The sequence below is a fragment of the Homo sapiens genome, chromosome 9, assembly GCF_000001405.40.
Source record: "Homo sapiens chromosome 9, GRCh38.p14 Primary Assembly".
Classification (NCBI taxonomy): domain Eukaryota; kingdom Metazoa; phylum Chordata; class Mammalia; order Primates; family Hominidae; genus Homo; species Homo sapiens.
In genome coordinates this window covers 67,471,550-67,615,728 of record NC_000009.12, presented here as the reverse complement: position 1 = coordinate 67,615,728, position 144,179 = coordinate 67,471,550, and the positions used below count along the sequence as shown (strand labels likewise).

At 41.9% G+C, this 144,179-nt stretch overlaps 1 long non-coding RNA gene across 1 annotated transcript, besides 1 other annotated feature; it reads left to right on the top strand.

Moving 5' to 3' along the window:
• Positions 1,811 to 2,490: an enhancer, noted in NCBI's record as "H3K4me1 hESC enhancer chr9:67680685-67681364 (GRCh37/hg19 assembly coordinates)". NCBI's record gives its function as "activates a minimal SCP1, AML or CMV promoter by ChIP-STARR-seq in primed H9 embryonic stem cells {active_cell/tissue: H9 hESC(primed)}" and the evidence as "EXISTENCE:reporter gene assay evidence [ECO:0000049][PMID:30033119]".
• LOC105379452 (uncharacterized) lies at positions 55,394 to 125,426 on the top strand. Its single transcript, XR_950692.3, has 5 exons — positions 55,394 to 55,545; positions 100,344 to 100,457; positions 103,018 to 103,097; positions 109,083 to 109,131; positions 123,194 to 125,426. It is a non-coding gene; the product is annotated as an uncharacterized LOC105379452 (long non-coding RNA).
• Positions 125,427 to 144,179: the final 18,753 nt, after the last annotated feature.

Sequence of the window (144,179 nt, the reverse complement as noted above, 5' to 3'; positions counted from 1 at the left end):
GCCTCTTGTTGGGGTCACAGAGATGGGTCGCAGAGATGGCCCGTCTGGAAGGTTGGATTCTCACCCCACCTCTGCCCCTAGATGTCCTGGTGACCCTCCCCTCTGTAGTCTTGGTTTTTTGCAAAACAGTTATGACCTCCTGCCATACTGGGTACTTTGCTTATGTATTGTGTTTACTCTTTACTGTGTGTCTCTCCTGCTAAGGTCTACGAAGAAGGGTCTTTGTGGGTGGGGTTCTTAGAGGCATCCCAAGTACCAGAAGCAGTCCCTGGACTAAGGGGCTCAAAAAATATTTTTTATTTATTATTTTTTCTTTTTGAGATGGAGTCTCGCTCTCTTGACCAGGCTGGAGTACAGTGGCACAATCTTGGCTCACTGCAGCCTTCGCCTCCTGGGTTCAAGTGATTTCCGGCTAATTTTTGTATTTTTAGTAGAGACGGGGTTTCACCATGTTGGCCAGGCTGGTCACAAACTCCTGACCTCAAGTGATCCACCCGCCTCAGCCTCCCAACATGCTGGGATTATAGACATCAGCCACCATGCCTGGCCAAATATTTGTCAAATTGAATTTGTATTTCCATACAAATTTTAGTCTGGATGAAGTGCTTCATGCCTGTAATCCAAGCACTTTGAGAGGCTGAGGTGGGTGGATGGCTTGAGCCCAGGAGTTTGAGACCAGCATGGAAAACATAGAGAAACCCCATCTCAATATAAGAAGAAGAAGAAAAAGAAAAAAAAAATCAAAAACGAAAACAACACAAATTTTAGAGTAAGTATTTTAAGTTCCACAAAAACCTGGTTAGGATTTGGATAGCAATTTCTTTAGTTCTACAAATCAATTTGGAAAAAATTAATTAATCTGGGAAGAATTCATTTTGAGTCTTCTAATCCATGAACATGGTATCTCCATTTGTTTAGACCATCTTTAATGCCTACTAATAACATTTCTGTATAGTGACCTTGCACATTATTCTTAGATTCTTGATATTTTGTGCTATTATGTCTTTTTATAAATTTTATATTTCCAACATTGTTGCTAATATATAGTAAGAAAATGGAATCTTGCCTATGGATTTTGAACCCAACAACTTTGCTAAACTCCTCTGAATCCTCAGAATTTCCCTGTGGATTATGTAGGCTCTTCTGCATACACAACCATATCATCTGTGAATAAAGACAGTTTTGTTTTCTTCTTCACAAACTTTACCCGACTCACTGTGCAGTCTGCCACATCCAGGCTGATATTGAATAGCAGTGGCACTAATAGGATTCTTTGCCCCCTTGCCAATCTTGTAAAGAAAGCTTTCAACATTTTCCTGTTAGCTCTGTTGGCAGCTCTGACTTTTTCCATAGATGGCCTTCATCAGCTTAACAATGGGTCTTTTCTTCCCAGAGGGCTGAGCTTTTCCTTAAGAACAGACAGTGAGTGTCATCAAACACTAGGCTGCATCTGTTGAGATGGTCATACAACTTGTGTCTTTTCCTGTGTTTGTGTGTGAACTCTCTGGGTGTCTGAGAGTTCTTGTGACTTTCACAGAAGAACACAATTTACCCTCCGGTGTGGGAAGGGGAAGGAAGCAGAGGAAGAAAGACCCCAAGTCCCCCTCATCCCCACTGACCTTCCTGCTGGCTTCGTCCTTGATCTGTGCCTCCTTAGATCCTGCGTTTGAGTACTTGCGGTCATGATGACAGGGCCAACCTCCTGACCAGGGCTGTTAGCATCTCCCCTGCTGCCCAGAGTCCCTGCTCCAAACCACTTCCTTCATCTTCTGTACCCCCAGCCAATATTTCCCTGCCCAGTGTCAACCCAGGCCCAGAACCAGACCACAAGGGACAGCCCCGGAACCCAGAATCAGACAAATCAGCCCGTCCCAAGCTGTCTCCCCTGCTCTGCCCGGCTTTCACAGGGAAGCCAACACAGGCTGTGGCTTGGCCTTTCCCTAGCTCCTTTCTGCCTCCTGGTCTGCCTGCGGCTTCCCCCTGCCGCCCTGCGGGGCCTGCCACGTCTCTCATTTCTAGTGAATGTTTCAAGAGCGATGTTAGACTTTCCTTTCAATAGCGTTGACCTCTGTTAGGCACCTTTATGGATTAAGACCTGGGCATAGATGGTTTCTTCGGCATCACGACCTGAAGGTGCTTGGGAGAGACGGTGAGGAGGAGAATGCACCCTGCCATGCTCTGCACCGCACATGGATGCGGATTTCACCATGTTGGCCAGGCTGGTCTGAAACACACGGAGCCCAAGCGCCCGGTGGACCCTCTGACGGTCCTCGGGCGTGTGCCTTTGTAAGCAGAGTATTCAGCTCTCATCAGGGCCTCGCCAGAGCAGAAATGGTCTGTTGATAAATGCATCGTATACAATTATAAATGTGCACCCAGCATTGCTGCTTCCTCTTTTTTTTTTTTGATATAGGGACTTGCTCTGTCGCCCAGGCTGCAGTGCAGTAGGGCAGTCACAGCTCACTGGGGCCTCAACCTCCCAGGCTCAAGCAATCCTTCCGCCTCAGCCTCCTAAGTAGCTGGAACTACACATCCAGCTTTTTTTTTTTTTTTTTTTTTGTAGACACAGGATCTCACCATGTTGGCCAGGCTGGTCTTAAACTCCTGGGCTCAAGTGATCCGCCCACCTTGGGCTCCCAGAGTACTGGCATTACAGGTGGGAGCCACTATGCCTGGCCTGCTTCCTTTTGCAAACAGGAATCTTGTAAATAGAATTGATCAGAACTTGTTGTTTAACGTACACAGACCTCTAGCTGTACTGCAAAGCTGTGTGCACATGTGTTAAGTCATCTGTTCTATGTGTTCTAATTATAAATAAGAAAAAACAAATTTCAATCAGCCATGCTGGAGGAAGAGCAATTATGTTTCTATTCCTTCTATCACAGGTGATGTAAAATTCTCAAACAATGAGATAGATAAAAAGTACGCAGCCAAAAAGTTCAAGAAGAAGTGTTATGGAGATGGAGCAGGCCCTTCGTAAAAACACGATGTTGGTTTTCTGGATTTTGTATGTTTGCTTTTTTTTTTTCCTCATCCTAAATAAATATTCACTGTCATACCTAATTTTGTTTTTGTAAGTTTGTATTCTTTCTTTATAGGGAGGCCTCACAAAACCCGGATCAGACTCGCCCACTGCCCTGTGTCTGCCCTCCCGACCACCTCTCCTGCCCAGCAGGGATGAGGGTGGCAGTGGTGCTGTGTGGAGGGTGGCGGGAGGACCTGGAAGACTGCGACCAGTGAGCCGGGAGGCCTTGGGACAGCCTCTCTCTGAATCATCCTGTGCACTGCCGGGTGTGACAGAGGCTCCTGGAATCCTGCCTCAAGTGGCCGCCTTCACAGAGGGAGTCACTGACGTCCCTGCTCAGCGCAGCCCTGGCATGTGGGGGTCCCTCTACTCATGAGAAACCCCCACCCAATCACCGTGAGGTGTGTGACCCATGCTCACATCCAGGGGCCACTCATTCATTCAGGAAACATTGGCCGAGCCCTCAGCAGGGGGCGGTGCTGGATGCTGGGATGTAGAGAGTGGGGTGGGACAAGGACTTGGTTGTGAGACGTCCCAGTCCGGGGAAGGACTAAGAGAAGGTGACATGGACAGTCTAGACTACCCGTCATTGGTTCTCCACTGGGGGCAGTATTGGCAATGTTTAGGTATAAATTGGTTGTCACAACGAATGCTACCAACGTCTAGTGGGTGGAGGCCGGGGGTGCCGCTCAGCATCCTACCAGGTGTCGGACGGCCCCCACCACCGAGAGTGCCAGCCCCGAGGGCAGCCCAGGGTGCCCCAGTGGTGAGGAGCCCCGGTGTGGAGTGCAGGGTTCGTTTGGACCATGGCTGTAGAGGCCTAGGGGAGCTCCCGCCATCAGGATGGCCAGGCATCAGGGCTCTGTGAGGGGGAAGGGGGCATCAGTGCAGCGGCAGGCAGGGGTTCGACGGGCTGAGTCCTGCGACGTGTTGCATCCACACCAGTGTCTGGGGCCAGCACCACCGCTCAGTCTCTGAACCCACTTATTTCGCCCAATATTGCTTGAGTGGGAAGTTCCACCTTCCCCAGTCGGCTGCTTATCTCGTCTTTCCAATGCAGTTAGGAAGGGAAAATATTTTCTCCCCATTTTACAGATGAAGAAATGGGGCCTGGCGAGGAGCAAAGCCCAGAACTGCTGCCCACCACCCTCCCTGCCTGGTGCTTTCCTGGGAACATGTGGGAGCCCCCACCTGGACCTTGGGACCTCCCATCTGTAATTGCAGGCCCTGGTCTGCCTGTGTGGATGTGGAATGTGTCACTCGGGATCCTGGAGTCCTCCTGAGCTTGTCCAGCAGGGCTGCATTCACTGATGTGCTGACAGAGGCCTAGGCTCGGACCTCTAGGAATATCCAAGGCATCTCATTACGCAGAAAACCACCCTCATGAGGTCCTGGGGGCCTCTCTCCATCTTCCTGGGGGTGATGCAATAGAGTGTAACTTCCACGCTGCCGAGACAGGCCATGAGGGGTTGCCCCCGTTGGAGGGGCAGAGTGGTATTTGTGGGGTGGTAGGAATCATTCAATGCCCAGCTGCAACCCCCCGGGCTCACAGCACACTCTTAAGGCCAGTGCTACCAGCTCCCTTGGGTGGATAGAGGAGCTACAGCTCAGAAGCATGCCCACAGCTCCCCCAGGATCCTGAGGCCAGCCTGTGGCAGGGCCTGTGATTTGAACCCCTCTACGAGGCTTCAAATCAGTGCTGTTTGTCCTGGCCTCATAAAACCTGGCTGCCCAGTTGGGATTGGTGTCATCTGCCTTGCTGAACTGGGCACTCCTTGGGAAGAGGGTGGGTGCTGCGAAAAGGTGGTGGATCCTGGCTGTGCAACCTTCGCAGGTGGCTGAACCTCTCTGTGTCTCAGTTTGCTCATCTGCAAAGGGGGCTGGGATTCCTGCCTACATGCATGTGCTCAAGAGGGAAAGCCAGCCAGGCATGGTGGCTCATGCCTGTAATCCCAGCACTTTGGGAGGCTGAGGTGGGCAGATCACTTGAGGTCAGGAGTTCAAGACCAGCCTGGCCTAAATGGCAAAACCCCATCTCTACTAAAAAAAAAAATAAAAATAAAAAAATTAGCTGGACGTGGTGGCGGGTGCCTGTAATCCCAGCTACTGGGGAGGCTGAGGCAGGAGAATCACTTGAATCCGGGAGGCGAAGGTTGCAATGAGCTGAGATCCCACCATTGCACTCCAGCCTGGGTGACAAGAGTGAAACTCCACCTCAAAATAAATAAATAAATAAATAAATAAATAAATAAATAAATAAATAAAGTAAAAGAGGGAATGCTGAGAGCCGGGCGTGGCCTGTGGCTCTGTAGCTACGCAGGAGGCTGAGTCAGGAGGATTGCTTTAGGCCAGAGATTCCAGGCTGCAGTGAGCTATGATCATGCCTGTGAACAGCCGCTATATTCTAGCCTGGGAAACACAGTGAGACCCTGTCTCTGAAAAAATAAAATATTTAAAAAAGAGTGAATGGTAGGTCAGGTTCTTCTGTGGTGGGGTGGGTCTGGGCAGGGGTGGAGGCCCAGCCAGAGTCACTGGGGTCAGGGAGGGACTGGTGACAAGAATGCACAGCCCTGACCAGGGAAGCACCCAGGGAGCCTTCCCCGTGAAGGGGGGACCTGGCCTCGCCCTGGCCTCACCCCGGCTGTGAGTTGGAACCAGCATGGAGGGAAGCCAGGCCCGGTGCACTCTGCCCAGGGGGATGTAGTTTGGCCAGTGGGGGCTGCCATCAGAGGCTGTCATTACTGTGGGGTCGCTTGTGGACGCTTTCCCTTCCGAAGCCTGGAACCTTGGGTCCCCATGCCCTCCAGCTCTGTGTCTCCTTCGTGGGCACCAGGAAGACACATTCCCTGGCCTCCTTTGCAGTGGCTGGCTGTGGAAGGAGGTGCCTGGGGTCAGGTGGGTGTAGGTGGGTACGTGGCATCACGAGGACATATTTTTGTAGAGGGAATTACATTCTTTCTTCCAATTTTTTATTATTAAAGTTTTCCAATTGAAACCACCCACACCCCAAGCCTGGGGCCGGCCTCCCATCACTGCCTTCTCAGCCCCGGGGAAGGCCTCCTTCTTTCTGCATGGCCTCTGGGCCCATCTGAGCATTCCTCTTCCCTGATGGGAGAAACTCCTGGTGGGAGAGAAGTGGATGTGGGTGTCCAGGCGAGTCTCAAATCCCAATGGCTGACCCGGAATCCTCCCTGCACACCTCTCCTCCTGGTGCCCGGAGGGGGTGCCCACTCTGCTGCCAGGGATTTCCTGAGCAGCTGCTCCAACCACAGCCAGGGAAGAGTCCTTGCAGGAACTCTGCGGGCTGGGCCTGCCCTCCCCAGCCTTGGCATCTTCTTGTTGGTGTCTGAGTTTGAGTCTGTTCTGTGGGCTCTGTGGGAGGTGGGCCCAGATTCTCACCATGCAGGACCCCTCACCCAGAGCCTGAAACCCACTTTGACTAACATGCCTCTGGGTTCCTTCACTGGCCCTGCCCAGTCGCATCCCATGGGAAGAAGGACTGGCTGCTCGGGGTTCTCAGACCCTAGCCTGGGAAAACCAGTCTGAGGGCAGGGATAACCCTTGGCCCTGCCTCTGATTGGGCCCTGAGTTAGGTGGGGTTCTTCCCTGCTGGGGGTCCTGGAGGCATGGGAGGGCTTTGGGGTTCTGTGTGAGAGAGGCCTCAGTCCCTTCAGTTCTCACAGATCCCCCAAGGCTGTGTGTCTGATCCATTGCTTTACATAAGAGAGGAATTGGAGCCAGGCAAAGCCCAGGATTAAAATGGGTGGTGGAGGGGGGAAGCTGTGATTTGAATGTGTCCCTCTAAAAACACGTGTTGGAAACTCAGTCTTCAATGCAACAGTGTTGGGAGGTAGGGCCTAAGGGGAGGTGTTTAGGATGATCCATGGATGATCCATGCAGGTAACAAAAGGCCTCGAGGCTGGGCATGTGTTCTCTCACTCTCTCACACTCTCTTGCCATGTGATGCCTTCTGCCATGTGATGACACAGCAGGAAGGCCCTCGCCAGATGCAGCCCCTCAAACTTGGACTTCCCAGCCTCCAGAATCATGAGCCGAATCATCTTCTATTTTTTATTTTTTATTTTTTTTGAGACAGAGTCTTGCCCCGTCGCCCAGGCTGGAGTGCAGTGGCATGATCTCTGCTCACTGCAAGCTCTGCCTCCTGGGTTCACGCCATTCTCCTGCCTCAGCCTCCCAAAGAGCTGGGATTACAAGTGTCCGCCACCACAACTGGCTAATTTTTGTGTTTTTAGTAGAGACGGGATTTCACCATGTTGGCCAGGCTGGTCTCGAACTCCTGACCTCAAGTGCTCCACACACCTTGGCCTCCCAAAGTGCTGGGATTACAGGCATGAGCCACCACACCCGGCCTTTTTTGTCTTCTTATAAGGAGGTGAGTTGTATTGAATCAGGGCCCACTCCAATCAGGTGTGACTGCGTCTTCACTTGATTATATCTGCAAAGGCCCTATTTCCAAAAAGGTTGCATTCATAGGTACCAGGAGTTGAGGCTTTAACATATCTTTTAAAATTTTTATTATTTTTTTGAGACAGAGTCTTGCTCTGTCGCGCAGGCTGGAGTGCAGTGGCGGGATCTCGGCTCACTGCAACCTCCACCTCCTGGGTTCAAGAAATTCTCTTGCCTCAGCCTCCCGAGTAGCTAGAATTACAGGCGCCCCCACCCACCACACCATGCCCGGCTAATTTTTGTATTTTTATTAGAGCTAGGGTTTCACCATGTTGGCCAGGCTGGTCTCGAACTCCTGATCTCAAGTGATCCACCTGCCTCAGTTTCCCAAAGTGTAACATACCTTTTTGGGGGACAGAATTCTACCCACAAATTCTAGATAAGGAGGCATTGCTTCTTTTTTCTTCTGGTATTGAATGTCACTTTGGAGATGTCTGATGTCAAGTTGGTTTTCTTTGCTTTATAAGATACTTGGTCTTTCTGTCTGGCTGCCTAAAGGATTATTTCTTTATCTTTAAAGTCCAGTGATTTTACAAAGGCATGTTTTGTGTTGACTGTTCTGGGCCAACACACACAAGTATACAGCATGCGCTTTTACAGGCAGGCGCAAGTCTGCCTGCATTTCAATAAAGAGGTCTTGAATGATAGTTTCAATCCTTGTTCAGCAGGTGCTGTGGTGCACACCTGTGGTCCCAGCTACTCAGGAGGCCAGAAGTTCAAGCCCAGCCTGGGCAACGCTAGCTTATATGAGATCACCTCTCACATAAATCAAGCAGTCAATACTTGTTCCGATCTGTTAGAGTTTTGCCTATCATATATGTACACTGGAGCCCCTTTACTGTTTTTTTTTTTTGTTTTTTTTGTTTTTTTTTTTTTTTGAGACAGAGTCTCGCTCTGTTGCCAGGCTGGAGTGTAATGGCACAATCTCAGCTCACTGCAACCTCTGCCTCCTGGGTTCAAGGGATAGTCCTGCCTCAGCCTACCGAGTAGCTGGGATTACAGGCACACATCACCATGCCCGGCTAATTTTTGTATTTTTAGTAGAGACGGGGTTTCACCATCTTGGCAAGGCTGGTCTTGAACTCCTGACCTTGTGATCCAACTGTCTTGCCTCCCAAAGAGCTGGGATTACAGGCGGGAGCAACCGCGCCCGGCCCTTTACTGGTCTTTTATAGTCACTTTCTCTCTAATCCTTTTTAATCTCTTTCCTCTTTCTTTCTATTTGCTCACTTTTTCCTTTTTTTATGTGATTTCCGTGGTGTCTGTGCTCTCGTATTACCTGTAACTTCATTTCTTCATTTCTGAAATGGTTTTCTCTTTTTCTTCAGTTTCCTTCCTGAATTCTGTCATTTCCCACCACAGACTCCGCTGCCGTTTGGCCACCTCTTCCCTGTGTTCTTATTCTGTGCTTATTCTCCTCTGTTCTTATTCTGTGCTGTAGTATCCCTTCGGAGCTGAAGTTCTTGTTGGAATATTAGATCATGATTTTCATCTGGTTTGTGGCAGTATTTGTCTGATGAGATTTCTTCATTTGTAGGAAAATAGCACTGCTTTTATTTTTTATTTTTATTTTTTAAGACTGCAGCTTGCTCTGTGACCCAGGCTGGAGTGCGGTTGCACAATCGTAACTCACTAGAGCCTTGACCTACAGCCTGCACTCGAGCGATTCTGCTCTGCCTCTGGAGCAGCTGGGGACTACAGGTGTGTGCCACCATGCCTGCCTGGGTTTCTTTTTTTATTTTTTTGAGAGAGGGTCTCCCTCTGTCACCCAGGCTGGAGTGCAGTGGCGCAATCTCAGCTCACTGCAATTTCTACCTCCTGGGCTCAAGCGATTCTCCCATCTCAGCCTTCTGAATAGCTGGGACTACAGGTGCACACTATTGTGCCTGGGAATTTCTTCATTTTTTTTTTTTTTTTTTTTTTGTAGAGACAAGGTTTCACAATGTTGTCCAGGCTGGTCTCGAACTGCTGGGCTCAAGTGATCTGCCCACCTCGGTCTCCCAAAGTATTGGGACTATAGGCGTAAGCCACCATGCCTGGCCTTTTTTTTTTTTTTTAAGTTAGGCACTTAGGTCTCCTTATGTTGGCCAGGCTGATCTTAAACTCCTGGCCTCACTCAATCCTCCCGCCTCTGTCTTTCCCACAAAGTGCTGGTGTTACTGGAAAAGGGGGAGCTCTGATCCAGACCCCAAGAGAGGTCTCTTTGATCTCATGCGAGAAAGAATTTGGAGCGAGTTCACAGAGTAAAGTGAGAGCAAGTTTATCAGGAAAGTAAAGGGATGAAGAGGAACTGAGGTCTCCTCCCCTCCCTTTTGAGACCTTATAAGGTAACCTCCAGACATTGCCATGGCATCTGTAAACTGTCATGGTGCTGGTGGGGGTGTCTTTTAGCAGCAAATACATTCTAATTGGCATATAATGATCCGTGAGGACAATCAGAGGTCACTCTCGTGGCCGCCTTGGTTTTGGTGGGCTTTGGCCGGCTTCTTTACTGCAACCTGCTTTATCAGCAAGGTCTTCATGACCTGTATCTTGTGCCGACCTCCTATCTCATCCTGTGACTTAGAATGCCTAAACTCCTGGGAATGCAGCCCGGCAGGTCTCAGCCTCATTTTACCCAGCTCCTGTTCAAGATGGAGTTGCTCTGGTTCCAACGCCTCTGGCATTGGGATTTCAGGCGTGAGCCACTGTGCCTGGCCAGCATTGCTTTTGGAAGTGGAGAGCATGCCCATTTTTGTTACTCGTTTATTTGAATAGGATGGCTGTTCCGGCCAGAAGGTGCTGGGCCACGGCTCCTGGGAGGACCATGTGCTGCCCTGTTGGATACCTCAGCACCACTGGCTCCTGTTGGCAGCTGAGCCGGCCCACCTTGAGGTCCTGTGCATGGGTTACAGCTGGTGGTGTGTGGGTGCACAGTGATGGCGGGCCTCTGAGAGCTGGGGCGGGCCAGTGCGGCCTGACTCTGCCTGTAGGAAGCTCTAGAACAGGTCATGCTGATCTGCAATGAAAAGTCGCCTCTGGAGGGGGTGCAGTGGGGACTGATGAGCACATATCTCGGGGGTGGTCAGGTTCTTATCTTGGTGGAGTCTGCCTTTGTCAACTCCCTGAGTGACACCCTTGAGATCTGTATAGCTTGCTGGGTTGAACTGTGACCCCCAAATTCATATGTTGAAGTCTTGACCCCTGTATCTCAGAATATGCCAGGGCAGAGTCAGCAAAAAGAGGAAAGTCTCCAGCCGGTTCCCCAGCTCTGAGCCTGTACCTGCCTTGGGGCCAGGAGAGGCTGAGGTGTGGGAGAAATGCGTATTTGGGTTCCTCTGCCAGAGCATGGTCCTCCGTGGAGTCGGCCTCCTGCAGAGGGGAGCAGCAGGTGCTGTTGCATGCTACCGTCTCCCCTAAGCCTCTCAGGGTCTCCTTAGGAACAGGGTGCATGTTCCCTCCCAGGTGCAGCTCACCCCTACCTCTGCCCCCCACATCTCCCTCCCCCCGCCCCAGGCAGCCCCCAAGACTTTCCTTGCCCTGAACTCCCATCTGCCTCCCCGGTCTGTCCTCTGTCCCTGGCTGCTCGGGTCAGCCTGGCCTCCGGTTCTCTCCCTTTCTGTCCCTTTTGCACCCTGGCTCCCTCTCTAGGCTGCGGTGCAGTGAGGACGCTGCCCAGGGCTGGAGGCTGGTGGGAGGTTGGGTGTGATGTAAGGCTGTGTTGCCGGCTGTTCTGGGGATGCTGACAACATTGGCGTGGCTCATGTTTATCGTGGGTCTAGCTCCTCTTGTACAGACATGGTCCTCTTCCCTTCCTCCGTGGAAGCAGAACCCTGATGCGTGGCGGGGCATGTAGCTGGCCGGAATGAAAACCTGCATCTCCCAGCTTCCTCCCTGACGCTAAGTGGAGCTGAGCTGCTAAGTCGTGGCCAGTGGGTTAAAGGCAGAAGTGCTGTAGGAGACTTCCAGGAAGATGGCTAAAAACAAGCTGACTCAGCTGGGACTTCTGGGAGGGGCCCTTTTCTGCCCTGTACTTTTCCAGCTTCCTTCCACCTGTCCTGTGGTCTTGATGGCTGGAGCACCAGCAGCCACCTTGGACCATGGAGTGGCTTTGAGGCTAGACACCATGCGTGGAGGATGAGGAGCAGGACAGCCAGGATCTGGGTCCCTGAGGACATCGAGGAGCTGCCACCTCACCCTCAATCAGTCATCCCCAGATTCTCCCTTCAGAAAGAAATCAGCTTCTTTCTTGTTTATGCTTCTTTTGCTGGGATTGTCATATGCAGCGAAACCAAACTGTGGAGTCCCGATCAGCTGATAGAAATGAGGAAGGGGTTCCCTCCTCTGCACAACTCCATGGCACCACAGGCCCTAGCTGGCAAGAACATGAACTAGGGTGGGGGAGAGCCATTGTTCTAAGAAATGGATAACCACAAGCAGCCCGCTTGCACAATCTCCTGTTACCAAATACCTAGCTCTGCACGTTAGCTCCAGCAGCATGACCCTGTCTGCATGGGGCCTCTCCAGCGTGACCCTGTCTGCATGGGGCCTCTCCAGCGTGACCCTGTCTGCATGGGGCCTCTCCAGCGTGACCCTGTCTGCATGGGGCCTCTCCAGCGTGACCCTGTCTGCCTGTTGCCTCTCCAGCGTGACCCTGTCTGCATGTGGCCTCTCCAGCGTGACCCTGTTTGCATGCCGCCTCTCCAGTGTGACCGTTTCCACATGTAGCCTCTCCAGCATGACCCTGTCTGCATGTGGCCTCTCCAGCGTGACTCTGTTTGCATGTGGCCTCTCCAGCATGACCCTGTCTGCATGTCGCCTCTCCAGTGTGACCCTATCAAACTTCCCCCTGGCCTCTGCCCCTGGGGAGGTGGCCTTCTCTCTGCCATGCTGCCTGCTGTTCTCTTGCAAGGTGTCTTCAGACTTTCTTTACCCATGACTGTCTCGGTAAATTCTTTTACCACCCGTGACACCAGCCCCAGCCAGTTGCACCTGCAACACTGGCTGCAGTGGATTCCTTGTTGCTGATACTCCACATAACCTTGCTAGGTGTCATATATGATCATTCTTTAACAGAGGGGCAAGCTGAGGCTCAGAGAGGTTAAGGCACTTGCTCAAGGTCACACAGCGGAGAGGTTGTGGGTAAGCCAGGCTGCTGGCTTAGAACACTGCCATGGCATTTCTCAGATCACCTCGCTCAGGGACTCCTGGCAGTTCCCCCTGCGTCATAGCGGTGAGTCTGTCCAGGACGAGCCACTCCAGGCTACCGAGGGCCAGCTGGAGGGCCTGCAGACACCTGCTGTGGAGTCAAGGTCCACACCATCAGCTGGAAGAGAGGTCTCAGGAGGGGCATTAGTGTTTGTCCTCGCTGTGATTGCACCGACTGACAAATCAGCTGTGGGACAATGGAAAACACAGCAGCAGCTTGTTACTGAGAAGGGAGGACTCAGGGTGGACCTGACCCCTCTGCAGATGGCTTGGTGAGAACATGGCCTGCCCTGTTGGCTCCTCCCTCTGGGTATTGGAATTGCTGGGCAGCCAGAGGCTTACCTGGGCTTACTGGCACCCAGGGAGGAGAAGCCCTGAGCTGTGCGGCTGCTGAGGAAGGCTGTCTGCAGGGGAGAGCCCGAGCTCTGAGGGAGGCCAGTGGGCTCAGCCTGATGTCTCCATTCTCCTTCCTACAGCAACCAGGGTGCTTTGGAAAGGGTCAATTGCCCCCCCTTACCAGGTAGGGATGCAGGAGGGAGAGCGAGCCATTCCTCTAACGTCAGTGACCATGTCTTGGTTCCAAAGCCCCTTAAGCCTTGGGTTGTCTATCAGCAAAAAGAGAAGGGATGTGCTCAGGGGGTCTTCGTGGAGATCCTCTGCTCCCCTCGCCTTGAATGTGGAGAGGGCCCAAGACTCCCTAGGGAAGGCAGGTGATACAGACTCCAGGTGTGCCCTGCTCTCTCCTCAGCACCACTCTGCAGCACCACAGGCAGTCTGGGGTGCAGATAACATCTCTCTGGGCATAGCTTCGCACCAGGGCATGCTGGGGGTAGAGCCACACTTGCATGGCCTGTGGATCCCTGCAGCCTGGGGATTGGGCTGCTATTCCCACTGCAGGGAGGGAGGTGGTCGGAGGTAGGGGCTGCTCCTACCTAGGTACTTCTGGCCTCACCAGAAGAAGGGGGAGGGTTTGCACATTGAGTGGCACCTGCTCCATCTTTGTCCCTGTATTTACATCATTATTCTGAAGGCCAAGAGATTGGACCTGCCGGAGCTCCATGCACAGACCCTGGGCAGGTGCATGTGGGCTTCTGGCTTCCTGGTGTGCACAGCCCCTTCTCTCCCTTCTGGACTGTGGCAGTGTACTAGGGACATTGTAGCCACTGTGTAAAGTCTCCCGCTTTCTGGGACAGTTTTATTCACTCATGTGTGTTGAGAGCTCGTTTTGTGCTGGGGTCCCTGGGGAGAACGCTGGGTTCACTCATAGTTCCACAACAAGGGACCTGTGGCCTTTGTTGTGGACAGGGGCCAAGAGCACGTAGAGAAGGCACTGAATGCTCCTTGGCTTCCAGGGGAAAGATCAGGACTGGAAGGATGTGGGAACTGCCCAAAGCTACAGGATCTGCTGTCTCAATGGCTGAGCAGGGTGCAGAGTGCATGCAGCTGTTTGTTCTGTGGCACTGGTAACCTTGGCACTTCTCCAGGTGTGAAGGACAGCATGGGAGTGAGCCTGTGAAGTTATAGGCAGAGTCCAGGCAGCCCCAAGCCTGGGTGGGTTGTAGCTGTCAGAGTGGCAGCAGGTGGACAGAGGGGATGGGCTCGGGGGGAGGCGGGGGGACCCGCTTGAATGGGAGTCAGCCTGGGGGCATCTCAATCCCTCTGATGCCTGGTTTGGGTCCCCAGCACTACTTAGCCCACCCCACTGAGCCTGTCTGTGCCTGGCCTGGCACTGGTGATGCAGGGACTGAGTCAGGCAGGGCCTGACCCAGAGAGCCCATGGGCAGACAGTCTTGGTGCTGCATGCCCGGGCTTAAACCAACAAGCCTGATTCTGAATGTCCACAAGCTCTTGGCTGGTGGGGCCACAGGACTGGGACCCAAGCCTCCTAGCGACATGGCTGAGGCCATCTGTCATGGGTCCTTCTCTCAGGCCACCTGGTTCCCTGTGACTCACTTGGTGTTGACCAGGTGCATGGATGCAGAGCTGAGCAGACAGTCCCTGTGTCCCCAGTCTGGTTGGGGGTGCAGGGGTCTGGAGCCCATGTGAGCCTGGTGAGAGCCTGGGAAGGAACCACTTTTTCCATGGCAGAGCTGAGTGCAAAGCACGCTGTTGCACTGCTCTGGTGGTGGCATTTTACTCTGTAACCTATTCATCCACATACTCATGTATTTCTCCACCCACCCATTCATCTACTTATCCACCCATTCACCCATCCATCCACTTATCCATCCACCCATCTACACATCCATCCATCCACCCACCCACCCATCCACCCGCCCATCCATACATACACCCACCCATCCATCACTTATTTGTTCATCTATCCATCCATTCCCCCATCTCTCCATCCACCTACTCACCCATCCATCCACCATCCATCCATCTATTCATGCATCCATCCACTCATCCATCCATCCATGCATCCATCCATCCATCCATCCATTCACCCACCCACCCATCCACCTATTGACCCATCCATCCACCCATCCATCTACCCATACTTCCATCTATCCACATACCTGCCTATGCACCCACTCATCCATCCACCCACCCACTCACCTATCCACCCATCCACCCATCCATGCATCCATCCATCAATCCACCCACCCACCCATCCATGCATCCATCCATCCATCCACCCACCCACCCGCCTCGTCCCTCCGTCTGAAGGTCTTTACAGAACAGCTGTGAAGCTGAGATGCTGGGGACCCAGTGGTTACTCAGGACAGTCATGGACACTGCCATCTAGGCTGTGCTTCCTGGCAGGCAGGAGCAGCGAAAAGGACCCTTTGCAGATAGTGGTGTCTGCTGTAAAGGAGAGAAAACAGTGAGAGTAAAAGAGTTGAAGAGTTACTGGGGTCTCCTGGGACTCTTTTCCATTCTGAGTCCTGAGCCCACCGAGAAGTAAGGCATGAAGGCAGGTGCTGGAAACCCAAAACCCTTCTAACAATGCCAACCCCTCCATCAGGTTGTAAACCAAAGGGTATCTGAGACAGGTCTCAATAAATTTAAAATACTTATTTTGCCAAGGTGAAGTAAGGGCCTGTGACACAGCCTCAGGAGGTTTTGACGACATGTGCCCAAGGTGGTCAGGGTACAGTTTGCTTTTATTTTTATTTTATTTTATTTTATTTTATTGAGATAGAGTCTCACTCTGTTGCTCAGGCTGGAGTGCAGTGGTGTGATCTCGGCTCACTGCAACCTCCGTCTCCCGGGTTCAAGCAATTCTCTGCCCCAGCCTCCCCAGTACCTAGGATTATAGGCGCATGGTACCATGCATGGCTAAGTTTTTGTATTTTTAGTAGAGACGGGGTTTCACCATCTTGGCCAGGCTGGTCTCGAGCTCCTGACCTCGTCATCCACCCACCTCGGTCTCCCAAAGTGTTGGGATTACAGGCATGAGCCACCATGCTTTCTTTTATACATTTTAGGGGGACATGAGACATCAATCAATATGTGTAAGATGTACGTTTGTTTGGTCAGGTAAGGCGGGGCAGCTTGACAACTTGCGGGGGTGGGGGACTTCCAGGTCATAAGTAGGTAAGAGACAAACTGTTGCATTCTTTCGAGACCTTGATCGGCCTCCCACTGAAACACAATTTAGTCTGGCTCAGGGAATCTGTATTTTTATATCAACAATAGGGCAGAGGAAGCCATCAGATATGGATTTGTCTCAGGGGAGCAGAGGGATGGCTTTGGGTCCTGTCTGTCATTTGTCTACGAGGAATTTCCTTCTGGGCAAATTTTGAGGGAGGTGGTGGCTTTTTAGTCTCTGTAGCCATCTTATTCAGGAGTGGACTGGGAGGCAGGTTTGCCTGAGCAGTACCCAGCTTGACTCTTCCCTTGGCTTGGTAATTTTGGGGCCTGAGATGGATTTTCCTTTCACAGGGTGTAGCAGGCTTAGTGCCAGGGCCCAGAAGACTTTTAGGCATCAGGAAAGTGGTTTAATGCCTTCTAAAATCAGAATAAACACAGTGCAGCCTGGGCTATAGTCATCTTTCTACCAACGCAGTTATGAAACATCATTCGTAATACTTTAGCCCAGAGGAGGGGCCCACAGAGGCTGTAATGCCAGGCTGCCCGCTATTCCCAATGGAGGCTGGTCGGAGGACGTGGCTCAGAGTGAAGGCCAAGGGGGCCTTCCCTGAACCCCAGAGTGGAGGGGCCACCTGCCCAAAGGCGCAGCCCAGGCCAGCCTCCAGGGAGCCCCCACCTGTTCAGCAGAGCAGGCCACCCCTGCAGGTAGCAGCGGAGAGTGAGCTCAGCCTGCCCTGCAGACCCTGCCTGGATTTGCCAATCCCTCCCTGCGTGGGGGTGGGTGACAAATGGTGGGAGAGAGGCAGGGGTCGGAGAAGTCAGTTTTCTCCACGTGGAAGGAGGCTCGGGAGTTGGGGAGGACACCCCCACCTTCCCCGGCCTTTTGTTGCCCTACCCAAGGGCCTCGAGGTCACACTTGTGGTGAGCTGGGGGGCCGCCCCTAGGGAGAGGAGAACTGTCGGGGTCCCCTTCATGAAGCCACTCCCAGGACTGCAGGGGGCCGTTTGGGTTTACCCCCCATGAAACTGCCTTTGCAAAAATTATAACTGAGGAAATGATGACAGTGAAAGAAATCAGACCTAACCGACTCCACATTCCTTCTAACCTTTAAGCTGTCCTTATTCATCCCTGGGCGTAGGCCGAACTAACTTTGGGAAGTAATTCAGTTCATGGTTTGACTCTGAAACAAAATTGGTAACAGCCCTTTCCCGAATAGACCCCCTTCTTGCCTGAGGACCAGTCGGCCTTTGTAGGACTAACAAATTAGCTGCAAGGTTAGAAATTATGGTTTAGGGGTCTTGTGGCCTCCGGCTGTGAGAGTCTGAACCTCCCCAAATTGCTTCTGGGGATCACCTCACTATTGTAAAACCTGAGATCAGTGCTGGGGATATTCTGCAGACCCCGCACTCATGGATCAGCTGACACCACCTAGACCAGTCATCTGGCTCAACCAGTTCCGCCATCCCACCCAGGAACAGAAGACAGCAAGAAAAACTCACTTTGACCCCCTATGAGTCCATCTCCAAACGGACCAACCAGTATTCCCCACTTTCTGAGCCCCTACCTGCCAAATTATCTTTAAAAACTCTGATCCCCAAATGCTCGGGGAGACCCTTTTGAGTAATAATAATAAAACTCTGGTCTCCCGCACAGCTGGCTCTGCGTGAGTTACTCCTTCTCCTTTGCAATTCCCCTGTCTTGATAAATCGGCTGTGTCTAGGCAGCCGGTGAGGTGAACACACTGGGCGGTTACACCAGGATTAATGAAACTGACGCAAAGCTCCTTTGTGCCAAAGCTGGAACTCATGCCTCCCACCCGCCGTCCACGTGGTATCCAGCTGCACAGTCATGCGGTGTCCAGCTGCATGGTCACGTGACATTGCAGCTGTGCCGTGGCGTTGGCAAGACTGTGACACACGGCGGCCCCACGCGGTGTCCACTGCACAGTCACGTGGCATTGCAGCTCCGCCGTGGTGACGGCAAGACTGTGACACACGGCGGCCCCACGCGGTGTCCACTGCACAGTCACGCGGCATTGCAGCTCCGCCGTGGTGACGGCAAGACTGTGACACATGGCGGCCCCAAGCGGTGTCCACTGCACAGTCACACGACATTGCAGCACTGCCGTGGTGACAGCAAGACTGTGACACACAGTGGCCCAAACGTGGGGGGCTCTTCCATTCCTGTATTACTTGATCGAAGAAGTCTGTAGGTCAAACGCCCTTGCCAATTACAGTTGCTAGACTTTAAAGTGAAAATGCATTTTCTTGCCCTCACCATTTAAAAGCCAAAGCTCAGAACTTTGAGTTTTAAGTGAAAGTCCCAAATGATGGAATTCAATTTCTTTCCCCCAGGTCACAGCCAAAGGGGCTGTCATGCAGGGAGATGAGGGGCCACACAGGCACTCTGGGGACCTGGGGCTTTCTTTCCTCAGGAGGCCCAGGGGCGCGGGTGAGGTGTCGGCTGCTTTGCACCCAGGCCACGCTGCTTCCAGGGGCCTTGTGGCTGGCAGAGTGGACCTGACGTTTCCCAGACGCCGTTGCGGGGGGCTCCTGTCCTGGGAAGGGCAGATTTTCTCCTGCGTGTGGGTAACTTGTAAGGTGGCAAGGCTGCGTTCCCCGGACCCCCGTCTGCGAGGATTCTCTGAGGTCCAAGTTTCCAACGCCTTTCTCTGGAAAGGTTTTGCCTTTGCTTCTCCCAGAAGCTTGGGTTGCCAGGACTCCCTCAAACTAAATTTTTGGCCTGGGGTTTTTCCAGTCATCCAGTGAGCGTGAGTTCTGGCCACACTGCCCCTGAGGTGGGCTTGTGACTGGAATTTCCTGGGGTGACCTTTTTCTGCTTTTCCCCCTGCTTCCAGAGCCAAGGCGACGCGCCCACTGTCTCCCAGCTGGGTGGGCTTCCCAAGGCCGTCTGTGGGGCCTCCTTGATCCTCCCGTGGGCAGGTCTCACGTCCCCTTTGCCTCTGGCTCCCTGTGTGCGTGGCTCACTCAAGCCAATGGGAAAACCCTGGAAACTCTACAGAGAAGTAGGTAAAATCCATGGACAGAGTGTGTAGAACAAGATTACAAATGGCTCTGAAATATAGGGAAAGAGGCTCGTAGTAAAGAAATGCAAATACAAGCTATGCAGAGATGCAGTTTCTCACACATCAGACTGGCAGCGATTCAAAAGCGCGACTGCGGTGGAGGAGGCCGTGGGAAACTGGCTCCCTCAGACACTAGGAGGGAAACTGTCCTTCACCCGAGGGAGCGGAAGGTGGCAGTAGCTAACAAAATTACACTGGCTTTGCCCCTTGACCCAGCGACTCCATTTCTAGGAATTTCCCCCGAGGTGACACCTCTGCAAATAGGGAACAGTGCATGCTTGAGGGATGCAGCACAGCCTCATTTGTCACAGCGAGACACTGGGAACGACCTGAGTGCTCATTCACCAGGCAGGGCTGTGCAAATGGGAACAGCCACAGCGCGGGGCATCATGTGGCCGTGGGGAACCTGGGGAGCCTAGGGGGCCTGGGGGGACTGGGGAGAACTCAGGGAGTCGGAGCACGGGAGGACAGACAGGCTGCTCAGTGTGGCAGGTGCAGCGCCGAGGGCGTCTGCAGGTGGGTGAGAAGGGGGTGTAAGGGGACACACACACACCACACATGCACATGCAAACCACACACACACGTAAGCCACACACACAAATCACACACATCAGACACACCACACACGCACATGTAAACCACACACACAATCACACACCACACACACGTGAACCACACACACAAATCACACACATCAGATACACCACACATGCACATGTAAACCACACACAATCACACACCACATGCACCATACACGCACATGTAAACCACATACAAATCACACACTACACACACACTTAAACCGCACACACAAACCACACACATCAGACACACCACACATGCACATGGGGACCACACACACAAATCACACACACCACACACACACATATCACACACATCATACACACACATAATACACACACACACAAATCACACAAACTACATGCACATATAAACCACGCAAAGTACACATTCATAAACTACACACACAAACTATACACACATATAAACCACACAAAGTACACACATGTAAACTGCACACACAAACTATACGCACACATATAAATCACACACAAAGTATACACATGTAAACTGCACACACAAACTATACACACACAAATAAACCACACACACAAAGTACACACGAACCACACACACACATATAAACCACATACACAAACTATACACAAACACATAAACTACACACACAAACTACACGCACATATAAACCACACACACAAAGTACACTTTCATAAACTACACACACAAACTATACACACATATAAACCACACACACAAAGTACACACATGTAAACTGCACACACAAACTATACACACACATATAAATCACACACACAAAGTACACACACATAAACTACACATGCAAACTATACACACACATATAAACCCCACACACAAAGCACACACATGTAAACTACACACAGAAATGATACACATTTAAACCACACACACAAACTACACATACATAAACTACACACAGAAACTATACACACACATATAAACCACACACACAAACTACACATACATAAACTACACACACATAAATCACACACAAACTACACACACAAACTCTACACACACATATAAACCACACACACAAACTACACACACATAAATCACACACAAACTACACACACAAACTCTACACACACATATAAACCACACACACAAACTACACACACAAACTCTACACACACATATAAACCACACACACAAACTACACGTACATAAACTTCAGAAACTACACATTCATATAAATGATACACACACAAACTACACACACATATAAAACACACACACAAACTACACACACATAAACTGCACACAGAAACTATACACACACATACAAACTATGCAAACTATACACACCCATATAAACCACACACACAAACTATACACACATAAACTTCACACACAAACTACCCATTCATATAAATCATACACACACAAACTACACACACACATATAAACCACACACACAAAATATACACACATAAACTACACACATATAAACTACACATGCAAACTATACACACATAAACTAAACACACAGACTACACACATATAAACTATATATGCAAAGTATACACATGCACATAAACCACACACACAAACTGTACACACAATATAAACCATACACACGAGCTACACACACATGTAAACTACATACAGAAACTACACACACACATAAATAACCACCAGGTGGGAGGACTGGGTGGAGTGAGAAGTCAGAGAATCCTTTACATATGTGTTGACTTTTGAAACACGTAAATGTTTACACGTTCAGAAATAGAATTAAATTGACAAGCACAAAAAAATTGAACATTGAATTCAAACAGAAATCAATGAACCTAAAACAATTGACAGCAACACCAGATGGAAACAAGAATGGAAGTGGCTTTCGAAGGGGCCTCTGGCTGTGGGGACCCGCAGCTCCGCGTCGCAGGCTGGTTTTGTCGCAGCAGCAGCGCTGCTGTGGTCGTCTGAAACCACTGTCTGTGGATTAAGGGCTGGTCACCCCCAGCAGCTTGGTGGTCCTCCTCGGAACCAGGACTCTTTCTCTCGCTGGGAGGCGGGAGATAGGGATGTGGAACGGGAAACAAAGAGGGTTCCTGGGGGCTTGTGCTTGGACCGGAAGCGGCAGCAATAACTCATAATTCAAAAAAAATCCATTTTCTGTCTCTAACCACTGAAAGGAGCTAACACTGGTGCTACCCAAGCACACAGGCACACGGGTGGTTTCCGAAGCTGTGTGGCACAATGGGGCCTAAGTCCAGATCTGGGTGGAGGTGGGCACAGGATGAGCCAGAGTATGGATCGCGTCGCGCCAGGAGGGCGGATGCACTTGAGGACAGACGGGGATGCCTCAACAGGCCAAAAAGGCCAGGTGGAAGGGGCTCTGGTGGCCAAATTTGAGACAGGATGAAGAGCATTGGATGAACAGTATAGTCCATGGCGGCCCTAGAAGGAGGGAGCACTTCCTCCTAGAACAATCCAGCCAACGTGGGAGAGGCGATGGGTTTGAAAGTCCCCATTTGTGCACTCCCCCTGGAATGAACCCATTCAGGTGAAGATCAGCAGCGGATGTTGAAGTCGGCTGAATAGCATCCCCAAGGCAAGTGCCTATCCTAAGCCCCAGAACCTGTAATCACAGGTCCCCTTGTATGGCAAGAGGGGCTTTGCAAATGTGGCTAAGTGAGGGACCTGGAGATGGGGAGGCCACCCTGGATTATCCAGGTGGGCCCTGGTGATCTTCAGGGTCCTTTTAAGAGGGAGGCAGGAGGGTCAGAGCCTGAGGAGGGGATGCAGTGATGGACGCGGAGCTTGGAGGGATGGGGTTTGGAAACGGAGGAAAGGGCCACACATGTACCCAGGAACACTGGTAGAAGGAATGCAGCCCTGCCGACACCGATCTCGGCCCGGTGTGACCCATTTTAGACTTCCGGTCTACAGAGATGGGAGAGAACACACCTGTGTTGTTTGTGGTAATCTGTTACAGCAGCCACAGGCAACTAACTCGGGTGCCAAAGCCATTGAGTTAAGGGCTGTTGGGGAACAGGATATTCACGCTCCTAGGACCACCAGTTACAAAGGGGAGGGGGACTTACGCAGGAGCAGCTGGCGACAGTCCTTCCCCCATGACTGGATGTAGCATCACCTGGGAGGGACAGCTGACATGTCCCCTGCTGTGACGGGCAGAGGACAGCGTCTCCTGTGAGTGTTGCTGCACAAAACACCACACCCGAATTTCATGCTGGGCCAGTCCGGGTTATGCTGCATCCTGCCGGACAGCTGACCAGACCCTGGAAGCCAGTGGTGTCACTAAAGGAAAAGAGCTCATCTGGTGTAGGAGGCTTAATTGTGGCAGGAGGGCATAGGTGGGGGGTGGTAAGAAGGAAGTGTCAGGAGGGAATGATGCTGCTAGGCATTTGGAGGCGGAGCTCAGGGGCAGGAAGAGGATTTGGAAGAATGATGGATAGAATTGATGACAGGCTGAATTTTAGGTGTCTGAGAAAAATCCAAGTGGAAACAATTCAGAAGATGCATGAATATTCAAGTATGGGCGTGGAAGAAAAGTCTGGACTGGAAATATATATTTAAAAGTAAATAGGGCGGCCAGTTGCAGTGGCTCATTCCTTTATTTCCAGCACTTTGGGAGGCTGAGGTGGGCAGATCAAGAGGTCAGGAGATCGAGACCATCCTGGCCAGTACGCTGAAAGCCTGTCTCTATTAAAAATACAAAAATTAGCTGGGCATGGTGGCATGCACCTGTAATCCCAGCTACTTGCGAGACTGAGGCAGGAGAATCGCTGGAATCTGGGAAGTTGGAGGTTGCAGTGAGTCAAGATCGCCACTGCACTCCAGCCTGGCAACAAAGCAAGACTCCGTCTCAAAAAAAAAAAAAAGTACAGGGTATGAGTGATAGTTAAAGTCACGCCTGTGAATTTGTGGAAAGATGTGAAACAGCCAACTCAGGGTCCGAAACGAAATAAGACAGACTCATGTTTCCTGACTTTACTATAACATTGCCTATTGCATTTTCAAGCATGAAGGGGAAAATATATATTTTTTTATGGAGATACTTTGATCTTTCAAATTCTGGACCTGGGATGTGAAATGGCCATGGCCTTAGTTATTTTAACTGGCTAACTCGTAGAATCCCTTTTCTGTGTTCCACAAATGTGCCACATTTTGTGCTATTCATATTCCTGTATCTAGTATATCCTCTTTCATTAATCTATTTTAGTGCAGTAATAGTTATATTTTCAGATCTAAGAACTAATTGCTTGACTTTGTTAATGGATAAAACAAACTGTAATATATTTTAAAGAGGTTTATTCTGAACCAATATGAGTGACTGAGGCCTGGAGAAAACACGCAACCAAGAAGGCTTGAGTAAGTGGTTCCGAGGTGGCCGGGTTGGTTTGGTTTTATACATTTCAGGGAGGCAGGAGTTACAGGCAAAGACATCAACACATGGAAGGTATACACTGGTTCGGTTCAAAAAGGGGGATTATCTTCAGGAGAGGTCTTATAGGTTGTAGGTGGACTTGGGCATTCTCTGGTTTGTGATTGGTTAAAGGAGTAAGGCCCTGTCTACAGCTTAGAGTTGACAGAAAGGAAGGTAAGAATGCTCTGTCAGAGTCAGCCACAATAAAATGCCCTGGTTAGCAAGCCTGATGGCCTGCAGGCCTGACTTACACCTGCCTTGCATGGCCTTAGGGCTTGTTCATAATTTGTTATCTTATGGCCACACGGGGTCTGTTCTGTCAGTCTTAGGATCTCTATTTTAACACCGCTGCTGGTTACTTGTTGAGTCCAAACTCCAAAACAGAGGAGGTATGATGAGGTGTGTCTGACCTCCCTTTCTTTCAGGGCCAGAAACAGCTTTTCAGTTTTCTCTGGGGTCCTCTTGGCCAAGAAGTTTCTGTTCAGTTGGTTGGGGGGGCTTAGAATTTTATACTTAGTTTACAACCTAGCGTTGGTCTATATTATATGCTCAGGAAAGTTTCTGAAATAGCCCTGGACTGGTTGGGTGATCTGGGATATGGAAAATGGGCCTGTGTCCTGAATGATGCACTTGAAAATGGAATATAAGACTCCGTAAAACTCAAAGCATCTGTGAACACAAAATTCAATTGAGTTGATTTGCCGCAGGCTTTCTCCACTGCTAACAGTTACAATTCAATCTCAGTTATACATGGTGTCCAAAAGAAGCACATTGTGGTGACCAGCAGAAACCAAGTTTTGCTTGAAGAATAAAGGTTGCAATTTTGCAAAGGTCATGTGTTATATAAATTTTCAGTAAGATGAGATAGTTTTAAATATTTATGGCATGGACCTAAAATACACTTGCACTCTTTAGGATGAAGGAATCTATTATTTTGTTGGTAAGTGAGGAATTTAAATGGCCACTAATTTCTTGCACGAATAGCTCTGCACGTTTTTCTCCATGTGTTTGTAGCGTGTACCTTTATCGGTCAAGCAACAGAGTCTCGCTGTGTACCCCAGGCTGCAGTGCAGTGGTGCAATCAAGGCTCACTGCAACCTCTGCCTCCCGGGTTGAAGTGATTCTCCCTGCCTCAGCCTCCCGAGTAGCTGGTATTACAGGTGCTCGCCAGCACGCCCTGCTAATTTTTGTATTTTTAGTAGAGACAGGGTTTCACCATGTTGGCCAGGCTGGTCTCAAACTCCTGACCTCATGATCTGCCTGCCTCAGCCTCCCAAAGTGCTGAGATTACAGGCGTGAGCCACCACGCCGGGCCTAAAATCTTAATTAAAAGATATAATGGAAACATAGACAACATAATAATAAAGCCATATACAACAGTCTTACCATATGGGCAGTATGGATGTAACAATATTGATTCTTCCAACCCATAAACATAAAATATCTTTCCATTTCTTTGTGTACTCCTCAATTTCCTTCATCAGTATTTTACAGTTTTTATTATAGAGATCTTTTACTTCTTTGGTTAAGTTTATTTCTATGTATTTTATTTGTAGCAATTATAAATTGGGTTACATTCTTGATTTCTTTTTCAGATTGTTTGCTGTTGGCATATAGAAATGCTACTGTTTTTTGTATACTGATTTTGTATCCTGCAACTTTGCTGAATTTGTCAATCAGCTCTAATAATTTTTTGGTGGAGTCCTTAGGTTTTTCTAAATTATAAGATTATATCATCTGTGAACAAGAATAATTTGACTTTTCCTGTCCCAATCTGGATGCCATTTATTTCTTTCTCTTGTCTAATTGTTCTGTCTAGGACTTCCAGTGCTATGATGAATAATAGAAGTGAAAGTGGGCATCCTTATGTTCTTCTAGATCTTAGAGGAAAAGCTTTCAGTTTTTTCCCATTCAGAATGTTACTAGCTGTAAGACTGTTGTATATGGCTTTATTATGTTTACATACATTCCTTCCTTACCAATCTTTTTTGGAGTTTTTTTTATCATGAAGGGTGTAGATTTTTATTGAATTTTTTTCAGAATTATTTGAAATTATCATATGGTTTTTGTTGATATGATGTATCATTCTGTTGATATGTTGTATCACACTGATTGATTTGCATATGGTGAACCATCCTTACATTCCTGGAATAAATTTCATTTGGTCATATTAAATGATTTTTTAAATTCGTTGTTGAATTTGATTTACTAGTATTTTGTTGAGGATTTTTGCATCAACATTAATCAGAGATATTGGCCTGTAGTTTTCTTTTTCTGTTGTGTGTTTGTCTGGCTTTGGCATAAAGGTAATACTGGCCTTGTAGAATGTGTTTGGAAGTATTCCCTCCTCTTCAATTTTTTGGAATAGTTTGAGTAGGATTGGTATTAGTTCTTCTTTAAATGTCTGGCAATATTCAGCAGTAAAGCTATCATCAGGTTCCAGGCTTTTCTTTTTTCATTTTAATCCATTTGCTGCTGCCAGAAAATTTAATTTCATTTTTAGTTAGTAGGCCACTGACTAGTTTAGTGTGTAGACTTCATGTTTCCATGGTTCTTTAGTTTGTTTAATTGTCTCAAAGTGGTAACCAATAAAAGTTTCCAAATTTAAAACCTTTCATTTGTAAATGGATTTCTATGAAACTTGTAAGTACAAAATCTCAGAAAGATACAATTAAATTATACTACATGATATCTACATGTCACAGAATCATGATCAGAAGTTTTCACTCCTGCTCCCAAATAAAATGTTGGCCTGACAGATATTTTCAAGTAAAATACTTGGCTATTCTTGAATCTGTAAGAACATGAGTCTTTTAAATTACAGCATCTGAACAAAAAATTCAGGGAAAAAGAAATAAATAGGCCCTTGACTATGGCCTGCCAGAATCCAGTTTGGAGATAAAAAGGGCTTAATTTGGAGGCACAGATAACATTGTACTATTAATTTCCTAGACTACTTGCCTAACTTTGATTTGTCTCATCCAAGAAATGACTGAGAAGGGAAAGTGTATAGTATTATCTAGTCTTTTGTTTAACTTTTACCTGTTTCTTCATGGAATTAAATGATAAAAGAGAAACAAAAATAGGTTCTTAAATTAAGCATCAAGACTAAAGATAGATATTTAAGACACATTTTAATGATTAATTGTGAAATCACCCTTCAAAAGATGGAAAAGAAATTTTGAAACAATTCTTGGCTTGGTCAGGAAGACAATTAGTGTCTTCAGTTAAAACTATGATAATAGTGTTGTCACCAAAATGGTGGAATAGGGAGCCCTAGGCCTTGTTCCCCAATAGAGACAGCAACTTAACAACAATATATGGAACAAATTACCTTTTTTGGAACTCCAGAAACAACTTATGTTGCAGCACCCCAGGTAAATCCAAAGCCAAGAAGAGCTGTATTGAAGTGGATAAGAAAGTGTATTATATTTACTTGTGATACCCCCTTCAACTAGTGTGCACAGCACAGTATGCTCAAGAGAGAATTTGGAATATCAGAAACATAAAGTGGGAGGCAAGACGTAAAGAAGTAGAGTTTTTGCATGTGATTGAAGTTGTTACCAGTTTAAAATATATTGTTGAAACTTTAAGATGTTTTATGTGATCCCCATGGTAACCACAAAGAGAACAGCTTGTGAATGTACACAAAAGAAAATGTGATCCTTTCAGTAACCACAAAGAAAATAGCTAATGAAAATACACAAAAGAAAATGAAAAAGAAATCAAGGCATATACTACCAAAAAGAAAATCAATGAAACAAAAAGGAAGGATGCCAGAGAGAAAGAGGTACAAAATAGCTACAAGGCATACAAAAACACAATGAATAAAATGTCAATAGCAGTTCTTCCATATTAGTAATATCTTTCATGTAAATAGACTAGTTTCCCCAATAAAAAGACAGGTTGGCTGAATGGATTAAAAAATTCTACTATATGCTGTGTACAAGAGACTCACTTTAAATCTAAGGAGACATATAAGGTGAAAGTAAAAGAATAGAAAAGATACTCCCTGCAAATTGTAACAAAAAGAGAGTATACAAAAACAGAGTATAGGTGGCTACATCTATACCAGAAAAAAAAATAGTCATTAAGTAAAAAATATCACAAGGTACAAAGAACAATATATAATAACCTGGTCCATTTACCAGGAAAATATAATAATTATAAATATATACACACCTAACGTCAGTGTTCTCAAATATGTGAAGCAGACATTGACAGGATTCAAGGGAGAAATAAACAGCATACAATAATAGTAGGATTCAATACTCCACTTTCAATAATGGGTAGAACAGCCAGCAGAAGATCAATAATGGGACAGAGGACATGAATAACATCATAGACCAAATGGACCAAATACACATCCATACAACATTTCACCCAACAATGGCAGAATACACATTCTTCTCAAGCACAGTTGGAACATTCTGCGAGAAAGACCACATACTAGACCACTAAACAAGTCTTAACAGTTTTAAGCAGATTGAAATAATATCAAGTATTTTTCCCAGTACAATAGAATGAAACTAGAAATCAATAGCAGAAGAAAAACTGGAAAATTCATGAATATGCAGAATTTAATCAACACACTCTTAAATAACCAATGAATCAAAGAAGGAATCACAAGGAAAATTGCAAAATAATTTGTAAAAATGAAACAAAAATACAACACACTAAAACTTACAGAAGCAGCAAAAGCAATACTAAGAGAGAATTTTATAGTGGAATATGCCATAAAAAAAAGAAAGGCCTCTCGGCAGGGCGCGGTGTCTCATGCCTGTAATCCCAGCACTTTGGGAGGCTGAGGTGGGCGGATCACAAGTTCAGGAGATTGAGACCATCCTGGCTAACACGACGAAACCCCGTCTCTACTAAAAACACAAAATATTAGCCTGGCATGGTGGCAGGTGCCTGGAGTTCCAGCTACAGGAGGCTGAGGCAGGAGTATGGTGTGAACCCGGGAGGCAGAGCTTGCAGTGACCTGAGATGGCACCACTGCACTCCAGCCTGGGCAACAGAGTGAGACTCCGTCTCAAAAAAAAGAAAAGAAAGGTCTCAAATCAACAAGTTAATTTTATACACAAAGGAACCAGTAAAAGAGAACAAACTAAATCCAAAGTTAGCAGAAGGAAGAATATAAAGATTAGAGTAAGAATAAATGGAATAAAGAATAACTTTTATAAAAGTTAGATTTAAAAAATAACAACAAAATTGAAAATCCTTTAGCTAGATTAAGAAAAAGAGAGAATACTCAAATAACTAAAATCAGAAATGAATGCCTCATTCATTTTTTATCAGATATTATAACTGATGCCACAGAAATAGAAAGGATTATAAGGGACTACTAAGAACAATTATAAGCCAACGAGTTAGGCAAACTAGAAGAAATGGGTGAATTCGTGGTAAGATACAACCTACCAAGATGGAATCATGAAGAAATAAAGAAATCTGAACAGATGTGTAACTAGTAAGGAGAATAAATCAGTATTCAAAAATCTCCCAACAAAAAATGGACCAGACCCAAATGATTTCACTGGAGAATCTACCAAACATTTAAAGAAAAATTAATAATTATCCTTAACCTCTTCCAAAAAAATCGCAGAGAGAAAACACTTCTAAACTTATTTTATAAGGGCAACATTACCCTGATACCAAACCTAGACAAAGATACAAGAAAACTATAGATTATTACACCTGATGAATATTAATGAAAAATCCTCAACAAAATATTTGCAAACTGAATTTAACAGTACATTCAAAGAACTATATATTGTGACCAGGTTTTATTCCTCCTAATGCAAGGATAGTTCAATATATGAAAATCAGTGTAATACATTGCATTAACAGAATAAAAGACAAAAAGCACACAATCATCTTAATTGATTCAGAAAAAGCATGTGACAAAATTGAACACCCTTTCATGACAAAATTAAGAAACGAAGAGTAGAAAAAAATTACCTCAACATAATAAATGTTATGTGTGGGTTTGAATAAGTATGTATGTATATGTATAGATATACACATAAATGTTATATAAATATAATATGTGTGCACACATACAGGGCTAACACCATACTCAATGATGAAAACCTGAAAACTTTCCCTAAGATCAAGAACAAGGCGGGGCGGTTCCAAGATGGCCGAATAGGAACAGCTCCAGTCTAAGCTCCCAGCATAAGTGATGGAGAAGATGGGTGATTTCTGCATTTCCAACTGAGGTACTGGCTTCATCTCACTGGGGCTTGTCAGATAGTGGGGGCAGGACAGTGGGTGCAGCCCACTGAGCATGAGCTGAAGCAGGGCAAGGCGTCGCCTCACCTGGGAAGCACAAGGGGTCAGGGAATTCCCTTTCCTAGCCAAGGGAAGCAGTGACAGAAGGCACCTGGAAAATTGGGTCACTCCCACCCTAATACTGCACTTTTCCAATGGTCTTAGCAAACAGTACACCAGGAGATTATATCCCGTGCCTGGCTCGGAGGGTCCCATGCCCACGGAGCCTCACTTATTGCTAGCACAGCAGTCTGAGATTGAACTGCAAGGCGGCAGTGAGGCTGGGGAAGGGGCACCTGCCATTGCTGAGGCTTGAGTAGGTAAACAAAGTGGCCTGGAAGCTCGAACTGGGTGGAGCCCACCACAGCTCAAGGAGGCCTGCCTGCCTCTGTAGACTCCACCTCTGGGGACAGGGCATAGCTGAACAAAAGGCAGCAGAAACCTCTGCAGACTTAAATGTCCCTGTCTGACAGCTTTGAGGAGAGTAGTGGTTCTCCCAGCATGGAGTTTGAGATCTGAGAACAGACAGACTGCCTCCTCAAGTGGGTCCCTGACCCCTGAGTAGCCTAACTGGGAGGCACCATCCAGTAGGGGCAGACTGACACCTTACACGGCCAGGTACCACACTGAGATGAAGCTTCCAGAAGAGCGATCAGGCAGCAAGATTTGCTGTTCAGCAATATTCACTGTTCTGCAGCCTCCGCTGCTGATACCCAGGCAAACAGGGGCTGGAGTGGACCTCCAGCAAACTCCAACAGACCTGCAGCTGAGGGTCCTGCCTGTTAGAAGGAAAACTAACAAACAGAAAGGACATCCACACCAAAACCCCATCTGTACGTCACCATCATCAAAGACCAAAGGTAGATAAAACCACAAAGATGGGGAAAAAACAGGGCAGAAAAGCTGAAAATTCTAAAAATCAGAGTGCCTCTCCCCTTCCAAAGGAATGCAGCTCCTCTCCAGCAAAGGAACAAAGCTGGACAGACAATGACTTTGACAAGAGAAGAAAGCTTCAGATGATCAAACTTCTCCAAGCTAAAGGAGGAAGTTTGAACCCATCGCAAAGAAGCTAAAAACCTTGAAAAAAGATTAGACGAATGGCTGACTAGAATAACCAGTGTAGAGAAGACCTCAAAGGACCTGATGGACTGAAAACCGTGGCACAAGAACTACGTGACGAACACACAAGCTTCAGTAGCCGATTCGATCAGTGGTTGAAGATCAGATGAATGAAATGAAGTGAGAAGAGAAGTTTAGAGAAAAAAGAGTAAAAAGAAACGAACAAAGCCTCCAAGAAATATGGGACTATGTGAAAAGACCAAATCTACGTCTGATTGGTGTACCTGAAAGTGACGGGGAGAAATGGAACCAAGTTGGAAAACACTTGGCAGGATATTATCCAGGAGAACTTTCCCAAGCTAGCAAGGCAGGCCAACATTCAAATTCAGGAAATACAGAGAATGCCACAAAGATACTCCTTGAGAAGAGCAACTCCAAGACACATAACTGTCAGATTCATCAAAGTTGAAATGAAGGAAAAAATGTCAAGGGCAGCCAGAGAGAAAGGTCAGGTTACCCACAAAGGGAAGCCCATCAAACTAACAGAGGATCTCTCGGCAGAAACTCTACAAGCCAGAAGAGAGTGGGGGCCAATATTCAACATTCTTAAAGAAAAGAATTTTCAACCCAGAGTTTCATATCCAGCCAAACTAAGCTTCATAAGAGAAGGAGAAATAAAATCCTTTACAGACCAGCAAATTCTGAGAGATTTTTGTCACTACCAGGCCTGCCCTACAAGAGCTCTTGAAAGAAGCACTAAACATGGAAAGGAAAAACCGGTACAAGTCACTGCAAAAATATGCCAGATTGTAAAGGCCATCGATGCTAGGAAGAAACTGCATCAACTAATGAGCAAACTAACCAGCTAACATCATAATGACAGGATCAAATTCACACATAACAATATTAACGTTAAATGTAAATGGGCTAAACGCTCCAATTAAAAGACAAAGACTGGAAAATTGGATAAAGAGTCAAGACCCATCAGTGTGCTGTATTCAGGAGACCCATCTCACGTGCAGAGACACACATAGGCTCAAAATAAAGGGATGGAGGAAGATCTACCAAGAAAATGGAAAACAGAAAAAGGCAGGGATTGTGATCTTAGTCTCTGATAAAACAGACTTTAAACCAACAAAAATCAGAAGAGACAAAGAAGGCCATTACATAATGGTAAAGGGATCAATTCAACAAGAAGAGCTAACTATCCTAAATATATATGCACCCAATAAAAGAACACCCAGATTCATAAAGCAAGTCCTTAGAGACCTACAAAGAGACTTAGACTCCCATGCAATAATAATGGCAGACATTAATACCCCACTGTCAACATTAGACAGATCAATGAGACAAAAAGTTAACAAGGATATCCAGGAATTGAATGCAACTCTGCACCAAGCAGACTTAATAGACATCTACAGAACTCTCCACCCCAAATCAACAGAATATACATTCTTCTCAGCACCACATCACACTTATTCCAAAACTGACCACATAGTTGGAAGTAAAGCACTCCTCAGCAAATGTAAAAGAACAGAAATTATAACAAACTGTCTCTCAGACCACAGTGCAATCAAACTAGAACTCAGGATTAAGAAACTCAATCAAAACCACTCAACTACATGGAAACTGAAGAACCTGCTCCTGAATGACTACTGGCTACATAATGAAATGAAGGCAGAAATAAACATGTTCTTTGAAACCAGCGAGAACAAAGACACAACATACCAGAATCTCTGGGACACATTTAAAGCAGTGTGGAGAGGGAAATGTATAGCACTAAATGCTCATAAGAGAAAACAGAAAAGATCTAAAATTGACACCCTAACACCACAATTAAAAGAACTACAGAAGCAAGAGCAAACACATTCAAAAGCTAGCAGAAGGCAAGAAATAACTAAGATCAGAGCAGAACTGAAGGAAATAGAGACACAAAAAACCCTTCAAAAATCAATGAATCCAGGAGCTGGTTTTTCGAAATGATCCACAAAATTGATAGACTGCTAGCAAGACTAATAAAGAAGAAAAGAGAGAAGAATTAGATGCAATAAAAAATGATAAAGGGGATATCACCACTGATCCCACAGAAATACAAACTACCATCAGAGAATACTATAAACACCTCTATGCAAATAAACTAGAAAATCTAGAAGAAATGGATAAATTCCTGGACACATACACCCTCCCAAGACTAAACCAGGAAGAAGTTGAATCCCTGAATAGACCAATAACAGGCTCTGAAATTGAGGCAATAATTAATAGCCTACCAACCAAAAGATGTCCAGGACCAGATGGATTCACAGCCGAATTCTACCAGAGGTACAAGGAGGAGCTGGTACCATTCCTTCTGAAACTATTCCAATCAACAGAAAAAGAGGGAATCCTTCCTAACTCATTTTATGGGGCCAGTATCATCCTGATACCAAAGCCTGGCAGAGACACAACAACAACAAAAAAGAGCATTTTAGACCAATATCCCTGATGAACATTGATGCAAAAATCTTCAATAAAATACTGGCAAACTGAACCCAGCAGCACATCAAAAAGCTTATCCACCATGATCAAGTGGGCTTCATCCCTGGGATGCAAGGCTAGTTCAACATACACAAATTAATAAACGTAATCCAGCATATAAACAGAACCAAAGACAAAAAACCACATGATTATCTCAATAGATGCAGAAACGGCCTTCGACAAAATTCAACAGCCCTTCATGCTAAAAACTCTCAATAAATTAGGTATTGATGGGATGTATCTCAAAATAGTAAGAGCTATCTATGACAAACCCACAGCCAATATCATACTGAATGGGCAAAAACTGGAAGCATTCCCTTTGAAAACTGGCACAAGACAGGGATGCCCTCTCTCACTGCTCCTATTCAACACAGTGCTGGAAGTTCTGGCCAGGGCAATAAGGCAGGAGAAAGAAATAAAGGGTATCCAATTAGGAAAAGAGGAAGTCAAATTGTCCCTGTTTGCAGATGACATGATTGTATATTTATAAAACCCCATCATCTCAGCCAAAAATCTCCTTAAGCTGATAAGCAACTTCAGCAAAGTCTCAGGATACAAAATCAATGAGCAAAAATCACAAGCATTCTTACATACCAATAACAGACAAACAGAGAGCCAAATCATGAGTGAACACCCATTCACAATTGCTTCCAAAGAGAATAAAATACTAGGAATCCAACTTACAAGGGATGTGAAGGACCTCTTCAAGGAGAATTACAACCCACTGCTCAACGAAATAAAAGAGGACACAAACAAATGGAAGAACATTCCATGCTCATGGATAGGAAGAATCAATATCATGAAAATGGCCATACTGCCCAAGGTAATTTATAGATTCAATGTCATCCCCATCAAGCTACCAATGACTTTCTTCACAGAATTCGAAAAAACTACTTTAAAGTTCATAGGAACCAAAAAAGGGCCCACATTGCCAAGACAATCCTAAGCCAAAAGAACAAAGCTGGAGGCATCACGCTACCTGACTTCAAACTATACTACAAGGCTATAGTAACCAAAACAGCATGGTACTGTTACCAAAACAGAGATACAGACCAATGGAACAGAACAGAGCCCTCAGAAATAATACCACACATCTACAACCATCTGATCTTTGACAAACCTGACAAAAACAAGAAATGGGGAAAGGATTCCCTATTTAACAAATGGTGCTGGGAAAACTGGCTAGCCATATGTAGAAAGCTGAAACTGTGTCCCTTCCTTACACCTTATACAAAAATTAATTCAAGATGGATTAAAGACTTAAATGTTGGACCTAAAAACATAAAAACCCTAGAAGAAAACCTAGGCAATACCATTCAGGACATAGGCATGGTCAAGGACTTCATGTCTAAAACACCAAAAGCAATGGCAACAAAAGCCAAAATTGACAAATAGGATCTAATTAAACTAAAGAGCTTGGGCACAGCAAAAGAAACTACCATCAGAGTGAACAGGCAACCTACAGAATGGGAGAAAATTTTTGCAATCTACTCATCTGACAAAGGGCTAATATCCAGAATCTACAAAGAACTCAAACAAATTTACAAGAAAAAAACAAACAACCCCATCAAAAAGTGGGCAAAGGATATGAACAGACACTTCTCAAAAGAAGACATTTATGCAGCCAACAGACACATGAAAAAATGCTCATCATCACTGGCCATCAGAGAAATGCAAATCAAAACCACAATGAGATACCATCGCACACCAGTTACAATGGCGATCATTAAAAAGTCAGGAAACAACAGGTGCTTGAGAGGATGTGGAGAAATAGGAATGCTTTTACACTGTTGGTGGGACTGTAAACTAGATCAACCATTGTGGAAGACAGTGTGGCAATTCCTCAAGGATCTATAACTAGAAATACCATTTGACCCAGCCATCCCATTACTGGGTATATACCCAAAGGATTATAAATCACACTCCTATAAAGACACATGCACATGTATGTTTATTGCAGCACTATTCACAATGGCAAAGACTTGGAACCAACCAAAATGTCAATCAATGATAGACTGGATTAAGAAAATGTGGCACATATACACCATGGAATACTATGCAGCCATAAAAAAGGATGAGTTCATGTCCTTTGTAGGGACATGGATGAAGCTGGAAACCATCATTCTGAGCAAACTATCGCAAGGATAAAAAACCAAACACTGCATGTTCTCACTCATAGGTGGGAATTGAACAATCAGAACACTTGGACACAGGAAGGGGAACATCACACACTGGGGCCTGTTGTTGGGTGGGGGGAGGGATAGCATTAGGAGATATACCTGATGTAAATGATGAGTTAATGGGTGCAGCACACCAACATGGCACATGTATACATATGTATCAAATTTGCACATTGTGCACATGTACTCTAGAACTTAAAAGTATAATAATAATAAAAAAAAAAGAAAAAGAACAAGGCAAGAATGTCCATACTGACCACTTCTTTTTTTTTTTTTTTTGAGACGGAGTCTCGCTCTGTTCCCCAGGCTGGGGTGCAGGGGCACGATCTCGGCTCACTGCAAGCTCCGCCTCCTGGGTTCAGCCATTCTTCTGCCTCAGCCTCCTGAGTAGCTGGGACTACAGGCGCTCGCCACCATGCCCGGCTAATTTTTTTTTTTTTTTGTATTTTTTTAGTAGAGACGGGGTTTCACCGTGTTAACCAGGATGGTCTCGATCTCCTGACCTCGTGATCCGCCTGCCTTGGCCTCCCAAAGTGCTGGGATTACAGGCGTGAACCACCACGCCTGGCCCATACTGACCACTTCTATTCAACATAGTAGTGACAGTCTTAGCCTGGGAAATTAGATATGAGAAAGAAATAACAGCTATCCAAAATGGAAAGCAAGAAGTAAAATGATCTCTGTTTACAGATGACATAATCTTATTGTAGAAAGCACTAAAAACTGTTAGAACTAATAAATTCAACAAAATTTTATAATCCAAAGTGAACAAAAAGTAATTGCATATTTATACACTAACAGTCAGTAATCCAAAAACGCATTTAAGAAAACAATCCCATCAGGAACTTATAAAAGCATAAACAATAGTAACAAGAAGAATAAGATACTTTGGAATAAACTTAACCAAGGATGGGAAAACCTTGCACACTGAAAACTACGAAACAGGCTGGGTGCAGTGGCTCACACCTGTAATCCCAGCACTTTGGGAGGCCAAGGTGGGTGGATTGCTTGAGTCCAGGAGTTCAAGACCAAGTTGGGCAACATGGCGAAACCCCCTCTCTACTAAAAATACAAAAAATAGCCAGGCATGGTGGCACATGCCTGTAGTCCCAGTTACTTGGGAGGCTGAGGTGGGAGAATCACCTGAGCTCAGGAGGTCGAGGCTGCAGTGAGCCGAGATCATGCCACTGCACTCCAGCCTGGGCAAACAGAGTGAGACCCTGTCTCAACAAAACAAAACAAAACACAGCAAAACACAAAAAACCTACAAGACATTGCTGAAAGAAATTAAAGAGACATAAATAAATAGAAAGACATCCTGTACTCATGAATTGAAAGACTTAGTGTTAAGATATCCATGTACCCAAAGTGATTTACTGATTCAATGCAATTCTTAACAAAATGCAAATGACTTTTTTGCAGAAATGGAATAAAACCATTCTATAATTTACATAGAATCTCAAGGGACCCTGCATAGCCAAAACAATCTTAAAAAAGAAGAATGAAGTTAGAGTGCTCACACTTTTGATTTTAAGAATATTTTGAAGCTACAGTAATTAAAGACAGTGTAACACTGGCATAAAGACACATATACAGACCAATGAAACAGAACAGGAAGTTCAGAATTAAACTCTCACATACATGATCTTCAACAAGGGTACCAAGACAAAACAATGGGGAAAGGACAGTCTCTTCAATAATTGGTGTTGTAAACACTAGATATCCACATGCAAAAGAATGAAGTTGAAACTTAACCTTACATCATATATAAAAATTAACTTAAAATTGATTAAAGACCTAGACATGAGACCTACAACTGTAAAATGACTAGGAGAAAAGTGTAAGAAAAGCTTCATGACACTGAATTTGGTAATGATTTCTTGAATATGATACCAAAAGAATAGGAAACAAAAGAAAAAGGTAGACAAATAGGACTACATCAAACTTAAAAATTTTTGCACATCAAAGAAACAGTGACAAAGCAACCTGTGAAATGAGAGAAAATATTTGCAAATTATATCTAAAAGGGGTTAATATCCAGAATACTTGTCTATAGAGAACCACTACAAGTCAACAACAAAAGACAATCTGTTAAAAAAATGGGCCAAGAACTTGAATAGACATTCCTCCCAAGAAGAAGTATAAACATTAAAAAAATGTTCAGTGCCTTTAATCAAATTAAAACTACAATGAGCGATCGCCTACCCATCAGGATGGTCACTACAAAAAAAGACCAAGCAAAACATATTGGAAGGATGAGAAGAAACTGGAACCCTTTTACACTGTTGGTAGGAATGAAAAAATGGTGCAGCTGCTATGGAAAAATGATCTGAGGTTCCCCAAATAATTAAAAATAGAACTACTATATGATCCAGGAATCTCACTTCTGGGTATGTATGCAAAAGAACTAAAATAATTATGTCAAAGAGTTATCTGCATACCCATGTTAATTGCAGCATTATTCACAAAAGTCAAGAGTTGGAAGCAACCCAAATGTCTATTAAAAGATGAATAAAGAAAATGTGGAATATACATACAATGGAATACTATTTGACCTTAACAAAGAAGAAAATTCTGTCACATGCTACAACATGAATGAACCTTGAGGATATTGTACTAAGTGAAATAAGCCAATCACAAAAAGACAAGTATTGTATGATTACATTTATAGGAGGTTTCAAAAATAGACAAACTCATAGAAACAGAAACTACAATGGTGATTGCCAGAGACTGGGGACATGGAGAAATGGGGAGACGTTGTTTAACTGGTTTAGTTTCAGGTTTGCAAGATTAAAAAGTTCTGGAGATTTGTTACACAACACTGTGCATACAGTGAACGCTACTGAACTGTGCACTTAAAAAGTGGTTGAAATGGTAAATTTCTTATGTGTTTTAAAATATATATGTATTTTTTAATTTTTAATTTTTTTTTAATTTTTTTGAGACAGAGTCTCACTCTGTTGCCTGGGCTGGAGTGCAGTGGCGTGATCTCGGCTCACTGCAAGCTCTGCCTCCTGGGTTCACGCCATTCTCCTGCCTCAGCCTCCTGAGCAGCTGGGACTACAGGTGCCCGCCACCAGGCCCAGCTAATTTTTTGTAGTTTTTAGTAGAGATGGGGTTTTTCACCGTGTTAGCCAGGCTGGTCTCGAACTCCCGACCTCAGGTGATCCGCCCACCTCGGCCTCCCAAAGTGCTGGGATTACCGCGTGAGCCACCACGCCTGGCCTGTATGTGTTTTTAAAATCACAATGAGAAATTAAAAAATAAAATGAAAATAAGAAATGCTTAGCATATAAGAAAGTGAAGCATCGAAGCCCACGAAGATACAGCGAGTTTGCTTACTCCCAGCTTGTCTGGCACTGTCCAGATCTTACTGCCGATAGCCCTGCACCCTGAGTATAACCTCAGTCCCAGGCACACCAGGTGTTCGGATATTCTATATGAAAACCAGAGCATTTAAAGAAATGGTGTAAACAGAATAAAGGTATTTTGTTGAAAGTAAAGTATAATGCTATCCTTACTTGGTAATCCCATTGCCTTTAAAGTGAAGCATATTACTGGGATGTAAACCTGTATTTTTCTCTCTTGGCTCTTTAACAGATTCTCCAGATCTGTCTTATTTATATTTCCTTCAAAATACTTCTGTGATTTCTATCTTTTCTTGTTTCCAAGCCACACTTCAGCTTCATTCCTTATGCACAGGAGAGCCTGTTCTTGGTTTCTTTTCTTCCAGGTTCTGATTTTTAATCTGCCCAAATTGTAACTGGGACATTTATTGACAAAAAGAAATTTGAACATGTAACAGCCTTTTTTTTCCTTCTAATTTTTAAGTGGTTTCTAATTAGGTAATTTCCTGAAGGTTAAAGTTCTTAAAGTCTCTGATTTATTAGTTCATCATTCTTAATTTTTTCAGTTTTCTATCATTGTCTAGTAGAGTATGTCCAGTTGATAGGATATCTGAGGACATATTATCTCTCCATCAATTTATTTCTGTATTACACACACTTTCTCTCCATTCTCTTCTTCAGACCTTCTGCACCACCTCCCCTCAACAGTTGTAACAAATAAAAATGTCTCCAGACATTGCTGAATGTCCCGAGGCGGCAAAATTTCCTCTGGTTGAGCACAGCTGATAGAAATAATGCCCAAATTTCAAGATTTTTTCCAAAGTGGTCTTCATATTCAATTCCCAAACGTGTACTTAACATTGTTCTTTCTGAAAAGAGTACTTTCCCCATTTTCTCTACCTGGAGAGAACTCCAGGAAGCTGAGACCGGCCAGACCACAGAGCTTGACCCAGGTTCCACACATTTTTCATGTGCAAATTGGAAAGCACGATGAGATATCTCTCTTGCCTGTCATTATGATTTTTTTTTAAGTGAAAAATAGGCTGGGCGCCGTGGCTCACACCTGTAATCCCAGCACTTTGGGAGGCCGAGGCGGGCGGATCACGAGATAAGGAGATGAGACCATCCTGGCTAACACGGTGAAACCCCGTCTCTACTACAAAATACAAAAAATTAGCCAGGCGTGGTGGCGGCCGCCTGTAGTCCCAGCTACTCGGGAGGCTGAGGTAGGAGAATGGCGTGAACCCGGGAGGCGGAGCTTGCAGTGAGCCGAGATCGCGCCACTGCACTACAGCCTGGGCGGCAGAGCCAGACTCCATCTCAAGAAAAAAAAAAAAGTGAAAAATAAAAATCCTGGTTTCTGGGGAATCAATCACTCATATAGTGCTGTCGTTAACATAAATATCCAAATCTTCACAGAGGAACAGAGGACAATATGACAATAAGCACTACATTTTCAAGTGTCTTTTATACCCATTGAAAATTTGGTAGAAATTAGATATCTAGGAATTTCCCCTAACAGAGTAAATATACAGACCGTGTGCGGTGGCTCACGCCTGTAATCCCAGCACTTTGGGAGACCAAGGCGGGTAGGTCACGAGGTCAGGAGATCAAGACCATCCTGGCTAACATGGTGAAACCCCGTCTCTACTAAAAATACAAAAACAAAATTAGACGGGCGTGGTGGTGGGCGCCTGTAGTCCCAGCTACTCAGGAGGCTGAGGCAGGAGAATGGCGTGAACTCGGGAGGCAGAGCTTGCAGTGAGCCGAGATCGCGCCATTGCACTCCAGCCTGGGCGACAGAGCAAGACTACGACTCAAAAAAAAAAAAAAAAAAAAAGTAAATATACAGAAATACCTGGCTATAAAACTGTCACAGCTTATTTATAATAACCTCAAACTGGAAGCAATCTAAATGTCCATCAAAAGGGGACTAGAATAATACTCAACCCTAAACAACATATTGTGGAATATTTAATGACATGGAATGACTTCTATTTTAAGAACAAAACAGGCGGGGCGCAGTGGCTCAAGCCTATAATCCCAGCACTTTGGGAGGCCGAAGCGGGCGGATCACCAGGTCAGGAGATCGAGACCATCCTGGCTAACACGGTGAAACCCCGTCTCTACTAAAAATACAAAAAATTAGCTGGGCGTGGTGGCCGACGCCTGTAATCCCAGCTACTCGGGAGGCTGAGGCAGGAGAATGGCGTGAACCCAGGAGGCGGAGCTTGCAGTGAGCCGAGATCGCGCCACTGCACTCCAGCCTGGGCGACAGAGCAAGACTACGTCTCAAAAAAAAAAAAAAAAGAAACAAAAGATGTCAAGTCCTTAGTCATTATAAAAATGATGCTTAATCATTTTCTTGGATTTTGCAGATGAATTGGTGAATAGCTTTGTGACAGACCTTTGTTCAAGATCCATTCAAGGATAGAAGACAATTGCATTGAATGGTTGAATAGGGAGATTTCTCAGGAGAATGTTGCTGGGTGCGGTTGAATATTTACTCTCCCACATCCTTGCCTGGCAGGAGGGCCTGTAAGGAGGCTATTCTATGAGCTTGTATCATCTCCCTGGATTCTAGGAGCAAATTAAGAAGCAAATGTTGGACCTCTGCCTGTGAAAACCACAGGTCCAAGACACTGAGAGGAACCAGGAACCACGGTAAGAAGAGAGGAAAGTGGTGTGAGTGCCTACACTTTCATCATTTGCATGACAAGGGGGTCCCATGAGTCAAGTACAGTCTAGGAGGTAATTGAGGTGGAGCTGTGCAGAAGGGACCCTGACCAAGAGTTGAGGGGCACCAGCGGAGAGGCTGTGGGTTGCACCTCCAGGGGCGGATGCTGGAAGTGGTGCCTGAAAGGAGTCAGCAGGAAGAGCCACATTGCTTGTATCTTGAGACATAACTGGGTGTGCAAAATGGGAAATCACTGTGGATCTCTCAGTAGGAATCTTTCAGGGATAGAGCCGGTTGTGAACATTCTGTAACATCAGATTAAATAGGGCCTTTTCTGTTCTTCATCTCTCTTTCATGCCTTTCTTCCCCCAGATAGACATACTCAGTGAGCTCTCTTCCCAGTTTGAAGCAGGTCTGAGGTGGAGAAGTAGAGAAAATCAAAGTTTTGACTATTGCATGGAAGTGGACATCCTAATTATTGAAATAATACTGTTGTGGCCAGGGCTGATGTTTAGCTGAGATGTACTGGTGTGGTTGCACTGGTTATTAAAATATTAAAATACTTTAATATTGGTTGGTAAACAGTCCTGATCCTAGGCCCCTTGAGGGCCTCCCCTGGGCCCTGGAAACCCTGTGGGCACTGCTATTCCTCCTTCCCACCCCCTCCACACACTTCCTATCCCTGAGACCAGTGTCCCCGGCGGTGAGGCTGATGCTCCAGTGGGCTGTACCCAATGTCTCTGGTTTTGCAGCCGGGCTTCCTGGGATTGTCCTCATGTGATCCTTATGGGAACAGCAACTTCCTCAATTGTCACCTCTTTTAAATGTCACCCAAGATCAGTTATGAACTGGCTCAAGTTTTATGCAAAAGAGTCTCCCAAAATCGACCTCAAAAGCACTTTTGTTAGGACATTTTTGAGAAAAAAATATATGATGCTTTATGATTTTATTCTACTTTTTCAATGTCACATTTACAAATGTTTATAATTAAGTTAAAAGGGTGAGGCAGAAAACCAGGCAACTCTGTACTGATTTTTGTAATATAATCTGTCTCAAAATATACCATTAGAAGTTTAAATATTTAAATAGTTATAACCATTTCTAGGGGATGGTAACATGGCTAACTTTTAGACTTTTATTTATTAGTTTTTTTTTTTAGACGGAATCTCGCTCTGTTGCCCAGGCTGGAGTGCAGTGGTGTGACCTCAGCTCACTGCAAGCTCTGCCTCCCAGGCTTATGCCATTCTCCTGCCTCAGCCTCCCAAGTAGTTGGGACTACAGGTGCCTGCCACCACACCCATCTAATTTTGTTTTTGTATTTTTAGTAGAGACGGGGTTTCACTGTGTTAGCCAGGATGGTATCGATATCCTGACCTTGTGATCCACCCGCCTCGGCCTCCCAAAGTGCTGGGATTACAGGCGTGAGCCACCACGCCTGGCCCTGGCCAGTATTTCTTAAGTTTCATTAAAAAAAAAAATACATATATATATATAGTACTCTTTTGACTATTACTATTTTGAATGAGAGGAATAAAATAATACATGCAACTAAATGGGATTTTGTATTTTTCCTTCACATACATTGACCTACGTTTAAAATGTAAGCCTCTCACCCTCCTGACAACTCCATATCCCCACCCCCTGCTCTATGTGGTCAGAGTTGGTGCATCCCAATGCCTTGAATAGGGTCTGACACATTTGCTGTTGGAATCACTTGAATCATTTCACTTAGCAGGAACATAGTAAAGTATAAATGATGCTGAGGTATATCTCCCCAAGGAGGAGGACACAGAACAGGTTCTCTGTGGGGACAGGAGGAGGGACTGGCCCTGTGTACCCACTGCCTCCCCACGGCTTCCTCAACTTTTGCTTGATTTTTCCTCGATCAGGAACATGACATCACATTCATCCAGACCTTGAACCTATCTTATTAGGTTTATTCCTAGGTATTTTCTTGTTTTTCTGACATGCAAATATAATCTTTTTCCTTATTTCAATTTTCTGGTTGATTATTTCCATCATAAAGGAAAGTTGCTCTGTAAAATTTACCTGTTTCTAGCCATGCGATAAAATTTTCTTATTAGTTTCAATGGTGACTGTATACACACACACACACACACACACACACACACATACTTTAAGTTCTGAATACATATGCAGAACGTGCAGGTTTGTTACATAGGTGTACACGTGCTATGGTGGTTTGCTGCACCCTTCACCCCATCATCAACATTAGGTATTTCTCCTAATGCTATCCTTCCCCTAGCCCCCCACCCCGACCCCCACCGACAGGCCCTAGTGTGTGATGTTGCCCTCCCTGTGTCCATGTGTTCTCATTGTTCAACTCCCACTTAATGACTGAGAACATGGGGTGTTTCATTTTCTGTTCCTGGGTAAGTTTGCTGAGAATGATGGTTTCTAGCTTCATCCATGTCCCTGAAAAGGATGTGAACTCATCCTTTTTTATGACTGCATAGTATTCCATGGTGTATATGTACCACATTTTCTTTATCCAGTCTGTCACTGATGGGCATTTGGGTTGGTTCCAAGTCTTTGCTATTGTGAACAGTGCTGCAATAAACATACATTTCCATGTGTCTTTATAGTAGAATGATTTATAATCCTTTGGGTATATACCCAGTAATGGTATCGCTGGGTCAAATGGTATTTCTGGTTCTAGATCCTTGAGGAATCGCTACACTGTCTTCCACAATGGTTGAACTAATTCACACTTCTACCCACAGTGTAAAAGCATCCCTATTTCTCCACATCCTCTCCAGCATCTGTGGTTTCCTGACTTTTTAATGATTGCCATTCTAGCTGGCAATCTCTTTGTGGTTTTGGTATCTCATTGTGGTTTTGATTTGCATTTCTCTAATGACCAGTGATGATGAGCTTTTTTTCATATGTTTTTTGGCCACATAAATGTCTTCTTTTGAGAAGTGTCTGTTCATATCCTTTGCCCACTTTTTGATGGATGGGGTTTTTTATTTTTACTTGTAAATTTCTTTAAGTTCCTTATAGATTCTGGATATTAGCCCTTTGTCAGAAGGATAGATTGCAAAAATTTTCTCCCATTCTGTAGGTTGCCTGTTCAGTCTGATGACAGTTTCCTTTGCTATGCAGAAGCTCTTTAGTTTAATTAAATCTCATTTGTCAATTTTGGCTTTTGTTGCCATTGCTTTTGGTGTTTTTAGTCATGAAGTCTTTGCTCATGCCTATGTTGTGAATGGTATTGCCTAGGTTTTCTTCTAGGGTTTTTAGGGTTTTTATGGTTTTAGGTCTAACATTTAAGTCTTTAATCCATCTTGAGTTAATTTTTGTATAAGGTGTAAGGAAGGGATCCAGTTTCAGTTTTCTGCATATGGCTAGCCAGTTTTCCCAACACCATTTATTAAATAGGGAATCCTTTCCCCATTGCTTGTTTTTGTCAGGTTTGTCAAAAATCAGATGGTTGTAGATGTGTGTCATTATTTCTGAGGCTTCTGTTCTGTTCCATTGGTCTATATATCTGTTTTGGTACCAGTAAATGGTTACTTTTTTTAAAAAGCAAACTCTTTCGAATTTTATATGTTTATAATACAGCAAATAATTTTGTCTTGCTTTTAGAAAAAAATTGAGGTAAAATTCACGTAACATAAAGTTAACCATTTTACAGTGAACAATTCGGTAACACTGAGCATATTTACAATGTTATAGAAGTACCACCTCTGTTTAGTTTCAAAATATTTTCATCACTGCAAAATAAAACCATGTAAGCAGTCAAATCCCACCTGTCCTCTCCTCCTGTCTCTGTCAACCACCGATCTGTTCTATGGGTTTACCTATCCTGGATATTTCATATAAATGAAATTATACAATAACCCTGTATAATTTTTTGTGGGCCTGACTTCTTTCATTTAGCATAATGTTTTTGAGGTTCATTCATGTTATAGCATTTATCAGTACTCCACTTCTTTTTATGGCTGCATAATATTCCACTATATGTGTATATCATAATTTGTTTATACATTCCTCTGTTGACGGACATCTGGGTTGTTTCCAACTTTTGGCTGTTTTGAATAGAGCTCTTTCGAACATGTATGTACATGTATTTGTTTGAGAACTCGTTTTCATTTCTTTGGGGTATATACCTAGGAGTGAAATTGCTGAGTCATATAGTAATTCTATGTTCAACTTTTTGACCACTGCCAAACTGTTTTCCGCAAACATCATCATCACTAGCCATGTATGATTTACTCCACATCTTCACCAACACTTGGTGTTTAATATTTTTTTTTAATTATAGCCATCCTGGTAGTGAAGTGGTATCTCATCGTGGTTTTGATTTGTATTTCTCTAATAACTAATAATATTGAACATCTTTTCATGTGCTTGTTGGCCATTTGTAGATCTTCTTTGGAGAAATACCTATATAAACTCTTTGACCATTTCATTTTAATTGAGTTGTTTGTCTTTCTATTGTTGAGTAGTTAAAGTTCTTTATATAGACACATCATTTAGAGATTTGCAATTTTTTTCTCCCATTCTGTAGGCTATTTTTAAACTTTCCTAATAATATCATTTGGTGTACAAAAGTTTTAAATTTTGATGGAGCCCAATTTATATATTTCTTAATTTGTTGTTGATGCTTTTGGGGTCATGTCTAAGAACATGTATGTACCTAATCTGTATCTGAGAACCTAATCTCAGATTCAAGATCAGGAAGATTTAACCATAGGTTTTCTTCTAAGAGTTTTGTAGATTTAGCTCTTGCATTTAGGTCTTTGATACATTTTGAGTTAGTTTTTCTATATGGTATGAAATAAGGGTTCAACTTCATTCTTTTGCACGTGGCTATTTGGTTGTCTAAGCACTATTTGTTGAAGAGACTATTCTTTCCCCATTGAATGGTCTTTGCACCCCGTCAAAAATTAATCACCACAAATGAATGGGCTTATTTCTGGAATCACAATTCTATTTTTCTCATCTATATGTTTATCCATAAGGATAAACAGTGCCACACTGTTTTGATTATTGTTAACTTTGTAATAAGTTTTGAAATTAGAAAGTGTGAGTTCTCCAACTTTACTCTTCTTTTTCAATAATACTGTCTTAGCTGTTCGAGATCTTTTGCAATTCCTTACATATTTGATAATTAGCTTTTCAATTTCTGCAAAAAGGCTATTCAAATTTTGACATAGATTGTATTGAAACTAGATCTGTTTAAGTATTGCCATTGTGGCAATATCAAGTCTTCCAATCCATGAACACAAGGCATATTTCCATTTATTTAGGTATTCTTTAATTTCTTTTAGCAATGGTTTGTAGTTTTCATTGTGTAATACTTTCACTTCCTTGATAACATTTAATTTGAGGTTTTTTAAATCATTTTTATGCTATTATAAATGGAATTGTCTTAATTTAGTTTTTAAATTATTCACTGCGCCTTTCTAAGAACACATGTGATTTTTGTGTTCAGCTGTACCTTTGCTGAATTTGTTTATTAGCTGTAGTAGTGGATTCTTTGGGATTTTCTATATCTAGGTTTATCAGTGAATAGAGATCTTTCGATGCTTCTTATTTATTTTTCATTTCTGATTTCTCTGGCTAGAACTTCCAGTACAATGTTAAATGAAAGTGGTAAAAGGGGTCCTCCTTGTTTTGTTCCTGACCTTAGGGGAAAGTTTTAGTCTTTAACCAGTGAATATGATTTTGACTATGGGTTTTTCATAAATGCCCTTATTTTATGTTAAGGAATTCCCCTTCAATTTCTAATTTTATACGAGGATTTTTTTTTTCTTTTGAGACGAAGTCTAGCTTTGTCGCCCAGGTTGGAGTACAGTGGCTCGATCTTGGCTTACTGCAACCTCCGCATCTCGGGTTCAAGTGATTCTTCTGCCTCAGCCTCCTGAGTAGCTGGGACTACAGGCACCTGCCACCAAGCCCAGCTCATTTTTTTTTTTTTTTTTTTTTTTTAGTACAGACGAGGTTTCACCATGTTGACCAGCCTGGTCTCAAACTCCTGACCTCATGATCCACCCACCTCAGGCTCCCAAAGTGCTGGGATTACAGATGTGAGCCACCATGCCCGGCTTGAGGATTTTTATCATGAAAGTGTGGCAGATTTTGTTGAATGCATTTTCTGCAGTTGAGATGATCCTGAATTTCTCCTCGCCCCCACACACCTTTATCCTATTAATGTCATATAATACATTGGGTTTCTAATGTTGGACCATCCTTGCTTTCCTGGGCTGAATTCCACTTAGATATGGTATAAAATCCTTTTAATATGCTGTTGGATTTTATTTGCTAGCATTTTGTTGTGGATTTTTGTATCTTTATTCATAAGGGATATTGGTCTGTAGCTTTCTTTTCTTGGAATATCTTTCCCTGGTTTTCATATCAGGGTAATGCTGTCCTTATAGAATAAGTTAGAAAGTGTTCCCTCCTTTTCAATTTTTTGGAAGAGCTTGAGAAGGATAGATATTAATTGTTTTTTAATTTGTATTTTTATTTCAATAGTTTTGGAGGTACGGGTAGTTTTTGCTTACATGGATAAGTTCTTTAGTGGTAATTTCTGAGATTTTGGTGTACCTGTCACCTGAGCAGTGTACACTGTACCCAACATGTAGTCTTTTATCACTTATGCCTCTCCCACTCTTCCCCTGAGTCCCCAAAGTCCATTATATCATTCTTATGTATTTGCATCCTCATATCTTAGCTCCCACTTAAAAGGGAGAACATATGATATTTGGTTTTCCATTCTTGAGTTACTTCACTTAAAATAATGGCCCCCAACTCCACCCAAGTTGCTGCAAAAGACATTATTTTATTTCTTTTTATGTCTGAGTTGTATTCCATGGTGTATATATACTACATTTTCTTTATTCACTCATTGGTTGATGGGCACTTAGGTTGATTCCATATCTTTGCAACTGCAAATTGTGCTGCTATCAACATGCATGTGTGTGCATGTATCTTTTTTCATATAGTGACTTATTTCCCTTTGGGTACTTACCCAATAGCAGGATTGCTGGATCGAATGGTAGTTCTACTTTTGATCCTTTAAAACTGTTTTCCGGCCTGGCGCAGTGGCTCACGCCTGTAATCCCAGCACTTTGGGAGGCCTAGGCAGGCAGATCACGAGGTCAGGAGATCAAGACCATCATGGCTAACACGGTGAAACCCTGTCTCTACTAAAAAATACAAAAAATTAGCCGGGCATGGTGGCGGGTGCCTGTAGTCCCAGCTACTCGGGAGGCTGAGGCAGGAGAATGGCGTGAACCCTGGGAGGTGGAGCTTGCAGTGAGCCAACATGGTGCCACTGCAGTCTAGCCTGGGCAACAGAGCAAGACTCTGTCTCAAAAAATAAATAAATAAATAAAATAAAAAACCAAAAAAAAAATCTGTGTTTTCCGCAGTGGAAAACTAGTTTTTCCATACTGTTTTCCATAGTGGTTGTACTAGTTTACATTCCTACCAGCAGTGTAGATGTGTTACCTTTCCACCACATCCACGCCAACATCTATTGTATTTTGACTTTTTAATTATGGCCATTCTTGCAAGAGAAAGGTGATATCTCATTGTGGTTTTAATTTGTATTTCCCTGATAATTAGTGATGTTGAGCATTTTTTTCACTTTGTTGGATGTTTGTATATTTTCTTTTGACAATTGTCTATTCATGTCCTTTGCCCACTTTTTCATGGAACTATTATTATTTTTTACTGTTGATTTGTTTGAGTTCTTGTAGATTTTGGATATCAGTCCTTTGTCAAATGCATAATTTGCAAATACTTTCTCCCAATCTGTAGGTTGTCTGTTTACTCTGCTGATTATTTCTTTTACTTTGTAGAAGCTTTTTAGTTTAATTAGGTGTCATGTATTTATTTTTGTTTTTGTTGCATTGCTTTTGGGGTCATAGTCAAGAATTCTTTGCCTAAGCCAATGTCTAGAAGACTTTTTCTGATGTTATCTTCTAAAATTTTTATGGCTTCAGGTCTTAGATTTAAGTCTAAGTTTTCTTAGATTTAAGCTATTTTGAGTTGACTTTTGTATAAGTGAGAGATGAGGATTCAGTTTCATTCTTCTATGTGTGGCTTCCCAGTTTTCCCGGCACCACTTATTGAAGAGAGTGTCCTTTCCCCAATTTATGTTTTTGTTTGTGTTGTTGAAGATCAGTTGGCTGTAAGTATGTTGGCTTTATTTATGTGTTCTCTGTTCTATTCCATTGGTCTATGTGCCTACTTTTATACCAGTACCATGCTGTTTTGGTGACTTTAGCCTTGTAGTATAATTTGAAGTTGGGTAATGTGATGCCTCCAGATTTGTTCTTTTTGCTTAGTATTGCTTTGGCTATGCAGGTTCTTTTTTGGTTCCATATGAATTTCAGGATTGCTTTTTCTGGTTCTATAAAGAATGATGACGGTATTTTGTTGGGAATTGCATTGAATCTGTAGATTGCTTTGGACAGTATGGTCATTTTCACAATATTTATTCTACCCATCTGTGAGTGTGGGATGTGTTTCCATTTGTTTGTGTCATCTATGAATCTTTCAGTAGTGTTTTGTAGTTTTCCTTGTAGAGATCTTTCACCTCCTTGGTTAAATATATTTGTAAGTATTTTGTTTTACTTTTGCAGTTGTAAAAGGGATTGAATTCTTTTTTTTTTTTTTTTTTTTTTTTTTTGAGATGGAGTCTCATTCTGTCGCCCAGGCTGGAGTGCAATGGTGCAATCTTAGCTCACTGCAACCTCTGCCTCCCAGGTTCAAGTGATTCTCTTGCCTTAGCCTCCTGAGTAGGTGGGATTACAGGTGCCCACCAATGTGCCCGGCTAATTTTTGTATTTTTAGTAAAGAGTGGGTTTTTCCATGTTGGCCAGGCTGGTTTCGAACTCATGACCTTAGGTGATCTACCTGCCTCAGCCTCCCAAAGTGCTGAGGATTGCGGACATGAGCCACCATGCCTGGCTGAATTGAATTCTTAATTTGATTCTTAGCTTGGTCACTGTTGGTGTATAGCAGTGTTACTGATTTATGTACATTTATTTTGTATCCTGAGACTTTATTGAATTCATTTGTTAGGTCTAGGAGCTTTTCAGATGAGTCTTTAAGGTTTTCTAGGTATAGAATTATATCAGCAGTGAACAGCAACAGTTTGACTTCCTCTTTTCCAGTTTGGATGCCCTTTATTTCTTTCTCTTGTCTGATTGCTCTGGCCAGCACTTCCAGTACTGTGTTAAGTAGAAGCAGTAAAAGTGGGCATCCTTGTCTTGTTCCAGTTCTCAGGGGGAATGCTTTCAGCTTTTCCCTATTCAGTATGATGTTGCATATGGGTTTGTCATATATGGCTTTTATTACTTTAAGATATGTCCCTTCTATGCTTATTTTGAGGAAGGTTTTTATTATAAAGGAATGCTGGATTTATATATAATGATAAAAGGATTAGTCAAACAGGAAGATATTATGATCCTAAATTTATATGCACCTAGCACTGGAGCTTCCAAATTTATAAAACAATTACTACTAGACCTAAGAAATGAGATAAACAGCAGTACAAATATAGTGGGGGACTTCAATACTCCACTGACAGCACTAGACAGGTCATCAAGACAGAAAGTCAACAAAGAAATAATGGACTTAAACTATACCCTAGAAGAAATGTACTTAACAGAAAATTGCAAAACATTCTTCCCAACAACTGCAGGATATACATTTTTTTTCATCAGCACATGGAACGTTCTCCAAGATAACCTATGATAGGTTACAAAACAAGTCCCAACAAATTTAACGAAATTGAAATCATATCAAGTATTTTCTCAGACCATAGTGGAATAAAACTGGAAAGCAACTCCAGAAAGAACACTTAAAATGATATAAATACATGGAAATTACATAATCTGTTCTTGAATGATTTGGTGGTTAACAATGAAATCAAGATAGGAATTAAAAATTCTTTGAAATGAATGAGAACAATGGCACAACTTATCAAAACTTCTGGGATACAGCAAAACTGGTGCTAAGAGGAAAGTTTATAGCATTAAATGCCTACGTCAAAAAGTCTGAAAGAACACAAATAGAAAACCTAATGTCATACCTGAAGGAACTAGAGAAACAAGAACAAACTAAACTGAAACTCAGCAGAAGAAAAGAAATAACAAAGATGGAAGAGAACTAAATGAAATTGAAACAAAAAATACAAAAGATAAATGAAATGAAAAGCTGGTTCTTTGAAATGATAAACAAAGTTGATGACCATTAGGGAGATTAACCAAGAAGAGAAAAGATTCATATAACCTCAAGTAGAAATGAAACTGGAGATAGTACAACCAATACCACAGAAATACACAAGATCATTCAAGGATGTTATAAACACCTTTACATGCACAGACTAGAAAGTCTAGAGGAGATGAATAAACTCCTGGAAATATACAACCCTCCTAGACTAAATCAGGAAGAAATAGAAACCTTGAACAGACCAATAACAAGCAGCAAGATTGATCAGTGATTAAAAAAACAAAACAAAACACTGCCAACAAAAAAAGAATCGAGAACCAGATGGATTAACAGTTGAAATCTATCAGACATTCAAAGAAGAACTGGTTATCAATCCTACTGGAACTATTCCAAAAGATAGAGAAAGAGGGAATCCTCCATAAATCAGTCTATGAAGCCAGTATCACCCTAATACCAAAAGGAGGAGAGGACATAACAAAGCAAACAAACTACAAACCAATATCCCCGAACATAGATGCAAAAATCCCCAACAAAATACTAGCTAACTGAATCCAACAGCATATGAAAAAGATAATGCATCATGAACAAGTGGGTTTTATATCAGGGATGCAAGGATGGTTTAACATACACAAGTCAATAAATGTGATACATCACATAAACAAAATTAAAAACTATACGATTATATCAATAGGTGTGAATCCCTCTTTAAATGTTTGGTAGAGTTAATCAGAGAAGCTATCTGGTCCTGAACTTTTTTGTTGTTGGTGGTAAGTTTTAATTACTGATTGAATTACTTCACTTGTTATAGGTCTATTCAGATTTTCTATTCTCGAGTCAATTTTGATAGATTGTGTGTTTCTAGGAATTTGCTAATTTCATCTAGGTTATCTAACTTGTTGGCATAAAATAGTTTGTAATTTTTTTTTTTTTTTTTGAGACGGAGTCTTGCTCTGTCACCCAGGCTGGAGTGCAGTGGCGCAATCTCGGCTCACTGCAGCCTCTGCCTCCCAAGTTCAAGCGATTCTCCTGCCTCAGCCTCCCAAGTAACTGGGATTACAGGCACCTGCCACCACAACTGGCTAATTTTTGTACTTTCAGTAGAGGCGGGGTTTCACCATGTTGGCCAGGCTGGTCTCAAACTCCTGACCTCAGGTGATCTGCCCGCCTTGGCCTCCCAAAGTGCTGGGATTACAGGCGTGAGCCACCACACCTGGCCTGAGCAATGATTTGACTACATTCATAATTTGGGTATATCATGTTTTCATTTTCATTTGGCTCAAAATATTTTCTAATATCCCTTATAACTTTTTATTTGACCTATAGGCTGCTTAAAATTGTGTTAATTTCTACATATTTGTAAATTTTCTAGTTTTTCTTCTGTTATTGATTTTTAGTTTCATTCTGTATTTGTCAGAGAAGATAATTTACATAACTTTATCTTTTTACATTTATTGAAACTTGTTTTATGGCCTACCCTGACACATGATCCACGTGCTTTGTGTATTTTGCAATTGTTTGGTGGAGTATTTTCTTTTTTTTTTCTTTTTGAGACGTAGTCTTGCTCTGTCGCCCAGGCTGGAGTGCAGTGCCGCAGATCTCGGCTCACTGCAAGCTCCGCCTCCCGGGTTCACGCCATTCTCCTGCCTCAGACTCCAAAGTAGCTGGGACTACAGGTGCCCGCCACCACACCTGGCTAATTTTTTTCTTGTATTCTTTAGTAGAGACGGGGTTTCACCGTGTTAGCCAGGATGGTCTTGATGTCCTGACCTCGTGATCAGCCCGCCTCGGCCTCCCAAAGTGCTGGGATTACAGGCATGAGCCACCGCGCCTGGCCTCGGTGGAGTATTTTCTATATGTCTGTTAGGTCTTGTTGATTTACAGTGTTTTTCAAGTCCTCTATTTCTTTATTGATCTTCTGTCTAGATGTTCTATCTGTTATTGAAAGTGACTGTTTGAGTCCATTTAGTGTTGCTGTAACAGACTACCTGTGACTGGGTAATTTATAAAGAGAAGAGGTTTACTTGGCCCATGATTCTGGTGACTTGAAGGTTCAAGATTGAGCAGCTGCATCTAGTGAGGGCCTCCCTCATGCTGCTTCCACTCATGGCAGAAAGTGGATGGGGTGTGGGCGTGTGCAAAGAGATCACGTGGTGAAAAAGAAAGCAAGAGAGAGAGAGATACACCCACTGACCCAAACACCTCCCAGTGGGCTCCTCCGTTTAGCACTGTTACATGGAGGAACAAGTTTCCACATGAGCTTTGGCAAGGCCAGGCCACATTCAAGTGATATGGGGCATATAATTTGCCAAATGCAGTGGGGTATTGAAGTCTCCAACAATTATTGTAGTACTATCTACTTCTTCCTTCAAGTCTATCGATGTTTGTTTCATGTATTTTGGAGTTCTGATTTTTGGTATCTATACAGTTATAAGTATTTTATATTCTTGATAAATTTATGAGTTATCAATATATAATGACCTTAATTCATTTCTTGTAACAATTTTTGACTTTGTTTATTTTTGCTTTGCGTATCTACTATAAGTTTTTATTTTGTAGTTACCATTAGGCTTACATAAAACCTCTTATAACGGACTGTTTATATTTGGTAACAACTTAACTTTGATCACATAGAAAAAAGTCTCCACTTTTACTCCATCCCCTTGCCCCCAATTTATGCTTTGATGTCATAATTTATATTTTTAATTGTATATCCCTTAGCAAATTATTATAGCTATTATTTTTAATACATATTTATTTAATCTTCATACTAAAGACACAGATGATTTACTTACCATCACTGCAGTATTAGAATATTCTGAATTTGACTGTGTACTTACTTTTAGCAGTGAGTTTTATACTTTCTCATGTTTCCATGACACCAATGAGCATTCTTTTCTTTCTTTCAGCCTGAAGAGCTTCCTTTAGGATTTCTTGTGAGACAAGTCAGCTTTTATTTGTCTGGAAAAGTCTTTATCTCACTTTTATTTGTGAAGAACTGCTTTGGCAGGTACAGTATTCTTAGTTGGCATATTTTTTTCTTTGAGGCTTTGAATATATCATCTTGCTCTCTCCTGCCATGTAAGGTTTTTGCTAAGAAATATGCTGCTAGCCTTATTGGAACTCTCATATATGTGATTTATTTCTATTCTCTTGCTGCTTTTAGGATTCTCTCTTTGTCTTTGATTTTTGATAGTTTGATTATAATACATTTTGTTATAGTCTTGTTTGGATAGAATCTGATTGGAGACATTTGGTCCTTATACCTTGATATTATTCCCCAGGTTTAAGAATTTTTTAGTGATTATTTCTTTAAACAATGTTGTCCTAGGGGCTGGGTGTGTGGGTGTTGGCCTGGAGTCTAGGACCATTAGGGTTGACCTTTGTCTGGGGGCTCCAGGTGCTGGCCTGAAACCTGAGTCTACAGGGGTCATCTTGGAGCCTGGGTCCATGGGGGCTAATCCAGTGCTGGAGTCTGCCAGGAAGAAACTGGGCTGTGGGTCTGCTGTAATGTGTGGCTGCAGGGGAAAATATGAAGAGTGGGTCTGTGGGTGCCTGTTTGGAGATGAGAGCTGTAGCGGTTGGCCTGGTTCTTGGGTAGGTCTGAATCCTGGGACCATGGGGACCAGCCTGGTGCTGCAAGCAGTCCAGAGCCTTTGGCTGCCTGGCCCTGGGGTGGGCCTAGAGCCTGAGTCTGTGGGGGATAGCCTGGAGTTGGGGTTTGTCCAAAGTCTGGGGCTACTGATCAGCTACAGTCAGGCTACTACTCCAACTGTCCTTTCTATCTCTTTAGTGCATCCTTTCTGAAATCTCCTACCTGGTTTCCTTAGTTCTTGTGAAGGTGGTTTTATGCATGGATAGTTGTTCCAATTGATGTTTCTGCAGGGGAGCAAGAGCTAGAAAGTCCTATTCACCATCTTCCTTACAGCCTTCTGCCCCAAGGCTGCAGTACTCTTCAATCACATGTTTTATGTTACCTCTTTCTTTTCTCCAGCCATTTGGAAATAATTACCAAGAGCTACTTTTTTTGGCCAGGTATGCAATTTTTGTGAACCAATGCTGTTCTAACTGATTCTAACTCAAGAGGCGAGAAAAGCCCAGATGCCCCTAATTGGATCCATGGTTGTACTGTGCTGTATTTCCAGGACTTGTGCAAAGTTTAATACTATTACTCATCAGTTTTATTTTACCTCCTATTTTTCTCATTCTTTGCATGGATTTACGGAGACACTTTCCTGACTTTTTCATTGTGGGCTGTGTTGTAGTCACCTTGGATTGATCTCTGGCCCTTTGGTCATTGTGTGCTTTGAGTCTGCATGGTGAGTCCCAGTTTTATTTCATGCATGAGCTTCATTGACAGAAAATCATTATACCTTATTTCCTTGCTTCATGCTTGGAAGATGTGGATTTGGCCTTCATATTCCTGACTGGATACTTTAAATGAGTCAGATGCATCTGCTTTAGATAGGTATTGACTAAGGAGAAGTAAGGGAATAATCTGTAAAACTCAACCCAAAATGAAGTCTTTTTTCTTGCTAGAGGCATATTATTTATTTGGATAGATTAAGATTTTCCTCTACATGTTTAAGAAGTTAATCTCAATTTGGATGTGATTAGTAATAATTTCAAATCTATATTTCACTTGAGTTTCTTGCAGTGTAATTATGTTTGTTGTCTGTTTGGGAATACTAAAACAATCATTTTATTGTAGTATATTTAATACTTTTACCATATTTCTTCTTACTTAAACGAATACATATAAATAACAACCATGAGAATCTCAAGCATATTTGAAATATTTTAATATCATTATGAAAGTAGAAAGATAAAATTAGAGTGCTCCAAAAATATTTAAAAATTCTAGTCCAATATCCTCATTTAGAGAAAGAAACCGAGGCCCAGAAATGTAAAAGCAAGTGAATAAAATTAGTGGTATGGCCAGAATTAGGTACTTTGTTCATGAAAATATTTAGACATTTTTGAGGTGAGTTAGGACTGGCAGGGCACGGAGGGACACTGTTGTCATAAAACTATGAAGGACCTACCAAGGAAAAAATACCTCTAGGGGTCTCTGTTTATTGAGTTCTAAAAAAATACCCATACTATATTTGGTTGGCTAATAACATATAAATGGATTTTAATTGGTAAGTGTTTGGGGCATTTCTTTTTCTCTGTTCTTTCCCTTCCTTCTCCACACATCTATCCCAAGGCACAGGCATTTTATTTTGCATTTTGGACCTGCTGTCTGTTTGACAGTGTCCTCTTTTGATTTATTTATTATTGTTGTTTGCAAAGAAGAGGGAAATTTTGAAGCATGAACTTGCTGTGCTACCTTGATTTGGAGGTCTCCTGGCCCAGTGTGGAAAAAGTTAAAATCATCTGACATATGTTTATATATATTTAAGCATCTCAGTTGGCTTCATTTGTGCAATGAGGTCCCAAGATCCACTCAAACTCCTACTTACATACAGGAAAGAAAAACATCTGCTGCTTTGACTAAAAGTTCCTCCTGGCCTTCCCTGTGAAACTCAGGTGAAACCTCCAGCCAACAGAATTGTAACAGAGTCATTCTATTACACCAAGAAGCCTGTGAGCTCACAGGGGGAGGAAATACTGCAGCAGGATATGCAGTTGGGAGGATCTTCCTGCCCACAAGAAAATACAAAAAAAGTGGAATTAATCATCTTCATCTTTTCACAGAATTTGCTAAGAAATTAAATTCAAATTAACACACTCATAGTTTTTGCCTACCATGTTCAAAACACTCCTGGTGCTTATGAGAGACGTGGTCTTTTAGAGGGCACAGTTACCATAAGGCAGCCACACCAGCAGGCTGGGTACTTACATTAATGATAAACCTATTATGCTCTTTCCCCATGAAAACAGATCTGGACCCTCACCTCCCCCACTACCGCTGTCACAGGCTCCTGGAATTTCCCTCTCTCACCCCTACCCTTCACCACTTTTGTGAATGTTCCTCAATCTGACTCCATCTTCCATCAGTCTTCTCCTCTTCAAACCCTTTCTCTGTGCTCTGTGGAATTCCTGATCAGTATAGTTTTCATATAGACATCCTTTACTTAAACCTTCTCTCCCATTTCTTGCCTTAATTGAAAATTGGCCTCTCTCTAGTCATCATCCCCCCTCCAATTCCATAGGCCTCATTACGACTTCCAAATCATTTCTTCTTTTTCTACCCTTGAAAAGCCTGGCACCTCTGATGTTTGTACCACTTACCAGTGTCACAATATTACCATATTACCCTCTTTGTGTTAGAGCTTCCCAGAGAAACAAAGCCAATAGGACACACACACACACGCACACACCCGCACACACATACACACACACACAAGTGTATTTATAATTAAATAAGAAATATATAGATATGACGGCCAGGCGCGGTGGCTCACGCCTGTAATCCCAGCACTTTGGGAGGCCAAGGAGGGCAGATCACGAGGTCAGGAGATCGAGACCATCCTGGCTAACATGGTGAAACCCCATCTCTACTAAAAATACAAAAAAAATTAGCCGGACATGGTGGTGGGCGCCTGTAGTCCCAGCTACTTGGGAGGCTGAGGCAGGAGAATGGCGTCAACCCGGGAGGCAGAGCTTGCAGTGAGCCGAGATCACACCACTGCACTCCAGCCTGGGCGACAGAGAGAGATTCCGTCTCGGAAAAAAAAAAAAAGAAAGAAAGAAAGATATATATGTGACAAAGTTCTCATTTCTATAATTTGTCTTGTGGCTGTAGTTAGTGTTTATAATTAGCTTCTTCCTTTAACAGTTCACTATTGCTGTTTCCTCCGGTAAGCCCTCTAGCACTACATGGCTCTTTGCTTTACGTGGTGGCCCAAACCTTCATTCCTGAAGGGTCTAGGCCATGAGTGTTCCTGCCTGGATTGGTTTGTTGTAGTTTTCCATCAACCTTAACCACCAGGCATGATAATATTGAAAGGTGCCTCGAGGGACCTCCTATGTTCCAGACATACTCTTCTTTATCTCCATTGTGGAATAGTAGTCCAATTTTCTCTTGGTAGTCAGGATTAATCACCCCAACCAGCACAATAACTCCCTTCTTTGCCAGTTGATTCAGAGGCATGAGTAACCCAAAGTGGCCAGGTGACTTTCTTAACCTCCAGTTCAGTAGAGTCGTTGTTGCGTCTCCTGGTGGGAGCATTCATCCCTCTGTTACTATAACCTCTAGGTAGTTACTATATCCTCTATAGTAGAGCATAAGATTGTGAAAACAGGAAGTCAACATTTGCTACTGAGTTGCTAGGGGTAATGGTGAGTGGTTTTCCAACACAATGAAGTCTTAGGCAGTATACCACTCCGAAATCACTTGATCAGAGATTTCCAGCACTCACTGGGGGCATTTCTGAAATTGTGGAGGCTGAGAATCTTCTGTCTTGTGTCTGTAAGACAGAGACCCAGGAAAGCTGGTGGTATAGTTCCAGTCTGAGTCCGAAAGCCTGAGAATCAGGAGCACTGATGGTGTAAGTCTGAGTTCAAGGACAGAAACCAAGCAATGTCCTGGATCAAGCAGTCAGGCAGGGAAAGGCAGAGACAGAATTCTCACTTCCTCTGACATTTTTGTTCTATTCAAGTCCTCAGTGGATTGGATGGGGCCCACTCACATTGAGGAGGGCAATCTGCCTTACTCAGTACGCCAATTAAAAAGTTAATGAGATATATACCTCTTTTGAAAACACCCTCACAGACATGCCCAGAAATGTTTAACCCACTATCTGGGCATCCTGTGGCCCAGTCAAGCTGACACATGACAGTAACCGTCACACTCATCCTCCTCCCTTCGAACTGCTTTCTCACTGCCCCTCAGTGACTGGAGCCATTAGCACCTCTCTGCTTCACCTCTCATCTCATCTCTCAAAGCCACGTTTAAAATGTTACTGTATACATTACATGTCTTTGTGAAAATCAGTATGCTGAGCTATGGAGAAAAAAAGTATTTCAGAGAAGTGTGAAACAAACTGAAATTTAAAATTTAAAACATTACATGAATTGTGGATTATCAGAATTCACTTAAAATATTTCCATAGGTAAAAGAGAATGCTTGATTATGTCACATTTAAATACTGTTCTTTAGTTTTTATTTTAATCGGGACAATTTACATTAAGCACTGGTAAAGCAATTTCAAAATTTCTGTAGGTTAAAACAACAAAGGGGCTAGGCGCAGTGACTCATGCCTGTAATCCCAGCACTTTGGGAGGCCGAGGCGGGTAGATCATGAGGTCAGGAGTTTGAGACCAGCCTGGCCAACATGGTGAAACTCCTTCTCACTAAAAATACAAAAATTAGCCGGGTGTGGTGGCGGGCGCCTGTAATCCCAGCTACTTGGAAGGCTGAGGCAGGAAAATTGCTTGAACCTGGGAAACAGAGGTTGCAGTGAGCTGAGATTTTGCCGCTGCACTCTAGCCTGGGTGACAGAGCAAGACTCCGTCTCAAAAAAAAAAAGAAAAAAAAAAAGGATTATTTCTCATTCATGCTAGATGTCCAGTGAGGGTGGATGGGGAGCTCTGTTTCACACTGACACTCAGGAGTCTAGGCTGACAACGGCTCCATCCTCTTGTCACTGCTTCTGGTGGAATTTGTGGCCTTTCTGGTCGCTGCAGCAGGAGAAAGAGAACAGAGAACCACACTGGGACTTTGACAGCATTGGCCTCACTTTTGCTCACATTTCATTGATCAGAACTAGTCATGAGGCCCTGCCTAATGTTAAGGGCTGGGAAATGCAGGCTTGCCTATGCACAAGCATCACTACTGCCCAGCAGAGTCTTTTTTTTTTTTTTTTTTAAGACAGAGTCTCCCTCTGTCACCCAGGCTGGAGTGCAGTGGTGCCATCTCAGCTCACTGCAAGCTACACCTCCTGAGTTCATGCCATTCTCCTGCCTCAGCCTCCCAAGTAGCCCGCCACCACACCCGGCTAATTTTGTTTTTGTATTTTTTTTAGTAGAGATGGGGTTTCACCGTGTTAGCCAGGATGGTCTCCATCTCCTAACCTCATGATCCGCCTGCCTTGGCCTCCCAAAGTGCTGGGATTGCAGGCGTGAGCCACCACGCCCAGCCTGCCCAGCACAGTCTTGTTAAACAGCTCTCATGTCCTGTGGAGTCCTGTCATGACACATGGGAACATGCGTGTCATGATAGGACTCCACATATAGGACTCCACATATAGGAGTAAAGGAGAAACGTGAGTTGATCAGTGAAATGAAGATGAAGGACAGGGTGAACCTCAGAGCCTGAGGTTGAAGGTTAAGTCTGTGATATCAGCAAGCATGTGGAAAGAACACACTTTCCTGGTGGAGGCACATGTGGAGGCTTTGATGGGCAATCAGGAGGTTTTAGGACAGCTGTGAGCAGTTCTGCTTTTTTTTTTTTTTTTTTTTTTTTTTTTTTGAGACAGAGTCTCGCTCTGTCTCCCAGGCTGGAGTGCAGTGGCTGGATCTCGGCTCACTGCAAGCTCCGCCTCCTGGGTTCACGCCATTCTCCTGCCTCAGCCTCCAGAGTAGCTGGGACTACAGGCACCCGCCACCACACCCGGCTAATTTTTTGTATTTTCAGTAGAGAAGGGGTTTCACCGTGTTAGCCAGGATGGTCTGGATCTCCTGACCTCGTGATCCGCCCACCTCAGCCTCCCAAAGTGCTGGGATTACAGGAGTGAGCCATCGTGCCCAGCCTGTTGGGTCACATTTTATAATACATTTGCTGAGGTCTATTTTGTGATCTGTGAGTATGCACTGTGGTGGTGGCAGTAAAATACATCAGTGGGAGTTTTCCTGCAGAGCTCTTGATCCATGCGGGGTGTATCACAATTGCACAGTAAATATTGATTTCATTGAGAAGAAAGAAAAATCTGATAAGAAATAAAATGAACCAATAAATATTTTCTCTACGTATGTGTGGTAGACAGAATTCGCAATGTGATCCCATGATTTCATACCCGAATCCCTCAGAGCCCACAAGAATAGGGAATCCCATGACTATGTTGTGTCATATGGCACAGTTGACTGTAGAGTAGGGACACTATCTGGTGGGCTTAATGTCATCACACAGTTTCGAAGCAGAGTGTTTTTTTTGACTGGTAGAAGAAGTCAGAGAGATTCAGAGTATGAGAATGACGCAGTGTGTACTGCTGTTCAGAAACGGAGGGAGCCAAGAGAGCAGGAATGAGGGTGGCCTGAAGGGTGCAAGACAGGTCCTGGCTGGCAGCCAACAAGGAAACCAGGACCCCAGTCCTCCAATGCCAGGAATTTAATCCTGCCAATAGCAGGAGTAAGCTTGGAAGAGGAGCCTGGGGTCTAGGGAAGAAAACATTAACTTACATCTTTATTTCAGCCTTGTGAGACTGAGCAGGCGGTCCAGCCGCTGCATCCTGGAATTCTTGCCATTATCACACTCGTATGTGAAATAATAAAACCGTGTGTTAGCTTCTGTATTGAATAAACTGAATAAACTTCTCAACTTTGCTTTCCTTCTCCAGTTTCCTCTCCCCACCCCTACAGTATCATTCTTTATGGAAGACATATTAAATTTCTCTTTAAAACAACATTGCTTTGAAATATAAAAAACAGCATATGTCAACTGTTTTTTTACAATAAGAAGTACTATAACCAGACTTTTTTAAAAAAATGATATTATCCTGCTTAGCTCACAAAAACATTTTGATTATTTGGGCTGTTAAATTTTACGTGTCATGTTCAGTAAATCAATTAGGTTCTTAAGAAATCTCCTGCAGATTGTCAGATTGAAGAGATCATAACCCAGAAGGAAATAAGCCTGCACTCCTAAGACAATCAGTGCTTCTAATGAGAAAAGTGACTGACAGATAAGGTGGGAAGATTGGCCTCACCTCATGGGGCAGCTCTGCTGTTCTTGCCCATCCTGATGTTTTTGGATAACAAGGAAAGTGTATTCAATTTTTTAGCTCCCCCTTTTAAAAAAGCAGTGGAAGCTTGTAATCAAAGACAATCATGTTGGGGTCCGGTAGGAGTCACCCCATCGCATTCATCACACTCATCAACCAAAGGGAGGAGGCCTCTCCCTGAGTTCCTGCTTGAGGAACATGGCTGGAAAAGTAGGGAGAATGGAAGCTGATGCCAAAAACAAAAACAGGAGAGAGAAAGAAATGCCTCTGTTTGGTGCTTCGAAACACTCGATTTAATCTGTGCATGTAGGTGGGGAAAGCATTTGTCCATTTTTAATTTCTGTAGTTAATCCAGGAGCCTCCAGAATAGGCTTATGGTTTGGAGTGACCTTGAATGGTGACAAGAGTATATTTTATTTGCATGGCTCTCCCCACTTTACCAATTACTTTCTCATAGGAGTCGCTTGTTTCTCACCCATGAAATTGTTAGGTTTTGTTAACTTTTCAGTCTTGAGATTAGAAGAGGCTTTAATGTGCTAGAAGCACAACTGCACTTTTGATTCATGAATTTTTTTTTTTTTTTTTGAGACGGATTCTCGCTCTGTCGCCCAGGCTGGAGTGCAGTAGGGCGATCTCGGCTCATTGCAAGCTCCGTCTCCTGGGTTCAGCCATTCTCCTGCCTCAGCCTCCTGAGTAGCTGGGACTACAGGCACCCACCACCACGCCTGGCTAATTTTTTTTGTATTTTTTTAGTAGAGACGGGGTTTCACCGTGTTAGCCAGGATGGTCTGGATCTCCTGACCTTGTGATCTGCTTACCTCGGCCTCCCAAAGTGCTGGGATTACAGGCGTGAGCCACCGCACCCAGCCGATTCATGAATTTTCTATTCAGTTTCCAGCCTCTTCTGGAACACATTCAGCAATGGAGAGCTCCCTGCCTTTTGTAACTCTGGAGAGTTCAAGTTAATCCATTTATTGTTTGCTAGAAAATATAACCTTTTGAAAATATTTTCTTACTTTCCATTTTATTATTTATTTATTATTATTATTATTTGAGATGGAATCTCGCTCTGTCACCAGGCTGTAGTGCAGTGGTGCAATCTCGGCTCACTGCAACCTCCTCCTCCTAGGTTCAAGCAATTCTTCTGCCTCAGCCTCCCAAGTAGCTGGGACTACAGGTGTGTGCCACCACGCCCAGCTAGTGTGTGTGTGTGTGTGTGTGTGTGTTTGGTAGAGACGGGGTTTCACCATGTTGGCCAGGATGGTCTCAATCTCTTGACCTCCTGATCCACCTGCCTCGGCCTCCCAAAGTGCTGGGATTACAGGTGTGAGCCACTGCACCCAGGCCATTTTATCTTTTAACTGTCTGCAACAAAGACAGAAAATGACACCAACCTAAATCATTCCTGTTAGAGTTCAGGACCATCATCTCCCAAACTTTGGAGTGTCTGATTCCCTGTAGTCAATATGCAACGAGATTTCAGGCAAGTATTGTTTGAGGTCGACAGTAACTGTATCCAAAAGTTACCTTCCTAAACATATACAATTGTTTTAGAAATAAATGCCTACATTTTCTTTGAGTACCTGGGCTAACTGATGAAATCGGCCTTTCTGCCTCACCTTACAAAGGTACTTTACAAAGTTTGGGATTAATGTTGAGATGGGAAATCAACCCACACTAGATGCAAAAAAGCAGAGCTCACTGCCTGAAAATGTGAGGTGTGAGGCTATTCAATGGTTGTAATAAAAAATAAAAAATAAAAAAGATCAATGAAAGTGGGCTTAGAAGGGCCAGTGTCCAGGCAGCTCTGCTGTGGGAACTGTAGAATCCGGGTCATGGGAATGAGGAAGGAAAATGACTTGGGTATATTCCACAGAGTGGATCCTATTTTCAGAACATGCTTTCATTTCTTTTTGCATTTGACAGTTTATACTCAAGAATAAAATAGTCACCTCAAGGGCGTTAGGGAAGCAGAAGCCTAGGAGAGCCCGAGTGACACCATTTTAACATCAGCTCCGTCTTCAAGTTAGCAGGGTGCATTCCTTGCCAGTCATGACTCATGGTCCTAACATGTTCACATCCAAGGAAAGAGTGTGGTAATGCCTGCAAGGACAAACTCCTACAATAACAGGCAGTCCAGATGTCCCAATGCCCATAACAATATATGCTTTCAAGATAGTTGTAGTTACGCTTTGATGTACTCGTACACTAAAATGTCAAGGATCGTTTTCTTTAAATCAATAGAATAATAAATTTTGTCATTCTGTCAGTCCACCTGCACATAGGCAAAGCTTAGTTTATTCTTTACATAAAGAAGATGTATATGTAAGAAAAACTTAAAACAAAGATGGGGCATTCCTGTTCTTGCTTTCTGAGGATACCTTACTCTATAACCTAGAGGCTTTCAATAAACTCTCCCTTCCCACTTTATTCTGCAACTCACCTTGAATTCTTTCCTGTGTAAGATCCAAGAACACTCTCTTGGGGTTTGTATCAAGATCCCTTTTCTGGTAAAAAAGAGGATGCAAAAATTCAGCTACAACAAAAATAGACATGGGTTATTTTTCCTAAAAAGATTGCACTTGTCTGTTGCCATTGGAGGAATGTATCCGATGTTGTCAAATGTCAAACAAGACTCAGAGGACCTGACAACTCATATTTTGGAAGCTGGTTCTCTTTGGAATACAGAATTTTAAAAGGCTTGAAGCAGTACTCTTGAGTAATATGGAGAGTAGATAGATGATGGAGAGCAGAGAGAATGATTTAGGTTTGTGCCATTTTCTATCTTTCTTGCAGACAGTTAAAAGATAAAATGGAAAGTGAGAAAATATTTTCAAAATAATTACTCTTTATACTCACAATATAACCTTTTCACAATAATTCTTCTTCCTCTTCTTCTCCTCCTTCTTCTTCCTCCTCTTGTTCTTCCTCCTCTTCCTCCTCCTCTTCCTCCTCCTCCTCTTCCTCCTCTTCTTCTTCTTCTTTCGTCTTCTTCTCCTTTCTTCTTTCTTTTTTCTTCTTTCTTCTTTTCTTTTTTAGATGGAATCTTGCTCTGTCACCAGACTGGAGTGCAGTGGCATGATCTCAGCTCACTGCAACCTCCGCCTCCCAGGTTCAAGGGATTCTCCTTCCTCAGCCTCCCGAGTAGCTGGGACTACAGGCACACACCACCACGCCTAGCTAATTTTAGTATTTTTAGTAGAGACGAGGTTTCACCATGTTGGCCAGGCTGTTCTCCATCTCTTGACCTCGCGATCCACCTACCTCGGCCTCCCAAAGTGCTGGGATTACAGGCATGAGCCACCATGCCCAGCCAATAATTACTCTTTTTGTATTCCAGCAGAAAAGTTGGGATCATGGATAAACGACTTGCCCCAACTCTGGACAATGAAGCAGTGGCAACCTGTTAACACATATTAATTTTGGGTATTTCTGAAAGTTTTTTTTTTTTTTCACCTTTCTACCCTCCTGCTTTTCCCGTGAGAATGGGTGTGGTTACTCATTTGCTTACACAAATCTCATTCTTGTATCCAGTTTGATAACTGGATACTACTGAAGCTGATCTTCAGTAGTCTCGGGTGGTCCTAGTGAACCAGCTTCTCCAGACGCAGCTGTTCGCCTTCTGTTCATTCAGCATCCAAGGTGAGTCTTCAGCACTGTCTGATGCTCCAGCAGTTCATTCTGGCAGTGCTCTTACGAGAGGGATAGCGGGAGCAGGCCGGCGGCACAGGCCAGATACAGTCAGGGTCAGATGACCACCTGATGGGGAGGGTCTTCATCCACAGACTGTTCTCATTGTTTGGGGGATTCTTCCTCCTTTTTTATTCCTGTATTTAATCTGGCTTCAGTCATTAGGTGTTTCTTTCATAGAGGAATTTTAATCATATAAGGGTAAGCTTTGTTTTAAGATTCATGAAAGTGGCATATGTGCTGAGGTGGCCTAGGCAATCAGGGTTTTTAGGTCTTATTTTCATAGGGACCCAGTAATCATCTCCCGGCCAGGGCTGGAAATCCCCAGGCCAGGTTACATCATACTGCTAAGTGAAACATAGTGTAGACCCCATGAGATGTTTGAGTGGGCTTTATGGCCATCATTAATCTTACAGGCATGGGATGTTTCTTATTGTACCATACAACAGCTATCCACACTTCTCATCCACATTCTTGCAGCAATCTAATCTTCTCATACAACAGTGAGGTAAGATTACCACTCAGCCTTTGTTGTGATGACTGCCCACCTGCTACTTTAAGTTTAGCTGTGTGTGGTACTATGATTACTCTTCCTTTCAAGAACAGCATTTTCTTTCCTTTGGGATTAATGATTGCTTGTTTGGGGGGCTATACTTTATTTTTATACATTATTACTAATATTTAAACCAAATTTCTCTTAACCTGGGTTTTCTCTAAAAACAGAGCCTAGTACAAAGGTATGTAGGCATTTTATTTTATTTGGGAAGTGACTGTAGGAAACAGTAATGTGAGGGCCTGGAGAACATGACAGAGAGAAGGAAAAGCCAATTAAAAAATACATAGGGTCAGGAGATCAAGACCATCCTGGCCAACATGGTGAAGCCCTGTCTTTACTAAAAATACAAAAATTTGCCGGGTGTAGTGGCAGGTGACTGTAATCCCAGCTACTTGGGAGGCTGAGGCAGGAGAATTGCTTGACCCAGGAGGAGAAGATTACAGTAAGCCAAGATCGTGCCACTGCACTCCAGCCTGGCGACAGAGCAAGACTCTGTCTCAAAAAAAAAAAAAAAATTACATAGGGGCTCACCTCTGCAGATAGGGCTGAATACTGCTGGAACTGTTTGAGAAGCTACATGAAATGCATCCTCTTGATGGCTATTGTCCTCCAACAGAAGCAGGTTGTTTCTTTGGAGTTAATGCCTCTCCACTCCCAGGTTATGCAGACCTGTGTGCTGTGTCCTGAGAAATTTCAGTAAAGCTCATTGCAGAAAGCATTCAGGGTAGTGCAGCCATGGCTGAAGTCAAAGGGGGTTGAGAGGACCTGAGATGGGACACATGTTGGGGGAAAGGCAGTTATCTAGAGCTGGGAGGGGGACCTGGTAATGTGACTCCTGGCAATGTCCTTTACATGGTCCTTTCTCTCAAGTGTACCTAATGTCATCAATTCCTGAACTTTGGGAGTGGGACCATTTCATATAATTCGAACCTCTTCTACACGTGATATAAACTACTAAGTCAATGGCACATATCCATCTTTTTTTCCAGATCCCCAAGTTCCTGTTTTCTCTTCTTTCATCCTTATGGGTTTATTATGTTTTTTACAAAGACAACCCCCTTATTGTCATCTTAGTGGCATTTCAGGGGTAAGTAGAATGAAAGGCATGCTTCCTATCTGCTCTCTTGAATCTACATATACTCTTTTGGGTTTTAAACCTTTTAGAGAAAAAAACTTCCATGGTATATGCCTCTTAACAAAGATCTTACATGAATAGGCCAAAAAACTCAGTTTTTGTCCAGCTAATAATTGAATTGTAACCAAACGAAACCAGCCAGCTTGCTATAGAATTATTTTAATAGGGCATACACTGTACGCTTTTTGTTTCTGCACATTTTTACACTTGCAGATATTATACACGGAATTTTATATTCTTCCTGTTCAGTTAACATTCTGTGTATATCTTCTCTTTTCTACATGATTAAAAAAATGTTATTCGGCCGGGCGCGGTGGCTCACGCCTGTAATCCCAGCACTTTGGGAGGCCGAGGCAGGCGGATCACGAGGTCAGGAAATCGAGACCATCCTGGCTAACACGGTGAAACCTCGTCTCTACTAAAAATACAAAAAAATTAGCCGGGCACGGTGGCGGGCGCCTGTAGTCCCAGCTACTCGGGAGGCTGAGGCAGGAGAATGGCGTGAACCTGGGAGGCAGAGCTTGCAGTGAGCCGAGATCGCGCCGCTGCATTCCAGCCTGGGCGACAGAAGGAGACTCCGTCTCAAAAAACAAACAAACAAACAAAAATTATTCTACACCCCTCTTCTATCCTATTTCCTGTTTTTACATCCGCTCTCCCCTCCCGCTTCTGAGTCTCCAGTGTCCTTTATACCACACTATGCCTTTGCCTACCCATATTAGCTTATAAGTGAGAATATATGGTTTTGGTTTTCTATTCTGAGTTACTTCACATTTCAAATGGAGTTGTTTTCTTAACTTCATTCACTTAGTGCTCACTGCGAGTGTATAGTAATACAATTAATTGTTTAATATTGATTTTTATCCCTCAAACTTGCTGAACTCATTTATTAGGAATCGTTTTCTGGGGTATTCTTTTGGATTATACGTATACAAAATTTGGGTAAACCGTAAGTAACTGATGTTACAATCTGTTGTGCTCATTCAGTACTTTTCCCTAAGCCCAATCACACATTAAACAAACACAGAGTTCCTTTTAGTTCCTGCCTAAGCACTGAGTTTTTATAATGAAAGGTGGGAAGATATGTTCTATAAGAAAAGGTTTTTTAAAAAAACAGTTTTATTGAGATATAATTTTACATTCCATAATATTCACCCATTTAAAGTATGTAATTTAATGTTTTTTACTATATTCACAGTTTTGTAAAACCATTACCATTATTCAACTTTAGAATACTTCTATTTCCCTTAAAAGAAACCCCATGCTCGTTAGCAGTCACTTGCTATTCTCCTCTCCTTCCCCACTTCACCAACTCCTCACCTCTCTACCCGAAGTAACCACTAATCTACCTGCTTATTCTGGGCATTTAATAGAATTGGAACCATGCAATATATGGTCTTTTGTGGCTGGCTGCTTTTACTTAGTATAATGCTTTCAAGGTTCATCTATGTTGTAGCCTATATCAATACTTCATTTCTTTTTAAGACAGAATAATCTTTCATTGTATTTATGTACCACATTTTACTTATCCATTCATCAGGATAAATGGGCATTTTGGACATTGGGTTGTTTCAACTTCTGGCTATTAGGAATAATGCTGCTATGAACATTCATGTGCACTTTTTTTTTTTGAGAGAGTCTTGCTCTGTCGCCCAGGCTGGAGTGCAGTGGCATGATCTCTGCTCACTGCAAACCTCTGCCTCCTGGGTTCAAGTGATTCTTCTGCCTCAGCCTCCCAAATAGCTGGGACTACAGGCACGTGCCACCATGCCTGGCTAATTTTTGTATTTTTAGTAGAGATGGGGTTTCACCATATTGGCCAGGCTGCTCTCACACTCCTGACCTCATGATCTGCCTGTCTCGGCCTCCCAAAGTGCTAGGATTACAGGCGTGAGCCACCGCGCCTGGCCCATGTACACATTTGTGTCTGTGTGTGTGTGAACATGTTTCACACCTAATGGTGGAATTATTGAATCGTATTGTAATTCTATGTTTAATTTTTTGAGGAATTGTCAGTTTTCCACAATGGCTGCATCATTTCACATATTTATCAACAGTGTGTGAGGGTTTAAATGTCTTCAAATCCTTGCCAAAAGTTTTTACTGTCTGCCTTTTCGATTATAGCTGTCTTTGTAGACGTGATTTTGATTTGCATTTCCATAATGAATAGTGATGTTGAGCCAATTTTCATATGTTTGTGGATATTTGTACATCTTCTTTGGAGAGATGCCTATTTAAATCTTTTGCCTATATTGTATTTGGTTTATTTGCCTTGCTACTATTGAGAGTGGTATGATTCCTTTATATTCTGGATATAAGACCCTTATCAGATATATGGCATGCAAATATTTTATTCATTTCTGCAAGTTTTGTCTTTTTTTGATGGTATCGTTTGTAGCACGAAACTTTTAAATTTTGATGAAGTCGAATTTATTTTTTCTTTCATTGCTCGTGCTTTTGCTGTTGTACCTTAAAAATCTTTGCCTAAACCCAAGGTCAGAAAATTTCACTCCTCTATTTTCTTCTAAAAGTTTTACAGATTTTTATGCTTATACTTAGGCTTTTAATCTTTTTGAATAAGCTTTTTGTGTATGGTGTGAGATAGGGCATTGAGTTATCTAGCCACATTTGTTGAAAAGGCTCTTCTTTCTCCAAGCACTTTTATTAGAACCCTTCTGAAAAATTCATTGGCTATAAATATAATAATTTATTTTTAGATTCTCAATTCTGTTCTACTGATCTATGTGTTATTCTTATGGCCATACTACACTGTTTTTATTATTATAGCTTTGTGTTATGTTTTAAAATCATTAAACGGGAATCCTTTAAATTTATTCTTTTTCAAAATTGTTTTGGGGATTCTTGGTCCCTGAATTTTCAGAACTTTTAAGATCAGTTTGTCAGTTTCTGAAAAAGAGCTAGCTAAGATTTTGATAGAGATTGTGTTGAATCTGTAGATCAGCTTACAAAGTATGGTCATTTAACAATATTAAGTCTTTGGGAGGCTGAGGCAGGAGAATCGCTTGAACTCGAGAGGCGGGGGAGGTTTCAGTGAGCCGAGATTGTGCCATTGTACTCCAGCCTGGGCAACAAGAGTGAAACTCTGCCTCAAAACAAACAAACAAACAACAACAACAACAACAACAAAAATATTGTCTAGGTAATATCTTTCCATTTATTTAGATCTTTAATTTCTTTTAAAACTGGTTTGTAGTTTTTAGTATACAAATCTTGCAATTCTTTTGTTAAATTATACCTTAGTATTTTATTCTTTTTGATGTCATTTCAAATGGAATTGTGTATATATATATATATATATATATATATATATTTTACTTCAGTAGCTTTAGGGGTAGAAGTGGTTTTTGGATACATGGATGAATTGTGTAGTGGTGAAGTCTGAGATTTTAGTACACCTGACACCTGAGGAGTGTACATTGTACCCAGTAAGTAGTTTTTTATCCCTTCCCCTTCTGAGTCTCCAATGTTCATCATAACATTCTGTATGCTTTTGCCTACCCATAGCTTAGCTTATAAGTGAGAACATGTGGTATTTGGTTTTCTATTCCTGAATTACCTCACATGTCAAATGAAATTGTTTTCTTAATTTCATTCACTGAATGTTCATTGTTAACATATAAAAATAAAATTAATTTTTAATATTGATTTTTATCCTTCAAACTTGCTGAACTCATTAGTTCTAATAGTTTTCCGGGGTGTTCTTTTGAATTATCTGTATACAAAACTTAGGTCATGTATAAGTAGAGATAGTTTTACTTCTTCTTTTTCAATCTGGATATCTTTTGTTATTTTTATTTGACTATCTCGGCTGGCCCATCTCGTGGAGGGGATTTTTATTGTAAATTTTTTTATTAGAGAGATGTACTGTATATATTTTCCTACAGTAATTTTGAACTAATTATTCTTATAGACATCTGTATATTTTCTACTTATTTTTAGATTTCTTTTTGACTTATGGGTAAATGAAATACGTGTTTATTAATTTCCATATTTTTCTAGATATTTTTGATGTTTTTATTTTTCTCCAGATTAATGGCTTCCTTATCAGAAAATATCTGTAGATTTTCCATCATTTGAAATTTGTTGAGATTTTATTTATGGTTCAGTGTGTGCTTCTTTTTAAATAAATGTTCTGTATGTGCTTGAAAATGATGTGTATTTTGGCAGCATTTGACTGAGTGACAGTTTTATGAGGTTCAAATCTTCTAAATCCTCTTAGTTTCTTCTATTAATTAGTGATAAAAATGTGTTAAAAAGAAAAATAATCAGAGTAGAGGATTTTCTTTGTAGTTCTAGGGATGTTTTTATTTATGAGTGTTGAGGCTAGGTAATTAGATGTATATATATTATAATTATTTTATCTTCCTAATAATAACATGTCTATATTAGCTTTTATGGTTAATATTTTCCTGGTATGCCTTTTTACTTTTTAAATCATTAACCTTTCTGTATCCTAATGTTTTATATATGTCTTGTGAAAACAGGAGCAAATTGGGTTTTGTGTTATAGTCTGTTCATTTTTACTTTAAAATAAATAGTTTAGTCAGTTTATGTTTAAAACAATTACTGATATATATAGGTGTGTATTTTCCATTATATCTGTGTTCGTAGTTTATCCATGTTCCATTTTCTTTTATCTTAGGTTGTTTATATTTTCTTATCTAATTTCCCCCCTTGTAATTTAGAAGTTGTATAATATTTTTATTTTTATTGTAATAATTATAACATAGATACTATATTAATATCCATATTGTTCAGAAAAACAGAACCAACAGGACACACACACACAGTCTGAAAGCCAGCAGTCTTGAGACCTAAAAAGAATCCGTTTTTCAGTTCAAGTCTGAAGGCAGTAAAAGATGCATATCCCAGCTCCAACAGTCAGGCATGAAAGAAAAGGTCAGCTTTCTTGTTCTATTTAGGCCTTCAGCTGATTGAATGAGGCCCATTCTCATTGGGGAGCACAATCTGCCTTACTCAGTCTACTGATTCAAATGTTAATTTATCCAGAAATACTCTCACAGACACATCCAGAATAATGTTTGACCAAATGTCTGGGCACCATGTGGCCTAGTAAAGTTGAACACATAAAATTGAGCACTACAGCACTTAATTGATCAGTGTCTCAGTTAATCTGTATCTTGACCTCATACCAAATGATAAAGGAGCATTAGAAGACTCTTTTACTTTATTTTCCTTCCTCTCTTTTTATTCTGCTGTTAATAAAATTTCATTTTTTATCTTAAACATTCTACAAGGTGATGCCATTATTTTTTTCTATTTTTTATTGTGGTAAAATATACATAACATACTTTTTATCATTGTAACCATTTGTGAGTATGCAGTTCAGTAGCATTAAATATATATTTACAATGTTATATAACTATTGTTACTATCTACACCAAAAAAAAAAAATATATATATATATATATATATATATTTTATACGGAGTCTGCTCTGTCGCCCAGGCTGGAGTGCAGTGGCACGACCCCTGCTCACTGTAAGCTCTACCTCCTGGGTTCATGCCATTCTCCTGCCTCACCCTCCAGAGTAGCTGGGACTACAGGCGCCCGCCACCACGCCCGGCTAATTTTTCTGTATTTTTAATAGAGACGGGGTTTCACCATGTTCGCCAGGATGGTCTCGATCTCCTGACCTCGTGATCCGCCTGCCTCGGCCTCCCAAAGTGCTGGGATTACAGGTGTGAGCCACCGTACTTGGCCCCTACACCAAAAATTTTTATTATCCTCAACATAAACTTTGTAGTCATTAATCAATAAGTACCCATTTCCCCACTCCTTATCCTCTAGTAAGCTTGATTCTACTTTCTGTCTGTAAATTTGCCTACTCTAGGTACCTTATATACATGGCATTGTATGATATTTGTCCTGCTATATCTGCCTTATTAAACAAAGCATAATATTTTCAAGGTTCATTCATGTTGTAGCAAATATAAAAATTTTATTTCTTTTTATAGCTGAATAGTATTCCATCACAATGCCACATATTCTTTATCTATCCATCTGTTGATGGACACTTGGATTGCTTCCACCTTTTGGATGTTATGAATAATGCTGATATGAACATTAGTACACAAATACCTGCTTTAGTCCTTGCTTTCCATTGTTTTCTATACATACTTAGGAGAGGAATTGCTGAGTCATTTGGTAGTCTTAAGATTAACTATTTGAGAAACTGCCAAATTATCTTACAAAGCAGTTGCACCACATTTTACATTTCCACCCTTAATGCACGTTCCAATTTCTCCACATTCTCACCAGTATTTATTATTTTTCAATTATTATTTTTATTATTATTTGTATAGCCATCTTTGTAGGTGTGACATGGTATCTCGTGGTTTTGATTTGTATTTTTCTATCTACTAATGATGTTGGACATCTCTTTATGTATTTATTGGCTATTTGTAGGTCTTCTTTGGAGAAATGTTTATTCTAGTCGTCTGCCCATTTTTAAATGTTTGTTTGTTTGTTTTTTGTTGTTGAGTATTGCATTAGTCCGTTTTCACACTGCTATAAAGAACTACCTGAAACTGGGTAATTTATGAAGAAAAGAGGTTTAATTCACTCACAGTTTTGCATGCTTAACAGGAAGCATGACTGAGAGGCCTCAGGAAACTTACAATCATGGCGGAAGATGAAAGGGAACCAAGGACTTTCTTCACATGGTGGTAGGAGAGAAAGAGAGAGTGAAGGGGGAAGTGCCACACACTTTCAAGCAACCAGATCTTGTGAGAACTCACTCAATAGCATGAGAACAGCAAGAGGGAAGTCCACCGCCATGATTCAGTCACCTCCCACCAGGTCCCCCCGACATGTGAGGATTACGATTCAACATAAGATTTCGGTGGGGACACAGAGCCAAACCATATCAAGTATTAAGAGTTCTTCATATAGTCTGGGTATTAATCCTTTATCAGAATGTCTGAGATATTCTGATCTGAGAGTTCTTCATATAGTCTGGATATTAATCCTTTATCAGAATATCTGAGATCAGAAGCAGCAATTAGCAATCAGAGAATAGATCTCTGATATTTGGAGGACAGGGTACTATTTGGCCACCCTGGCCTCTGCAAGCTGAATGGAAACTACTATTGGAATGCATGCACAGCTACCTGCCATGTGAGTGGAGGTAAGGGATGGATAGTTGCTACTGTGCTAAGAGCTGAAATTGACAAAATTAATGCAATTTACCATCCAACCTTTCCCTGGAAGTCGCAAACCTTTAACAGACTCTAGAGTTCCAAAAGAGTTACATCAGGCTGGCTGCAGTGGCTCACGCCTGTAACCCCAACACTTTGGGAGGCCGAGGCGGGTGGATCACCAGGTCAGGAGATCAAGAACATCCTGGCTAACACCGTGAAACCCCGTCTCTACTAAAAAATACAAAAAATTAGCCGGTGTGGTGGCAGGCGCCTGTAGTCCCAGCTACTAGGGAGGCTGAGGCAGGAGAATGGCATGAACCCAGGAGGCGGAGCTTGCAGTGAGTCCAGGTCGTGGCACTGAATGCCAGCCTGGTTGACAGAGCAAAGACTCTGTCTCAAAAAAAAAAAAAAAGAATTACGTCAGACATATTCTATCAATGCAATTGTGTCTAGTTGGGGGAGACAGTTTCCCGGTGCTTCTTAATTTGCCATTCCAGAATTCTCTCTCTCTTTCTTTATTTGTTATATCTGTTAAAATTTATATTTGTTAATCACTTTGGTTTCTTCTTTTTAGTCAGTTTAGATAATTTGTGTGTTTTAAGAAATTTATGCATTTATTTTAGGTTATTTGTTTGGCATACAATTGCTCACAGTACTCTTAATTCTTTATTTCTATAACATCACTAGTATTGTCCCCATTCTCATGTCTAATTTTTGTCATTTGCATGTTTTCCCTTTTCTTCTTAGTCTTTCTAGGTAAGTTTGTCAATTTTGTTGATCTTTACAAAAAACCAGCTTTTGATTTTATTGATTTTTCTCTATTGTTTTTCTAGTCCCCGTTTTGTTTTTCTGTGCTCTAATCTTTATTGTTTATTTCCTTCTAGTTTTGAGTTTAATTTGTTCTTTATATCCTCATTCTTTAAGGTGGAAAGTTAAGTTACTGATTTGGAATGTCCTTTTCAATATAGTTATTTATAGCTATACATTTCCCTGTGAGCACAGCTTTCAGTGCATCCCACAAGTTTTGGTATGTTGTGTTTTCATTTTCATTCATCTCTGTTTTCTAATTTCATTTGCAATTTCTTTTTTGATCCATTGCTTGTTTAAGAATGTGTTGTTGGCCGGGCGCGGTGGCTCACGCCTGTAATCCCAGCACTTTGGGAGGCCGAGGCGGGTGGATCATGAGGTCAGGAGATCGAGACCATCCTGGCTAACAAGGTGAAACCCCGTCTCTACTAAAAATACAAAAAATTAGCCGGGCGCGGTGGCGGGCGCCTGTAGTCCCAGCTACTCGGGAGGCTGAGGCAGGAGAATGGCGTGAACCCGGGAAGCGGAGCTTGCAGTGAGCCGAGATTGCGCCACTGCAGTCCGCAGTCCGACCTGGGCGACAGAGCGAGACTCCGTCTCAAAAAAAAAAAAAAAAAAAAAAAAAAAAAGAATGTGTTGTTTAATTTCCACAAATTTTTGAATTTTCTAGTTTTCCTTCTTTAAAAATATTTTTAATAGTATACTCTATTTAGCTTAATATATTCGTAGTATTATCATACCATTCCAATACATCATCAATGAAAGGAATTAGTATCGAGATATCTTACATTCTTTCTTTTGTACTAATGATATAGGAGGAGGGCAGGGCAGTGTTGGGTAGAGGAGAAGGTCCCTGGCTAGGGCTCCACCCTCAGGCCTGTGCCCATGGACCTAGGTGAGGACAGATATTTCTGCTTTCGTTCCCATATGTTGCATTTTCCAAGACCATCCTGGCCTGCCATGCCCCCATCCTGTGCCTATAAAACCCTGAGACCTTAGCGGGCAGAGACACAGAAGCTGGACATCAAGAGGAACACACACAAGTGGAAGGACACTCAAATGGCTGGACATTGAGAGGAACACACAGGCAGAGGAACACTTTGGCAGACACCAGTGGAATGACGAAACGCTGAGGGGAATTCAGTCGGAGAGTTTGGCTACTGAGCGGCTCCACTCCAGGGGAAAACCACCTTCCCAATCCATCCCCCCTCTGGCTCCCCTCCATCTGCTGAGAGCTACTTCCACTCAATAAAACCTTGCACTCATTCTCCAAACCCACGTGTGATCTAATATTTTTGGTACACCAAGGCAAGAACCCAGGATACAAAAAGCCCTCTGTCCTTGCGATAAGGCACAGTGTGTAATTGAGCTAATTAACACAAGCCACCTGCAGACCACAAAACTGAAAGAGTTAACTGTAATATATGCCCACTGGGGCTTCAGAAGTTGTAAACACTCAACCTTGGAGGCTGCCATGGTGCCAGCGCTTCCCATGCCCTGCCTGTCTGCATGGTTCCCCTAGAGGTATGAGTAGCAGGGCACCAAAGAAGTGAGCCACACCCCCATCACACGCCCTGCTGGGGGATAAGGAAACTTTTCCCATTACACTAAGTTTTTGAAATGCAGTGTCCATTTCATGTAATAGCAGATCTCCATTTCTTTTTTGTTTGCTTTCTGTTATTGATATCTAACTTCATCCTGTTGTGGTCTGAGAAGATACCATTTGTATGGCAACTATCTTCTAAAATCTATTGAGATTTAATTTGTGGCCTAACATATGGTCTGTCTTGGAGAAATGTCTCATGTGCCTTTAAGAATTTGTTTGCTGTTGTTGTTGGGTAGAGTATTCTGTGTATGCCTCTTAGATCCACCTGGTTTATAGTGTTGTTCAAGTCCTCCATTTTCTTACGTATGTTCTGTTTGTTATATATTTCTTATTGAATGTGGGGTGTTGAAGTCTCCAATTATTATTATTGTAGAATTGCATATTTATCTTTTCAGTTCTGTCAACTTTTCTTTCATCTATTTTGAGGATCTGTTACTAGGTGTGTAAAATGCTATTGCTTTTCAATGGCCAACGTTCACTTAGATTAACTCCTATATTTATCAGTCTCAGTGCTTTAATTATTCTTGCATTCTGGAATATCCATCTGTTGTCACTTCCCTTCTTTTTATAAGAAATTCCTTTAGTGATGTAGAATAATATGATTATGGCAAAATTTTCCTAGTCTTGTTTATCTGAGAGTATATTTGCCATCCTTTTATTGAATCATTGATATTTTTATCTCTGTGTTTCTTTGTAAGAGTCTTTTAAACTTTTACTTGGAAATAATTATAGGTTTGCAGAAAGTTTCACAGATAATACAGTTTCCTCATACCCTTCACTCAATTTCCCTAATAGATGTATCTTACATAACTGTAGCACAATGTCAAAGTTTGGATTTTGACAATGGCATAATATGGTTTGTATAGTTTTGTCATTTTATCATGTGTAGATTTGTGTAACCACCACAGAAATTAAAATACAGAAATACTCCATCATCACAGAGATCTCCCACACCACAGAGATCTCCCTCACCACAGAGATCTCCTTCATCACAGAGATCTCCCTCATGCAACCCCTTACTGTCACCTTCCTACCCCCATGATTCCTATCCCTTGAAAGCTCAAATTTCTTCTTCATTTGTATACTTTTTTGGGGTTTTTTTTTTTTTTAGAATCTTCTAAATTAAACTATTTACATTTAATGTAATTACTGATATTTTAGAGTTTAAGTCTTCTTTTTTTGTTTTGTGTCTATTCTTTGTTTCTTACATCTATGTTTTTCTTTCTCCTGTTTCACTGTGGGCTACTTCATTTTTTTTTTTTTGAATTCCATTTTTTTGTTATCTCTAGTGTTATTGGGTATATCTCTCTGTATAGCTTTTTGGGAGTCCTTTAGGTATTAAATTATACACACGTAACAGCATATTCTGCTGGTATCAATATTTTACCAGTTCAGTTAAAGTATAGAAATTATATCCCCTTTTGTGTCTCTTTCCCTCTCCATTTATAATATAATGGTCTTGGCCGGGCGCAGTGGCTCACGCCTGTAATCCCAACACTTTGGGAGGCCAAGGCGGATCACCAGGTCAGGAGGTCGAGACCATCCTGGCTAACACAGTGAAACCCCGTCTCTACTAAAAAATACAAAAAATTAGCTGGGCGTAGTGGCAGGCACCTGCAGTCCCAGCTACTCGGGAGGCTGAGGCAGGGGAATGGCGTGAACCCAGGAGGCAGAGCTTGCAGTGAGCCGATATCGTGCCACTGCCTCCAGCCTGGGTGACAGAAGGAGACTCTGTTTCAAAAATAATAATAATAATAATAATATAATGGTCTTAAATATTTTTTCTACATACATCGAGAATCACATCAGACATTATTATAATTTTTACTTCAATAGTCAAACATAATTTGGAAATTCAAGAGTAGAAGGAAAACCTGTATTTACCCAAAGTTTTGCTCTTTTTATTGTTTCTACTTTCTTCTTGATGTTCCACTTTATTCCTGAAGAATATTTGTGCTGGATATAGAATTCTAGACTGATAGTTATTTTCTTACAGCACTCCAGAAATGAGATTGACACTTACACTGGCTATGTAGCCATTTTGGGTTTTTAGCTTGTGGACGAAAATTTCTCTCTTTGAACTTTTCACCTTGGACAGGTCCAGTACTACTACATTTTCCTCGTAATAGCATCCCTAATTTCATAAAATACCTTATATCTTAGTTTGTTTTCCATTTTTTGCTTAATAAAAGGAGTACTGAGGGATACAGATTTTTATCTGTGTCAACTTTAGTTGTTTCTCATTTTGTATTATATAGTGTGGATCAGTCCAAGATGAATTTAAAGAAAGATATGATGATGTATTCTTAATAATTTTTAAAAAGTTAGGTGATATACAAACTTATGCAGAAGAAACTTATAGTAAATAATCTTATAAAAGGTATTTTGGAACTACTTTCAAAGCGTATTTTAGTGGACTGATTAGTAGAATGCTCTCTCTTAAGTTTATAAAGCCCTGGAAATTCTTCTGGTATGAGAAATGAAAACTCAACTAAGTTTTACAGATCTTCATTGATGCTTGACTTCTCTCAAAAAGGAAATGGTATAATAAAATGGAATGGGTTTATTTTGTACCAGCCATCATCTTAAAATCAGGAAGTAGTTAATTGTGAAACTGAAATATTGGCGAAACAGAAGAGTTTCCATTTTTGATGATTTGCTCTATTGGCACATATCATCTAAGAGCGGCTACATCCCAACAGTGGGAAAGTGCTAAGTAAAAACAATGATAAGAATGACCTAGGCCGGGCGCGGTGGCTCACAACTGTAATCCCAGCACTTTGGGAGGCCGAGGCGGGTGGATCACCTGAGGTCAGGAGCTCCAGACCAGCCTCAACGTGGAGAAACCCCGTCTCTACTAAAAATACAAAATTAGCTGGGCGTGGTGGTGCATGCCTGTAATCCCAGCTACTCGGGAGGCTGAGGCAGGAGAATTGCTTGAACCTGGGAGGCGGAGGTTGTGGTGAGCTGAGATCCCACCATTGCACTCCAGCCTGGGCAACAAGAGCAAACTCTGTCTCAAAAAAAAAAAAAAAAAAAGAATGACCTAGTGATCTCACTTGAAAAAAGTGTAGTGGTCTCATCCTATAAAGGTTTTTTTGTTTTGTTTTGTTTTGTTTGAGACAGAGCCTCCATCTGTAGCCCAGGCTGGAGTGCAGTGCCATCTCGGCTCACTGCAAGCTCCACCTCCTGGGTTCACACCATTCTGCTGCCTCAGCCTCCCGAGTAGCTGGGACTACAGGTGCCCGCCACCAAGCCCGGCTAATTTTTTTTTTTTTTTTTTTTTTTTTTGTATGTTTAGTAGAGATGGGGTTTCACTGTGTTAGCCAGGATGGTCTCTTATCTTCTGACCTGGTGATCTGCCCACCTTGTCCTCCCAGATTGCTGGGATTACAGGCGTGAGCCACCGTGCCCGGCCCTAAGAAGTATTTTTAAAACATCCTACTTTTCATTTCTGAAAAAAAATAAATAAAAAGCAGTTGACTTTAAACTCTTTAAAAACAGAAGAATCTGGGTATTTGTTTCTATTATTTGATATAAGGCAGAATCTTTTAGAAGGATTTAAACACTTTACTAAAGTCAGGAACAAACATGTAGGGAAAAACACAACAGTATTTTTGGAGGATTAGATTTTATGTCATCCACAGAATGAAGATACTGCTGTGGAAAACTGGCTGATCAATATGAGCTCCACTGAACTTTTGTTTTTGTTAACAATGTACCTCAGTAAGTATTTAGTTAATATATCCAACACATGCCCTTGAAGCTATTCATCCAAATGTCCAGTAACAGATAACTCAGAAGACAGTTATATAACACAGAAGAGAATAATCAAATTTAGCTATGATGAGTATATCTGAAGAATATTAAATTCTATGTTCTAATTTTAAATATTATCAGTGAGAATAGTGTAAATAAACTTTATAGGAAAGTGAATAAATACATGAAAAACATTTGTATCCTATATAACAATAAATTGCCATTTACAGCTCCTACAAGTCAGTACTAAAACTACAAATATTCATGTAGAAAAATATTCAAATGATATGAACATGAAAAAAATCAGAAAATGTCACTTAAAAATGTTTCTTTTTTATTTTATAAACTTGTTTTTAATATCTTTTCCCTATTTCTTTTGCATTTTCATCCAGCTTCTTGGGTTCAATGCTCAGTTTATTTGTTTCTGATTTCTCTAGTTACATAATAAATGCACTTAAGATTATGTTTGAATAATTATCATAACAGAAGGTTGACTAATTAGCAGCATTTATCTTAATTGCAAAGGTTAGAATGATCTAAGTGCAGGACAGTTCTCTGGGTGGCCTTGGACCAACCCAGTTCTCTCTCCTGTCTCTTGTAGTTCTCAAGAATAACTGTAGAATGTACTGGGAATGCAACATCCTGAGAGAAGAAAGGAATGGCTAGAACAGCCCAGGCCCTGTTCCAGTTCCTTGGAAACAGAATGTCTTTCAATGTTTTGTCCAGGGGGTAACTTCACCTTGGAGTATAAAACCCAGGGTGGGCTGCTTTTGCGGGTCCCTAGCTGAGGTACAAGTGTGGCATGCACTGACAGGACTACACCTCCCCCGAGCAGTTTTCCCCAGCCTTGGAGGACTAGCTTGCCATGAATCCCAGGTGCTGCCTATCTGTAAGTAACAAATCCACGTACGTGACTTTTGTGTGTTTGTGTTCCATCTCAGCAGACTCAGCCAAGTTGGTAACCAGTGTCATACTAAGTATGTACTGTATATATAAATGCACAGATATTTTGATGTTTAACATTCCAGGATCTTTCTTTTAAATGAGTTCTTAATTGTGTATCCCAGATCCAAGCTCTTCTCCTGACAAGCCTCTGGCATAGCAGTGAGGTTTGCTCTGTAAGCTGTGGAAGCCTCAGCTGGACACTGTACCCAAGCTTGCTAGGTATCCACTGTTTCAGCAGTGCTGAGAAAGAAAAGACCCCAAGCCCTCAAGGAGGTCTTTTCATAACATAGCACAGTCTGCTTTTTGCATAATTAAATCATTTCTTAACTTACCAATTGACAGAAAATCACTACCAATACCATTCTATTCAACTTACATATTCCACCAAACCAGACATGGTTGAACATCAACAGGGAGCCACCCAGAGTGATTTGAGAAAAAAGCCAAAACCAAATCCAAAAGATCTTTACACTATTTAATTGTAACTGTGCTGAGTTAAATTATTAGAATAAGAAATTTTATAAGTTTATTTTAAAATTTTTATTTATTTATTTATTGAGATGGCGTTTCACTCTTGTTGCCCAGGCTAGAGTACAATGGCGCGATCTCGGCTCACTGCAACCTCTGCCTCCTGGGTTCAAGTGATTCCCCTGCCTCAGCCTCCGAAGTAGCTTGGATTATAGGTATGTGCCACCACGGCCGGCTAATTTTTGTATTTTTAGTAGAGGTGGGGTTTCGCCATGTTCACCAGGCTGGTCTCGAACTCCTGACCTCAGGTGATCCACCCGCCTTGGCTTTCTGAAGTGCTGGGATTACAGGTGTGAGCCATCACGCCCAGCCAACAGTTTATTTGAATCATGAGAATTTGTATTGGTTTTTATAAACTAGTTTCTTTCATCTCAGATTCCCTGAAGTATAATGGGGTGTATAAATAACAGTAAAAATAATAGTAATAACAATTACTTCTCTAGGCTGCCAGCAGAAAACACCTGAAATGTTTTTCTTTTTTACATATCATTTTTGAAAATGTTACAGGAAGAAAAGTTAAAATGATCCTATCACTAAAAAGTAGTTTAATTTTTCTTTGTGAATCTAGTGTGAGGAGAGTCCACTCAGGTATTAAGGTGTTCACATCCTGATTGTCCTTAACCTCCTCTTCCCTCTCCCCATTCTTAAGTGGGAAAAAGAATTTAAAGAAAAATTCAGGCCACTGAGAAGAAAAAAGCTTGGCACCCCAGAGGGGCCAGTGTAGGTTTCAGGGTTTCAGGTCTATGAAAATTTCTCCAGATTTCTTCAGATGACAAGGAGAAAGGGCTTTGCAGAGAGAAGTGGCCCCAGGATCTGTGCTCCATGCAGTTAGACGGGCTTTGCCAGAGGAAGCCCAGAGAGGCTGGACGCTATGCCTGGAACAGAGTGGGAGTGTGTGGTTACTGGGGTGGTTCTGCCCCATCTCCTGGCAGAGTGCTCAGCTGCCCAGAGTGGAGCGCCCGAGGGAGACCGGTCAGCAATAGTGACCATCCCCCCAATGCTTGGCGCACCTGGTTCCTCTTGTCAGGCTGGGGAATGAGTGCTCAGGATGCCCAGTCATGGTTAGAAGTCGGCGGTGCTCGGCCGGGCGCGGCGGCTCACGCTGTAATCCCAGCACTTTGGGAGGCCGAGGCGGGCAGATCACGAAGTCAGGAGATCGAGACCATCCTGGGTAACATGGTGAAACCCCGCCTCTACTAAAAATACAAGAAATTAGCGGGGCGAGGTGGTGGGCGCCTGTAGTCCCAGCTACTCGGGAGGCTGAGGCAGGAGAATGGCATGAACCCGGGAGGCGGAGCTTGCAGTGAGCTGAGATCGCGCCACTGCACTCCTGCCCGGGCGACAGAGCGACACTCCGTCTCAAAAAAAAAAAAAAAAAAAAAAAGTCTGCCGTGCTCAAAGCAGGCTTATTCTCATCTAGAAGATAAAGAAATATGGGCCCTGTTACCCCAGGCAGCTGCTGAATTGGAATGGAGGCAGCAGGCACTGAACATCTGCCCTGTTTCATCCTTGAGTGGATAGAAATGGCCTCTTATTCTGACTCTTTCCCTACACATTTGTGGTAACACAAGACTTTTAAAACAAAACAACTGACTTAATTCCTCCAACCCTGAATCACGGCAGTTAATTTCATTTTTCTATACTTAAAAAATGTTTTCTGGCCAGGCGTGGTGTCTCACGCCTGTAATCCCAGCACTTTGGGAGGCCGAGGCGGGCGGATCACCTGAGGTCAGGAGTTCCTCAGACCAGCCTGGCCAACATGGTGAAACCCTGTTTCTACGAAAAAAAAAAAAAAAAAAAAATTAGCCGGGTGTGGTAGCGGGTGCCTGTAATCCCAGCTACTGGGGAGGCTGAGGCAGGAGAATTGCTTGACCCCAGGAGGCAGAGGTTGCAGTGAGCCAAGATCGCACCTCTGCAGTCCAGCCTGAGGGACAGGACAAGACTCCATCTCAAAAAAAAAAAAATTTTTCTTTAAAACATGAATATAAATGAGTCAGACTCCAGTAAGAACCACAATGTGGCTTCCAAGACAGAATAAGAGAAACAAACAACTGCAAGTCATTTCTCAGTAATGGGGACTGGTGACTGCTGCCTGAGGGCCTGTGAATGGCTGTGGCATTTGGGGTCCTGCCCTGGTGTCTCCCTGCTGCTTCCTCCAGGCTGAAGTGGCGCTTCTACTAGAAAGGTGTCTGCAGCCTTGATAAAGCATTGCACCTTGGCACAGATCAGCGTGAGGACCCAAACAACCTAGCGTTGACAGTTTAAGCCAAAGCAAGCCCCATTCTTTGCTGATAGTTTTTCTAGCAATTGCCTAAGTGGCAGTTGGAAAGAACTTATTGGGAATGTAGCTACAGACACTCTCCCTTCTGGCCTCCCTTGATCTCCTTTCATCCTTTTATGGTAACGCCTAAGGAAAAAATATAACTTCCATCTAATACAAGATGGAAAAAAAAATAGATGTGCATAGATTCCTTCTAACTGAAGGAAATCATTCAGTGAATTATATACATTTCTCTCTATATATATATATATTTGTACACACATGTATATATAACCTATTCTCTATCATTTATCTTTCTATCGTTTATCATATATATGCAAATTTCAGTTTAAAAATTGTTCATTAAGTGATACAATCAACTATATGCAAGACATATAAAATCTTAAGACTGTATACATAGGTATAGTGTTTATTTCTTACACAACAATTGTTTATTACACTATTGACCAATGTGACCATACTTAAAATTCTTGCTTTACAAGAATTAAATCTTTAGTTTAAATTGAGGTAGTAATTTCAAATTTAAGATAACAGTGAGAATGGGGCTGTAACTTCTCTAATAAAAATATGTAGCAGTACATACGTGACTATTAGTCAAAAGATGGCACAGGCAGGGAAGAGGGCACACTTCACCAGGCAGTGCGGCCTAAAGGCAGAAATATTTTGCAAATGGAACTGAAGCTGGACAATGTCATATTTGGCCTCTGATTTGTTGGCTGAAGCTTCACAGTATAATAAGCCTCCTTTGGATGAGAGTGGGCTAAGCCTGGAAGACTCCAATCCTACACATTCTACAAATGTGTGCAGAAAATATCTTCATTTGCTGTCAGCACAGAGCTGGTGCTGTGAGGGTGGAGGACGTGATGTGGGGAAATGCAAGGAAAGCCCACTCCTTTGTGGTCCTGGTGTGGGGAGGGTGGCCCTCGCCCCATTCATGTTTCAGGTTCCGGGAAAGACTGGCCTCCTGAAGCAGCCCCCACGCCAACTCAGGCTCAGCCAAGGCCCTTAGGTGGTATAGCACAGCCAACAAGTGAGAGGCCCTGAGGTGCGGGGCCTGAGCTTCTCTTGGCTCCTGGACGTATATGGGATCAAGAGGGGTAAACCTGGCAGAGACGAAGAGGCTGAAGAGTGGCCCAGCTGGGCCAGACCCAAACTGGAGGTGCAGCCAGATATGAGATGTAGGGCCAGGGTGCACCTGGGTAGGGCTGCACCAGCCAGGAAGGCTGCTGAGTTTTTGGGCCAGAGTGAAATAAATCAGGAGCAACACCCAGCCTTGACCTAGCTGAGAACGTCAGCAAGGCAAGAAGAAATGACATGGGGAGGTCCTTTGTCCCGGACATGGCAACCCAGGATCCTGACTCTCTCCCTTGGCTTGAAGGTCCCATGAGCCCCACTGCTTTTCATGAAGATTGTATGTGAAACACCCAGGGTGGGGGTGCCCTCACACCTCAGGGCCTTTGCACCTATTATGTCTTCTGCCCTGTAGGAATGTGTTCCCCACATAGCCCAGATGGCCAGCTTACTGCATTCACATCTCTGCTCCCAGTCACCACCACATCAGTGTGGCTTCCCCGACCACCTCTTCTAGAATGATTCTCCCTGCACTACTTTCACTATAGCCCCTGGTCCCATGTTTCTTTTTAACACCTATCACCATATGACACATGTATTTGTTTATTTTCTTTCTTCAACTCCCTACTAAAATATGAGCTGTGTAAAGACAAAGAGTTTGACATTTTCTTCCCAATAGTGTCCCCAGTGCCTAGGAACAGAGTGCACACACACACACACACACACACACATACACACACACACATTTGCTATTGGCGAGCTATGATGCCTTTCTGATGCCATCTTGACTAGTCACAGCGAGGCTGGGTAACCTAGAACATTGGCAGACTGGCCTTTTTCCTACAGGATACTGAGAGTTAACTGAGAAACCAGTGTAAATTATGAGTTTAATGTTTTCAATCTTAATAGATAATTTTCCCTTATAATCAGCAGGGGCAGCTCTGAAAAAATTAAAAATAAATAAAAATAAAAAAATCAGTGTAGTTAATAAAGAGTTGCGCCATGTTCTCTTTGCATACAAGAGCTGCTGTGTGAAAGATCCTGCCTCAGGTGACCACTGAGTTCCTTCTCCTTTTGAGAGACCCTCCCGGCACGCAGTAAGTGCCAGCATATTCTCACGTCTTTGAATTTCATGATTTGGGCTGGGACTCGCTGGCCACATCATTGGTCTAAAGTTCTCCAAGAACCCAGGGTGAGCATGCCACAGGGAGAAAACATTCTTGTCACCTTAAATACAAAGAACATATTTAAAGTAATTGCTAATGATTCAATATTTGCAATACATGTGTGGGCAGTTATGAAACTTTCTTTAACGCCTAGGCAGATCTAAATGCCTTATCAATTTGGAGGCGCTGTTTCCTTCGTGGTTAACAATTTAAGGTGTTTCGCTGTGATTTCTGACTTGAATGTTCCTTTATTAGAGGACGTTGTCCCACTAACATACATCTCCTCTGGAGGCTGGGCTAATCAGTCTTCAGTCTAAGAGCTTTCCTTCACTACTGCTAATTAAGGATTTTTCTATGATGAATACATAATTCTAAAAAAATATGATTTCCTGATACAAACTACATATGCTTGAAATAAAACTCCGAAGTCAAGTTGCACAGGCTTATCAAACAACTCTCTGAGCACAGAAATACAGAGTAAAAGTTAAAACACGTCTCTACAAAATTATAAACACTGAATATCAACAAATCAAATGACTTATTGAACTTACTTTGCAAAAATTCAGATAAAAATGCATTTATACTAATCAAATTCCAATTTCTGCACTATGTAGGCTACCTTTGTAATAATTACATAAGAACCCTTATAATATAGATCTTTTTTCTTCAATAAAAAATCAACTTTGGGATTATTCTGTAAAAGCAGAAGGAGAATTTGGAAAAATTAAGCCTTCTAAGACCTCCCAGATGAACTCTAGCCAGAGCCCCAGGAGGACTTAGTGATGCCCTCTCACGCTTGGAGGCTGGAGGGAGGGCGGGAGTCAGTTCCCCTTGAGTTCCTATGGAATCTTCAGTCTGTTCTGCTAGACTGATAGACCAAGCTTCTCAGACACCCAGACTGAAGGGGATAATGATCTAGCACCTCGGAGTGTAGACACACAGCCCTTCTCTCCAGGTTTACTGACAGCAGCTCCAGGGCCTCAAGTTCAGGCTCTCCTGCTTTTCTGCCCCTAAATATGAACTCAAAGAGACTGAAAAAGCAGAAGACCACGGGAAATCCTGCAAGGTTTCTGGCACCTTAGCGACTCACGGATGAAGCCATTGGGCCTTTCCAAAACTATCATTTTTTGAGAAGACAAGCATGAGACATCCTCTGCCGAGGGGAGGAAAGGGACAGGGACAGATATGGATAATTGGGAAAGTTTGATAAATCTGTAATTTTCTGCCTCATAGGCATAAGATTCTTTTGGGGGTTTACTCACTACATGATACCTGTCACTAGGAAGTTTGTAGATTGCATCTCTGTTGAAAATCCTTTGTGTGTGTGTGTGTGTGTGTGTGTGTGTGTGTGTGCGCGCGTAGCTATATATGCAGAGAGCCACACGTCTTAGAATTTGGCCCCCCAGCCTCCTCTTCCCACCACAGAGCAACATCTGTGGTGCCAATGAGCCCATCAGGCCATGCCTCTGCTTGGCACAACTGCCCTCCACGGGAGTCTGCCTCTTCCTTTTTTTTTTTTTCTTATAGATATGTGTTCTTTTCAATAATTGAGATGAAATTGTGTAAACAGATTGGCGTTATGCATGTTTTTTCAGATGACATTATATAGTGAAAATATTCCCCATGTCATAAAGATTACTTGAAATATCATTTGCACAGCTCCAATATTTCATAACATGGATTCACCATTATTTATTTAATCCCTTATCTGTTCTTGAATGCTTGATTGGTTTTAACATTGCTCCATTTTCTTTGGATTTTTAAACAATGCCTTTTCCTGGGTGATGATAGCCATTGCAAAAGCTGGTTTCATAATTGTTGGATGTTTTTCATTCTTGGATCCTGGATATCAAATAAAATCTTTAGAGATAATATCTGAGCCTGCTATGGTTTACTGTCTTTTAAAACTTTACCCTTATTTGGGGATTAAATAATGTGTGTGTTCTATCACAGACACCTATTCTAAAATTGTCTATCAGTAAGATGGACTGCATTGCCTTTTCCTTTTCCATAGAGTATTGAATTTAATTGGGTTATAATTCCTGCTATCTAGTAGCTCACCAACAATGGAGCTGTCAGAGCTTACTCATATACTCCATGGGAAGTTTATGTGTCTGAGGCAAATGCTGGCAGGTGAAGCAGGCATTCCATGAAACCAGGCCTGGGTGGAAAGGAGGCACTCTTGTGTGCAGAGTCTGGTGCCGCTGGGCCCACACACCTGGGAGCACTCCCTGGCTGCCCACACCCTGTTCCTTTCAAGAATTTGGGTTGTGTTTTCTTCTTTCTTGACAATTAGTATAAGGGCAGTAGCTAAGAGTTTGGATTTATTTTTTTTTTTGATGGAGTTTTGCTCTTGTTGCCCAGGCTGGATGGAGCATGATCTTGGCTCACTGCAACCTCCACCTCCTAGGTTCAAGCAATTCTCCTGCCTCAGCCTCCCGAGTAGCTGGGATAACAGGCATGTGTCACCACGCCTGGCTAATTTTGTATTTTTAGTGGAGACGAGGTTTCACTATGTTGGCCAGGATGGTCTCGAACTCCTGACTTCAGGTGATCCACCCACTTCGGCCTTCCAAAGTGCTCGGATTACAGGCATGAGCCACCATACCCGGCCAAAAGTTTGAATTTTGATTCAGTCATGACTTTGCCACTTAATCTGAGTCTCCAGGTAGGTCATGTCCCGCAATTTTCTCATCTGCAGGCTGGGAATAATGACAGGCTATATTCCAATAAGTTTTCATTGAAGGTTAAATAATATGACAGAGATCTGGCATATGTAAATCCTCAATAAGTGGCAGCCATTTTTGTTTTTATTGCTTTCGTTATTCATTGAGTTTCAGATACTGAAATTAACAATGCGTATTATCCACCTGTTCCTCTGCTGCTTGGATTCCAGACCAAATTTGCCACCTTTTTTGTAACTTCTAAGATTCACTTTGTACTCTTCTGTTTTCTTTTATTTACTCAATAAGTATTTATTGTGAATCTACTGTGTGCTAGTCACCAGTTTAATAATACTCTGTTCCCATCTCTTTGCCTAGTGCACATATATAAGGAATTCTATGAAACTATAACCATACTGACAGATTTCTTGTATAGTCCAGATGATGATCCCACCATTTTAAAAGTACACTTCAAAATGCTCAAAGAGTAAGCTTCAAATGTCTCACCACAGAAAATAAGTGACATTATGAATACGTAAATTGACTTGATTTAACATTCCACATCATGTACATATATCAGAACTTCACTTTGTACCCAATACATGTGTACAATGATGATTTTTCAATTAAAAATCATATTAATGAAAAAGTTGCATGACAGTGGAAAAAATGTTTTGAAGGATAGAGGTTTGCTTATGATCACATGATTCTGAGCAAATTAATCTGAAGCTTTTTTCACAATATAACTTTATTATGTAGAGTTGTTATAGAAATTAAACAACAATATAGAAATCAAAAAAATTTTGTTAGTTCCTTTCTTTTACTCCTCAGATCAGTATGGTTAGGGTGTTCGCAAACTCTGTGTACATTGTGCTGTGGGTTAGCCACTTTAGAAACAGAGGGAGACAGTGAGGCCGGTGGAGCTTGGGAGAGCTAAATAGAGTCTGAGATGGAGAGATTGCATACACCAGTGTGTATTTGAAATAAAATGTAGTGAAAATTAATAAGCTTGAAATTACCTAGCTTAGGCTGTTAAACAAAACATTTTAATAAAGAAAACTAAGTCATTTAGGTTTCCAGAGAATAGTAACTGTCACTAATAAAATTAATGTTTATTTAGGAGAAACTTGTATCAGTTTCTGCAATTGAATCAATCAACATCCAATGAGGAAACAGAAACCACATAGTAATTTGGAAAGGAAAATCAATATAAATAATATTAAATGTTATATGGGGTTAACAATAAAGGGGTACCTGAAGAAAATATTTGGGCTCTGGGAGAGTCCCCAAGGAAGAAACAAACTTGAAAAGGGGCCCCACTCCCCAAGACTGGGCCTCTGACTCATTGGAGGTGTGGTTGCAGCTCACCAGCTTGAGAGGAGGTTCTCTGGGTTGCCCCAGGCAGAAGCTGGTAGGAGGTGACATGGGGCTGGAACAGGCCAGCTGGGAGCTCCTTCTGGGGTGCAGGTGGGCACACAAGCACCACGTAAGGAGGGCACGCAGGAGCACCCTCCAGGGAACAGGCAGGCTGAGGATGAGGAAGGATGAATGTCAAAGCAAGGCAGCTTTGGGTCTAACTCTGAGCTCAGAACTGTGGCCAAGGTTTGTTTTCTGGGTCAGTTCTGGATGAATAGCTTGATGGGATCCTGCCACATATCAAATTTAGCTACCCAACCATCTGAAATGAAACAGTAGAGGAAAAACAGGATAATGAAAATTCTTATTTAGCAATGTATAAAGAACATGCAACTTAGCTCAGCATGTGTATCATGCTTTATTTGGGCCAGGGATCGCTAAGAATATTCATTTTTAAACTTATTTTTTTGGCAGAGAAATGTTTCTGGCTCAGCAAATATAATTACAATAAGGTTTGAATTCCTGTTTGCCAGGATTGGAAAACGATACAATTTCTAAAGCTCTAATCAGTTGTCTATCCATTTTATCTCGGGAACAGAGCTCTATTAGCTATTCTATTAGTTAGCTATTCTCACAAATATGCTGCATAACAAACCACCCCCAAACTCAATGGCTTATGGCAACAACCATTGATTTCTTGCTCGCACATCAGCAGGTTGCTTGGAGTTAAGCTGATTAAGTCAGGGCTGGGCTTGGCTCCAGGCTGCAGGTGGGTTTCAAGTCAGCTTCATGTAGCTGTTCCCGTGCCGTGCTGCTTAGCATGTGCTCTCCTTGGGGCAATGGCAGAAGCACAAGGGACAGGCATTTCATGAGCATTTCAAGCCCCTGCTTGGGTGAAGTCTGTTAATGCTCATTGGCCAACATCAATGGGGAGAGAAGTATGCTTCTGTCATGGAGGTTAAAGAGAATAGAGTGAATCTTTGATAGACCATAATCCAATCTCCCACAGCAAGGAGAGTATACAAACCACATCTTAAGTCTGGATCGGCCTGGGATTTTTCTGCCCCTTGACAGCAGCAGCTGCCTTGCCCTTTGCCCAAGGGAGTCCACTCTGCTGCTTCCTGAGTGTCCTCATTCCTGGTCACTGCACGATTGTCCTTAAATGGTGTTAGCTATTTGGACATGGGCTAAATGCTACTCCCCATGCATGTTTGCTCACCTGTTCCATTTCTGTGTCTACGCAGGTTGGCTGAGCCTGTGGCTTCTCTCTAGAGCTTCCACTGCATCTTACTGAATTTCTTAGGAAGTAGTTGACACAATTGACTACACTGATTTCTGCAAGGTCCCCTAAATCATTTCAGAATGCATGGGGATTGACTCCCAAGAGACAAAAGGGAAGAACTTAATGCACAGTGCACTAAGCAGCAAAGTAGTTTTGCCTCCTTGAGCCTATTCAAGGTTCTCTGTCACACCTTGAATCAGCCAAGATCAAATTTTAGTGTTCGTCACTTGTAAATGTAGTAGACACAAAACCTGGAATTGTGTCTTTATTTGGAAATAGGGTCTTTGTAGATGTAATGAAGTTAAGATGAAGTCATATCGGATTAGGGTGGACCCCAAATGAAATGATTGGTGTCCTTACAAGGAGAGGGAGATTTGGAGACACAGAAAGACAGAGAGACACGGAGAGGGTGGAAGGCCATGCAGTGATGAAGGGAGAGATTGGAGTGATGCAGCTGTGAGCCGAGAATTGCTGGCAACCACCTGAAGCCAGGAAGACGCAGGAAGGATTCCCCGCTGGAGCCTTCAGGGGGAGCATGGCCCTGCTGTCACCTGACTTCAGGCTTTGATCTTCTGGAATTGTGAGCCAATAAATTTCTGTTTACATGCCACCTAGTTTATGATAATATGTTGTGGCAACTCTGGGAAAACATAACACAACACCTCCGATGTCTATTTTAGTCAGAATTCTTTGGTTGCAATTAGCAAATACTAAGAAAAAAAGTGGATTGATCTTAGGTCATTTGAAACTGGCTTTAATGTGTGAAGTTAGGAACATGGGTGCTGTTGGGACTCTCTTATCTTTCATTTATGATTCTCTCTTGTGCTGGCTTTATTCTCCCAGGTCAGCTTCTTCATAAGGCTGATGCCATAGCAGCTGAAGTGTTGAGGCTTTTTGATGAGAGAAAAAAGGCTTTTCTGTGTAATTCTAAGATTAAGTCCCAGGTAAGGGTTCTAGTTCGCCCCTGCTCATCTGGATGGACCACTGAGGTTTGGTGGACAGGCTGTATTGGTGGTCCACCTAGCATCAGTCCTCTGACTGTTGAACAGTGACAAAGGCCATGAAAGAGAAAGGGACAAGGAGTGTAACAAGAACAAGTGCTAACAGGATCATGGAAACTGTTCGGCCACTGCTGTTCATCCACCACCACACTGATGGACTGAAGCAAGAAACCAGAAATCAATGGAAAATATAACAAGAAAGGTTATTTAGAAATTGGTTTCAGAAGAGGGAGGTCATGTGGGTTGAATAGTGTCCCTCCAAAGCTCCTGTTCAGCTGGAAGCTCAGCTTGGGACCTTATTGAGAAATAGGGTTTTTGCCAGAAAAATCAAGTTAAGATGAGCTCATCCTGGATCAGTGTGGGCCCTCCTGCAATCACTCCTGTCTTCATAGGAAGAGACACAGAGATACAAAGGGAAAAGCATGATGGACCACAGCTCAGAGACTGCACTAGTGCAGCTGTAGGCCAAGGATTGCTGGGAAGCACCAGGAGAGAGGCAGGGAACAGAGCCACCCTCCGAACCTCCAGGAAGAAGCCAGCACTGCCAAAGCCTTGATTTTGGACTTCTGGCTCTAGAACTTGTGAGTTAATACATTTTTGTTGTCTGGGGCCTCCAGTTTGTGGTACTTTGGCGGCACCAGCATGCTAAAACAGATGTGGGACTCAATCCTACCTTAAGTACTATTGAACTGCAAAATGAAAGCTTTAGAAAACACAAGAGAGCTGAAATTATTTAATAAGAAGTGTAGTTATATGTATCACTAGAGGAAAACATCCTTTCTTTTCTAAAAGAAAAATTAGATTTCTTATTGAAGCAGGGAGAAGATTTGCCTACAATTCTCATTATGATTAAAGATACCAATTTATCATTGATAATACTGATTATAAAACAGAATTACATTAGGGGATGAGAGTCTGAATACCACCAGGACATTAAATAAAATATTTGAGGAATGAGGTAATTGTCCCAGACTTGTTGGATTCAATCAAGGGTTTTAAGGCTGCTCTATTGCATTTCCTTTTACCATAATATCATATATACACTACCATAGGGAGAGACGCAGCGTAGCTTACATAATGAAATGACTTTACAGCTAATTTGATTCTGCATTTGAAAACCAAACAATTCTCAACATTTATGCTTGTTCATCTTCAGCACAGTTGTTGCGTGACTAAGTTACTTATGAGGAGGTCCGGAGTTCACGTTTAGGACAAGTTCTACTAATTCTGGTTCATACAAAACTTTCCAACCTCTGAGCTTTGTTTGTTTGTTGTTTACTTTGTGTTTGTTTTATCTTTAAAAACTGTAACTTTTTTTTTTTTTTTTTTGAGACGGAGTCTCGCTCTGTCGCCCAGGCCGGACTGCGGACTGCAGTGGCGCAATCTCGGTTCACTGCAAGCTCCGCTTCCCGGGTTCACGCCATTCTCCTGCCTCAGCCTCCCGAGTAGCTGGGACTACAGGCGCCCGCCACCGCGCCCGGCTAATTTTTTGTATTTTTAGTAGAGACGGGGTTTCACCTTGTTAGCCAGGATGGTCTCGATCTCCTGACCTCATGATCCACCCGCCTCGGCCTCCCAAAGTGCTGGGATTACAGGCGTGAGCCACCGTGCCCGGCCAAAACTGTAACTTTTATACTATCTTTCATACTATCATGAAACAAGCAGAGCCTTGATTTACGTTTTGCATTATGCATGATTAACTCAATCTACTTTTGATAGTCCCCACTTTGGGAAGGTGAGGGTGCATAGTCCATACGTCCCCACTTGCTCTTTCCCCTCATAATGGTGACTTTTATCTGTTAACCTGACTGGGCTACGGAATGCCCACACAGCTGGCCAAACACTCTTTCTGGGTGTGTCTGTGAGTGTGATTTGGAAGAGATGAGCATTTGAATTGGTGGACTCGGTAAAGAAGATCACCCTCACGAATGTGGGCAGATATCATCTGAACCACTGAGGGCCCAAGTAGAACAAAAAGGCGGAGAAAGGGGAATCCCTTGTTGGTATTTGGCCTGGGACATCTCTCTTCTCCTGCCCTCTGACAGCAGTGCTCTAATTCTCAGGCCTTTGGACTCAGATTTAATTGCACTGTGGGCTTTCCTGATTTTCCAGCTTTCAGTTGGCAGATTATGGAACTTCGCAGCCTCCAGAATCCCGTGAACTGATTCCTGTATATATACATATGTACACATACAAATATTTGTGTATTTATCTCTGGGACCCGATATACATCTATATCTCCTCTATTGGGTCCCTTTCTTTAGAGAACCCTAATACACTCCTATATTGATGGTCTGACACCTGTCACACATAAGAGGAAATGCTCTTTTGGGATAATTATTCATAATATACAAGTTAGAGAATCATTTATGTTTCTTAGATATTTTCATATGTGTAGAGCTGCTTTATCAATTTGCAGCCCTGGTGGGGAGCCCAGAGCAGAGCCCCGGGCTGGCAGAGCTGGGATCGGGGTACAGATGGGCTTGCAGGAGCCTGGCCACTGGCACCGCTGCTGGGTCTCAGCAGTACCATGCCCTGTTCCCTCAAAGCCACATTGTCTTTTGCAGAGGTTGCCTCCAAAGAAGGTATTTTCTTATGAAGTTTTATGCCTTTGTAAAAGTTGTAAAATATACATGATAGAATTTACCATTATTATTTATTTATTTATTTTGAGACAGAGTCTCTGTCGCCCAGGCTGGAGTGCAGTGGTGCAATCTCAGCTCACTGCAACCTCCACCTCCCGGGTTCACGCCATTCTCCTGCCTCAGCCTCCTGCGTAGCTGGGACTACAGCCACACGCCACCACACCCAGCTAATTTTTGTGTTTTTAGTAGAGACGGGGTTTCACCCTGTTGGCCAGGATGGTCTCCATCTCTTGACCTCGTGATCCACCCGCCTCGGCCTCCCAAAGTGCTGAGATTACAGGCGTGAGCCACCGCGCCTGGCCAGAAATAATTTGTTTCTTTATCACTGAGGACCATCTCAAGTGACAGGGCTCCAAGCTTTTGCTCATGTTCCGCTGCCTTGGAATCCAAGGGCAACTGCGGCCATGGTAGCCTATTTTCATCAAAGTCAAATGGCATCTTGTCGACAGAGGTGAGGGCCTGCAAAGTCCTACTACACTCAGGACAGTCAGTCCCCTGCTACAAAAAAATTATCAGGTACAAAATATCAATAATACTGAGCTAGAGAAACTGAGTTCTAAGTGAAATGGACAAACCTTTAATAGTAGTGACCTGGCCTGAAACTTTAATGTTTCTTTATTGTTTTAAACTTTCATTTGGTTGACTATAGGAGCAGCAAACTGTTTTGCCATTTATTTCTGATGCTTTAACTGTACAATGTTCCCCGAAATGTTTACATTTTAATTCTTGCCAAATTTGTTGTAGCCAACTTTAACCGTGGAATGACATATTTAGTCCCTCAACACTGTCACTTGAATGACACATGGCAATGGGTCAGCCACTTCTTGGAGCAGCACCTGGAGACCAGGGCATTTCCTGTTGCAAACAGTTTCCTACTGACCTTTGTGGGAAAGAAGAAAGAAAACCCAAGCCGGGCACGGTGGCTCACACCTGTAATCCCAGCACTTTGGGAGGCTGAGGTGGGCGGATCACCTGAGGTCAGGAGTTTGAGACCAGCCTGACCAACATGGTGAAACCCCGTCTCTATTAAAATACAAAAATTAACCGGGCGTAGTGGCAGGCGCTTGTAATCTCAGCTACTTGGGAGGCTGAGGCGGAAGAATCGCTTGAAACCAGGAGGCAGAGGTTGTGGTGAGCCGAGATCGCGCCATTGCACTCCAGCCTGGGCGACAAGAGCAAGACTCCATGTCAAAAAAAAAAAAAAAAGAAAAAGAAAAGAAAACCGAGGCTTGGATTTTTAAATCTTCAATTGTGAGTGAAATTTGCATCATTACTCTGTTATAGTTCCACTTACGATTTTTAGAATAAATAAAAACAACATAAAGTGTTTTGAGAAACATAAAAATATTACAGACATATACACAGATGCAGTGATGCAAATGTAAAGATGATAAAGTCCAATCGTCAGAAAAGTCGTAAGTGGAATTAAGGCAGGACACAAGCAAGATTCACTGGTCCCTGAACAGCAGGGAGCGATAGAGGTGTCTGAATACCTTTGGGAGTCCACATCCCCGGGGTGTGGGTGACAGGCAGGCCCTTCATCCCCGGGCAGAGCTGAGCTTGTTCTTGTCACATTTAACCTCAGTCCTCTGATAAAGCCAGAACATACAATGTTTTTATCTGCCCATTCAGAATCATGTAAGTGCAGGTTTTTTTAAGTAATTATGAGGGTGAGTGAGACTTTCACTGTAATGTTTGGTAAGTAATGAGGTGATTCAGTTTTATGTCCATCTTGATTTGAGGAAGAGAGAATGGTGAGGGAAGCATTGGGACAGGTTCATCTGGAACCACAGACACTTAAATGTAGACAAGCCTTTAATGATGCCTGGTCCTCGCTTCCTCCCAAATGCAGGTATGTATTACATCTCTGTTGGCTGTTCCCCTAGAATCAGCTGTAGCTTTTCCAGTGGCCAGGAGCCCTGGTCCCCGTTACCGTTGCGAGGCTGTCTTGCATTATTGGGCACTTTGAATGCTTAAAACTGGGCTTCTGGAAAAAGAGTCAGATTCACCTGGATCTGGATCTGGCAGGTGAATGTCACAGTCTCTAACGACCTCCTAATTCCTGTCTTCTCTCTTTCCTTCCTTTTTTTTTTTTTTTTTTTGAGACGGAGTCTCCCTCTGTCGCCCAGGCTGGAGTGCAGTGGCACGATCTTGGCTCACTGCAAGCTCTGCCTCCCGGGTTCATGCCATTCTCCTGCCTTAGCCTCCCGAGTAGCTGGGAATACAGGTGCCCGCCACCACGCTCGGCTAATTTTTTCATATTTTTAGTAGAGATGGGGTTTCACCATGTTAGCCAGGATGGTCTCCATCTCCTGACTTCGTGATCCACCCACCTCGGCCTCCCAAAGCGCTGGGATTACAGGCGTGAGCCACCACGCCCGGCCTGTCTTTCCTTCTTTTAATCTTTCTACACATGAAAAGGCGTCAGTAGCCCCCACCATCATGTATGTCACCTGGGACACCCTCAGTCTGCCTTTGTTAATGTCAGAGCCAGGAACTCAGGGAAAAAACTATTTTCTGAGATACGTTTTTGTGCAGAGAGAAGAGACTTTCCATGTATATTGCCTTTCCTGTAATATTGTCTGTTCAGGTAGCTGTGTGCCATATCCAGGTAGCTGCATGCCCTCTTCCCTGTTTTAGCACTGGTTGATACTGAGTTTATGGTTAATTAGTAAATGTGTTAAAAAATTTTTTGAATTTTTTTTCAAAAATCAGCAAGCACAAATATGTACCTAGCATTTTCCAAGGATATGGGTATGGAAAGATAAAATGCCAGAACTTACAATTTAATTAGATATTAGTGCAAATGATCGATACACTGCAATGTGGTAACTGTGTAACAGATATTAATTGCACCATCCAAAATTCAGTATGTTAAAAATGGAACTCTTCAGGTTATCATAGGAATGTTGCTTGACTCTTATGCCCAGGGCAGACTGTGAAGCATCCATTCCCCTAAATCCAGGGCAGTCAGGTAAGGGGCCTTCTTATCTCAGCCACTTCTCCACTTCCAGCCCAGACTCTTGCTGTATTAACCTCTGTTTCTCCGACACAGCAGACCCGGAGACTTTTTACCTCCTTTTTTTGTGACTCCTCCCCACTCTACCACAAGTAGGGTTGCAAGATTTAGAAAATGAATATTTAAGACACTCAGTTAAATTTGGATTTTAGATAAATGACAAATACTGTTAATTAGTATAAGTATGTCCCAAATATTGCATTGCATTTTATTGTATTTTTTTTTGTAGCAGCCGTACCCTCAAGAACTGCACCTTCCAACCACCCTTATATGAGCCTGCTCCAAAACCTTGCCAGCCAGCACTTCCAGGTTACGACTATTGACCTCCAGCTCCCAGTTTCAGGTGAGAGGTGAGACCCAGTCCCACACTAGCATGTCATCTTCGTGGAATCCCAAAAGAGACAATATATAGAGGACAGGATTTTTTTTTTTTTTTTTTTTTGAGACGGAGTCTTGCTCTATCGCCCAGGCTGTACTGCAGTGGCGCGATTCTTGGCTCACTGCAAGCTCCACCTCCTGGGTTCACGCCATTCTCCTGCCTCAGTCTCCTGAGTAGCTGGGACTACAGGCGCCCGCCACCACACCCCGCTGATTTTTTGTATTTTTGGTAGAGACGGGGTTTCACCGTGTTAGCCAGGATGGTCTCTATCTCCTGACCTTGTGATCCGCCCGCCTCGGCCTCCCAAAGTGCTAGGATTACAGGTGTGAACACCGAGCCCGACCAAGGTACGGCCTTTTTAAAGCCCCCTCCCCTGCTTCACACCCAGCAATGCGCCTGCTTTAAGGGTGTCCTTGTTTTTGACAAACTCACAATCTCCGCCTCCACAGGTTTCGGGCGCCCCTGGTGGTTGCACTTTGCCAGTAGCTTATGGCAACCCACCAGGTTTGCTGATGCTGGACTGGCATTTACCTGTCAAAGTAATTTAAACCATAAGATTTATTCCCAAATAGGGGGGGAAACAGATAAAATGGGAGAAGGGCATGGTTGTGGGTTTGGACTAATCAGAACAAGATTCTAAATTTTTATAAAGAGAGGAGATGGTACTGCAGGAAAGCCCTGTGAGTCTCCCCTGCAAAATACCCACCTAGACCTGTTTTTGTTGGTGGTTGTGTGTATGCCTTCTGAAACAGTGTGTCTCCACAGCCAAACATGTGCTGGGATGCAGGAGATGCTTAGGCCACCTTGATCAGTGATGTCTGAGGCTTCCCCAGGCTGGTTAATTCACAGCCTCCCTCCTTTATGCTCCCCCAGATTCTCTTTCATTTAGATTGTGTTGACTCAGCTCAGGGGATGAATATATGTATTTGCCAACATTATTGAGTTTGCTAATTAAAAAGCACTGAAAGAAAACTTACTTTCCCTCTGCGTTTGGTGACTTTTACCCCTAGAACTCTTCTTCTTAGGAAGCCTATGACAATGAAGATACTATAAAAACAAGGGTCTTTCCAATTCCCTTCTGCTGTGTCGTGGAGCGAACACTCAACCTGGAGTCTAACGTTCTTAATTTCTGTCCCAGATCTTTACTGGCTGGGTCTCTGCACACTTCTCAGTCTCCTAGAGTCTTCAGGTTACTCAATCAAAAAATGTTCTAAACTAGTTGTTATAAGAGTGCTGAACACATTGGCTGGTTCACTCACACAATAGATTTGCCTGACAACTGTTCACTAAACTGTATATCTTAGTGCAGTATGTGGATTTAACTGGTGGTGTTGCTGATGTGTCAAAATTTTGAGCACGTTCCAGCTTTTCATTGTTGTTATTTTCCATCTTCCATTACTTTGAAGGGAACATGTTACAGGACACAAAGAAATACTAAACTTGCAAAGCATATGAATAATAGCAAATGTGATTATTATTTATTTACTTATAAAAAGATGATAGATTACTTCATGTTCTGCTTAAAGCTACTTTTTGCATTTGGACCATTTTGAGTAGCCCATATTCTGCCAAAAATTATAATTATAAAATTAGTGAATCACGCAGAAAACATTGGAACTAAATTATTGACACGGCTTTGGAAAGGTGATATCCAATCTTATATGCAAATTCCAGTTGTCTTCCATTACTCTTGGGATCTTTCAGCAGATTTTTGCCATCTGTGTAGAAGCTGTTATTGAATTTTCTTGCTGAGATTATATAATTTCTATTCAGAGAATTAAATTCCCCATTACACTGTATTTTGTTTCTCTACAATATAAATGGAAAATTATGTAACAAGGAATTTATACATTTGTTTTGCACCTGTGGTATTTAAAATGTGGCAGGCATTTAGAGCTGTCATAAAGACCCAGGCCGAAAATGCTTTATTGCATATGATTATCCTTCTCTTACTACTTTTGAAAAGGAATGAAATACAGCCATTTTAATATTCATGTGTTCCATCCAAACAGAGGACTGAATAATAAAAGTGGATAACTTATATTTGCTTCCATTACAAATAGTTTTATCTTGCCATCTTCAGTCATTGTTTTCGGCTTGCATTGTGATACTATGAAGTGGATCAGAAAATATACTTCCTGAGTGCTACTTGTTAAACAAGTGTATGAAATGTGCTTGACCCTGCTCTGTGCAGTAGAGCATTTCAGACTAATCACAAACTACTGAGTGGAGTCAAAGCAGCAGCTCAGACTGCTTTCTCTGCAAAAACTGGAGATAAAGTGTTGGTTAGAATATAACGTTTAGCTTCTCATGTTGTAACTAATGGTAGGCCTGGTGGAGTGGTTAAAATATAATGAATCCAGTACCAATGGATTCCAGAAGTATTTGATACCCATCTAATATAACGCTGCTCAAAACATTTTGATGGGTCTCTAGGGTCTAATGAATAAACTTCCAACCTTAATCTGGTCCTTGTTATCCGACTTATGCTGTTTCTTTCTTTCTTTTTTTTTTTTTTTTTCAGAGAGTTCTCCCAGTCTCCTGGATCACACTGGTCTGAAAGCTGTTTGGTAGACAACCTTCGAGTCTTTCTGCCTTCATACTGTGGGTATACCGTTCTCCCAACTGAAAACCCGTTTTTTTTCTTATCTGTCTACTCAAAGCCTAACCAACACCAAATGGCCTAGAAATGCCACGTACCTACCAGTTGCCTCTTTCCTCCTCCAGCCCTTGTGAATGTGAATTCACATCTCTGTTCTCTGTGTTCCTTGGCCACTTAGTACCATTCACAATATCTCTCATAGCTAGCTCTCTGCCTTAGGGCTGGCCCATGGGACTAAAATTCCTTGTGGTAGGTATTTTTTTTTCATATTTCTATTCTTATAGCATCTAGCATAGAACAAACAGCCTAGTATCTAGTGGGTATCCAATAACAACTTATGCAGGTGATTAGGCAAGAAAAAGAAATAAAGCCTATTCAAATTGGAAAGGTGGAAGTCAAATTGTCCCTATTTGCTGGCAACATAATCTTATATATAGAAGAACTTAAACACTCTGCCAAAAATCCATTAGATGTGATAAACAATTCAGTAAGGTTGTATTGTATGTATCAAAACATCCCTATGTAACCCATAGAGATGTATAATTATTTTATGTTGATCAAAAATAAAATAATAAAAGCTCTTAATAAAACAGTCATCTCTTTCAGAATTCATGGTTACCATTGCCTCTAGTATTATTTGTCAATTAAAAAATAAAATTTAAAAAGAATTTAAAGAGTTGAATGCAGTTTAAAAATGCATGCAGGCCGGGTGCGGTGGCTCACGCCTGTAATCCCAGCACTTTGGGAGGCTGAGGTGGGCGGATCGCGAGGTCAGGAGATCGCGACCATCCTGGCTAACATGGTGAAACCCCGTCTCAACTAAAAATACAAAAAAAAAATAGCCAGGCATGGTCACAGGCGCCTGTAGTCCCAGCTACTCGGGAGGCTGAGGCAGGAGAATGGCATGAACCTGGGGGGCGGAGCTTGCAGTGAGAGGAGATCGCGCCACTGCACTCCAGCCTGGGCGACAGAGGGAGACTCCGTCTCAAAAAAAAAAAAAAGCATGCAAGTAAGGAAGGATCGTGTGAGGGTAAGGGTGCAAGTGCAGCTTTAAAGATATTAGTAAGAGAAAAGAAGAGGGCGTATAGTGCATGCTGTGACATGGGATGACAGCTTGCACTGAGAGAGCATGGATCTATATTTTTACTATATACTCTGTAATTGAACATTTCAGCTTATTTGGATTGTATTAAGCCACTTTATTATTTGAATGCTCACAATTTCCTTCTAATTTCAAACTTGTTTGTGGACCTGTAAAAAAATTCTTTTTTTAAATGCATCTGTTTAATGACACAGGACACTTTTCATTTATGCATGGTACACTGGTAGCCCAATCTGAAAGTACTGTTTTCTACACTAAACTTTTTTTTTTTTGAGCCAGAGTCTTGCTCTGTTGCCAAGCTGGAGTGCAGTGGCGCAATCTCGGCTCACTGCAACCTCCACCTCCTTGGGTTCAAGAGATTCTTCTGCCACAGCCTCCCGAGTAGCTGGGACTACACACCTGCGCCACCACACCCAGCTAATTTTTGTAATTTTAGTAGAGACAGGGTTTCACCATGTTGGCCAGGATGGTCTCAATCTCTTGACCTCGTGACCTGCCCGCCTCAGCCTCCCAAAGTGCTAGGATTACAGGCGTGAGCCACTGCGCCTGGCCTAAACTATTTTTAAAAAGAAGTAACAGCATGCCTCTACTTATGTAAAAGCAAACATATGTTTTGACGGTGGTGAAGTTGGCTTCTGTTAACCCAACTTCTAAAGAACTAAATTGGCCAAAAGAGGAAAAAAAAATGCTTATTTTATTAAATTTAAATTTAGTAAATGCTTATTTACTACATTGACTTGAGGATTTCAGACAAATAGCTTAGTTAGTGGTTAGATCAAGAGGCTTTATAGAAGAAAAGCTTAATGGTGCTTATTTATAAAATGAAAAAATTAGTAGTTCTTGGCCCTGCCTCATCTGTTTCTCAAATTTGTTGGTTATGAAAGATCTGACTGAAATCCACACCATCTGGCTTTTAGTGCTGGGATCCCAGCACAGGCCAGTTTAGCCATCTGCTTCTGTCTCTGACGCCACATACAACAGAGAGTCTTTTGTCATTGTTGTTGTTGTTGTTGTTGTTGTTGTTTTGAGACGAAGTCTTGGTATGTCTCCCAGGCTGGAGTGCAGTGGCACGATCTCGGCTCACTGCAAGCTCTGCCTCCTGAGTTCACGCCATTCTCCTGCCTCAGCCTCCTGAGTAGCTGGGACTGCAGGCGCCCGCCACCACGCCCGGCTAATTTTTTGTATTTTTAGTAGACACGGAGTTTCACCGTGTTAGCCAGGATGGTCTCGATCTCCTGACCTCGTGATCTACCCGCCTCGGCCTCCCAAAGTGCTCGGATCGCACCCAGCCCAGAGCTGCATTTTCATACACCATTGAAATCAGTGAACCCTCACCGTGTGATGAGAATGCTGGATGAAATTTTATGCTGAGTGAGGGAACAATCTGTTGAAAATAAAGGTTAGAAATGTGTAGTGTCCTATCGTGTCAGTGCCACAAAAAAGATGGGGAGTCCTGCCACATGGTGGAATGGTGCCACATAAGTCAGAGCAGGAAGCGAGTGCAGAAGGACCCAAGTGACTGGAGAGATGATTGCAAATGCAACAGAAATTCTAGGGTTCATCGGATGCTGTGGCTATGCTTAAGAAACCAGCCACTCAGCTAAGAAAACAACAGTGAGAAATAACACCGTTACAGTGGATTTATTTCTCTGCTTAAATGACTGCCTTGCAGAAGAGCTGTGATCTTTTGATATTTTTTGGCAAACAGCATCAAAAACAAGATATATGGAATCAACCAACAGATCATGTATCACTGTGCTTGTACTGGTAAAACTCCGTGTACTTACTCCACGTCTACCGTAGTAGATTGAGAGATGGTCATCCAAAGATCTCAGATTCTAATCCCTGGGACTGGGAAGTGTTCCCTTGTTTGGCAAAAGAGTCTTTGTAGACGTGATTAAGTTAGGGATCTTGGCATGAGGGGATGAACCTTCTTTATTCAGGTGGCCTTGAATTATGATCACAAGTGTCCTTATAAAAGAGAGGCAAAGGGAGAAAGCACAGAAAGGAGAGGAGGAACTTAAGTGCCCATGGAGGCAGAGACCGCAGTAATGCAGCCACAATTTAGGGACGCCAACAGAAGATGGGAGGGGCAAAGAACCAGTCCACCCCCGTAGACTCCAGGAAAAGTGTGGTCTTGCCAACACATTGATTTTGGAATTCTGGGCTCTAGAACTATGAAAGTATAAATTTCTGTTATTTTAAGCAGCCCAGCTGTGATACTTTGTTAAGCAGCCACAGGGACTAATACCCCTACTATGTGCCACTCACTGTGCCAGTCCTGGGGAAGATTTAGGCTGGAAAAGCATGGCCTTTGCAGCATTTTTCCCCCACCAGTGCTGAGACAATATGTTGAAAAGACTGGGAAAATGTTATAATGTATTCAAAATACCAGATGAGAGCTTTCTGTGTACCTGTCACTATGCTCAGCTCCAGAGATGGGATATGAACAAAACAGGCCCAATTCTCTTCCCTCTGTGCCGAACTTACTTTCTGTTAAGTACAAAATAGGGCTTAATGCTATGAAAATGAAGAGGAGTGACAACATTGATGTCAACCAGGAGGATCAGGGCAGATTTTAAATATGATGTGGCTGCAGCAAGAGTGTGTGCGCATGGGAACAGGCATTCCAAACGAAGGAATCACTGCTAATACAGCTGCAAAGTCTGCAGTGCCTTTGGGAAGCCTTGACAAGATGAACGTGTCAGAGAGCAGGCATTCAGTCTTTAACACAGCCTTTCCACATCGGCCTATAAAATTGTATTATGATGTTTCTTCATTTGGAAAACTAGTTTTAAAGGTTGCATTTTGATGAGTTTGCAACATTCAATTTAATGGAATCCAAATCGCATGCCCTTTGGAAGAGGTGCCATATGTGAATGCACCCATAAAGTGCACGCATGCAGCGTTTGTTACGTGGTAGGATCTCATGCAATTTTAAATGACTCTCATGTTAAAAAATGCTTCTATTGGCAGGGGGTGGTGGCTTACACCTGTAATCCAAGCACTTTGGGAGGCCAAGGCAGGTGGATCACCTGAGGTCAGGAGTTTGAGACCAGCCTGGCCAACATGGTGAAACCCCGTCTCTACCAAAAATACAAAAATTAGCTGGGCATGGTGGTGGGCACCTGTAATCCCAGCTATTTGGGAGGCTGAGGCAAGAGAATGTCTTGAACCCAGTAGTTGGAGGTTGCAGTGAGCCAACTTCGTGCCATTGTACTCCAGCCTGAGCAACAAGAGCAAAACTCCATCTCAAAGAAAAAAAAATGCTTCTATCACTCTTAGCCTTGTTTTACTTCATACTCTGGTGGTGGGCAGGTTTGCTACCTTAAATACGTCCTAGAAGCTGAATCCAAATACTTTTTGAACAATTTTCTGACTTCCTTTAGAGAAATGTACTGTCAGAGTACTATGTATAATTTTTTAAATACAGCTACCCTGAAGACTTATAAAAGTCTGGTTGTTCAGGCAGTAATTTATTTACAAATTCATGAAAATGAAAACAGTTTATGCAAGCAACCAGCTCTGGGATGCCTCATCGTCCTTTGCAAAATTATCCAAATCATGATGAAATAGGCTTTATTTTTATGGATTAAACAGAGAAGAATGTCTAATGAATTGTCTAGAAATTGAAATACGCACCTTTTATGAATAGGGACATTTCATAAGACCATTCTGTATTGTGAGTTAGGAATTCAGATCAGTTGAAGCATTAAAAAAATCAAACCTTCTGCAGCTCATTAAAGCATAAACCTAATTTTTAGAATTTATCCGACTAATATAGTAAGACCTCCACCTGCTTAGAATAATATTAATACTTGGCCTCATTTACCTCCAAGAGGGGGATAGGCCCCTGACCAATCTTCCCATTTCACCGAGGACAGACACTTCCCTTGAATCAGGTGGAGGTTTTCCAGTCATATTTGCAACACTGTTTAATGCTCAATTGCCCTATTTCTTTCCTCTGTGAAGTGAATACAATAACTTAAATGAAGGTTGTTTGAAACTCCTACTATTGGGTAGGAGTTTGCAACCTGGTTACTATGATCAGAGCTATAATTTTTTTGTTTATTATAATTAGGTTTTTTGCAAGACTAAAATTGTGCTTCTTTTAAAGTGCTGAAGAATTTCCAGGCTTGTCAGCACTAATACGTATTCTAATTGCAAAAACAGACACGAATATCAACCCAGGTGCATAGACCTCATAGTGTCAATCAAATCTCATCAGAAACTACTTGTCTTGCAGGAGGAAGGGGATCCTAAAATCTTTTTTTTTTAAGGGAAATTTTTTATCAATTTGTATTCTTTATGTCCTTTCATATTGCCGTTTACCATAAATGAAAACCATGAGAGGAACTTTTAATAATAATACACATCTGATTATGCTTTTATGAATATACAGAACATTAAATTTCAAAAGGCTTTGCTTGAGTCCCAAATGCAATTTCTAAAACATTAACTAGCCTACTCAGAATCAGGTAGAAATGGTGCAAATGAGCTCTTTTTATCACAGGCATTATTTCTTGAATAAACTCTCTTTTGTTTCCTAAACTTCAAAAAAACTGTAATTTTATTTTCAACATTCATGAAGGATAAGTCAAATCCTGTCAGTGAGTGAGTCCAACGGTTTCCATGAAAGGAGGATGTGGTCACTTTCATGAAGAAGCCAACTGAGGAAGGCTTTTTCTTGGTTCAATCATTTGATGTAATGATTCAGATGAAAGCACGTAAGTTAGCCTTTCTTTATACCTGCTTCATAAAGTTTGAGACTGCTAAATTACCAAGATAGGACAGTAACATAAGATTATCTTCTTCATAGCATACATCACTATTTAAAATTATTTTATATATTTACTTATCTGTTATTTTCTGTCTTGCCCACTAGGATATATTGTCCATGAGATCTTGTCCTGTGAAGTCTTTCCTGGCACATAGTAAGTGCTCAATAATTGTTGCATAAAGGTGAATAAACCAATAAATGAAAGAACTTTTGCACATATTTGTATGTTACTTGTAACACATTTTGTAATTTGTCTGTTAATACTGCCTTCTCCCTTTTCTCTGACATCTTTGCAAAGGAAGTTATCTAGGGCAAAATAAATTGCAATATAAACTGTCATTAATTTGCACTAAGTCCTGTAAAACCTGTTTGCTTTTTTGTGTTTGGTCCATCAGCCAGCAGATCTTTTTTTTAATTTTATTTTTTATTTTATTTTATTTTTTTTTTTGAGACGGAGTCTCGCTCTGTCGCCCAGGCTGGAGTGCAGTGGCCGGATCTCGATCTCGGCTCACTGCAAGCTCCGCCTCCCGGGTTCACGCCATTCTCCTGCCTCAGCCTCCCAAGTAGCTGGGACTACAGGCGCCCGCCACTACGCCCGGCTAATTTTTTGTATTTTTAGTAGAGACGGGGTTTCACCGTTTTAGCCGGGATGGTCTCAATTTCCTGACCTCGTGATCCGCCCGCCTCGGCCTCCCAAAGTGCTGGGATTACAGGCGTGAGCCACCGCGCCCGGCCCAGCCAGCAGATCTTAATGAAGAGAGCTAATTGCAGAGTTTTCTAATAACGGGTTTTTACCGTATAGTCAGACTCAGCCCCTTTTCCATGTTACATTTTCTGCTGAATATCTACATTACTGCCTTTAATAGGCAGTGCAAAGCCTTAATGAGATGATTTATTTTGAAGTGAGTTTTAAAAATTCCTGGGTATTTAGACTCTGGCTTATTTTTTGCCACCTAATTGGTAGGAGTGAGTAGACAGGTATTGCTAATGGTACTTTAAATGACTATCAGGATCTGAAGGATGAATTGTATTAATTATTCAAATTGGAAATATTTCTTTGAGATTTTAAAAATCATATTGAAAGTCAATGGTAGATTGAATCAATACGCAAATTTACTTTACATATTTTTCAGTTCAAGTCTAATAAATAATGTCCAACTCTTTTGGCATTGTGTACATTTATAGAGACATGTCAATGTCTTCATGTCTTTTATTATTACTTATTAAAGTAAAGCTGATGGTGATATCAAAATGTCACCTATGTTTGTTTGTTTTTTTCTCTTGGTATACATTTGAAGCCTTTCTGGCCAACATCCCTCAATGTACCTATTTAACCTTCCAGGTATTGCTCAGTCAGTTACAAATATCTGGCCTTTCTTTTCAGGCTTTATATTCTAAAATACTTTTCTAGTGAGAAGCAAAAAAAAAAAAGAACAAAAAACCTCACTAATTCACTGTGGTATTTAGTTGGCATAGAACAAACAACCAAATTACCTGGCATGTGGCAGCTGGTTTATAAAAATGTAAAGTAGGTACTAGACATCATTTGAAAGTTTAGGCACATATAAATTTTGTCTTTAGATTACACAATATTTTTCCATAGGTATATGGTATATACTGAACTTATTCACATGATTTATTCCTTGCTATAATACTTTTCATCTAATTTGGCTAACTGGAGGAGGAGAGTGCCTACTGTGAATGCCTACTGTGTTCTGTGTTCTAGGCTAGAAACTTTGCATTCATTATTGAACACTCATATCAACTTTATGTGAAGGCAGCATTATTTACTGAAGAAATTAAGGCTCAGGGAATTTCAATTTCTCCATATTCCATACTGAGTAGTCAAGCTGGGATTGCTAGTCTGCTATTTGTCTGATTCTAAAGTCAGTGTTCTTTTTTAACACAGTCAATTGGAAAAACTCTCATTAACACAGAGATTTTTCTCTCCATCTTTTAAAGTTTTTACTCCACCACTGCTCACTATGAACTTATTATATTGGAGTGGATGCAAAATAAAGTGCCAGAAATGACTTGTAGAACATGGTCTCCTTGCTTTCCTCCTTATAATGAATAAGTGATGGGATTAAATGGATTCGGTACTTTTGGGCCCAGAGGAAGTATCTGGGAATTTGTTAAGAAATAAACAGAAAGTAGAGAGTGATGTCAGTAAAGTGATAGACTAGGAAGCCCCAGGCTTCATTCACTCACAGATAAACTGACTTGACAACAATAAGCCTTTATGAGAACTCCAGAAAGTAGTTAAGAAATCATTGCACCTCAGGCAAGCTCAAAGCCAAGAACAGCCACATTATAATGAGTAAGAAAGGTTATTTTATTTCAACCTTAGTAGCTCCTCCAAGCTGGCACAACACAGCAAAATTAGGAGAAAAAGGCCAGCTCATGCCTTTTCCTTTGAGAGGGAAAGAGAAGAGTAGAACATATGTTTAATGTTCTAGCTTTTCAGGGGGCTGCTCAGGGACTGGTTTCCCTCTCACCTGGCTTGAAGCAGTGATGAGGAACCAGTATAGTATGGATGTCTTGGGACTGCTGAGAAGAAAAGGTTGCTCAGCAGTTTGATGCGGCCCCAGAGAACCTTATCACCATGAAAGAGCTGGTACAGCTTGGAGTGACTGGGAGAAAATGCCCAGCTCATGACTACTCGTTTGGAAGAAAAAGAGAAGAGTGGAACATGCATCCAGCAATTCAGTGTATTTTTTTTTTTTTTTTTTTTTTTTTTGGTCAGGGGGCTGCCCTACAAACAGAGTTCTGTCTTACCTGACTTGGAGCATTGACAGAACCTGCATGCTTTGGATGCCTATGGTCACAGAAAACAATAGGGTATTCAGCAGCTTGCATATTACATCAGAGAATTTCTAGTACTGCAGACAGACATCAGTGTCAGCAAGAGATTAGAAGCTCCTGAAAAAGAAACTGCAAATCTCTCTAACTGGGAAATCAGATACATAAGCTCAGAAAAGATGTATCCCCAGAAAAGATTTTGGAGGACCCCAGAATCTCTAACCAGGCCGATTGGTGAAGCTCTTCCCTTGTATGAAGGCAGTTTATGAAGATTGGAAGAGGTGGCTGTATATTTAAATGCACACATCACAGCAAAAAATAACAAGACACATGGAAAAACATAGAAACATGACTCAATCAAAGGAATAAAATAAACTTCCAGAAAAAATAATCCTAAAAATGGATATCTGTGAATTACTTGACAAAGAATTCAAAATAATCACCTTAAAGAAGCTCAATGCATTACAAGAGAACACAGAAATATAACTAAACAAAGAGGAAGGCTGGGCACGGTGGCTTACACCTGTAATCCCATCACTTTGGGAGACTGAAGTGGGTGGATCACCTGAGGTCAGGAGTTCGAGATCAGCCTGACCAACATGATGAAACCCCGTCTCTACTAAAAATACAAAAATTAGCTGGGCGTGGTGGCAGGTGCCTGTAGTCCTCGCTACTCAAGAGACTGAGGCAGGGAAATAGCTTGAACTCAGGAGGTGGAGGTTGGAGGTTGCAGTGAGCCAAGATCACGCCATTACATTCCAGCCTAGGCAACAAGAGCAAAACTCCATCTAAAAAAAAAAAAAAAACAAAAAAACAAAAAAACAGCCAGGCATGGTGGCTCACACGTGTAATCCCAGAACTTTGGGAGGCCGAGGCAGGTGGATCATGAGGTCAGGAGATCGAGACCATCCTGGCTAACATGGTGAAACCCTGTCTCTACTAAAAAATACAAAAAATTAGCTGGACGTGGTGGCAGGCACCTGTAGTCCCAGCTACTCAGGAGGCTGAGGCAGGAGAATGGCGTGAACTCAGGAGGCGGAGTTTTCAGTGAGCCAAGATCATGCCACTGCATTCCAGCCTGGGCGACAGAGCCAGACTCCATCTCAAAATAACAAAAAACAAACAAACAAAAAGAACAAATGGAAAACAATGCACAAACTAATGTAGAATATCAACAGAGACAGAAACCAGAATAAAGGCCAAACAGAAGTTATGGAGCTGAATAATGCAATAACAGAATTGAAATATTCACTATAAGCATTTAACAGCAGATGTGATCAATCAGAAGAAGGAATCAGTGAACTCAAAGAAAGGTCATTTGAAGTTATTGAATTAGAGGATCAAATAGAAAAGAGAATGATGGAAAATAAAGAAAGTCTGTGGGATTTATGTGGTACCACTGAGTGGACCAATACAGGCATTATGAGAGTTCCAGAAGGAGAAGGGAGCAAGAAAGGGAAGAGAGTTTATTTGAAGAAATAATGGCTTAAAACCACTCAACTGAGAAAGAAAATGGATATCCAAATTCAGGAATCACAAAAGACTCCAATTAAGTTGAACTCAGAGTCTCACACCAAGACACACAATAACCAACTGGTCAAAAGCAAAAGTCAAAGAGAGATTCTTGAAAACATCAAGAGAAAACAGACTCATCATGTACAAGGGAGTTTCCATAAGATTATCAGTGGATTTCTCACCAGAAACATTACAGGTCAGAAGGGAGTGGGATGATATATTCAAAGTATTGAAAGAAAAAAAAATCTTGCCTAGCAAAAATACTACATCTTGTAAAACTGTCCTTCAAAAATAAACAGACCTTCCCAAATAAACAAAAGCTGAGGGACTTCATCACCACTAGATTAGGCTTAGAAGAATAGCTAAAGGGAGTTTCAAAATGAAATGAAAAGATTAGCTAGCAACATGAAATCATATGAAAATATAAAGCTCTTTGCTGAAGGTAAATATTTAAGCAAACACAGAATCCTCTAATACTATGATGGTGGTGCATAAATAATTTTTAATTCTAGTGTAGTTAAAAATATAAAAGCATGAAAATAACTAAACTATAAATCTATATACATTGATACATAAAGTTAAAAATGTAATTGATAGCACCAAGAACATAAAGTGTGTGTAGGGTAACATGTAAAGAAGTAAAGTTTTGTGTGTGATTGAAGTTAAGTTCATAATTATAAGTTCATGTAAGTTCATCAAGTTCACTATAAGATGTTTAATGTAATCTCTATGGTAACTACAAATAAAATATCTTAAAAAGATGTACAAAAATGAGATAGAAATACAAACATGTCACTGAAAAAAATCACAAGAGAAGACAGCAGGAGATTGTAAAATTTCTTTCCTATCAGTAATTACTTTAAATGTAATTGAATTAAACACTCCAATCAAAAGACACAGAATGGCTGAATGGATTGAAAAAGAAACAAGATCCAACCGTATGCTGTCTACAAAAGACTCACTTTAGCTCTAAGGACACACACAGAATGAATGTGAAAAAATGGAAATAGATATTCCATACAAATGGTAACCAAAAGAGAGCAGAGGTTGTGATGCTTATATCAGATGAAATAGACTATAATTCTAAAACTTTTCACAAGGGACAAGGAAAAACAATACATGACAACAGGATCAATAAAATAAGATACAATTATAAATATTCACCTAACATCAGAACACAGACATATATGAAGCAAACAATGGTAGAATTGAATAGACAGGAACACAATAATATTAGAAGATTTCAATACCTTATTTTCGATAATGAATATATCAACCAGACAGAGGATTAATATGAACACAGAGGACTTGAACAACACTATAGACCAATTAGACCTAACAGACACCTGCGGAACACTCCACACAACAGCAGACCATACATTCTTCTCAAGTGCACATAGAACATATTCCATGTCCATGGAACAAATTTAAGGATATTGAAATCAGACCAAGCAAGTATCTTTTCTGACAACAATGGAATGGAATGAAACTAGAAATAAACAGCAGAAGGAAAATCGAAAAATTCAAAATTAGGTGGAAATTAAACAACACACTCTTTTTTTTTGAGACAAAGTCTCGCTCTGTCACCCAGGCTGGAGTGCAGTGGCGCAATCTCGGCTCACTGCAAGCTCCGCCTCCCAGGTTCACACCATTCTCCTGCCTCAGCCTCCCGAGTTGCTGGGACTACAGGCGCCTGCCACCACGTCCCACTAATTTTTTGTATTTTCAGTAGAGACGGGATTTCACCATGTTAGCCAGGATGGTCTCGATCTCCTGACCTCATGATCCACCCGCCTCAGCCTCCCAAAGTGCTGGGATTACAGGCGTGAGCTACCGCGCCCAGCCAAACAACACACTCTTAAACAACTGAAGTCAAAGGAGAAGTCACAAGGGAAATTATAAAATTATCCTGAGGATAATGAAAATAAATGCACAACATATCAAAACTTATGGGATGCAACAAAAGCAGTACTAAGAGGAAAGTTTATAACGACAGATGCTTACATTAAAGAAGAAAGATCTCCAGTTAACAACCTAGCTTTACACCTCAAGGACCTATAAAAAAGAAAAAAATTGGCCAGGCACTGTGGCTCATGCCTGTAATCCCAGCACTTTGGGAGGCCGAGGTGGGTGGATCACAAGGTCAAGAAATCGAGACCACCCTGGCTAACACGATGAAACTCCGTCTCTACTAAAAATACAAAAAAATTAGCCAGGCGTGGTGGCGGGTGCCTGTAGTCCCAGCTACTCAGGAGGCTGAGGCAGGAGAATGACGTGAACCCGGCAGGCAGACCTTGTAGTGAGCCGAGATTGTGCCACTGCACTCCAGCCTGGGCGACAGAGTGAGACTCTGTCTCCAAAAAAAAAGAAAAAGAAAAAAAGAAAATCTAAAGCTAGCAGAAGAATGAACATAATAAAAATTAGGGCAGAACTAAATAAAATATAAAATAGAGAACGGAAAAATAATAGAAAAAAACTTTTAAATGCGTTTTTTTAAAAATCCACAAAATTGACAAACCCTTAGCTAGACTAAGAAAAAAGAGAGAAAACACAAATAACAAAGATCAGAAATGAAAGGGAAAACATTACAACTGATACTACAGAAATAAAAAGAATCATAAGAAATTACTATGAACACTTGGGCTGGGTGCGGTAGCTCACTCCTGTAATCCCAGCATTTTGGGAGGCTGAGGCAGGAGGATCACGAGGTCAGGAGATCAAGACCATCCTGGCTAACACAGTGAAACCTCGTCTCTACTAAAAATACAAAAAATTAGCCAGGAGTCGTGGCGGGCGCCTGTAGTCCCAGCTACTCAGCAGGCTGAGGCAGGAGAATGGCGTGCACCCGGGAGGCAGAGCTTGCAGTGAGCCGAGATCGCACCACTGCAGTCCAGCCTGGGTGACAGAGCGAGACTCCTTCCCAAAAAAAAGAAAAAGGAAAAAGAAATTACTATGAACACTTATGGGCAAAAAATTGAATAATATATAAGAAATGGAAAATTTCTAGAAAAATACAGCCTGTCAAGACTGACAATCTGACCAGACCTGTAACAAATAAGGAGAATGAAGCAGTATTCAAAAATCTTTCAATAAAGAAAATACCAGGGCCTGATAGCTTCACTGGAGAATTTTACCAAATATTTAAAGAATTTTTAATCTTTCTCAAATTCTTCCAAAAAGTTGAAAGGAAGGGAATATTTCTGATTCGTTTTATGAGGCCAACATTATCCTGATATCAAAATCAGAGAAAGATACAAGGAAAGAAAACTACAAGCCAATATCTCTGATGAGTATTAATGGAAAAATACTTAAAAAAATACTAGCAAGCCAAATTCAACTATATGTTAAAAGGATAATATGTGATGGCCAAATGGGATTTATTTCTGGAATGCAAGGATAATTTGCATATGAAAATCAATTAATGTAAGATATCACATTAACAACATTAAGGACAAAAAATATATGATCATCTCAATTGGTACAGAAAAAGAATTTAACATAATTAAACACACTTGCATCATAAAACACTCAACAAACTAGAAAGAGAAAGAAATTATTTTAACATAGTAAAGGCCATATATGACAAGCCTACAGCTAATATTATATTCAGTAGTGAAAAACTGAATTCTTTCCCTTCTAAGATCAGGAGCCAGGCAAGAATGCCCACTGTTTAAAAAATTTTATAGATTTTTATTTTTTAAAAAGATTATTTATTTTTCAATTGACAAAAATTATATATATTCATGGTGTACAACACAATGTTTTGAAAAATATACTGATTGTGGAATGGCTAAATCAAACTAATTAACATGTGCATTACCTCAAAAACTTATTTTTGGTGATGAGAACACTTAAAATTTACTTTCTTAGCAATTTTCAAGTATACAATACATTGTTATTAACTATACTCACCATGTTGTACAATATATCTCCTGTTTAACTGAAAAAAAATGGGATAACATCAAAATAAAATGCTTCTGCACAGTGAAAGAAACAATCAGAGAGAGAAGAGGCACCCTATAGAATGGGAGAAAATATTTGCAAACCATGAAGATAAGAGGTTAATAAACAGAGTATATAAAAAGCACACAATTTAATAGCCAGAAAACAAATAACCCAATTAAAAAATAGGAGCAAAGGACTGGCCGGGCGTGGCGGCTCACGTCTGTAATCCCAGAACTTTGGGAGGCCGAGGAGGGCGGATCCCGATGTCAGGAGATTGAGACCATCTGGCTAACACGATGAAACCCCGTCTCTACTAAAAATACAAAAAATTAGCCGGGCATGGTGGCGGGCGCCTGTAGTCCCAGCTACTCAGGAGCCTGAGGCAGGAGAATGGCGTGAACCTGGGAGGCGGAGCTTGCAGTGAGCCAAGATTGCGCCACTGCACTCCAGCCTGGGCAACAGAGCAAGACTCCAAAAAAAAATCTCTCTCTATATATATATAGATATATGTATATATCTATATCAATATCTATATCTATATATGTAGGAGCAAAGACCTAAACAGACATTTCTCAAAAAAAGACATATAAATGGCCTACAGGTATTTGAAAAAATCCTCAACATCACCCTAACCATTAATGAAATGCAAATTAAAACTACATTGAGATACCACCTCACATCAATTAGAATGGCTATTATCAAAAAGATAAAAGGTAAGTGTTGGTGAGGATGCGGAAAAAAAGAATTCTGTTACATTGGTGAGAATTTTAGTACAGAAATTATGGAGACCAGTATGAAGAATTCTCAAAAAATTAAAAATAGAAATACCATATAATTCAGCAGTCCCACTTTTTGGTATATAGCCAAAGGAACTGAAATCAGGATCTCAAAAAGGTATGTGCACACCCATGTTCAGTGCAGCATGTTATTCACAATAGCCACGGTCTGGAATCAACCTAAGTGTCCATCATCAAATGACAGAATAAAGCAAATGTAACATATATACACAATGGGAATAGTAATTTAGTCTTGAAAAAAGAAGCAAATTCTGTCCAGTCAGGAAATCCTGTCATCTGGGATAATCTGGAGTACATTATACTAAGTGAAATAAGCCAGACACAGAAAGACAAACACCACATGATCTCACTTATATCTGGAACTTAAAAATGTCAAACTCATAGAGATAGAGAATAGAATGGTGGTTGCCAGGGATGGGGGCTGCAGGGATTGGGCAGATATTTGTCATATGATGCCCATTCTTGCCACTTCTATTCAACATAGTGTGGGAAGTCCTGTAAAGACCTAAATGTAAGACCCGAAAATACAAACCTTCTAAGAGAAAACACAGGGGAAAAACTTTATGGCATTGAACTTGGATATGATTTTATGGTAATTATACCAAAAGCACAGGCAACAAAAGCAAAAATAGACAAATTGGACCATATCAAACTTAAAAATGTTCTGCATGTCAAAGGAAACAATCAACATAGTGAAAAGGTAACCTATGGAATGAGATAAAATGTTCGCAAACCATACATCTGTTAAGGGGTTAATAGCCAGAATATATAAAGAACTCCTACAATTCAACAACAAACAAAGAAGCAACCCAATTAAACAATGGGCAAAGAACTTGAATAAACATTTCTCAAAAAAGACATACAAAGAGCCAACAACCATATGAAAAGATGTTCAGCATTACTAACCATTCTGGAAGTGCAGGTGAATACTGCAATGAGATATCACCTCACACCTGTTAGGATGGCTACCATCAGGAAAATAGAAAATAACAACTATTGACAAGGTTGTGAAGAAATTGGAACCCTTTTGTACTGTTAACAGGAATGTAACATGGTGTGGTCACTATGGGAAGCAGTATGATGGAGAATTTTCATAACTTTCAGCAGTTCACTTCTGAGTATACATTTTAAAGAATTGAAAATATTATCTGAAAGAGGTATTTGCTCACCCATATTCATTGCAGCATTATTCCCAGTAGCCAAAAGGTGGAAGGAACCTAAATGCCCATTGATTAAGAAAATGTGGTATAAACATACAATGGAAAATTATTTAATCTTAAAAAAGAAAGAAATTCTTAAACACATGACAACATGAATGAACAAACCTTGAGGACAGACATTATGCTAAGTGAAATAAACCAGTCACAAAAAAGGCAAATACTGCATGATTCCACCTCTATGAGGTATCTAAATCAGTCAAACTTTTAGAAACAAAAAGTGGATCGGTGATTGCTGGGTGGAGAGGGAAAAGGGGGTTGTTTCGTAGGTACATAGTTTCAGTTTTACAAGAAATGAAAAGGTTCTGGAGAGTAACTGCACAACAACATACATTAGTAGTTAAGACTACTGTACTATACATTTAAAAATCATTAAGACGATAAACTTTGTCATGTGTTTTTCAATAAAAAAATAAACAGAAGGTTACAGCATCATCTGTAAACTACAAGATCATCAGCATATGTTATGTGTTGAATTTTGCCCTCCAAAGTGTTTGAAGTCCTAACCCTCATGATGTGTAAATATGACTTTCTTCGGAAATAGGATCTGTGCAGATGATCAAGTTAAGATGAGGTCATCAGAGTGATCTCTAATCCAATATGACTGTGTCCTCATAAGAAGGGGAAATCTGGGCCCAGAGACAGACATATATAGAGGGAATACAATGTGAAGAGATAGAGGAAAAACCATCTACAAGCCAAACAATGCCAAAGGCTGGGGGAGAGGCATGGAGTGGATTCTCCCTCAAAGCCTTCAGAAGGAACCAGCCCTCCGGCACTTTGAACTTCTGGTATCCAGCATTGTGAGGAAATACAGTTTTGTTATTAAGCCACCCATTTTGTGGTACTTTGTTAGTGAAGCCCCAGGAAACCAATACATCATGGGTTGGGGTTATCGGGCTTTAATAAATTACAGCCTCTTTCTTCAACGCCTGAGTTTGCAACCAAACAGCATAAGCCCAAACATGCTACAGACCACATCTTAGATAGAGGGTTAAACAACTACACATCTTCCCCTTTAACTCCATTGTTGAGCATTCCTCACTGGGTCTCTTCATAATACTTTTCTTGTAGAGTATATCTATACGACTTTTTACCAGTTTTTAAACAGGTATGAAACAAAGTTAAGCTTTTGCCTCAGGAACTGTGCTAATCTTACCCAAAGCTTTTAGAGCATTTTTAGAAATGAGAGTGTTTAAGGTAGATTGAATTACCATTTCTTTTGGTGGCAGTAGAAGCTTGCCATTTAATTGAGAAACTATATCTTAAATCACAAGTAAAGAAATTTGTGGCTTCCACTCTAGAGAAAAACTCCAGAGAAGAGCATAAATTATGAGCTAAAAGCTGGTATCGTTTAGAGAAGGCTCCAAAGATGTTTTATGGTAACACCAATCTGAGGAAGGAAGCTCTACTCTTGCCTGTGATAATTTACTTTTGTCTGATTTCATGAATCATCTCTTATGGAATGTGATTGGAAAATATATTTACATTACTATATTTGAAAAATGTGAGTCTACAAACTTAGTTCTCTCTAACCAGTTTCTTCATTGTTGCCAAAGACCCCGTGCAGAGCAATCACACAGAAAAAGGCTGTTTGGATTCACCAGTGCAGCCGCTGTGGAGGGGCCTTTCATTGGCACTGAAAATGCTTGTTTGGTGATGAATAACCTTTGTTATTATTATACTGCATGTTATTAAAATTTTTAACGTAATTCCCTCTAAACTAATAGTAATTCAGACAATGCAGCCACTGGCAGACAGCTTCATTAGTCAATCTTCTTTCTTATAAATGGGAGAATTAAGAACTGCTATTACTGTCATTCTGTCTGCTGCTCATTATTGTTGTAGACTTATGCACGAGACTAATCATATTCTCGTTGAATGCATCATGCTTAGCTCTTGAACGTGTGTGACAGTGACAAGAGCCCACCGAGTGACAGGGCAGGGTTGGTGGAATTCTGTGTCTCCATATGCACATGCATGTGCATTCCTTCTTACACTCAGGCACACATAGGCTATTTTCCAGGGTTTTATTTTATTAATTCCTTAGGAATCTCAGAAAGTGAACTTCAGAGGCTGGGCACGGTGGCTCATGCCTGTAATCCCAGTACTTGGGAGGCCGAGGTGGGCAGATGGCCTGAAGTCAGGTGTTTGAGACCAGTCTGGCCAACATGGTGAAACCCCGTCTCTACTAAAAATACAAAAAAAAAAATTAGCCAGCCATCGTGGTGGGTGCCTGTAATCCCAGCTACTCAGGAAGTTGAGGCAGGAGAATTGCTTGAACCAGGGAGGTGGAGGTTGCAGTGAGCCAAGATCGCACCACTGCACTCAAAAAAAAAAAAAAAATGAACTTGAGAAAGCAAGATGGTACCCTCTGAGGCTTTCCCCATACAGTGTACATGTGTCCTCTCCAAGGAAAAATACTCCAAGGACAAAAACAATACAATAGGATTGTTTTTTGTGAGTATAAACATCTGATTTCTCTGTAGAGAGAGAAACAAAACATTTAGAAATCATCAAAATGTTTTGAGGCCTCTAAGGTACTTTCTGTGACTTCACAAAGACTATTATTGAATTCACTTTAAACAAAGCATTAAAAAATAATAATGTTTGCTCTTTCTCCAAAGGGAGACAAAGATAATTTTTATGGAGGAACCCTTTTCCCCATTGGATTACTAGACTATATCCTCAGTAAAAAAATGAAAAGTGTCCCCACCTGGTTGATGGTTAAACAAATGAAGATTAAGAGAGAACTAAAATGTCTAGAAGCATTTAACACTGTGAAATTCTATGATAGATGCTTGGATATTTGGAGAATGGAAACATTATATAAAATATGTGTATAGGTTGGGCGTGGTGGCTTACACCTGTAATCCCAGCACTTTGAGAGGCTGAGGCAGGAGGATCACTTGAACCCAGGAGTTTGAGACCAGCCTGGGCAGCATAGCAAGACCCCCATATCCACAAAAACTAAAAAAAAAAAAAAAAATAACTGGATGTGGTTGTGCATGCCTGTAGTTCCAGCTCTGTGGGAGGCTGAGGTGGGAGGATCACTTGAGCCTGGAAGGTTGAGGTTGCTGTAAGCAGTGATCACACTACTGTACTTCAGGCTGGGGGACAGTGTGAGACCCTGTCTCGAACAAAAAAAAAAGTTTGCTCAAGAAATATTCAGCAGCCCTCTGTTTCCCAAAGGGAAGAAACTCCTTAGAGCTGTGTTTACTGAGTGTGGTACATGGTACACTTCTCTTAGGATACAGATTTCTGGCTTGTCCCGGAAAACCAGAGTGTGGTGACTGTGGGAGGGCCCCAGGTCATTCTTATGTGCCAACATCTGAAAGCCACCATCTCAGAGACCAAGTCGTCCACTATGTGGCCCCAAGTCATCTTTCCAATTTATCTGAAAGTCTTGCCACAGGGGTCCTCAACTTTGGTGTATATCACAATTACATGGCCTCCACCTCCAGAGATTTGAACTCAGTAATTCTTGGGTAAATCCATGAAATGTGGGTTTTGATTAAATTAAATGATGGATCTGTAGATAATTCTGTTGTACACAGAGTTTGAGAATCACCCTGCTTGCCTAACAGTCAGCAGATATGAGTTCTGCACTCTGGCCTTGGCTCTGCCCCTTGCCTGCCTGGTTCTGGACATATCACTGAACTGCTCAGAGTTGTTCATTCTTTCCTGTATAAGAGCAGCATGGGTGCACCTGCACTGGCTACCTCACAAGTTAGATGATGTATGGAAAACCACTTAGTTAGATGCAGGATGTGATGTATTTTAGGGTGTCCAAGTCACTGAGTATTATCTACAAGTTAGGCACTGTCTTCAGTACCAGAAATGAAATAAGAAGCCTGCATTCGGGAAGTTTATTATGACTCTGAAGGCCGTCAGAAGGTTGCTATTCCCTGGTAATGTTAATCTATTCTTGGTCTTGTAGGTTACGCATGCTGTTGCTGACTGTTGACACATACCATCGGCTAAGAGCAGTGGCTGGCTTTGAAACAGCTCCACCTTCCCTGAATACTCTTTCAGCATCTCTGACGTCTAGGCCAAGTTTGTGTACTTAGCTCCATGACAGCATCAAGATACAAACAACAAGAACTGATGGATTTCAGTACATCTTCTGGGGCTCCTGCCTGTGGGATACAGCTTGTCTTTGATGTCTTACCCTCTACATCCATGTCTCCTTCCTGTCTGTGCTGTGGACTTCAAACTCCAGCATCAGACATGAAGACAACATCCTGCAGAGATTGCTTTAAGCAGCTCCCACAGTTATAACAACATCATGGCCCTATAGCAAATATCATAAAAATTTTTCCACACCTATATTCACAAACATAAAATCTTTTATTGGTTCTGTTTCTCAGTTGAATCATGACTGATACAATATGAGAAGCAGTATATTATTATTTATAGGTAAGGTGTCATTAATTACAGATGCATGGGTCAGGCATAGTGGCTCATCCCTGTAATCCAAGCACTTTGAGATACCAAGGTAGGAGGATCCCTTGAGGCCAGGAATTTGAGACCAGCCTGGGTAACAAAGTGAGACTCTGTCTCTACGAAAAACAATTTTTTAAGGTGCATATTATAAACCTAGGGAACCACTAAAATATTTTTAAAAGAAGCATAAATGATAAAAAAACAAAAAATGGAGATTAAATGGAATCATTAAAAATAATTCAAAATCAGTTAGAAAAAGAACAAAGAACAAATATAACAAATAGAAACAAGATATGAGATAGTACATTAAAATCCAACTGTATCAGTAGCTGTATTTAATTTAAATGACCTAAACATACCAACTAAAACACAGAGATGATCAAATTAGATAAAAAAGCAAGAATCAACTATAATCTATCTATAATAAATTCACATTAAATATAAAAGTATACAGGTTAAAAGTAAAAGGATGAAAAATATACCATATATGCCATGCAAACAGTTGCTCTATTAGTATTAGATAACAGGAAATTCCAGAACAAAGAATATCTTCAGAAATAAAAAGCCACCACATATAGTGTAAAAGGGCCAATTCATCAAGAAGAAAAAGACTAAACGTGTATGCACCTAACAACAGAGCTTTAAAATGCATAAAGCAAAACTGATAGAACAGAAAGAAAAAATAGACAAACCTACACTTAGAGACTGCAGCATTCCTCTCTCAGTAATAGAACAGATGCACAGAAAATCAGTAAAATATGTAGACTAGAACTACATTGTTAAGCAACTTGACAAATTTGGTATTTATTGAATGCTCTATTCAGCAATAGCAGAATACACATTCTTTTCAAGGGCTCATGGGACATTTACCAAGATACTGGGACATAAAACAAACCTCAACAAATTTAAAAGGGTTGAAATCATATGAAGAATGTTCTGTTACTATAGTGGAATCAAACTGGAAATTAATAGCAGAAAGATGTCTGAAAAATCCTCCAAATATTTGGAAATGAAATGACTCACTTCTGTACAACCCATAGGCAAAAAAGAAAGTCACAAGGGAAATTAAAATATATTTTGAATGAAAATGAAACATCAAATACAAGAATTTGGGAGATGCAGGTAAAGCAGTGCATAGGGGGAAATTTATATCATTAAATGTTTATACTTGACAAGAAGAAAGTCCTCAAGTTAATGGTATAGTTTTACAGTAAAGACCTGGTGGGGGGCGGAGGGGGGGCGGGAAGGAACAAATAAAATACCATAGCAAAGAAAAAGGAATGCAATAATTAAGATCAGAAATGAATGACTTTGAAAAGAGCAACACAATAGAGAAAAATAAAATAAAAAAAACCGAGTTGATTCAGTGTGCCCCTATTACTTTCTAGTTAAACAAAAAGAAAACTTTTGTTTCAATAATTATACTTAAATGTTTATTGGATTTTTGGAGGGTGATTTTTTACGTACTTTAGGATGACAGATAAAAACACAAGCAGTGCCTAAGTAGGTTCATAATTTTAATTTCACTTACCTGTAATTTTACCAATGCTTACTTATCAATGTCTTTAAAGGTACAATTTTATGGAAAATTTTACCTACAGTCTGAACATATTTTCTGGTCTTTAAAATGAAGTTAGTATGCTGTATACCATCAGTATATAAACTTGAAACACTTATAGAACAAACATATCAGAGATCAATAAATCCTTTTGGGTCACTACAAACTACCCCATTGGCAGTGTATATTTATTTTGTCTGTTGAGTAACAAACAGGTAAGTTTTAGAGTTAACAAAAGATTAATAATACAAAACAGAGCTGTCTAGTAATAATTTTCAGAGCTAGAACACCCACATGTATTTATAAAGTCACATTTTTGGGGGATAACCGGAGGTAACCTCAGTGAAAAAAAGTTAATTCTGTTGTAAATTCAGTTCTGATAGTCCCACTTGATGACCTTTTGTCTTAAACAATTTCTAAGTTGGCTCATATCATAACTATGCCAAACCTCTTGAAAAGGCTCATTTTAAGGCTCTCTAACAGCATATTATTAACTGGCGAGTCTTCCAGAAGGCAGACATCCTAAGCTTAACATTAACTCTAGTCCAATGTTTTTGGTTGCCTGCGTATATTTTCTTTGGCGTTAAAAAAAAAAAAGTTGGCCTGGCGCAGTGGCTCACACCTGTAATCCCAACATTTTGGGAGGCTGACGGGGGCAGATCACTTAAGGTCAGGAATTCGAGACCAGCCTGGCCAATATGACAAAACCCCATCTCTATTAAAAATACAAAAATTAGTGGGGGGTGGTGACGTGGGCCTGTAATCCCAGCTACTCTGGAGGCTGAGGCAGAAGAATTGCTTGAACCCAGGAGGCAGAGTTTGCAGTAAGCTGAGATTACGCCACTGCACTCCAGCCTGGCGACAGAGCGAGACTCCGTCTTAAAAAAAAAAAGTTTTCACTCGATACTCTTCTTCTAGAGCTGGCAATACATTGGCTCAGTTGCAAACATGCTCATTATTCCCTTCATCTTACGTAGCCTTAGAAGAGAGCAGCTAGTGATATGCCATAAAACTGTAGACGTGATAGGTAGGAGCGGATATCACTTAGTCCAAGTCCTCTGGTCTCCAGGTAGGCAAGGTCCTTTGCAGATGCCCTGGTGTTAGCGGTGGTTCCCAGTCTCGGCAATGCATTAGTAACACCTGGGCTGCCTTTATAACGGCCAACCTATTATCCCCAGTGATTGATTTAATTGTTCTTGGGTTAAAATCATCCCTACATTTTTTTTTTTAGATGGACACTTACTCTGTTGCCCAGGCTGGAGTGCAGTGGCGCGATCTCAGCTCACTGCAACGCCCACGTCCCGGGTTCAAGTGATTCTCCTGTCTCGGCCTCCAGAGCAGGTGGGATTACAGGTGCCTGCCACCACGACCGGCTAATTTTTGTATTTTCAGTAGAGACGGGATTTCACCGTGTTGGCCAGACTCGTCTCAAACTCTGACTTCAGGCAATCCCCTCGCCTCAGCCTCCCAAAGTGCTGGTATTACAGGTGTGAGCCACTGCGCCTGGCCACCCCTACATTTTTTTAAAGCAGCCAAGGGAAATATTATATACCAAGGCTAAGGACCACTGAGCTGAAGTACTAAGTTTTCAGATGAGGAAACCCCAATCTCCTTTCTCACTCATGTGGGTTTACGGTATTAACTACATTTTAAATGTCAGAAGTTTAAAAAGCACAAAATAAATGTTACGAATAGAGTTAAAATAGGGCAGCAGTGATTCTGATTTGTGTTATATATATTGCAAGGTTTCACATCTTAAAAATGTGAACTTTAGTGGATGATTCAAAGCACATGTATTATTCTGTGTAAAGAACACTGTGTGTATTAACTCATCTTCAGTGGGTATTAACTTTGTGCTTTTTTAAAAATGAGGATTTAAAAAACAAAACATTAATGTTCTCTTGCTCATTTTCTGAGTCATGGGAGTAGACGGTATATCATATACTAGTCAGGTTTGCCCAGAAAATAGAAAGCATTCTAAATATTTCAAGCAGAAAGGGATTATATTTGTGGTTATGTGTTTATTGATAGGACTGGAGTGGGAAAGCTAGGGAAGGCTGCCACTCTTGTTCAGGGTGGCCACTGTTACTGTGGTCCAAGAAGCTGCTGCTGCTGCCCAGGAGAGAATATTGCAGGGAATCACAGTGGACTCCAGCTACCTTGCATCAGAACTGCGGAGACAGGCGACACAGGCAATACCCAGAGGCTGCTGAAGACAGCAATTCTGTTCCTTGCTGTGGGAGGAGGGAGAATAGTGTTGTGTGTGCTTTTACATCTCAGGCAAGTCTATCTCGTTGACATCGAGAGATGTCAGGTTGCACTGAGAACCCTAGAGGAAGGGAACTCTGGGAAAGGCAGGCACTGGCTCTCTAGACTGTATGACAGGCACAAGCGCACAGATGAGAATGAGAATGAATCCTCATTGTCAAGCAGAATTAAACCAAACTAAAACACATTATAAAGCAAAAAGATGATGAAGAGATGGGCCATTGAACATTTTGTGTGACTTTATCTGGATTCTGTGAAAATGGAACCAATGTTTTCCGATCCACTGAGCTACATTTGTTAACAGGGATATTCATAACATGTATGTTTTCTTACATTCATATATGTTTTTATAAATGCCATTTATGATCCTGAGTATGTAAAGGAAGATGTTGCCTCTGATACTGGTGTGGCATGTGCAAGACTATTTTTGTGAGTTTCAGTTTGGCGACTGCTTTTGGTGGGAAGAGGTCTTTCAGCAAACAAAATTCACCAGTCCTAAGAGCGCCTTGAATGCTGGAGATAAAAATATTTCTTTGACCATAATAACTCTGCTGTTGGTATTTGCTTCAGATTTGTGGCCTAGCATCTGAGATTAGGTCCAAGCTTTAATAATGATTGGCTGTTCCCCTCGAACCCTGGGGGTTTATTTATCATCATTTTCCACCCATGTGTCAGCTGAAAAAACAAAAAAATTATCGATTAGCAATCCCAACCACTTATCACTTAAACTGGATAATTTATTACCTAAGTCAAAAAGACACGTATCAGTAGAGATGAGCTACAGTGATTATTAGCTTCATACTGTCCTACCTTGCCTGCATGTCTGCACTTGTGACCTGCTGCTCTCTTTCTTCTGAATGGAGACAAGAAAGGGACCATCAGATGCTGGGGTTCTGCTGGTAGACAGCGAGCAGAGCTATAGTCCCTGACTATGATGGTTGCTTCACTGCTTTAGCTTGTCTCCTGTTACTCTTGCTGCAGCATGGAAGGCTGCAATAATACTATTCATTTCTAAATGCTTGCTAGTGAAGATGGAGTGCTCAAATCATCTAATGGGTGGATTTAAGACAGCGAGAAGGAGAAGGCTTGTTGCCATTTCCAATTTTTTCTGGTTCTTTAAGATGGCATGAGAGGGAAATAATTAATCTTGGATAGATTTTAGCAAAACGAAACACCCATGTTCCTAATCTTTGGTAAAATACTTTACCAATTTAGGGCCGGGTGCGGTGGCTCACGATTGTAATCCCAGCACTTTGGGAGGCCGAGGTGGGTAGATCACGAGGTCAGGAGATCGAAACCATCCTGGCTAACACAGTGAAACCCCATCTGTACTAAAAATACAAAAAATTAGCTGGGCATGGTGGTGGGCGCCTGTAGTCCCAGCTACTCGGGAGGCTGAGGCAGGAGAATGGCGTGAACCCGGGAGGCGGAGCTTGCAGTGAGCCGAGATTGTGCCACTGCACTCCAGCCTCCGCAACAGAGCGAGACTCCGTCTAAAAACGAACGAACAAACAAACAAACAAACACTTAACCAATTTAGTTTTTCCTTGAGGACTAGGGTTATTTTCCTGATCAGAAAGACAGGACTAAGGTGCCAGCCTGGGAATTTTGAATGACTCATGGAAAGCTGTTACAGGTAGAAAGATGTCAGTGCCAAGTGTTTTAAATAGGCATTTTGGACCATTAGGATGTCATGGTTTGCTTATCGTGGCTTTTTTTACGTCTGAATACATTCTCATCAGCTATGCTTCATTCGTTATAAAAGGAACTCTAGAATCAAGTGTTGCCATTCTTCTTGGTTTCAGAAGAAAGATAATCTCTTGAGCTCACAGGCTCACAAACACATCTCACTGAAAGTAATTACCTTCACATCAGTTATGAGAAGGCACATGCTGAGTTTGCCTCCCCAATGCCTTTCAAGATTTATGAGTGCCTTATCACTGGATATCATGGGCAACAGATGCACCTTATAACGATGACTTTAAAAAATAAACTATAATTGTTATGCCTTGGCTCCTGGCCAAAGAAACAGGATCTAAGTCTGATTGATGGCACAAGGTAGCTTTCTATCATTTAACAGTAAATGGCTTTGCTCTTTTATTATGTTTTGCTTGAGTAAAAAAAAAAGATAAATAGAATTAAGAACTTGATGAAAGACAGTCCTGCAGTGATACACATTGAAAGATGCAAAACTAAGAGTCACTGATTAGCTGGTGAACTTGCTAGTGTGGATCATGGAATGACTGTAAGCATCATCTCATGAGCCCATCATGAAGCTGACCTCACAGAGGCAGTGGCACTGCAGGAGACCACCAACAAAGCAGAAATGGCAAAAGAGTTCCCAGAGAAATAACGCCTGCCGGGGTCCCAAGATAGGAACTAGAAAGAAGTCAGAGCTGTGCATTGGTGAAATACAAGTGCTTAATAACCCCCATCCTTACTCATATCTGCATATGCACAGCACTGTGTGAAAAGTAGATGTGACCGATTGCTTGTTATAGACCAGTGTTCACCCTCTTCTGTTTCCTTTGGTCATGGAACCTCTAAGTTTTAAGTAGGCATAGAGCCACCCAGTTAAAGATTGCATTTCCCACATCCTTTATCATTAAGTGCAGCCTTGTGACTAGATTCTGGCAATGGGATATGAACAGAAATGGTGAATGCAGAGCTGCTCCAAGATGGCTGACTAGACGCAGCCAGGAGGAACATCTCCCACTGAGGGTCTGGGACATTGGGAAGACTGGCACGCTTCTAGCAGATCTTCAGAGAGAAGGTATTGAGAGTGGATGGAGGGAAGACACAGGTGCTGGGCTGAAGGGGGAGGAAGTTGGGAACCCTGCATGGGGCTACTGCACACCAGGACTCCTTCCTGGCTTCCAGTGACTCTTGCGAAAGGGGTGAGTTTAATAGGCAAATTGCTCTCACCATGGGCCTCTGGAATTGCAGCAGGAGGAGACCCCTTGAGCACCGTGGACACTTGAGTTGGCAGGGAGAGCAGCTTGGAGACGTATTAGTGGCAGAACCCCAGACTGTGCAGAGCCCAGAGGGTTTGGTGTGGGAAATTCTGTAGTGGAGCATCACCAGGGATACCCATCCCCCGAGGCTCAGCTTGCTCCCATAGGAAACTTCAGCCCTGTGAGATCTGTGGGACCTTAACTCTGCAGGGCAGTCTTGCCCATCAGACTAGGCTGGTCTGAGCTGAGAACCCCATGGTTCTGCTAGCCTTCCCTGGGGCCCATCCTGGCCATGCCTGCTTGCAGTGCAGGCCCCAGGTACCTCCTGGGGGATTGAACCATAGGTCCTGTGCTGGTGGACTACAATTAACTGGCAGAGTGCTCTAGCAGAGTGATCCCTGTGAATACACACCATCTGCAAACTCCCTCAACTGTAGCCTCTCCTGTGTTGCTTTGCCTGCAGGCAGTAGCCCATGGCCAACCCAAACATTGCTTTGCCGGTTTGTGTGTGTGTGGGCAGACCTTGCCTTCCCTTCCCCACCACTGCACCTGTGCACATAAACCTGGCCATGCCACTGCTGTTGGCATTAATGCACTCTGCCCACTCCCACCTCCCCACTGCAACATTGCTATTGTCACTGGAGATTGGTGGGCATGGAGCCTATGAGCCTTCCCTCCACCAGCACCCTGCCCCTGTGCCAACACTGCTGCCAGTGCAAAATTGGACATGGAGAACAGCAAACTCACCCCTGCCCTGAGTGGCACTGCCACCTGTGTGAATGTGCACAGAGGGCAATACAGTCCTGTGTCCACCAGTGCCCTACTGCCATGCTAACACCACCACCAGTGTGGATACACACACAATTATTGGCAGGGGCCTTCTATCCCCAAGCCATGGTGCCACCACTGCTCCACATGGAGGCCAACATCCCAGCAACTGCTAGCACTCTGCCACAGCTGATGAACACAAACTCCACCACACTGCCACTGCCACTGCTGCTGGCACATGCAAATGAGGCTGGATCCCACTGTCACCACCCTATGAAGTGCTTTGGCTGGTATCACTTATTGGAGTGTTGTGACCTGTGGTCTGGGAGCACCTCAGACCCTCAAAAACAGCAGTTTCCCCTTGAGGAGCCAAAGAGCAAAGCCAGGGCTAATCCCAGCCCCCAGAGTTAGAATATGCAGTCCAGGAGTCCTGAGCTGAGCCTTGGCCCTCTAAAATATTCCAGAAATGAAGCCAGTTGACTGAACTCACCTTAAACCACAATCAAACCCCAAGGTCATCAAATAGGATAAATGAAAGAAAACCCATCCAAGGTCAGCAACCTCAAAGACTGAAGGAACAACAGTCCACAAAGATGAGAAAGAACCAGTGCAAAAACTCTGGCAACTCAAAAAGTCAAGGTGTCTTCATTCCACCAAACAACCACACTAGTTTTCAAGTAAAAGTTCTTAACCAGGCTGAGATAGCTGAAATGACAGAAATACGATTCAGGATATGGATATGAATGAAGATCATCAAGATTCAGGAATACAATGAAACCCAATCTAAGGAAGATAAGAATCACACACACAAAAGCTGATACAGGAGCTGACAGACAAAATAGCCAGTATAGAGAAGAAGATGACCAACTTGATAAAGATGAAAAACACACTACAAGAATTTCATAATGCAATCACAAGTATTAATGGCAGAATAGACCAAGCTTAGAAAATAATTGCAGAGCTTAAAGACTGGCTTTCTGAAATAAGACAGTCAGATAAGAATGAAGAAAAAAGAATAAAAAAAAGCAAACAAAACCTCTGGAGAAATATGGGGTGATGTAAATAGACCAAATCTACTACTCATTGGCATCCCTGAAAGAGATGGGGAAAATGGAAGCGACTTGGAAAACATATTCCAGGATATCATCCATGAGAACTTCCTAAACCTAGCTAGAGAGGCCAACATTAAAATTCAGGAAATGCAGAGAACCACTGCAAGATACTTCAAAAGAAGATCATCTCCAAGACACATAATCATCAGATTCTCCAAGGTTGAAATGAAAGAAAAAGTGTTAAAGGCAGCTAGGGAGAAAGGACAGGTCACCTACAAAGGGAAGTCCATGAGATAACAGGGGATCTCTCAAAAGAAACTCTAGAAGCCAGAAGAGATTGGGGGACTATATTCAGCATTCTTAAAGAAAAGAAATTCCAACCAAGAATTTCATATTTGGCCAAACTAAGCTTCATAAACAAAGGAGAACCAAGATCCTTTTCAGACAAGCAAACGATGAGGGAATTTGTTACCACCAGATCTTCCTTACAGAAATTCCTGAAAAAGGCAATAAATACAAAAAGGAAATATCATCACCAGCCACTACAAAAACACACATAAGTACACAGACCAGTGATTTGATAAAGCAACCACACAAAGAAGTCTGCATAAGAACCAGCTAATGACATGACAGAATCAAATTCACACATATCAATGTTAAACTTGAATGTAAATGGGCTAAATGCCCCATTAAGAGATGCAATGTGGCAAGCTGGATAAAGAAGCAAGACTCAATGGTATGCTGTCTTCAAGAGACCCATCTCACATGCAATGACACTTATAGACTCAAAATAGAGGAATGGAGGAAAATCTACCAAGCAAATGGAAAAGAGAAAAAGCAGGAGTAAAAATCCTACTTTCAGGCAAAACAGACTTTAAACCAACAAAGATCAAAAAAGACAAAAAAGGGCATTACATAATGGTAAATGGTTCAATTCAACAAGAAGATCTAACTAACTTAAACATATATGCACCCAACTAAGGAGCATCCATATTCATGAAGCATGTTCTCAGAGATGTTCAAAGAGACTTAGAATACCACACAGTAATAATGGGAGAAGGAAACATTCCACTGACAGTATTAGATCATTGAAGCAGAAAATTGACAAAGATATTCAGGACCTGAACTAACACTGAACCAAATAGACTTGATAGACATACACAAAAGTCTCCACTCAAGAATAATAGAATATACATTCTTATCACCGCATGGCACGTATTCTAAAATTGACCACACAGTTGAACACAAAACACTCCTCAGCAAATGCAAAAGAATCAGAATCATATTAACCAGTCTCTCAGACCACAGTGCATTAAAAATAGAATTCATGACTAAGAAAATTACTCGAAACCATACAATTATATGGCAATTAAGCAACCTGCTCCTGAATGACTTTTGGGTATATAGTAAAATTAAGGAAGAAATCAAGAAGTTCGTTAAAACTAATAAGAACTGAGATACAACATACCAGAATCTCTGGGACACAGCTAAGGCAGTGTTAACAAGGAAATTTATAGCGCTAAACACTTACATCAAAACGTTAGAAAGATCTCAAATTAACAACCTAACATCACAACTAAAATAACTAGAGAAGCAAGAGCAAACCAACCCTAAAACTAGAAGAAGACAAGAAATAACCAAAATCAGAGCTGAACTGAAGAATGGGACACAAAAAAACCATTCAAAAGATCAATGAAGGCAGGAGCTGGTTTTTTGAAAAAGTAAATAAAATAGATAGAGTGCTAGCCAGACTAATAAAGAAGAAAAGAGAGAGACCCAAACAAACACATTTAGAAACAACAAAGGGGATGTTACCACTGGCCCCACAGAAATACAAATTACCATCAGAGACTACTATGACTGCCTCTGTGCACACAAACTAGAAAATCCAGAACAAATTGATACATTTCTTGACACATACATCCTCCCCAAGACTGAACCAGGAAGAAATTGTATCCCTGAGTAGATCAATAATGAACTTTGAAACTGAGTCAGTAATAAATAACCTACCAACCAAAAACAGCCTGGGACCAGACAGATTCATAGCTGAATTCTGCCAGATATACAGAGAACTGGTATTATTTCTACTGAAACTATTCCAAAAAATTGAGGAGGAGGGACTCCTTTCCAATTCATTCTATGAGGCCAGCATCATGCTGATACTAAAACCTGGCAAAGCCACAACAAAAAAGAAAACTTCAGGCCAGTATTCTTGATGAACTTTGATACAAAAATTATCCACAAAATACTAGCAAACCAATTCCAGCACCACATTAAAAAGCTAATCCACCATAATTGAGTAGGCTTTATCCCTGAGATTCAAGGCTGATTCAACATACACAGATCAATAAATGTGATTCATCACATAAACAGAACTAAAGACAAAAACCATGATTGTCTCAATAGATGTAGAAAGGGCTTTCAAATAAAATTCAATATCCTTTCATGTTAAGAACTCTCAGTAAATTAGGTATTGAAGGAACATACCTCAAAATAATAAGAGCCATCTATGACAAACCCACACAGACAACATCATACTGAATGGGCAAAAGCTGGAAGCATTACCCTTGAAAACTGGTACAAGACAAGCATGCCCTCTCTCACCATTCCTATTCAACATAGTATTGGAAGTCCTGGACCGGGCAATTAGGCAAGATAAAGTAATAAAGGGTATCCAATAGGAAGAGAGGAGGTCAAGCTATCCCTGTTTGCAGATGACATGATTCTGTATCTAGAAAACCCCATAGTTTTTGCCACAAAGCTCCTTAATCTGATAAACAACTTCAGCAATGTTTCAGGATACAAAATCAATGTACAAAAAATCACTAGCATTCTTATAAACCAACAACAGCCACGCTGAGAGCCACTTACACACTGTTGGTGGCAGTGTAAGTTCTTTTAACCAGTGTGGAAAGCAGTGTGGTGATACCTCAAAGGGCTAAAAACAGAACAACCATCTAACCCAGCAATCCCATTCCTGGGTATATACCAAAGTGAATATAATTCATTATATCATAAAGACCCATGCACACATATGTTCTTTGCAGCACTATTCACAATAGCAAAGACATGGAATCAACCTAAATACCCATCAGTGATAGACTGGATAAAGAAAACATGGTACATATGCATCACGGAATACTATGCAACCATAAAAAAGAATGTGATCACATTCTTTGCAGGTACATGGATGGGGCTGGAGGCCATTATCCTTAGCAAAGTAACACAGGAACAGAAAACCAAATCCACATGTTCTCACTTAAAAGTGGGAGCTAAATGATGAGAACACATGGACACATAGTGGGGAACAGACACTGGGTCATACTTGAGGGTGGAGGGTGGGAGGAGGGAGAGAATCAGGAAAAACAGCTATTGGGTACTAGGCTCAGTACCTGAGTGATGAAATAATCTGTACAGCAATACACCATGACATGCCAAACCCTATATACCAAACCTACACATGTACCCCTGAACCTAAAATAAAGTTAAAAGGCCGGGTGTGGTGGCTCACGCCTGTAATCCCAGCACTTTGGGAGGCCCAGGCGGGCGGATCACGAGGTCAGGAGATCAAGACCATCTTGGCTAACACGGTGAAACCCTGTCTCTACTAAAATACAAAAAGAAATTAGCCGGGTATAGTGGCGGGCACCTGTAGTCCCAGCTACTCGGGAGGCTTGAGGCAGGAGAATGGCGTGAACCCGGGAGGCGGAGCTTGCAGTGAGTCGAGATCATACCACTGCACTCCAGCCTGGGTGACAGAGCGAGACTCCGTCTCAAAAAAAAAAAAAAAAAAAAAGAGATACTGAGGCTTAATGATTTCCTCAGGGCCACATGAATAAAAATTGTGAGTTGGGCTTCCACAACAGGCATCTAATTTCACTTACCTCATATGGCATCCCAAGTCAGTCAATACGTATTTGCATCTAGTTGGTGATTCTCACAGGAGTGCATGGCTACTCCTGACTCAAGACTGGTCCTTCTGTAAGTGGAAAGCTTTTCCCCATTTGGAGAGAGTGGCATCTGGAATAAGGGAGGGAGAGCTCACTACCTAAGGCCGACTTAATGCTGCGCTAGGTGTTGCGGGTTTACAAAAGTACAGAGATAAGAAAAATCAACTAAATTTCAATACTTGATTTCCCACATGTGTGTTGGTTCCTTTTCCTTTTGTATATTTTAATTCCACTGTGCTGCTTATTAAATCCACAATTCTGTATGTATCTTGAGTTTAGAGGGAACGTTTTATTCATTGCGCAGTGTCTGAAACATAGTACAAGCATAGTAACTTCATTACATTTTTAAAAGTTATAATCCAAATCTATATGAACCACAACAATCCCATTGATATTTTGATGAATTATATAATTAGAATTTATTGTTGGGATAGCCATTTCTTCTTCCAGTGCAAATAATACTAAAAAGAAAAATCATGTGCATATTATTAATTACAATTTCACGTGAATTAAGAATTCTTCTTTATTATTTATGTAGCCATTTTTTACCCTACAGGAATGACAATAATCCTTTCCCATTATTGATAACATAATAATAATAATACTGTTATGCTTATTTTTTCTGTTTTTCCTCTAGACTCAGTCATCCTATTAACTCAAGTCATTTGATTTAATGGAGTAAGTTAATTCATATTTTGACTGTGAGTTTCCACTAACAAAGGAAAAAATTCTTGGAAGTCTCTTAAGAAGTCCATTTCTTTGTTAAAAGCAATAATGTAGTTTGTTCACTGCTGTGTGGAGGTGAGACTGTGAGATAGTCTAATAATACAAAAGTCTAGGAAGTGCAGCTTTCTCTTCTACTTTTGAAAATTACCCTGTTTCAGGATGCTTCGTCTCACTACCTTTTGTTTTTGAGCGTATTCAATGTATGACTAATCAGAAGATTAAAGGTATTTTGCCTAAATGCATTTTTCTACAAAACAGGGCAAGAATTAGAAAAGCCTGCAGTAGTGTAAGTAAGCTGACAGAGGTGAAAGCTTTTTTAAATTAAAAAATTTGATAAAATTGCTACTGCTCAGTTATTTATAGAGATTGCAAATATGTAAATTGGTTGAGTGAGAAGATAAATTAAGGGGAAAAACAAGCTAATGGGAAGGACCGACCACTACAAACAGCATTAGCAGTGCCAGTGTTCCAAAGGCGTGCTCTCAGGAAATTTTTCACCTAGAGAAAATATCAATTATGCTCCTACCATTCTGATTATAGACAGAGGTGGTTATTTTATATATTTCTGCTGGATAATACATCTAAAAGCTATGAATTTGAATATAATATATATAATCCTTGTTTTATAAGGATATGAAAAATTATCTTTTATAGAATGCATCAAATCCAAGGAAGAAGATAATGTGGCATATTCAGAAGTCTTTTCATGGCATTTCCCAGAAATCTGAGAACTAAAGTCACTATGAAGACTCTTCTGTAGAAGAGACCACTACAGACATCAGTTTCTACTAAACAGTGAAAAGTCAGAACCATTATATATTAAGTAGAATGGGAATTAAATGGCCGTGTTCACATTTATAATGCATTTGAAAAGCGAGACTAGACTACAATGCTTTGTAGTAATAATAGATTCAGTGATTTCACTTGAGACATAGCAAATTAAATCTCAGAAATGTTGCTGAATTGATTGCAGGGTTCCAACCTCTACTATGAAAAGAGGAAGCCCCGCAGCTCTACTACAATTTGCCTGACAAGGCTGAGGCTCCCAGCTTGAGTGATCAAAAGAAGATAAGTCATTCTGGCCCTAATAAGCATAGCTGCTGTTAACCACGGGAGGAGTTTTAAAGTCTCTCATAGGAAGAGCCTAGTTGTCCAAGCTGTAGTTTCGAGAGAGGCCAAACGCTCATCAGTTCATCTTGTGTGTGTGAATATCAGTTGCAAAGGTTGAAACAGAATTATGCCATATATTCTAAAACAGGTGTCAAATAATATCCTGTGTACTACTTTATCCTAGGCATTTTGGGGAACATCAAAATGCCTAGGATAAAGGCATTTGGGGGGCCATCAAAAAAGCATTGGCTTATCAAAAATTGGAGGAGACAGTGTTATAAGAAGCACCTGAGACAGTAAGTGTAAATCGTGTGGCCCTGACCGTAAATAGAATGGGAGCCTGCAGCATGGACTGGCATGATCAGAGGTTTGGAGCTGGAACCATAAAAAGCCCCTATTAGGTCCTGCCTTCCACCCACCACACCATCCAGGCCAACAGATGCTCACTGTCCACAGGCTTAACTGATGATTCCTGTCACCTGATTTTCCAGGGTGAGCAGGGTCACTGAAGTATCTCAGGTGAATATCCCCTACAGGACTAGAGGAGGGTGACTTTGGAGTAGACTGTGTGGGACAAGAGAAATAGGTGGTGAAATCTGTGGGGACATCAGTGGGAGTCTTTGGTCTGTGGTCTAATAAGTAAACCTGAGATCGAGGTCAGGATCTGAAATACCTGGGTCTACCTCATGGATTTGTATATTGCATCTGCATCATGTCCAGCATTGGATATGATCATATCTCCTGTAGGTTACATTTCACAAAGGTTTGTTAGTTCTGTGTAGGCAAATATAAAGAGGTATATGTGTATGTATAAGCATTTAAAATTCTGTCCCTCCTGGCCAACATGGTGAAACCGAATCTGTACTAAAAATACAAAAATTAGCTGGGCATGTTGGTGCATGCTTGTAATCCCAGCTACTTGGGAGGCTGAGGCGGAGAATCACTTGAACCTGGGAGGTGGAGGTTGCAGTGAGCCGAGATCACGCCACAGCACTCCAACTTGGGTGACAGGGAGAGACTCCATCTCAAAACAAACAAACAAAGAAACAAAATTCTGTGAGGTGTCTTTTGTAGCAACTGGAATGAAACTAGAGTTCATTATCTTAAGTGAAACAAGCCAGGGGAAGAAAGTCAAATATCACATGTTCTCACCCATAAATGGGAGCTAAATAACCTGTATAGATGGATGTAGAGAGTGGGATGACAGACAATGGAGGCTTGGAATGCTGAGGGTGGAATGAGAGGAGTGGATGATGAGAAATTAGTTGATGGGTACAATGTACATTATTTTGGTTGATGGATACCCTAAAAGCCCTGACTTGACCACTACACAATCTATGCAGGTAACAAAATTGCAGATGTGCCCCATAAATTTGTACAACAAATAAAAAAAAATCTGTGAGAATTTGAAAGTAGCCTATGATCATTTCCAAGGAGCAGAAACAACTACACGATGCTGTGGAAGGACTAATACATTTGTTCAAAAACAAAAGCATCTAGTCAGTCATTAATTCTAGATGGCCCATGAATGCATAAATTGTGCAAAGATCTACATAGATAATCAAGGCAACCAGGTTCTACACAAGGTGAAAAGGTTCTGAAAGGACGAGAAGCCTTCTAGGCCACCAGTTGGTCACCTTGCCACCACAACAATGGCCCATTTGATAGGAGACAATGCCATAGAGGGGAGAAAAGAACAGAAGATTGAGAGGAGAAAGGACGCAGGTTTTGTTGCTGTTGTTTTTGTTGTTAATGTTTCCTCTTGCTTCCATGTACTGCTTGTCTTTTACAATCAGTTTATAACTTCAGGGCCCTGGGACTGTTTTTATTGAAACATGACTTAGAAACTGTAAAGCTGTTTTAGGCATTGCTGGGAACCGCTGAAATAGATAAGAAATTGTTATACTCGGCAAAGTTGAAAACAAATAACTATCAGCAAGCTGCCCAACTCTACCAAACTCACAGTGATACTAAATCAATAGAAAGATGCTGATTTATGAGCAGTGAAGTCATTCTCTTCGGAGACCCTGAAGTATATGGACATTGCAGTCTTCAAGCATAACCCCCTCCCAAATTCTATGCTATTTAAAAAACTTTTTAAGAGACTACCATGCTACAGTTCAAATCTGAGCAATTAAATCAAATTGTGCATTTTTACCTTAGAATCAATGGAAATCTGTTGAGTATACCGGAAATAAAGGAAACTTGTGGGGAAGATTATAGCACCTCTCTAGTCACAGCAGTCCATCAAAATACCTCTGTTTAATCAGGCCATGATGACAAGCAAAATTTAATTGAATAAATTTGAATGAAAATCACTGTGGTAGACAAAATAATGGCCCCCAAAAGATGTCCATGCCCTTAAGCCCTGGGATCTATGAATGTTACCTGACATGGCCAAGGGGAAGTAAGGTTGCAGGTGGAGTAAAGGTAGCTAATCACTAATGTTAAAATAGGTCAATGAGCTTGGTTACCCAGGTGCATCCAATGTAATCACTAGGGTCCTGAAAAATGGAAGAGTCAGGGGGAGTTGACGTTAGAAAGACTCAGTTGGCCATTGCTGGCTTTGAAGATGGCAGAGGGCCATGAGCCATAGAAATGTGAGCAGCTTCTAGAATCTGGAAAAGTCAGGAAGACAACATTCTCCCCTGGAGTCTCCAGAAAGAAATGCAGCTCCTCCAACACTTTCATTGCAGCCTGGTGATACCTACTTTGGTCTGATAACTTGCAGAATGTAAGATAATACATTTTTGTTTAACGCATTAAGTTTGTGGTAGTTTATCAGCAGGAGTAGGAAACTAATACAACCACTAAGAGAAAATTTTTCTTAGTGTAGGAAAATTAGAATAGAGGTTATTCTCAGGAATTGCAACCTGAGCTCTTAATCTTTCTGACATTTTATACATAAGAATAGAACTTTAAACCTAGCTAATGTGTATTTTAAGAATGAATAATTGATGCACCATTATTAGCACATATCTATATTTTCTCCTATTTGAGAACAGATTTTCAAAAAGCAATATGATGATTCACATGGCACACTATGTGTGGATTTATTGACTATCCCTGTAGAACAGCACTCTAATACATCACTAAAACACAGAAAACTTATAATACAAGCAAACATTATAGCAGTATGAGAGAAATGGCTTTCTGTCACACTTAGCCTAGTCTCAGATTAGATAAAAGAGGAAAACAATAATTATTCCAAATTCAAATTGTGCCAGGATGTATCTGTAGCATATGTCCTTGAAAACAGCAAAGGGTATATAATTTGATATTAGGAAACAGGACAAGCTCTGGAATTCTCAAGAATGAAATGGAAATTGTAACTCCTACGGCACTTGATGGCCGCAAGGACCTAATTGTATATGCGTATGTATTGTACATATACAATTGTATATGTAAATAGCCTCACGCTGTGGTACATGGTAGGTGCTCACTAATTAATAGATACCAGTATTAAAAGTCAATTTCTTCTCTCCTCTTAATGGTTCTAGAGTATGGTAAATTGTAGCTGGACAGCCTTGGGTTTGGCTAGAGTAGAAAGTTACCTTCATGGTGTCTAATATTTTCTCTTCCATTCCAAATTATTGTAGTGTGTGTGTGTGTGTGTGTGTGTGTGTGATTTTGTTTTTGTTGTTTTTTCTTATTTTGTTTTACCAAGGTAGCAAAACAGTAGACATGCCACTCTTGCCTGTACCTCAGGGCCTTTGTACTTGGTGTTTCTTCAGCTGGGAATACTTTCCCTCCAGATTTCACATGATGACCTGTCTGTCACTTTATTTGGATTTCTGTCCCCACTTAATACTGTCTGATGTTATTTTTTAAATTTGGCTTCTCCAGAGAAAATGAACCAATAAGGATGTGTGTGTGTGTGTGTGTGTGTGTGTGTGTGCATGTGTGTGTAAAATGAGATTTATTACAAGGCATTGGCTCATGAACTCATGAAGGCTAAGTCCCACAATCTGCTGTCTACAAGCTGGAGACCCAGGAAAGCCAGTGGCTTAGTTTAGTCCTAGTCCAAAGGCCTAAAAAATAGGGGTGTGGGATGATAAGTCCCAGTCTGAGGGCAGTGGAAGGACAATGTCTGAGCTTAAGCAATCAGGCAGCGAGAGAATTCAGGCTTCCTCGACCTTTTTGTTCACTTTCAGCCCTGAATGGGTTTGAAGATGTCCGCTCACTATTGGGGAGGCCATCTGCTTTACTCGGTCTGCCAATTTAAATACAAATCTCTTTCGGAAACACCCTCACAGACACAGCCAGAAATAATGTTTAACCAGATATCTGAGCATCCTGTGGCCCAGTCAGGTTAATACATAAAATTGTCACAATTTTGTACATATTTATTTATTTATTGCCTGACTCCTTCACTTGAATGGAAACATCATGGATGCAGGGACTTTTGCTTGTTCACTGTTTGATGTCAGCACCTAGGACAGGACCTGGGACTTCGTGCATTCTCAGCAAATGAGATGAAAGAATAAATGTCTAGTCTGATGGGCTTCCCTTTGAGAGTAACCCGACCTTTCAGGCACATATACACCATGGAATACTATGCAGCCATAAAAAATGATGAGTTCATGTCCTTTGTAGGGACATGGATGAAATTGGAAATCATCATTTTCAGTAAACTATCGCAAGAACAAAAAACCAAACACCGCATATTCTCACTCATAGGTGGGAATTGAACAATGAGATCACATGGACACAGGAAGGGGAATATCACACTCTGGGGACTGTTGTGGGGTGGGGGGAGGGGGGAGGGATAGCATCGGGAGATATACCTAATGCTAGATGACGGGTTAGTGGGTGCAGCGCACCAGCATGGCACATGTATACATATGTAACTAACCTGCACAATGTGCACATGTACCCTAAAACTTAAAGTATGATTAAAAAAAAAAAAAAGAATAAATGTCGGGGCTAAAGCCTCATTTTCTTTTCTTTCTTTTTTTTTTTTTGAGACGGAGTCTCTCTCTGTCGCCCAGGCTGGAGTGCAGCGGTGTGATCTCGGCTCACTGCAACCTCCGCCTCCTGGGTTCATGCCATTCTCCTGCTTCGGCCTCCTGAGTAGCTGGGACTACAGGCGCCCGCCACCACACCCAGCTAATTTTTTGTGTTTTTAGTAGAGACAGGGTTTCACCGTGTTAGCCAGGATGGTCTCGATCTTCTGATCTCGTGATCTGCCTGCCTTGGCCTCTCAAAAGAAGTGCTCTTACAATCTATGTTAATTCATCTTGCTTTATCCCATGTTCAGAACTGAACTTTGAGTTGAGGTATGCCTAAAGCATTCTTTCTGAGCATCAGATGACTTGATATGGTTACAGCACAAATTGGCACCAAAGGACACAGCCCAGTAAGTCACAGGCTGTTGCCTTCTAACTCAGTATCATAGTTATGGAGACTTCTGTTGGGGTTTTAGGGTTAATGGAATGGAACAGATGTAGGAGAGTCTATCACCTTTGATAGTATTGCTGGATGAAAGAATGAGGTTGGAATGCTAGGTTGTGATGGTTAATTTTATGTATCAACTTGGCTGGGCCAACGGATGACCAGATAAACTAGTAGGACATTATTTTTGGGTGCATCTATGAGGGTGTTCCTGGAAGATATTAACGTTTAGGTAGACTGAGTCAAGATCACCCTCAGCAATACGTGTGGGCACCATCCAATCTGTTGAGATCCTGAAGAGAACAAAAAGATGGAGGAAGGAAAAATCTGCTCTCTCCCTGAGCTGAGACACCAGCTCCTGCTCTCACCTGCACCTTCTCCTGCCCTCAGACATTGGTGCTACTGGTTCTCCAGCTTCTGACTCAGATGGAGACTTACATCATTGACTCCCCAGGTTATGAGAGTTTTGAGTCTGGACTACAACCAGACCATCAGTTTTCCTGGGCCTGCAGCTTACAGAAAGCAGATGGTGAGACTTCTCAAACTCCATAAGCACGTGAGCCAATTTCTCATAAATATCTTACTATACATCTCTGTTGTCAACCTAAAAAAAGACACTAGAGAAAATTTATTTCTATGGTATATTGAGTTTACTCAGGGGTAAGAATCAATTATTATAACTGGAATGCATGGCATGGTA